This window comes from Leucopleurus acutus (genome assembly GCF_964270905.1).
Source record: "Leucopleurus acutus genome assembly, chromosome: 15".
Taxonomy (NCBI): Eukaryota; Metazoa; Chordata; class Mammalia; order Artiodactyla; family Delphinidae; genus Leucopleurus; species Leucopleurus acutus.
In genome coordinates this window covers 16,230,277-16,374,455 of record NC_139157.1, presented here as the reverse complement: position 1 = coordinate 16,374,455, position 144,179 = coordinate 16,230,277, and the positions used below count along the sequence as shown (strand labels likewise).

The window sequence follows — 144,179 nt, the reverse complement described above, 5'->3', positions numbered from 1 at the left end:
CAAAGTGTTATAACTAGTAAGTCAACAAAGATAAAATGGAACCATAAAAATACTTGATTAATTCAAAAGAAGGCAGAAAAGAGAAAAAAAAAAGGGAGGGAATAAAGAACAGATGGGATAAACTGACAACAAATAGCAAGATGACCAATTTTAACCTAACCTTAGAGGTAATCATATGAATGCAAGTGGGGTCTAAACACCACAATTAAAAGTAAAAGACTGTTCAGAATGGATTAAAAAGCAAGACAAGTATATATTTCCTATAAGAAACCAACTTTATATATAAAGACATAAAAAGATTAAAAGTAAAAGGATGGAAATAATATACCATGCCAACACTAACCAAAAGAAGGCCAGAGTGGCTATATTAATATCTGGCAAAATCTATTGCAGAACAAAGAATTTTACCAGAGATTTTTTTAAGTCATTTCTTAATGATAAAGGTGTCAATTCATCAGGAGAACAGAATAATCCTAAACGTTTATGCACCTTACAACAAAACTTCAAAACACATGAAGCCAAAAACTGACAGAACTGCAAGGAGAAATAGACAAATGCATAATTATAGTGGAAGAATTCAATAACCCCTCTCAATAATCGACAGAACAAATAGAAAATCAGTAAGAATATAGGAGTCAAACGGAATTATCCACCAACTTGACCTGACATTTTTTTCATAATTTTAAAAAATCATTTTTTTAATTTATTTTTAACATCTTTATTGGTGTATAATTGCTTTACAATGGTGTGTTAGTTTCTGCTTTATAACGAAGTGAATCTGCTATACATATACATATATCCCCATATCTCCTCCCTCTTGCGTCTCCCTCCCACCCTCCCTATCCCACCCCTCTAGGAGGTCACAAAGCACCGAGCTGATCTCTCTGTGCTATGCAGCTGCTTCCCACTAGCTATCTATTTTACATTTGGTAGTGTATATATGTCAATGCTACCCTCTCACTTCATCCCAGCTTACCCTTCCCCCTCCCCATGTCCTCAAGTCCATTTTCTACGTCTGCGTCTTTATACCTGTCCTGCCCCTAGGTTCTTCAGTACCATTTTTTTTAATAGATTCCATATATATGTGTTAGCATACACCATTTGTTTTTCTCTTTCTGACTTACTTCACTCTGTATGACAGACTCTAGGTCCATCTACCTCACTATAAGTAATGCAATTTCGTTTCTTTTTATGGCTGAGTAATATTCCATTGTATATATGTGCCACATCTTCTTTATCCATTCATCTGTCGATGGACACTTAGGTTGCTTCCATGTCCTGACTATTGTAAATAGACCTGCAATGAACATTGTGGTACATGACTCTTTTTGAATTATGGTTTTCTCAGGGTATATGCCCAGTAGTGGGATTGCTGGGTCGTATGGTAACTCTATTTTTAGTTTTTTAAGGAACCTCCATACTGTTCTCCATAGTGGCTGTATCAATTTACATTCCCACCAACAGTGCTAGAGGGTTCCCTTTTCTCCACACCCTCTCCAGCATTTATTGTTTGTAGATTTTTTGATGATGGCCATTCTGACTCGTGTGAGGTGATACCTCATTGTAGAACATCTCCTCTCCCCTCCGCCAACAACAAAATAGACATTCTTTTGAAGTGCATATGGAACACTTACCAAATTAGATTATAATCTGAGTCACAAAACAAATTCAAATAATGTTAAAGGGTTCAAGTCATACAAATTATATTCTCTGACTACAATGGAATTAAATTAGAAATTAAGGGAATGGAATGAGAAACCATTGAGATTATTAAATGTGTGATTAAAAACCATTACTCACTGCATTTTCAGATCATAGTTTAGGACAAATATCAGAGCAAATGTGAATTCAGCCAGAATTGATTCTCTCTCCACAACAAAAACCAAGACTGTGACTGGGTCACATGAACTAGTCACACACTGAAGGAGCTCTGGTTGCCACCACTCTTCAGGGAAGCAGCTCTTGCTACATACAGGCAAAATAAAATATTACCTACATTAAAAAAAAAAATCTCTTCCCACCCACCTCAGGGAATAACGCATCACAGAAGAGCATTCTTGGCTGCTGGTTCATAATAAATTGCAACTGATTGGGACAGCTTAGGGGATTTGTTGGGAAGGGTGGACTTAAAAAAAAACTTTTAGCAAAGACTTTATTTCCTACCTTAATAAACAAAAGGTTGAATTTTGTCACTGTTTTGTCACTCTAGAAAGAATCATCTCACAGTTATCTAATACATTAAACATCTCTCCAGTTAGTAGACTTGAGTAGTTCTATCATGGCGGGCTCCCTTGGCTGGAACCTCTCAGGAGCAACTCTCTCCTATCCCACTCTGTTTGCACCACTTGGGTGATGCTAAGTGGGTGTAGATAGGTAGAAGCCAAGGACTTCAGGTCATGACCTATGTAAATAGATCAGTAACCAACAGAGGAAATTTAAAAAGTAATATAACGGAAATATGGAAGAAGGGGAGAGGGTATGTCATATCTTCGTATAATGTAACAGGAAGTTCACTAGAATCAATAAATCACAAATTAGGGGCAGAAGAGTCTCATTTGGAGGTGTAGAAATAACTGCAAGAAGAAACAACTCAAAGAGAAGTGGTGGCTTTTGCCCAACAGGACTAGAGTTGAATAAAGGAGGGCAGGGCACTACGGCTTATAACTGAGCATGTGTAACTTTGATTTTTAAAAACATTTTTGAAATATAATAAAAATCATTAAAATTAGTAGGGCGAATAGTTCAAGGTTTCAGAAAACAAATAACAACAATCTTGTAGGTGTGTTATCACTAGGATCTGACCTTTGGTTTCCCCAAACTTAACACTCATTTGCCAGCTTACACACTTAAGATGCAAGTTGACCTTTGTCAATTTCTCTTCTTAGCGCATTTAACAGCCTCCCACTTGCTACATCCCCACTAGTTCACAACACCAAAATGCTTCAGCTCCCCACATACCCAGCCCAGGTGCCTCTAGCCATGCTCTCTACCCTGACTTGTATCCTTTCTCCAAGAATAAGCAACACCTTACTTGCACCACAGGCAATCCTCCTCTGACTGCCCCCAAGCTGAGTTGGGTGCCTCTTCTCTTTCCCATAATTCTTTGTGAACATCTCCATCACTGTTTCAACAAACTTATATAGCGTTGTATCTTTAGTTTCCCTACTAGAGCCTTTCTTGAAGTCAGTCTTTGTATCCCAGAGCCTATTGCTGAGTTTTAGTAAGTGCTCAATAAGTGTTTTTTTTAGTTAGTTCTGAGAATGCAACTCTCACAAAGACTAAGAGGAGGAAGCATCTAACAAACATTAGAGCTAATTTTCACCCTGGGTTAATCTGTGTCTGCCACACAATGATCCCTTTACACACACACACACACACACACACACACACACACACACACATACACACATTCCCAAAGCACATGAACAATCTGTCCTTACTCATGGTCAGGGTAGGCAGTTGCCTGAAGGGCATGATTTGAAAAGTTACTAGAAAGTTCCCCTGAATCCACTCCAAAATACCTTCTCTATTAGCTGCTATACTGCCAGAGAGGCCACCCGCAAATTGTTAACATCTAAAAAACTGCCTCTTCCTTTAGGTACAAACAATCTTGAAAGAGGTTGCCCTGAATTGTGCTCACTATACCCTTGGAGCTACTTCCCCACGCCCACTGCCCCCACAGAGCCAGGAGCATCTAAGATCACGAGGGAGAGAGTGGAGCTGGCTAAAGGCAGGAGGAGGGCAGTTCTGCAGCCTGGGGCGCTGCCTAAAGACATCCCATCTGGGCCACCACTCAGAGACGAAGGGCACAGCTGTCGGAATCAGGAAAGTCTGGTTTGACTTGCCTCCGACTCTTATACCTCTGTGATGTCGGGCAGGTTATTTTACCTCTCTGAGTATTAGTTGCTTTTAAGAGGCCACATTCTCCTGGTGTGGTTGTAGCATTTCATGATGCAATGCCCACTGAGCTCTTCAAGAGGGTGCAGGACAGGCATTCCATAAGTAATAAGTTAGTTACCACTCACACTCTTGTAAGTGGGTAGATGGAAAGCATAGACCTGGGGAGAGAAAGCCAGAGGGCACTGAAGACAACTCTCAAATATTTTACAATTGTGCCTGGAGCCTAGAGTCTTACACATTTCCTAGAATCTCTTTACAGGGGAACAGCTTCCCACATCTCCCAGGGGTAGTACTAGGCCTATCTCAAACAGTGAGCTACTTCCTCCGCGTAACTTTCTCTCCATTTCCACCTATTATCCCTATAAACTCTGGGAGCAACAAAGAATCCTTCCTTCTTATGAAGTAAGAAGTAGGGGGAAAGTTCTAAGATGTGTATTTCAATATACTTATATACACGCTTCATCACATACAGACATGTACTAATTAAGCACACTGAGTGACTTCCCAAACACTTGTAGATAAAACCTGGAAGGCAGAAATGTCCTTCTCTATGTCTAACCGGTTGCTATCTCGCCTCAGGTCGTGGTGGTTGGGGAAATGGACAAACTGATTTGCTTTGAAACCCTAAATCAGTGGTTCTCAATCTTGGGGATGCATCAGAATCATTTGGAGACCTTGTTACAACACATGGCTGGGAACTATGCTCAGAGGGTCCAATTATTAGGCCTTAGAGTCTGAGAATTTGAATTTCTAGCAAGTTCCCAGGTGATGCTCCTGCCGCTGGCCTGGGGACTCCACTTTGAGAACCAGTGCTCTAAATAATACTGTGTATGGCTTAAAACAACGCAAGTCCTAGTTTTCCTTTCAGGGAAAGAAAGGCACTGAAAATATACTTCACAAATTCTTCTAAGATAATTTGCTCCTTTTTAAAAATGAGGTATATATAACTCAAAAAAAACCTCTTTTTAATAATCTAGTAGTTCCAATCCAGTTTCTCAAACTTAGTTACACACTACTATTTAATTTTTTCCAATGCCCTGGTCTTAAGTCTTAGAGTTTAGAAAAATCCCAGCTGCTATCAATAGACTTTCATATCTGACATATGCACAGAACATGAAGAAAAAACAATTTTCAAATATTATTATACGGTGTACATTTCTTACAAATTACTTCTGTATATCTAAGACAATAATTTGCTTTTATGGCTGTTTTCAGTTTTCTAAGTTATTACCAATACTTGATGTTACTCTACTTTGTTATTTCAAACAGCATATAAACAGCATTTTTTAAAACCCTCTAAAAAGGAAAAAAATGTTTCTAAAAAAATATATGTTTGAAAGTGCATGGTACTTTGAAGTTCCGTGGACGGCAAACTGGTTCAATCTTTCGGAAAGGGCTTTCCCAGTACATATCAGAACCCTTAGAAGTTTTCACATGTCTTGACCCATTCATTCCTCTTTCAGAAACCAATCTTGAGGAAATAACTTGACAAAAGGTTTATATACAAAAACGTTCACCACTGCATTATTTATTATAGCAAAAATTTGAGGCCCAACTATCGCAATAGGGGACTAATTCAGTAGACTATGATACATCTGTACATTGGTATATTTGACAGCCCTTAAAATGAAGGATTTTTAGTAGCATAGGACAATATTTATGATATAATGCTAAGGGAACAGAACAGGCTAACAATTGTATATATCATTTAACTTTGCCTTTGTAACCATAAAAGAATGTATTTTTTAAAAGACTGAAAGCAAAACACGAAATGTTGACAGATGAACATTTCTTTCATTTCTTCAGATGAAAGGATTATAGGTGATTTTCTTTTCTTCTTTATATTTTCCTACATTACACATGTATTAATTTATAAATAGAAAACAATAAACATTGTTTTAGCAACAAGTATAAAAAGGGTAGAAGCCCCTGAAATGTATAAATTTATGCCCAAACTGCAAATGTTCCCAGAAATATTAAATGGATAGAAAAAATAAGCTTCCCCTACATATTGGAGGGACTATTAACAAGCAAACTTTGTTTTCTGGGTGTCTTTTTTTTTTAAGAGTAGCAGGAAGTTGTGACTTTTTCCGAAGGAAAATGAAATCTGCTTATTAAAAGTTGTTGTAAAGGTATTTCTTTTGATACAAACTACTCATGTGTATACCAACTTCCTTTCCAGCCCACCAAGCACAGGGCCACTCCATCAGCCTGTTCCAGAATTTGTTTTCAATGTGGTACTGTGCCTGGTTTTATTTTTTATATGTGTTAAAATAAAGACATTGTGTAAGAAAAGAAAATGGTTCTGAAGAACATAGGGGCAGGACAGGAATAAAGACGCAGACGTAGAGAATGGACTTGAGGACACGAGGAGGGGGAAGGGGAAGCTGGGACGAAGTGAGAGAGTGGCATGGACATATATACACTACCAAACATAAAACAGATAGCTAGTGGGAAGCAGCTGCATAGCACAGGGAGATCAGCTCAGTGCTGTGTGACCACATAGGGGGTGGGATAGGGAGGGCGGGAGAGAGACGCAAGAGGGAGGGGATATGGGCATATATGTGTACGTACAGCTGATTCACTTTGTTATGCAGCAGAAACTAACACACAATTATAAAGCAATTATACTCCAATAAAGATGTTAAAAAAATAAGTTAATAAATAAAGACACTGTGCTCACTTAAACTGCCAGGTAACACTATTCCCTGTAAAGAGAAATTCAGGAAAAAGCAGGTTAGTTCTGAGCACTCTCTAAAGTGGACAAGTAAATAAAAGTCCCCAGAACTTAGGCATTGGGCATAATCTTTACAAGGAGGTCTTAAGCATTCATTTCAATTGCTCCACAAAATTTAGTTTCCCACTAAATAATATCTGGAGTTTTGATGCTCTCATAAAAACGTGCAGCATATTTAAATTCAACCATCAAATTACTGTCATGCCAAAGAATAAAATTATGGTTATGATGAATTAGTTAATTGTTTAAAAATATCAGCAACAAACAAATAGCATGATGACGGTAAATGTTTTGAAGTCCTTGCTGTGCTCCTGCTACTGTGCAAAGCACTCTACGTGGATTACCTCACCCATCCCAGAATCACTGGGCACTGTTATCTCTGAATGAGGAACCCGAGGGGCAAAGATCCGAACACAGTGGTCCCTGCATCGTTTCCATCTCACACCACGGTCTGCTCAGCAGAGTGGATGTGTTTCTCGCTCCCTCTTCTTTTACTCTCACATCTCTGCGGACCAGCGGAAGGTAGACAGTTACAAACTCACAGAGACAACCAAGGGTCCTCTGCCCCATCTGGGCTCTGTGCACCTCAAGGCAAAGCCTCAAGCAAATGCAAGCTGCCCCTGTGGCCACATCACCACCCTACCAGCTCCTTTTCCTCTGTTCCTGCTCATCTCTGGGGTCCCTGAGACATGAGTGATGAGGGACAGGGATATGCCACTGCCAGTGGAGAAAGAAAAGGGCCTTCTCTTTGTCCAGCAAAACGTCTCCAACCCACACCATTGCAGAAAAAGCTAATCAAATTAGTGAAAACTTTGATTTCCAGCATACTTTTCGAATGATGCAATTGTACTACACACAAAGGAACTTGTAATATACTTGGTTTATTAGGACCAAGCAATACTCGATAGTGGAACTTATACGATATCTGATGATGTCCTAATAAGAGTGTCTTGAACTCACGGCAGTTCTTTGTAAAACTGCACACAAATAGCTTTTCTTAAGTCAATGGTTTCCCTACTTCTGCACTTGCACCCCAACACAGGAATCAAGGGAATGCTTTTTAAAAGATAGATCATGTCCTGTCTTTCCTCTGCTCAAAACCATCCAATGACCCTCACCTCACTCAAAATAAAAGCCAGAGAGGGAAACTTAAGTCTCCATCGATGGATAAATGGGTAAAGAAAATGTGTGTGTGTGTATATATATACACACACACACACATAATTCAACCATAAAAAAGGAAATCTTGCCATTTACAACAACATGGATAGACCTTGACACCATTATGTTAAGTAAAATAAGTCAGACAGAGAAAGACAAATACTGTATGATCTCACTCATACGATCTGAAAAAAACGGAACTCATAGAAACAGAACAGACCGGTGGTTACCAGATGCAGGGGTTGAAGGGGAATGGGTGAAGGTGGTCAAAAAGTAGAAACTTGGGCTTCCCTGGTGGCGCAGTGGTTGAGAGTCCGCCTGCCGATGCAGGGGACACGGGTTCGTGCCCCGGTCCGGGAAGATCCCACATGCTGCAGAGTGGCTGGGCCCGTGAGTCATGGCCGCTGAGCCTGCACGTCCGGAGCCTGTGCTCCGCAACGGGAGAGGCCACAACAGTGAGAAGCCCGTGTACCGCAAAAAAAAAAAAAAAAGTAGAAACTTCCAGTTACAAGGTAAATAAGTCCTGGGGATGTAACGGTGACTATAGTTAACAATACTGCATTGTCTATTTGAAAGTTGCTAAGGGAGTAGATCTTAAAAATTCTCATCATAAGAAAAACAAATTCATAACTGTGTAAGGTGATGGCTGTTAACTAGACTTACCATGGTGATCATTTCACATTACATATTTATATCGAACCATTATGCTGTTCACCTTAAAACTAATACAGTGCTGTCTGTGAATTATACCTCAATAAAACTGGGGAAAAAAATTTTTTTAATACAAACACAAGCCCAAGTTCTCATCATGGCCTTCAGTGGATCAACTGAGGAGCCTTTGAAACCCATAGTCTCTGGTTTGGGGCCTGAGCCTGAGTCCTTCCAGCTCCACAGGTGATTTGTATGTGCAGGCAGTGTGGCGAACCAGTTCTGCAGGATCTGACCTCATTTTCCACCACTCTCCCACTCCAGGCCACTGGGCTGCTTGCTGGTGCCTGTGCCTGGCCGGTATACACTTCACTGCTTTTGCATTTGCAGGTTCACCCCTGGCTCAGCTATCACCGCAGCACGTCTTTGTTCAAACAAAGGGCACTTACCTAACCAACCTCTGTGTCCTCTCCCTGCTTCTCTTCATCTCTATCCTCCCACCTTGCTTTATTTGCCTCTATAGCAATTGTCACTACCCCATATATTTACTAATTTTTAATTGTATTTCCTGCCCTACTCCTCTCCACTAGAATGTAAACTCCATCAGGGCAGGAATACTTGTCTGTTTTGCTTTCTTATACATCCCAGGAGCCTAGAAGAGTATATGATACTTAGTAGGTGCTAAATAAATAGCTGTTGAATGAGGGAATGATTTCAAATTCCCTCACCTTCTCCATAATTTACTAGATAAACCCCACTTTCACAGCAAAAACAAAGATATGCTTCAGCCTGAACCTTGTTTGACAATTTATCACAAAATCTAAAATAACAGGATCCAGATTAAAGACAGTTTCTTCCTGGGGCGGGGGGGGAGGGTTGTGCCATTTTGTTAAAATCAAACACAATCCCTGAGCTCCTGCTGTATGCAGAACACCACACAGTAAGCTCCTGTTTCTTCAGAATGATTGGGGAATGCATGCTTTGTGAACCAAAAGTGACCGCATACATTGACCATTCAGGGACCGTCGCATTTCAAAAACTTAGAGTCTATCATGAAACTCAGTTTAAACTTCCTTTGATTATTCAGAAACCACTTCAAAATTTTACTGTGACTAGATGTCATCATTAGGAGTATTATTTGAGCTTTCTAGGTGAATACGTGCTAATCTCGGGGATGTTGTTGATCATATGAGCAATAGAAGACAGTGCCTGTCCTCAAGGGTTACAGTCTAACTATGAAGACACATCATAGGAACTAAATCATTAGAAAACAAGTTATAAGGCAACATACCAATGAACGTTCATTAACATGACACAAATTAAGAATATAAATGAGGAACATAGATGGGTAATCTTAGCAGCCTTCTAGAAGGAAGTGATTGGCAACTGGATTTTGCAGAATTTAAGAGTAGGAATGGCAAGCAGATTGAGTCACTAGACAGAAGTATGGTGCTTTGGTTAGCACAACACTCTGGAAAGAGTAAGTGTTTTGGTAAATTTTTGACAACACAGACTGATTAATCTCATTTCCCAGTGCTTTGGACCACAGATTGAACTCCATCCGTGCTGGCATCAGAAAACTGCTTCTTAATCAGGAGTCCATGAGCACTGAACAAGTCAAAATAAAAAGCACAATTTTAGACTGAATGATTGATGCAATTGAAGTTATCAGTAAGTAAGGACCCAGCTATAAATATAGAGCTGCAAGTTCAAACAATGAGACTATACCCAGTAGCACTTCTAGAATTTTTGTTTAAGAAAGAGCATAAAATTAACTAAATAGATTTGTTTAAATAGAGGAAGAGCTAATCATTAAATTTGTTTTTGAAAGAACTGAACTGTGTTATTGACAGTGTTCTAATAGGTAAATTAAGAAGCATAAAATTTACATATCAGTATTAAGAAATCCAGCGTATTTCCAACTTGTAACAAAAGCACCCCTGAAGTTTCTACAAATCAATGTACCTTAATTAAGCAACAATGAGCTTATTCAAAAGTTAAAGTTATTTCATAGCTAATCATATGACCTATTTCCTTGACATCCCTAATTAAATTCCTTTGTTTTTCTTTAATAAAAATATCATATAACTCAAGCTAATTACGAAAGTTTTCATTGTTACTCAATATACAAGGATTGAATTAAAATATTTTGACTAGATGAATAAATTAACTTTTCCAGGCACATATCTTTATTAGTTCCCCTGACTGAAAAGCTGACAAATTGGGAGTTTCCAACTGAGTTTTGCTTCCCAATGAAAATAACCCTGTGAACTCCAGAAATTGCTTTCTTGGGCCAGGCTTCATGACCAACAGGCCTCTCATTATGGGGCTTACTAATTACAATAGGACATTAGAAAACTTTTGAATTGTCTCTCTTCTTCTTCATTTAGAATTGGGGACAGGGGATGGGGGGATGGAGAGAGGAGAAATTTGTAGTGAAGTGTAAATGGAATTATTTTATTTTGAAAGATCATTGAGTATAAAATGTTCTGAAATATTTTCTTATATTTAATGTAGAATAAATTCATTTTATATAAATCTACCATCTCATTCCAGATAATTATTAACCCAACTCTTTTGATTCTAGAGAGAAGTCTGGAAACTACTATTGAAATTTTTTTCTCTTTGAGTTATCTCCAGCAAGCTGTCATTAATTCACTCCTTATGTGTGTTGCTGTTTATTTGCATGGGTTTTCTGGTTTCAAAACAAAACTGGTCTCAGATGCAGGTGTCCTGGCTTGTTGTTTGAATCTTTGCACATTCCAGTAGCATTTTCCATTGGAATGTTGAATTTAATGGATGACAGACCAGATGTTCCAGGTACATCAGCCTGGGTTGAGAAGGGCATATGTGACAGTAACACCATGCCTTTTTTTTTTTTTTTTTTTTTTTTTTGCGGTACGCGTGCCTCTCACTGTTGTGGCCTCTCCCGCTGCGCAGCACAGGCTCCAGACGCGCAGTCTCAGCGGCCATGGCTCACGGGCCTAGCCACTCCGCGGCATGTGGGATCTTCCCGGACCGGGGCACGAACCCGTGTACCCTGCATCGGCAGGCGGACTCTCAACCACTGCGCCACCAGGGTATCCCAACACCGTGCCTTTTAAAAGCATTAATAAATTACAATTCACTTCAACTCTTCAAAATTACCATCCTCTAAATATAAGCTTAACATGATCTTTTAAGGAGAAATTTACGATATCTTTCAAAATGCTGTAAGATCACTTCACAGACAATATGACTTCATTTACATCATCTGATAATATTAGACGAATCATCATAAAAATGTTTATTCTGCTGTGATAATTTAATTACTGTAAAACGTCAATAATTCAATACAGTGTTATAAAAGCGATTGTTTCAATGGTAAAAAGGCAGAGATCTAGAGAGTGTTAAACACTCAATAACAAAGTTATTTTCCCTGAAAAAAATCTTAACAAATAGAAAGCTTTTAAAGCTATATATAAGTGAACAGCTATAAATCCTAAGTGTCATTGTACAAATCCAGCATCTGTTTTGCTCAAGAGTAATGGCATTTATGTATGTATGTATGTATGTCACTAGCTGTATTAGTTTGCTAGGGCTGCTGTAACAGAGTACAACAGACTGGGGTAGCTTAAACAAGAGAAATTTATTTTCACACAATTCTGGAGGCTGTCTGTAAGATTGATTCTTTCTAAGGGCCATAAAAGAAGGATGTATTCCACATCTCTCTCCTTGGCTTATAGACGGCCATCTTCTCCTTGTATCTTCACAGAGTCCTCCCTCTGTACCCATATGTGCCCAAATTTCCTCTTCTTATCAGTCATATTGGATTAGGGTCCACCCTAATGACCTCATTTTAACTTTACCCCTTTAGAGATCCTATCTCCAAATAAAGTCACGTTCTAGAGTAGTGAGGGTTAAGACTTCAACATATAAATTGGCGGGCGAGGGGCTAGGGGGCGCAATTCAAATTACAACATTAGTTTTATCAATGGTTTCTAACATAATTTTACCACCTGATGTTTTGATAAGCCAAGACACTCAGATAAAGCAGCTGCATTGGCTAGGTTATAGCTTCTTTCTCTTATCTAACTGCAAGGTCATGTGTTGTTTGGTATTACTCTATAACAAATAGCACTGCACATAATATAAATTATGTTCCCGAATAAACAGATTGCTTTATGGACAACTGTTATTAAAATGGATGCCATAGTAAAAAATACCTATGAACTGGAAATGCTCTTGAAGAGTCAGTAGACAGTAAATCTGGGTTCTAGTGCAGCTTCTACCATAGACCAGCTTTGTGACCCAACCTCTCTGAACTTGAGTTTTCTCACAGACTTCTGATGATCAGATACAACCATTAATATAAGAGAGCATTGAAAACCATACAGTGCTATGCAATTATAAGGCATTTAAAAAACTTTTTTAGAGTGAAGTATAACGCAGACACAGAAAAGTACATAATCATGCCATCTAAATTACTGTTTTGTTTCTTCCTTTCCAGTCATTACACTTTTATTTTTCCTTCTCACCTTACTGTACCGTCAAAACCTCCAGTACAATGTTGAATAGTTTTCATCATGAGTGGATGTTATAGTGGACTCTTAAGATATAGTGGACTCTCAAAATTCTCTGGACGAATTTGTGGAAGATCTGATTTATTTCTTTCATAAATATTTAGTAGAGCTGCCAGTGAAGCCATCTAAGCCTTTACTTAGCCCAACTGTCTCTCCTTTGAAGATAATCTATCTTTTTTTTCTCTCTGCTTGCTTTAAAGACTTTGTTTTTGTCTCTGGTTTTCTGCTGTTTCGTTACAGTGAGTTTAAGTGAGGTGTTTTGTTCTTTTTTTAACTTACCTGGCTTGAGAATTTATAATGTGTGGATATCTTTCATCAGTTCTGGAAAATTCTGAAGCATTATGTCTTCAAACATTACTCTTTCCTATTGTCTCTCTCCTCTCCTTCTGGAACTCCAATTAAACATGTTAGATATTCTCTCAGTATCGCTGTTTCTCTCTTGTTGTTTCTCTCTTCTCGGGATAATTTCTTCTGACCTATTATATAGTTCACCAATTCTATTTTTAGCTGCCTCTGACCTATGGTTAAAACCATCCATTTAAATGGTTAAAACCATTTAAACTAAATTTAAACTAATTTTTTAGTTTAAAAAATTAAATTTTTTCACATATGTGTTCATCTACTTCTGGTTTTTATAGCTGACAGCTTCAAATCCACCACGATTGCTCTTCTCAGTTATGTTTGTGCCTGGTTATCTTTAACCATGCACTACATATTGCATTTGTAAAAGGAATAATTTATAGGAATAACTTGAGGCTTACAGTGAAGGCATTTTCCTCCAATGAGGATTTGTGCTTACTTCTGCCAAGACTGGCATACTACCAACCCAAGACCACCTTACACCAAATTCAAGGTTTGGCATTCCCAAAGATCTGAAGGAGGTCAAGCTGATTAGGGGATTTGAGTAGAGCTCAGTATCTCTGAAAATACACATGATATTCCTAGGAAATGCATTTTTGTTGGAGAAAGATATGTAGCTTTAAAGTCAGAAGACATCATTTTAAATCAAGACTGTACTACTTACTACATGTGTAACCCTGAACCAGTCATTTAAGCTCCTTGAACTTCAGTTTTGTAATTTATAAATTGGAGATTATAGTATTTACTCTTCAAGGTATTCTAAGGGAGAATTAAAATACGGAGGACATTTTACAAAGTCTAGTACACATACAGACACAGAGAGAAACGTTATTTTTCCTTATTTCAGGGGCAAATCCCATAAAATGATATTATATTCTCCCACTTGACAGAACCTTTTTGAGAATTTTGAAGATAATCTCAGCTAAAAGGATTAACTCTGTAACTGGCTAAGTACATTCCTTCCCCTTAATGTTGTTTTTGAATTAAAAATATATGCCTAGCTCCATTGTTACTATCAATCATAGCTTTTCACTGGGGATTTATTTAAAGAATCTTTTTCATGCTAAATAAATACAGAGATTTAATTTTTTTCCTTGACTGGACAGCTAACTCTGAACGTTTTTAAATATTTCAAATACAACAGAAAATGAAAAGTGTTACAGTGGAATAGAAATGCTATGTTAAGAATCTGTCTAATTTTAGTGGAAATGTTCATCTGTGAATACAGCATTGGTTTGAAATATTTAATTCTGGTCAAGAGACTATAGTAATTACATTAGTGTATCTAACGTCAGCTGCCATTATAAGTTGCAACAGAAAGAAAGTTAATAGTGCAGTGCAAATTAGGGGAAATCTATTTTTCCTATACCCAGGTTTTTGCTAGATAAAAATGAAGCTAGATAAACTAGATAGCATTTTTGCTAGATAAGTGTCTTCTGGATGAAGAAAGAATAATTTTTTTCTTTTATTGTTATTGAAGAATGTTGGTCTCGAAATATTAACAATATAGGAAGAATAACTTATATAGGACTAGAAAGATGGTAAACTGAGGATAGACCCTGTGATCCTGACCATTTGTGAGTGAATCCAGGTAAAGGGATTCATCCTAAAAAGTCTATATATTGTTAATAGTTACTCTGATTAAATTTAAGCCCTTATTTGTATGTTTGGCTCAAGAGACCTCAAATGTCCTATTTCTCTCATATAAAAGGAAAAATCAGACAGAATGGTTTTGATCAATAAGACATGTTTGCTGAATCATGGGTATAAGATTGACTGGAGTCAGATAATCTTGATTCTAGAACTGATTCTGCCAATAACTCTGATCTTGAGCAAATCGTTTAGTTTCTGCACAGGTCAAATGAAGTGCATGAAATGGTCTTTAAAATCACTTCCAGCTGTAAAATTCTGTAGTTCTGTGGGTTATTTTAAAATTCAATTTAGGACTGAAAGTGACGCTTTAGGATCATTCTCTTTCCTTCCACCTTTTTCTGATTGAATGTTATTCTTAGAGAACAGTTTAGTGTTATGCAACAGAACTTTTTGTCAGCCATGTGTCTAAAATCAACTCTCTCCCCATTACCATGTCCCCCCCACGTCACCCTATCGCCCCCCCACACACACACACACACTCCACTGCAGTTAAAAGACAGGCCCAATGTCAGACTGAGGAAAGGACCAGGGGTTCCAGCATGAAATTAAGGAGGCAAAGACAGAGAGAGGTGGGCTGAAAGCTGAGAGAGGGGTTGTCATTACCAATGATCCTTAGCTTCAAGGCCTAAGTCACTGGCATGGAATATCCTGGACTCTGCATCTTTTGCTGCATGGAAAGGGAGGATCCTGCCTCAGTTACCCAAGGGCATTCGATGCACCTTGGCAAAAATGAACCCGTGTGTAAATTGAATGCTGTACCATTCAGGGCTTGGGGAGTTTTGCTATGAGATAACCGGGATAGAGACTGAGTGATGACAAGAGACTGCCTTCCCTCTCATCCTTGGAATCATCGTGAACTGGGATAACTGGCAGAGGTCCACAGTGCGGTTGGCCAGAGACACATCTCTGTGGGACAGTGTGGGCTCTTGACACGGTGGTCAGCAACCATATAACACCACCAGTGACACCAAGGGCAAATCTCTAGCACTTGAGGCAGCCAAAACCAGAAGGCATGGCAAGGAGCCAACAGCTGCGGAGTTTAGCCCCAAGGAACATTTGAGTTCTCGCTCCTCTAATGGATATTAACGGGAATTACAATAACCCAGGGAAAAAACTCGAAAGCCTACTAATCAAGTCATAGGTTCTTGGGGACATTATAATGTAGAGTATTAAGGTCATTGTAATCTTAATTATACACTGAGGTTGTTGAAGCCTGCAGTATAAAGATGATGTTTTCAACTATTAAAATTTCTTAAAATGAAGTCCAGCAGGGAGTTAATAAGGGGATGAAATGGTCATTTCTGCATATTACACTTAAACATTCATCAAAAAATATATGGTTAGGAGTAATAAGAACCCATGTTTATAAATCCTAACTCTATGAATGCCAGTCCACATTTTAAAATCTCTTTTTATTTATTTGTTTCATCCGTGTGAAAGTTATTTTGTGTCCAAAAGCTGTAGTGTCTTCCTCTATTGTTTCCATATAATATTTTGTCTTCACTAAGAAGAGTGCTAGGTATTCAAAGAATACTTGTCAGAAAACACTATACTCAACAGGTCAACATCCTTTCAAATCTTATTTTTGTGATTGCAAAATAAATCACTTTATAAAACTATCGACTCAGAAGTCACTGAGCCACCATTTTGGAGAACAGAAGGAAACTCTGAAGGATTAAGACATATCTACTCATTACATTCTTACATTATTTAATACAAAACTATATATGCCATTTGAAAAGCAGTTTTGACAAAGAGGTATAAAATTAAATCTATTTTCATATCCAAGAAGGAAATCATTGACATATACAAAGTCTTAAAGTCCTGCCTGTTGAAACCTCTCAATCAGCTTCTATGAACTTACAGCCTGTTCTGTTTCACATAGCCATTCAAAAGTATGCCCAAGAAAGGCTCAGGAGCAGATCCCATCATTCTCACAAATGCTAGAAAATTATGACCATGTATGTGTATGCATATTTTGTGTGTGTGTATGTATACATTATACACACAAATATATAAGCCTGTTTTATTTATATATGCATATTTGCAATTTTTTATCAGAAAAGTCATATACCAAAATGTTAACAGTAGGTAATTCTAGGCTTAGAATTATTAGTAAGTTTTATGTTCTTTCAGGTATGGTCCAGTTTTTCTAAAACAGCCATGTATTACTTGTGAAATAGAAATATTTATTAGAACACTATAGACGAATAGTTTATGGTTTGGAAAGATGTTCATAACAAAAAGTGGGTATTTGGCATCAGACTTCCAACTTCAGAGTGTATAACTGACCAAGGGCCTCGGGCGGCTGCTCTGAGAAATCTGTCCACAGCGTTTGTGCCAAGGCCACACCCCCACTGTCTGCTCGCAACCAATGACAGCCGGACAGGGTTAGTAAGGCAGGCCTCTTCCCTGGGGACGTGGGACTCCTCTGATGGCCAATTTTTAGTCCAGGACTCCCCCAGAGACTTGCTGAACTTTCCCTAGATGACACCACTCAACCTCCTGTCTTTCTCTCCTTCACTTGGGATCAGACCTAGATCACAGTCTGATGCCCCTCCAGCCTCTCCCAGCTCCCTCCCCATTTTCTCTCACAGGTGTTTTCCTAATGAGATTCAGGTACCTTTAGTCCTATCTTGGTGTCTGCTTTTCAGAGAACCTGAAATAACACAGGCTACAAAGCAATATAGCATATTATAATACTTCGGTTGAGGAGAAAAATATACCTGTGGGTGTGTATGTGTGTGTACGTATGTATATTTCCATTATGTATATACACATATATGTTTACAAATAGAAAAAAGCATGGAAGAGTTTCTCTCTCTGGATAGAAAGAGTATAGGTAATTTTGGGCTTATCTGTATTTTCTTAAATTTCTAAGTTAAGTATGTGTTACTGTGTAATAAATGAGAAGTAAACTTTTGCATGTTACTAATTTAGTTCGATCAGTGACAGATACATTTATGCCTAATTTTACGTTTTTCCAGATTGGTTAAAGATACATCCATTCATTCATTTCTTCACAGAAACATCTGTTACTCCTGTTATGTGCAAGTCCTGTACTAGGAACCACGGCAGATGCAAAGGTAAAGGTGAATCAGTGAAGTCAAGGAAGGAGGAACCTGAATGGAGATGAGTGGACTGTGGGAAGTGCCCTGAGACAGGCACAAAGCAAGTGCTGTGAAGGTCCAAAAGATGGAAAGAGGACCCCTGTTAGGAAGAACAGGGTCTTGCGTTTCAGCTAGACCCCGAAGGAACAGGTAATTTTTTTTAAATTTTGGAATCTTATTGAAACCACCTCAGGAGTTTGGATCACAGTTCGGGAGTGCCTCAGAGTTTGAGTGCCTTGTTTATACTCTCTCATGTGTCCCAGTGCAGGTAACATTGTTCATAGCACTTTGCACTTTACATCGCCATTTTCCCATCCACCAACTTTCTTCTTCTGGGGGTCTCCCTGCCAGCCCAGGCCTGCACCTGAATCAAGGAGTCATTATCTAAGGTCACTGTATTCTTGGTTTTCTGGCCACCTAGTATAGTTTCCTCAAAGTCTTCTCTCAGCTTAAAGGAGTTCTCATTAATTTGAAAGATACTCTTGGTTTTTACAGTGATCTCATCTTCATTTGTACTGATGGGCACGGTGGGTTTTGCCAGACAGCTCAGATTCCTGCTGGCGCCTCCTATTCTTTCAGTAACAGGAGTCTGGGAATTCAGTCTTCAAGTGTCTGTTCTAGTCAGATAAACTCTCTTTTTGGAGCTTCAGAAGTTGGGCGTGTCCTTCACCAAAGACAGACACATTATAGAACAGGTCACACTTTGATGGGTAAAGATGGAAAAAATGACAGGTGCAACAGCAAAAGGTTAGATCCCAATGCTCTACCAATGTTCACAAAGTAGTTGATTTTACAAATTAATAACATGTACCCTGGTTTATCTGTGGAAAATGGCACAGGTGAACCACGACTAGGCTCTGGCAGGCTCTCCCATCGTTTCACCTAAAGGACTAGACTCATTTGTTTAAAAGTGGCTCAGTACTGCGGTCTTTCCAAATTTGGGAGTATCACTTGAAAACTGTTGAAAATCATTTTGTCATGATTAGAACATCTTTCTTCCTGTTCAAATATCTTACTGAAATGTCGAGTATTAACATAAGTAGGGCAGAATTGGGGTGGGAGTGTGCGTCATTAAGATAATCTATTATTAAATTCTGCTACATGAGCCCATCATGTTACTTGGCTCACCACAAGCTTGAAATTCAAACACTGCAATCGCTTGTCTCTTTGAACTCATTTCCTTTTTCTAAGGATACCATCCAAAGTTCACAAGACTGTTCAGACTCAGGAACCATTAAACATATAAAAGCACCTCCAAGTCATTTTTTCTTATCTCAAATGTCCTGCCTGTTCTCTGCTGTTAATAGATGAGCTGTTAGAAATGAAAAATCCTGACGTTATCATGTGGAAAGAAAAGTAGTTCAAAGAAAAAAACAATAGAACACAAAATTTTTCAGTGGAATGCTGACTTTGAGTGTAACATAGACAAAGCAGTTATTCATAAATCTGAGGTAACATTCTTTTGAATTTTTTTTAAAGAAATGCTATAGTAGCTGAAACTAGAGTCTAAAGTGTTTCCTTCACATGTCATTTTTTTCCTCCAATTCAGATACATAGACTTATTATTTTAAAATTCTTCAGAATTCATAAGGTTTCCACTTTATAATAGTGAGCATTTCAGCATTTATTTTGGAAAAAATTGTTTAGAAAAATTTGTGACTTTTTCTAGAAAGTAAACCAATAACTAGGTCTAGGAACATGACAATTATTCAGTGCCTCTCCTCATCCCGCCTCTGAACAATCAAACTTGGTTTTCATTTTTTATTTTTTGTTCTTGTATTTATATAGGAATTTTGCTCTAAGAGAAATAAGAGGAAGAGGAAGAGGGGGTTCTGTTCTACAGATCTATAGAATTTGGACGAAACAGTCTTACTGAAAATTTACTGTGTGCTTGGCGTCATGCTCCTGCTGGATTCACCAGGGCAGGAAGGTAGGGTGGGGTGGGAGAGACCCTTCATATACAGAGACATATGAAGGCATGAAAGACCATACAAAGTTTATCATCTTAAGTTTGTAGTTGGTAAACTTTCTGACAATAAGAACTCCTTTTTCATCTAAGTATCTTAATAATGTGGCCCTCTCCGTACAGCAGCAGTTGTACTTTGGTCAATTTCGCTTTCAGACTAGGCTTGGGACCTATACGAAATCACTGTCTCCTTACAATAACCCCATGGTCTGCGGAGCTGGGCCCCTTTCTCCGACTCCAAGATCTGAGGCTGAGACACAGTTCTTCTCTGTCCAAAGATGGGTAGCGTTGTGAGTCACAGAACGATTCTGTTGCAAACATGATAAGCATTAGGCCTCTGAATCCCATAGCAAAGTGGGTTGAATTAAGGATTTTCAGTCATTTTTGCGTAATAATGTCTGCAGAGCCAAGAGGACTTAATGTCCAGATAACGGTGCACATAAGACCTGGTTCAACAAGGATAGAAGAGTGACAGGGACAAGGAGAGGAGTTCTCTTGTATCCTAAAGACTTACATACGTGGAAATTTACACAGTTTGGGGAAGAGTAAGTATGGCTGGCAAACCAAAAAAGAGGCAAACTGCCTGTCTCTCCTCCATTCCACCCACCCCCTGCCCCTGCCAAAGAACCTGCTGCAAACCTCAGGCAGCCGGTGCCGCTCAGACTTCTTGTCTGCTGCCCTGTCAAGGTTTCCTTTCCTTCGATCCTTTTAACCATCGTGGAAACGAGGTCAGTACTCTGTGACTGTCATTTCATTCCAAATTCTTGAAATATTTTATTATTTACAAAAGATTTCCCTACTGACTTAGGACAGGAAAAATTATGAATGTGCAAAACCTGAGAGTCCTAATCATAAAAATTTCAATCGTCGTGGCTTTAGTTAAACAAAGATTATTCCTAAAGAACTTCTGAAGGAAAATATGTAAGAGACATAGCTTTACTTCGTTTATTTTTATTGGAGTTTCATTTTGTGTGTGGATGTATAAGTAACATATTCATTGCTAAAAATTCAGAAAATACCACCCCCGGAAAAGTATAAAACATAAAATAAAGGTGACCCCTCTTGTCGTCACCCAGTGTTATGTTTTGGAGCCTATCTTGCAAGAATGTTTTCTATACATATACATCCACTGTTTTCAATGTGATCAGTTTTTTTAAATAATCTGTCACGCAATCTGCCTTCCTCACTTAATATAATATTGTGGCATCTTTTCATGTCAATGTGTGTAGTACATCACCCTTTTAATCTTTGCATCATATTCTTTATAAATGCGCCAGAATTTAGCTGGTTACTCATTAAGATATATTCTGGTTGTTTTCAATTTTTTTGCTATCATAAGGAAGGTTGAAGTAAACATCGTTGAACATATACCTTCAAATATATGTCCAATTTTTTCCTCCTAGGAGTGGAATTGTTAGGTCAAACAGTTTGCATATTTCAAATTCCAATACATGTTATTAAACAGCTTTGTGGGAAGCTTATACTATTCTACTCCCAATCCCAGGATATAAGACTGCCTCTGTCTCCACCGTGCCAACATTGAGTTTCCACATTTTTTAAATTTTCACCATTAATAAACAAAAAATTAAATCTCATTGTTTTTGAGTGAAATTGACTAGTGAGAATGAATTTATTTCTCTATGTTTATTGACCATCAGCAATACTTTTAAAAACAACCCCTTTATGTCTTTTGTCCATCTCCTGTTGGCCTGTAGGTTTCCCACCTTATGACTTTTAATAAGCCTTTATATCTTAGGGATAGTAATACTATTCTATATAGACTATAAACTCCATGAGGGCCAAGACCATCTTCTTCATCACCACGTAGCCAGCCTCTAGTGTAATGCCTCAGACATTCAAAAAATATCTGCGGAATGACTGACCTTATCCCTCATATATGTTGTAAGTATATTTTTCCAGTTTATGTTTTTCTCAATCTTTTTTCCCCAACCACAAGTTTTTAAATTTCATGTCATAAAAAATCTATCAATATATTTCTTTACATATTTGAGTCATGTAGTTCCCATCTAAAGATTATTAAAAAAATGATATCAACAAGCATTTGTGTGTACACCACATGTTCCAAGAACTGCTGTAACAACTTTACCTATGTTCCTTCATTTAATCCTTATAACAAGCCTTTTGTCTAGTCATTGAATCCCACCCTACCCCCACCCTAATTATTTCTCCTTAGAAAAACCATTCTAGTTCTTCCTCTCAATTGATTTCATTAATTTTGATGTGTAATGCTTTCACATTTTCTAAATCAGGAGGAAAGGGAATAAAATGAGATGTCTCACAAATATCATATGATATCGCTTATATGTGGAATCTAAAAAAAGGGCACAAATGAACTTATTTACAAAACAGAAATAGAGTCAGAGATGTAGAAATCAAACTTATGGTTACCAAGGGGGAAGGTGGGGTGAGGGATAAATTGGGAGATTGGGACTGACATGTACACACTACTATATATAAAATAGACAACTAATAAGGACCTACTGTATAGCATAGGGAACTCTACTCAATACTCTGTAATGACCTATATGGGAAAAGAATCTAGAAGAGTGGATATATGTATATGTGTAACTGATTCACTTTGCTGTACAGCAGAAACTAACACAAAGTTGTAAATCAACTATATTCCAATAAAAATTAATTTTAAAAAAATTAGATGTCTCACTCTCTCCCCCTCATCTCAGCTGCCCCCATTTTCCTCCCCAGTGCATGTGTGTGTGTGTGTGTGTGTGTGTGTGTATTTCCCCTTTTCTTTACACAAACTGTAGCATGCTATACACACTGTTCTGCAAATTTTATTTAATGAAATATCCAGATGCTCTTTAAAATTACTTTGTCAACCTTTGATTGTGCTTGAGTTAAATTTATAACATTGGGGGCAATTTTGTCCTTAAAATATTATCTTCCAACTCAAGGTATATTATTTCTAGTTTTCTTCTAGTTTTTCTTGTTTTCTTCAGCAGAGATTTTCATTTTCTTATAAATCCTAAATATTTCTTAAGTTTGTTTCTGAATAGTTGGTCTTTTTAATCTTTCTCCATCTGATACACTGGAAGAAAAAAATACCTCCTTTGTTTTTTTAATGTCATTTACTTTATTACCAATGAGGTAACATATTTTCATACATTTATTGTATTCTTTGACAATTCATCCTCTCATCTTTAAACATCTGAATGACAGAGGCTTGGAGAGCTGCAGAGGGCAACTAAAACCATTGTTCAACACATTGAAAACCTAATTCATTATTTCCACCAAAAGCACTTCTCCGTTTCTGTTAATGTGATAACAATTCACCATTTCGTAGGCTCAAAATCAGTCTTCCTTTGATAAGTTTTTTCTTCCTTACCCCTTTCATTTGCCTAAAATGATTTTATAAAAAAGCTACCATCTGGGAGACCTTCAAGATGGCGGAGGAGTAAGACGTGGAGATCACCCTCCTCCCACAAATACATCAGAAATACATCTATATGTCCAACAATTCCTACAGAACACCTACTGAACGCTGGTAGAAGACCTCAGACTTCCCAAGAGGCAAGAAACTACCCACATACCTGGCCGTGTGGCTGACAGGGTCTTGGTGCTCCGGCCGGGTGTCAGGCCTATGCCTCTGAGGTGGGAGAGCCAAGTTCAGGACATTGGTCCACCAGAGACCACCCAGCTCCATGCAACATCAAACGGCAAAAGCTCTCCCAGAGATCTCCATCTCAACGCTAAGACCCAGCTCCAATCAATGACCAGAAAGCTACCGTGCTGGACACTCTATGTCAAAAAACTAGCAAGACAGGAACACCATCCCACCCATTAGCAGAGAGGCTGCCTAAAGTCATAATAAGTCCACAGACACCCCAAAACACACAACTGGACGTGGTCCTGCCCACCAGAAAGGCAAGATCCAGCCTCATCCACCAGAACACAGGCACCAGTCCCCTCCACCAGGAAGCCTACACAACCCACTGAACCAACCTTAGCCACTGGGGTCAGACACCAAAAACATGGGAATTACTAACCTGCAGCCTGTGAAAAGGAGACTCCAAACACAGTAAATTAAGCAAGATAAGAGAGAGAAACACACAGCAGATGAAGGAGCAAGGTAAAAACACACCAGACCAAACAAATGAAGAGGAAATAGGCAGTCTACCTGAAAAAGAATTCACAATAATGACAGTAAAGATGATCCAAAATCTTGGAAATAGAATGGAGAAAATACAAGAAACTTTTAAAAAGGACTCAGAAGAACTAAAGAGCAAACAAACAATGATGAACAACACAATAAATGAAATTTAAAATTCTCTAGAAGGAATCAATAGCAGAATGACTAAGGCATAAGAACGGATAAGTGACCTGGAAGATAAAATAGTGGAAATAAGTACCACACAGCAGAATAAAGAATAAAGAATGCAAAGAATTGAGGACAGTCTCAGAGACCTCTGGGACAACATTAACCACACCAACATTTGAACTATTGGGGTTCCAGAAGAAGAAGAGAAAAAGAAAGGGACTGAGAAAATATCTGAAGAGATTATACTTGAAACTTCCCTAATATGGGAAAGGAAACAGTCAATCAAGTCCTGGAAGCACAGAGAGTCCCATACAGGATAAATTCAAGGAGAAACACGCCAAGACACATATTAATCAAACTATCAAAATTAAGTACAAAGAAAACATATTAAAAGCAGCAGGGGAGGGCTTCCCTGGTGGCGTACTGGTTGAGAGTCCGCCTGCCGATGCAGGGGACATGGGTTCGGCCCCGGTCCGGGAGGATCCCACATGCCACAGAGCGGCCGGGCCCGTGAGCCATGGCCACTGAGCCTGCGCGTCTGGAGCCTGTGCTCCACAACGGGAGAGGCCACAACAGTGAGAGGCCCACGTCCAGCAAAAAAAAAAAAAAAAAGAAGCAAGGGAAGAACAACAAATAACATAGAATGGAATCCCCATAAGGTTAACAGCTGATCTTTCAGCAGAAACTCTGCAAGCCAGAAGGGACTGGCAGAACATATTTAAACTGATGAAAGGGAAAAAAATACAACCAAGATTACTCTACCCAGCAAGGACCTCATTCAGATTTGAGGGAGAAATTAAAACCTTTACAGACAAGCAAAAGCTAAGAGAATTCAACACCACCAAACAAGCTTTACAACAAATGCTAAAGGAACTTCTCTAGGCAGGAAACACAAGAGAAGGAAAAGACCGACTATAACAAACCCAAATCAATTAAGAAAATGGTAATAGGAACATACATATCGCTAACTACCTTAAATGTAAATGGATTAAATGCTCCAACCAAAAGACATAGACTGGCTGAATGGATATACAAACAAGACCCGTATATATGCTGTCTACAAGAGACCCACTTCAGACCTAGGGACACATACAGACTGAAAGTGAGGGGATGGTAAAAGATATTCCATGCAAATGGAAATCAAAAGAAAGCTGGAGTAGCAATTCTCATATCAGACAAAATAGACTTTAAAATAAAGACTATCACAAGAGACAAAGAAGGACACCACATAACGATCAAGGGATCAATCCAAGAAGAAGATATAAGAATTGTAAATATTTATGCACCCAACATAGGGACACCTCAATACATAAGGCAAATGCTGACAGCCATAAAAGGGGAAATCAACAGTAACACAGTCATAGTTGGGTACTTTAACACCCCACTTTCACTAATGGACAGATCCTCCAAAATGAAAATAAATAAGGAAACACGAGCTTTAAATGATACATTAAACAAGATGGCCTTAATTGATATTTATAGGACATTCCATCCCAAAAAAACAGAATACACTTTCTTCTCAAGCACTCATGGAACATTCTCCAGGATAGGTCATATCTTGGGTCACAAATCAAGCCTTGGTAATTTAAGAAAATTGAAATCCTATCAAGGATCTTTTCTGACCACAACGCTATAAGACTAGATATCAATTACGGGGAAAAAAATCTGTAAAAAAATGCAAACACATGGAGGCTAAACAATACAGTACTAAATAACCAAGAGATCACTGAAGAAATGAAACAGGAAATCAAAAAATACCAGAAACAAATGACAATGAAAACACGACAATGCAAAACCTATGGGATGCAACAAAAGCAGTTGTAAGAGGGAAGTTTATAGCAATACAATCCTACCTCAAGAAACATCTCAAATAGACAACCTAACTTTACACCTAAAGCAATCAGAGAAAGAAGAACAAAAACACCCCAAAGTTAACAGAAGGAAAGAAATCATAAAGATCAGATCAGAAATAAATGAAAAGAAATGAAGGAAACGATAGCAAAGATCAGTAAAACTAAAAGCTGGTTCTTTGAGAAGATAAACAAAATTGATAAACCATTAGCCTTACTCATCAAGAAAAAAAAGGGAGAAGACTCAGATCAATAGAATTAGAAATGAAAAAGGATAAGTAACGCAGCTTCCGGGAAGATGCCGGAAGAGTAAGACGCGGAGATCACCTGCCTCCCCACAGATACACCAGACATATATCTACACGTGGAACAACTCCTACAGAACACCTACTGAACGCTGGCGGAAGACCTCAGACCTCCCAAAAGGCAAGAAACCCCCCACGTACCTGGGTAGGGCAAAAGAAAAAAGAATAAACAGAGACAAAAGGATAGGGACGGGACCTGCACCAGTGGGACGGAGCTGTGAAGGAGGAAAGGTTTCTACACACTAGGAAGCCCCTTCGCGGGCGGAGACTGCAGGTGGCGGAGGGGGGAAGCTTCGGAGCCGCAGCCGCAGAGGAGAGCACAGCAACAGGGGTGCGGAGGGCAAAGCAGAGAGATTCCCACACAGAGGGTCAGGGCCCACCGGCACTCACCAGCTTGAGAGGCTTGTCTGCTCACCGGCCGGGGCGGGCGGGGCCTGGAGTTGAGGCTCGGGCTTCGGTCGGAGCGCAGGGAGAAGACAGGCGTTGGCGGTGTGAACACAGCCTGCAGGGGGTTAGTGCGCCACGGCTGGCCGAGAGGGAGTCCGGGGAAAAGTCTGGAGCTGCCGAAGAGGCAAGAGACTTTTTCTTCCCTCTTTGTTTCCTGGTGCGCGAGGAGAGGGGATTAAGAGCGCTGCTTAAAGGAGCTCCAGAGACGGGCGTGAGCCGCGGCTAAAAGCACGGACCCCAGAGACGGGCGGGAGACGCTAAGGCTGCTGCTGCCGCCACCAAGAAGCCTGTGTGCGAGCACAGGTCACTATCCACACCCCTCTCCCGGGGAGCCTGTGCAGCCCGCCACTGCCAGGTCCCGGGATCCAGGGACAGCTCCCCCGGGAGAAGACACGGCGCGCCTCACGCTGGTGCAACGTCATGCCGGCCGCTGCCGCTGCAGGCCCGCCCCGCACTCCGTGCCCCTCCCTCCCCCCGGGCCTGAGTGAGCCAGCGCCCCCGAATCAGCGGCTCCTTTAACCCCGTCCTGTCTGAGCGAAGAACAGACGCCCTCCGGCGACGTACACGCAGAGGCGGGGCCAAATCCAAAGCTGAGACCCGGGAGCTGTGAGAACAAAGAAGAGAAAGGGAAATCTCTCCCAGCAGCCTCAGGCGCAGCGGATTAAAGCTCCACAATCAATTTGATGTCTGTGGAATACATGAATAGACAACGAATCATCCCAAATTGAGGAGGTGGATTTTTTTTTTTTTTTTTGCGGTATGCGGGTCTCTCACCGCTGAGGCCTCTCCCGTTGCGGAGCACAGGCTCCGGACGCGCAGGCTCAGCAGCCATGAATCACGGGCCCAGCCGCTCCGCGGCATGTGGGATCCTCCCGGACCGGGGCACGAACCCATGTCCCCTGCATCGGCAGGCGGACTCTCAACCACTGCGCCACCAGGAAAGCCCGAGGAGGTAGACTTTGAGAGCAAGATTTATGCTGTATAGCTTTGCTTCCACCGTTTGTCCTAGGGTTCTATCCGTCCATTTTTTTGTTTATTTTTTTATTTTTATTTTTTCTTAATAAATATTTTTATTTTAATAACTTTATTATATTTTATCTTATTTTATTTTACTTTATCTTCTTTCTTTTTTTCATTCCTTCCTTCCCTCCATTCCTTCCTTCCTCCCTCCCTCCCTCCTTTTTTTCTTTCTTTCATTCTTTCTTTCTTCTACTAATTTTTTCTTTCTACTTTTTCTCCCTTTTATTCTGAGCCGTGTGGATGAAAGGCTCTTGGTGCTGTAGCCAGGAGTCAGTGCGGTGCCTCTGAGGTGGGAGAGCCAACTTCAGGACACTGGTCCACAAGAGACCTCGCAGCTCCACATAATATCAAATGGCGAAAATCTCCCAGAGATCTCCATCTCAACACCAGCACCCAGCTTCACTCAACGACCAGCAAGCTACAGTGCTGGACATCCTATGCCAAACAACTAGCAAGACAGGAACACAACCCCACCCATTAGCAGAGAGGCTGCCTAAAATCATAATAAGTCCACAGACACCCCAAAACACACCACCAGACGTGGACCTGCCCAACAGAAAGACAGGATCCAGCCTCATCCACCAGAACACAGGCACTAGTCCCCTCCACCAGGAAGCTTACACAACCCACTGAACCAACCTTAGCCACTGGGGACAGACACCAACAACAACGGGAACTATGAGTCTGCAGCCTGCAAAAAGGAGACCACAAACACAGTAAGATAAGCAAAATGAGAAGGCAGAAAAACACACAGCAGATGAAGGAGCAAGGTAAAAACCCACCAGACCTAACAAATGAAGAGGAAATAGGCAGTCTACCTGAAAAAGAATGCAGAATAATGATAGTAAAGATGATCCAAAATCTTGGAAATAGAATGGGAAAAATGCAAGAAACATTTAACAAGGACCTAGAAGAACTAAAGATGAAACAAACAACGATGAACAACACAATAAATGAAATTTAAAATACTCTAGATGGGATCAATAGCAGAATAACTGAGGCATAGAACAGATAAGTGACCTGGAAGATAAAATAGTGGAAATAACTACTGCAGAGCAGAATAAAGAAAAAAGAATGAAAAGAACTGAGGACAGTCTCAGAGACCTCTGGGACAACATTAAATGCACCAACATTCGAATGATAGGGGTTCCAGAAGAAAAAGAGAAAAAGAATGGGACTGAGAAGATATTTGAAGAGATTATAGTTGAAAACTTCCCTAATATGGGAAAGGAAATAGTTAATCAAGTCCAGGAAGCACAGAGAGTCCCATACAGGATAAATCCAAGGAGAAATATGCCAAGACACATATTAATCAAACTGTCAAAAATTAAATACAGAGAAAACATATTAAAAGCAGAGAGGGAAAAACAACAAATAACACACAAGGGAATCCCCATAAGGTTAACAGCTGATCTTTCAGCAGAAACTCTGCAAGCCAGAAGGGACTGGCAGGACATATTTAAAGTGATAAAGGAGAAAAACCTACAACCAAGATTACTCTACCCAGCAAGGATCTCATTCAGATTTGATGGAGAAATTAAAACCTTTACAGACAAGCAAAAGCTGAGAGAGTTCAGCACCACCAAACCAGCTTTACAACAACTGTTAAAGGAACTTCTCTAGGCAAGAAGCACAAGAGAAGGAAAAGACCTACAATAACAAACCCAAAAAAATTAAGGATATGGGAATAGGAACATACATATCGATAATTACCTTAAATGTAAATGGACTAAATGCTCCCACCAAAAGACACAAATTGGCTGAATGGATACAAAAACAAGACCGAGATATTTGCTGTCTACAGGAGACCCACTTCAGACCTAGAGACACATACAGACTGAAAGTAAGGGGATGGAAAAAGATTTTTCTTGCAAATGGAAACCAAAAGAAAGCTGGAGTAGCAATTCTCATATCAGACAAAATAGACTTTAAAATAAAGACTATTAGAAGAGATAAAGAAGGACACTACATACTGATCAAGGGATCAATCCAAGAAGAAGATATAACAATTGTAAATATTTATGCACCCAACATAGGAGCACCTCAATACATAAGGCAAATACTAACAGCCATAAAAGGGGAAATCAACAGTAACACATTCATAGTAGGGGACTTTAACACCCCACTTTCACCAATGGACAGATCATCCAAAATGAAAATAAATAAGGAAACACAAGCTTTAAATGATACATTAAACAAGATGGCCTTAATTGATATTTATAGGACATTCCATCCTAAAACAACAGAATACACCTTTTTCTCAAGTGCTCATGGAACATTCTCCAGGATAGATCATATTTTGGGTCACAAGTCAAACCTTGGTAAATTTAAGAAATTGAAATTTTTTCAAGTATCTTTTCCAACCACAACACTATGAGACTAGACATCAATTACAGGAAAAGATCTGTAAAACATACAAACACATGGAGGCTAAACAATACACTACTTAATAATGAAGTGATCACTGAAGAAATCAAAGAGGAAATTAAAAAATTACCTAGAAACAAATGACAATGGAGACGACCCAAAATCTATGGGATGCAGTAAAAGCAGTTCTAAGAGGGAAGTTTATAGCAATACAATCTTACCTTAAGAAACAGGAAACACCTCAAATAAACAACCTAACCTTGCACCTAAAGCAATTAGAGAAAGAAGAACAAAAAAACCCCCAAAGTTAGCAGAAGGAAAGAAATCATAAAAATCAGACCAGAAATAAAAGAAATGAAGGAAACGATAGCAAAGATCAATAAAACTAAAAGCTGCTTCCTTGAGCAGATAAACAAAATTGATAAACCATTAGCCAGACTCATCAAGAAAAAAAAAGGGAGAAGACTCAGATCAATAGAATTAGAAATGAAAAAGGAGAAGTAACAACTGACACTGCAGAAATACAAAACATCATGAGAGATTACTACAAGCAACTCTATGCCAATAAAATGGACAACCTGGAAGAAATGGACAAATTCTTAGAAATGCAGAACCTTCCAAGACTGAATCAGGAAGAAATAGAAAATATGAACACTGAAATTGAAACTGTGATTAAAAATCTTCCAACAAACAAAAGCCCAGGACCAGATGGCTTCACAGGCAAATTCTATCAAACACTTAGAGAAGAGCTAACACCTATCCTTCTCGAACTCTTCCAAAATAAAGCAGAGGGAGGAACACTCCCAAACTCATTCTACGAGGCCAACAACACCTTGATACCAAAACCAGACAAGGATGTCACAAAGAAAGAAAACTATAGGCCAATATCACTGATGAACATAGATGCAAAACTCCTCAACAAACTACTAGCAAACAGAATCCAACAGCACATTAAAAGGATCATCCACCATGATCAAGGGGGTTTATTCCAGGAATGCAAGGATTCTTCAATATACGCAAAACAATCAATGTGATAAACCATATTAACAAATTGAAGGAGAAAAACCATATGATCATCTCAATCGATGCAGAGAAAGCTTTTGACAAAATTCAACACCGATTTATGATAAAAAAACCCTGCAGAAAGTAGGCATAGAGGGAACTTTCCTCAACATAATAAAGGCCATATATGACAAACCTACAGCCAACATCGTCCTCAATGGTGGAAAAACTGAAAGCATTTCCACTAGGATCTGGAGCAAGACAAGTTTGCCCACTCTCACCACTCTTATTCAACATAGTTTTGGAAGTTTTAGCGACAGCAATCAGAGAAGAAAAGGAAATAAAAGGAATCCAAATCGGAAAAGAAGTAAAGCTGTCACTGTTTGCAGATGACATGATACTATACATAGAGACTCCTAAAGTTGCTACCAGAAAACTACTAGAGCTAATCAGTGATTCTGGTAAAGTAGCAGGGTTCAAAATTAATGCACAACCATTGTAAAGCAATTATACCCCAATAAAGATGTTAAAAAAAATTAATGCCCAGAAATCTCTGGCATTCCTATACACTAATGATGAAAAATCTGAAAGTGAAATCAAGAAAACACTCCTATTTACCATTGCAACAAAAAGAATAAAATATCTAGGAATAAGCCTACCTAAGGAGACAAAAGACCTGTATGCAGAAAACTATAAGACACTGATGAAAGAAATTAAAGATGATACAAACAGATGGAGAGATATACCATGTTCATGCATTGGAAGAATCAACATTGTGATAATGACTATACTACCGAAGGCAATCTACAGATTCGGTGCAATCCCTTTCAACCTCTCAATGCATTTTTCACAGAACTAGAACAAAAAATTTCAAAATTTGTATGGAAACACAAAAGACCCCAAATAGCCAAAGCAATCTTGAGAAAGAAAAACGGAGCTGGAGGAATCAGGCTCCCAGACTTCAGACTATACTACAAAGCCACAGTAATCAAGACAGTATGGTACTGGCACAAAAACAGAAATATAGATCAATGGAACAGGATAGAAAGCCCAGATATAAACCCACACACCTATGATCACCTTATCTTTGATAAAGGAGGCAAGAATATACAATGGAGAAAAGAGAGCCTCTTCAGTAAGTGGTGCCAGGAAAACTGGACAGGTACATGTAAAAGAATGAAATTAGAACACTCCCTAACACCATACACAGAAATAAACTCAAAATGGATTAAAGACCTAAATGTAAGGCCAGACACTATAAAACTCTTAGAGGAAAACATAGGCAGAACACTCTATGACATAAATCACAGCAAGATCCTTTTTGACCCACCTCCTAGAGAAATGGAAATAAAAACAAAAACAAACAATTGGGACCTAATGAAACTTAAAAGCTTTTGCACAGCAAAGGAAACCATAAGCAAGAAGAAAAGACAACCCTCAGAATGGGAGAAAATATTTGCAAATGAAGCAACTGACAAAGGAATAATCTCCAAAATTTACAGCTCATGCAGCTCCATATCAAAAAAACAAACAGCCCAATCCCAAAATGGGCAGAACACCTAAATAGACATTTCTCCAAAGAAGATATACAGATGGCCAAGAAACACATGAAAGGATGCTCAACATCACTAATCATTAGAGAAAAACATGACAGTGAGGTATCACCTCACACCAGTCAGAATGTGCATCATCAAAAAATCTACAAACAATAAATTCTGGAGAGGGTGTAGAGAAAAGGGAACCCTCTTGCACTGTTGGTGGGAATGCAAATTGATAAGCCACTATGGAGAACATTATGGAGGTTCCTTAAAAATTAAAAATAGGACTACCATACGACCCAGCAATCCCACCACTGCACATATACCCTGAGAAAACCATAATGGGAAAAGAGTCATGTACCACAATGTTCATTGCAGGTCTATTTACAATAGCCAGGACATGGAAGCAACCTAAGTGTCCATCAACAGATGAATGGATAAAGATGTGGCACATATATACAATGGAATATTACTCAGCCACAAAAAGAAACGAAATTGAGTTATTTGTAGTGAGGTGGATAGACCTAGAGTCTGTCATACAGAGTGAAGTAAGTCAGAAAGAGAAAAACAAATACTGTATGCTAACACATATATATGGAATCTAAAAAAACAAACAAACAAAAAACCAATGGTTCTGAATAACCAGGAGCAAGACAGGAATAAAGACACAGATGTAGAGAATGGACTTGAGGACACGGGGAGGGGGAAGGGTAAGCTGGGACGAAGTGAGGGAGTGGCATGGACATATATACAGTACCAAATGTAAAATAGATAGCTAGTGGGAAGCAGCTGCAAAGCACAGGAAGATCAGCTCCGTGCTTTGTGACCACCTAGAGGGGTAGGATAGGGACGGTTGGAGAGAGACGCAAGAGGGAGGAGTTATGGGGATATATGTATACATATAGCTGATTCACTTTGTTATAAAGCAGAAACTAACACATCATTGTAAAACAATTATACTCCAATAATGATGTTAAAAAAAAAAATCTACCATCGAAATTTCTCTTGCTCCTGACTTTTTTTTTCTTAATTGCCACAGGTTTGTTCAGGTTGTCCATACCTTTGCCTAGAAATGATTGGCTTTGTGGTCTTCCCACCTCCAGCCTCTTCTTTCTCCACCGAATAGAGGACAGATGAAGTACAGATGCAAGTATATTCAGTTACTCATAAGACTTCAATGGTACACTACTGCCTACCAAACTTAGTTCGTAATGCTACCTTTTTCTGTTTTCTCTCTTACCACTATCCTACATTTTTACTACAGTTCAACAAAACCAAACTACTGAATATTCCCAAAATATGGTCTATGCTTTTCTGACTTTATGGCTTTGCACCTACTATTACATGCACGTGCAATACCTTCCCTTGTTTTTGTTTGTTTGGTTTGGTTCTGGGGGGGTTTTGGTCTTTTGCAATCCTGTCACCTCTTCAAGGCCCATCTGGAATATAATCCCCAAGAAACCTTTCCTTTCCTGTGATCCCCTCTTCTGAATTTCCAGAGTAACTTTGTTTTTCTTAAATTCCCACCCTATTATTATCATCATTGTAAATTTTTTAAGCAAAGAGAAGATGTCTTGCTGGATGGTATGGTGAAAAGGACCTGGGCTATGTGGTCAGAGGATCTGTTCAAAGTCCCACTGTTCACTTAATAATTGTTTTAGATTACCCAATCTAAAGTAAGTCATTTAACCTGTTGAACCTTAAAATCTTTAGTTATGAATTGGTGGTGGTAGTAATAATGTAGAAAACAAAAGAAACTGTGACAGAGAAGATAATATATGTGAGAAAACCTTGTAAATTGTAAAGCACTGTATAATAAATAGTGGTTTATAACTGGGTTATAAACTCTGGGTTCCTATCACATTTGTGCATCACACCAGTGTATCAACGTGCCATATTCTACATCAGACAGTCGCAACATTTTCTGATAAGCTCTTGCATCATGATCTAGTCTCAAAAATGGAAATCAGCATGACTGGTTGGCTGGGAAGATAACAGACTTTTTAACTAAAGGTTATCTAAAGGTGAAAAAGAGCCTTAAAAGTTCTGAGCACCCCAGTCCAGCCTAAAGCTAGATTATGGAATTTAAACCGTAGCTTATTATGCTGGCATAAACTATTCTGAATGAAACAGATTTTTATTCAAGAGTTTATGATCAAAAAAAAAGAGTTTATGATCTAGGGTGAAAGGGAGAGACAAAGATGAGAATACTAGCCATTCTAATTCTCTCTGTTTTCAAGTCTAGTCCTGAGGCAAAGGGTAGCTGAGTCCATGAAAAAGACTGTTGATTTCTCATGGATCTGTCTGTTATTATTATTCTCCTGGAATAAGTTTTTAAATTATTCATAAAAACTTCTGGTGCTTCTACCCACAGTGGCATCACACTGCACACACATACCATATTTTGTACACATGAGAGCATGTGACATAAATCACATTGTTTATCCTAGAGAGAAATAAGACAACAATTAATGAGTGACCCTCTTCCTTCATATCACTATCTCCTTTCCATAAGTTTTTAATCCCCTACCCAACACTCTTACTCTGAGCAAAGGACCTTGCTTTCTGCATATTCAAAAGCTTGGAGGCCACCACAACCTCTCTACTGTCCCTCTTTCTAAGATTAAATTTCTCTACATTGTCACCCATTGTTCTCCTTTTAGAAAATGTTTTTATTGAAGTACAAAATATTTTCAGTAAAGTGCCTAAGTCACGCTTAACTTTAGTGTATATATAACTCGATGGATATTTGCATGTGTTTAAATCCAAACAATCACCACCCAGATCAAGATGAAGAATATTTTAGTGCCCCAGCAGGCTCCCGCATGAGTCGTCCTAATCAAAACTCCTCATCCTGTAGCCCCCAGAGGTAACCACTATTCTGAATTGTATTACCATCAGTTTCTTTTGCCTGTTCTTGCACTTCACATATACAGAATTATACAATGTGTATTCTTTTCTGTCTGTTTTCTTTTTCTCCTCTCAGAATGTGCATGAGATTCACTGATTTTGTTAAGTGTATCAGTAATTAATTCGTTTTTAAATATGTAACTGTTTTATTAAGATATAATTCACATACCATAAAATTACCCTTGCAAAGTACAAAATTCAGTGAGTTTTAGTATACTCAGAGTTATGAAACCATCACCAATATATAACTGTAGAACATTTTCATCATCCCCAAAGGAAACTGTGTACCAATTAAAAGCCACTCCATATTCTACCCTTTCCTCCAGCCTCTGGCAACCACTAATATACTTTCTGTCTCTATGAATTCACCTATTCTGGACAGTTCATATAAATGGAAACATACAATACGTGGTCCTTTGTGACTAGCTTCTTTCATTTAGCAGAAGGTGTTCAAAGTTCATCGCTGTTGTAGCATGTATCAGTGCTTCATTGCTTTTTATTGCTGAATAATATTCCATTTATCGGTTTTTTGATGGACATGTGCATTTATTTCTCCTGAGTGTATACCCAGGAATGAAACTGTTGGTGTATAAGAATTCTCCAGAGAAACAGAACCAATAGGATACAGAGAGAAAGAATGATGGAGAGATTATAGGAAATTGGCTCACATGATTATGTAGGCTGGCAAGTCCAAAATCTACAGGATGAGCTGGCAGGCTGGATAGCCAGGGGGAGCCAATGTTGCAGTTTCTGTTCAAAAGCCAGCAGGCTGGAGAACCAGGAAGAGCCTATGTACCAGTTCAAGTCAGGAAGCCATCCAGTTAGGGAAATTCCTCCTAGTGGGGGAAAAGTTGTTCCTTTGTTCTATTCAAGCCTTCAATGATTGAATGAAGCCCATCTACATTGTGGAGGGCAATCTGCTGTATTCGAAGTCCACCAATTTAAATGTTAATCTCATACAAAAACGCCCTCACAAAAACACCCAGAATAATGTTCAGCCAGCTGTTTGGGCACCATGGCCCAGCCAAGTTGACACATAAAATAAAACAACATAGGTCATAAAGTAGGCATATGTTTAGCTTTAGTAGACACTGTCAAAGAGTTTTCCAATGTGGTTGAACCAATTTACAATCCCATCTTTAGTATATGAGAGTTCAGGTTGCTCTACACTTTTCTTTGCTAACACTTGGCACTGTTAGACTTTTTAACGTTAGCCCTTCTATTAGGTAGGTACTGATATGTCATTGCGTTTGTAATTTGCATTTTCCTGATAAGAAATTATGTTGAACACTTTTCTGTGAACTTATTGGCCATTTGGAAATCATCTTATAGGGTACTTCTTCAAGAGTTTTTCCTTATTTTAAAAATTGGGTTGTTTGGTTTTTCTTTTTGATTTATGGAAATTTTCTCATATATTTTGAATGTGAGTCCATTGTCAGATATATGTATTGAAATATGTTCTCTCTTTCTTATTCACTTTCCTGATAGTGTCTTTTGATTAACAGAAGCTTTTTTAAACTTCCCATTTAGGTCTATGATCCATCTTGAATTAATTTTTGTATATGGTGTGAGGTAGGAGTCAAGTATCCTTTTTTTCCATATGAATGGCCAATTGTTCCAGCACCATTTGTTGAAAATATATCCTTTTCTCACTGAATTGCAGCAGTGCCTTTTTCATAAATCAAGTTCTATTTCTGGATTCTCTGTTATGTTCCTTTTGTGTATTCATCTGTCTCTGTGCCAATACCACACTGTCTTAATTACTGAGACTTTTAATGAGTCTTTAAACTTGGTAGTGTTAAGTCTTAAGTTTGTTCTTCTTCAAAATTGTCTTGGTTACTATAGATCCTTCTATTTCCACATAAATTTTAGAATCATCTTTCAATTTGCACACACACATGCACAAACACACACAAATATTTTAGGATAGTCTTCCTTTCTTAATTATTTTTGTCTCAGAAAATGTCCCTTGTCCTAAAAAGCTAAACTCTTCTTGTGCCTTCAATATTATTCCTATAAGTTTCTCTTAGACGCTCAAGAGTCATCATCTCATTCTTGCACCTTCAGTCTTTCCCTCTACTTTGAATCTGTGCTCCAGACGCGCATGGGCCCAGCCGCTCTGCGGCATGTGGGATCTTCCCGGACTGGGGCATGAACCTGTGTCCCCTGCATCGGCAGGCGGACTCTCAACCACTGCACCACCAGGGAAGCCCCCTAAGCCATTTTAAATTGGAATTTGTTACATCCTTACTGATAGACCGCTTTATATAAATTCATTATGTCTCATTTGGGCTATTGCAATGCTATGCAGTCTTTATGCCCTCAACTCTAATCCATTTCATACATGTGCTGCTAGATTATCCTTCCTAAAGAACTATTTGATCATATTTTTTGTCTTGTCCAAAAGACAACTTCTTTAGTAACTTCCCGTTGCTTAGAGAATTAGTCCAAGCTCAGCAGTTCAGCATTTGTGGTGTTGTACAGCGCTACACTCTGTTACGTACCTTGCACTATGGATACATAGAACTAAGTGCTATCCCTTGAATATGCCTCTCCCTTTCCCGCTTTGTTCATGTTGTCTTTGCCTGGAATTCTCTTGCTCCATCTCCACTTGCCTGTACACAATCTTCTTGAAACTGTCCCTGACATTTCCTCTACTGCCACCCCCTGCAAAGTAAACTCTCCTTCTTCTAAGCTTCTGTGGTGTTTATTACCATCTACTTTGTATTGGTGTTATTTACATAGTGTATTCTCTTCTACTACCAGTGCTGTTCAATCATAGAACTTTCTGTGAAGACAGTTAATGAGCACTTGAAATGTGGCTAATGCAACTGGGGGCCTGAACATTTCATTTTGCTTAATTAATTTAAATGTAAATAGCTACAGGTAGCTAGTGGCCACACAGCACTAGACTAAAAGACTCTTGAATGTAGTATAGGGATTGTATCTTCTTTTATCTCTCTAATCATTACAGAGAGCATCTGAAAGGCACAGTCTGCTTTGTTCCCTCATGTTTTCTCCACAGAGCCTTGTGGATAATAGACACTGAATATTTATTGGATCACTAAATATGGATATCACATTTACCAAATATATAGTAAGCATTCCTATTTCTGTTCCAAATTCAAGTAGATTAAATAGGTGAGAAGAAGGAAAAGTTGAATGACCAAAACTCCCATCTGTCACTGAGAAACAGATGGCTAGTTCCATTATGAAAGGATATCTATTTCTCTATCTCTACCTGTCCATCTCACAACATTCCTTCTCTTGGTTAAGTAGGGAACTCTGCAGTTTAAAGCTCTTTGTTTTTTAAAACTTATTTTGCAATAATTTCATACAGTGAAAAATTGCAAGAATAGTAGAGAAATTCCCATATTCACCAAGTTTTTTAAAATATTTAAACTATTTTAAAAATTTAAAAATAACCAAGGGGACTTCCCTGGTGGCCACAGGGAATATTTCAGTGTGTTTTCCGATGAACAAGAATATTCTCATACATAATATATTCAGGAAACTTAACATGGATAACGTACTTTAATATACAGTTCATATTCCAACTGCATCGATTATCCCAGTAACATCCTAAAGTATAAAATTTTCCTCCTCCAGTAAAGATGTAGTTCAGGGTCACATATTGCATTTAGTTGTTATGTCTTTAGTTTCCTTTAATCTGCAGTTTTGTTTTGTTTTCATGACATTGAGCGTGTTTTAAGAATATGGGCCAGCTATTTTGTAGAATTTTCCTCTATTTGGGTTTGTTTGATGCTTCTCATGATTAGATCCAGGTTAAAGCTCTTCAGTGTTGGTGCAAGGATGTATTGTTATACATACCTTCTCTGCCACCCACTTGTTCTTAGACTTGAGCTATTCACACCTATCGTGTTCATAAGTTTACAAAGCATTATATTTCTATTAAAATATGTATATATACATTTCATTAAATTTCTAACAATATTTTGTATAAAATATGTAATTCTACCATTTCAAAAGCAATTTTTGGCTCTATATTTTATAGTGGTTTCAAAGAGAAGTGAAATTTACTTAATAATGGATTCAATTTCTCTAAACTCATTTCATTAATTACTTTAACATTTAGTTCGGAAATAGTTTCTCAGAAAGGACTACTGTGAAGTATTAAGGTTCAGTGATTTTTTTTATTACCAAGCATTGCATACATTAAAACTATAGTCTTCCCATTTTTTAAATCCTAATTTACTCCTCTTAATATCGACAATGGAGAGAAAAATACTTAAATTCTGATACAGTAAGTAATAATAAGTACTTCCGGCTTCTGACGTGGTGAAGGTTTTGAACTGGTGCCCTATCCCAATATTTCAGGTATTTTTAAATGATGAATGAGGGGAAAAGAACTGGCAAAAGTACCTTAACCGTAGAGAAGCCTGTACTTCTTAAGAGATTTTTGTTTTGTTTTGGGTGGGTGTGTGTGTGTTTAAAGGCTCTCGCTGTAACTACAGCGCTCATACTGGAAATAGAAAAATAAAAATGGTCCTTCAGGATTTTTCTGGGGAGTAAGAATTGTTTCAAGGAAGAAACTGGCAGAGAAATGGACAAAAATTTTAAAAATGTAGTGTTTTGGACACCATTAAAGCGCTAGAATGTTTAAATAAATATCTTACATTGTGAGAAACGTGTGAGTGTTAAACACGTTTCATTTTAGGGGGAAATTAAACAAATATTTCTTTAAGAAGATAGAAACAGAAGTCTTTGCTTCGCCTGCCCCCCCCCCGAAGTTAAAGTGTCTTTGGCTCTGCTTCTAGGACTTCTAGGAACGTGCAATTTAAATAAAATCGAAACAACAAAACCCTTGCAGCATTTAGACTGGTTTTTTCTTTCCAGCGCTCAAGAAGACTCAGAGCCCAACATTTTTTTCCAAACTCGAAGCTGCGAGTTCCGAGCCTTCTAGGACGTGTCCCGCACACTCTCGGGACGACTCTGGTCTCCCGCTCTGACCACAGTCAGCCAGCGGCTCTCGGCGCCGCCCGCCTCCAAAGGGGTGTGTCCCCGCCCCGCAGCGGCCCACCTGCCGCCCTCGGCGGCCCGGGCCCGGGGAAGGCGCGGAGCTGCTGCAGTGCCGCGGCATCGGGTCCGCCCCCCGCCCGGAGCTCGAAGCCCCCTCCCCGCGCGGCGAGGCCAGCAGCCCCACTGGTCCCGCCGCCCGCTTCCGGACGGGCCGAGCCGCGGGGAGCTGAGTTCTTTTCTCCTTTCAACCTAAACTGCTATCGGCCCCCGTTGGGGGGTAAACCTGCTCTTTCTCTCCACACACACACCCCCTCCAAGTAACGGCGGCCGGGATAAAACTTAAAAAGTAGGATCGGGCCCTCCTCTGGCCGTTTGCCTCGGCGCCCCCTCTAGCACGGCCCCGGCGGCTGCCCGCGCCAGTCCGCGCGACCGGGCAGCGTTCTCCCTGCAGCCTTCGCAAGACGGGTGTGGAGTCTGCGAGAGTCGGGGGAGGGGTGCAGGGCGGAGAAAGAGCATCTCCGCGCCGCCGCCACCGCCGCCGCCGCCGCCGCCGGCCGCTCCCCCCGCCGCCCGACTGGGGGAGGCCTAGTCACAGCCGCCGCCTCAGCAGCGCCCACAGATCTCGCGGTGTTTGCCGGCGGCCGCGCCGCCATATTGTGTGACAGTATTTTGATTTGCACTGGACTGGCGGAGCCGCGGCGAGAGCGAGCGAGAGCTGGGGGGGTGGGGGGAGGGCAAGCAAGCGCGAGGGGGGTGGGGGCCGAAGGAGGTAGGGAGGCCGAGCGAGCTGGAGCCGAGGAGCGGGGAGAGGCGACGCCACCCAGCCATCGTTTTTGATCTGCAGCAGCCGCCGGCGGGGCGACCCAGCCCGACCCCCTCCCCTCCCCCTCAGCCACGAGCGGCGGCGGCGGCGGCGGCGGCGGCGGCAGCCGGAGGGAGTTGGCGGCGGCGGCCGATCGGAGGGGCTGAGCGGGGAGGGAGGGAGAGCTGAGGTGTCCCCCCTGCCGGGTGGAATCGGAGGCGGCGGCGGCGCTGGCGGCGGCTGTGGTGGTGGAGGCGGCGGCGGCGACGGTGGAGACGGCTGCCGTAGTGGGAGAGGCGGCGGCGGCGGCGGCCGAGGAGGAGGAGGGGGAAGCGGCGGCGGCGAAGGGTAAGCGGACAGCGCTGCCGGGCCTCGGCGGGATCCCCAATCCCGGCTCTCCCCTCAGCTCCCCGCACCCCCCCTTCATCTGGAAGGGACTCTGCCGACTCGCGAGGCCCTTGCGGGGCGTCCGCTTCTTCCTCTCGCCCTTCCTCCCTCCGCCTCCTTCCTTCCCCAGTGGCGAGGCAGAGAGGGAGGCCCCCCAAGTCCTCCAGACCGGGCGGGGGTGGGGAGCATCGGGCCCGGCCTGGGCTCCCGGGAAGAAGTGTGTAGGGGGAGGGGGAGATTCATTGGAGTCGGGCGCCGGGGAGGGCCCCTGCCTGCACGGGTGCCCCCGGCCCGCCCCTTTGGCATGTGTGAGATATGGGGGGGCTGGGCCGGGGGGGACGGAGATCTCCTCTGGGGGAGCCGTGGCCCGAGGAGGGATGACTTAGGGGCGAGGGTGTTGCGGGGAGAGATCGAGGGAGTTACGTGGAGGTCGAGGGGAGAGCGTCTTTCCTTTTCCGATGTGGGTTTTCTGCAGCCTTCTGGAAGTGGGGAGCCAGCCCCGCTGTGAGTGTGTGGCCCTTAGATTTCAGAGGATAGTTCTAGCTTTCTGTCCTGTCAACCTCAAACCCTAAGATTGGGGTTGGGGCCGGGAGGCTGAAAGGGTCTGGGTATCGCTGAACAGGTGACAGGTGTATCTTCCCGTTGCTGATGCTGTAAGGCTGCTCGGGCTGGGTAGTATAGCAGAGTGGCGGAGCCCATGTGGCTTCGTATCTATGCGTTTGGCCATGTTTCATTCCATATATAGTATATTTGCGATGTTCGGTTTCCATTCTTCAAGTCAGCTTAATTGTCGTGGAGGAATTCTTCAAATGTTTCTGATAAGCTGGGTTTCCAGGAGAGTGAAGGGAATTTGCAGCTTCACGGGGGTTTCGCAGGAGTTCATGCGTTTCGGGGTCTCCAGTGCGAGGCTGTTTTGAGTGCCTCTCTTCATTGGAAAGTTCTTGAACACTAAGGTCGTATTTGAGGCAACAGTGAGGCAGTATACTTTTGCATCCATTTTGTCTGTTTTAGGTAAGTTTGTAAAGTGTCGAACTTTAGGGTCAGGTTGATTCGCATTTTATAAAAGGAATTCGTTTGTGCTTTAGCTCAATCTTAAAGAGTACGTTGCTCATTATGCAATTTCAGATTTGGCCGGGAATTTTGGTGGGCATGGAATACAATTTTGCTTTCAGTTTTTACACTACTGCTGCTTACCACACTCTTCATACAGTAGCAGAGTATTGACACCTTTTTAAAAGTATCTTTGAATTCCTTGGAACAGTGAAATCGTGATTGGTTTTAAACCCTGACAGTTTGAAACTTCAGATTTTGAAACCACTGCATTTTCTAATAAAGACAGACGCGCTCTTCATCTTACTGTAAGCTTTGGCTGAGCACTTAAATTAGAAACAATGGGAAGAATTGTCAGATAAATGAGTTACAAATTAAAATAGGGCCAAGTTTAAAAAGGATTCAATAGCTTTGAAAAAACGTGTCTGGAAGGAATATATTGAATGATGGCACTATCAGTGTGTTAACAGGAAATAGAACAAAAATTCCAGTGATTCAGAACTTCTGTTGGGGTTTTTTTCCCCTTAAATCTAATCAGTTTCTAATAGAGGGTGCTTAAGATTTAAATCTTTAAAGGATCAACTGAAAGTTGAATGCGTTAATTAGATGAGTAAGTCGTCCACTGAATATACTCCGTTATTTCATTTTTCTCTTGGGCACGTGGAATACCTTTTCTGAGTTCAAAAGTATTCTCAGGGGACACTGATGAAATGCAAGTGGTTCAACCCTCTTTAGTGAACTGTCACATAGTAGAACCTGTGCCTTTGTAACTTGTTAAGAAGTGGGTAAATGATCAGTCTCATCTGATACAAATTTCCTGAAAAATAAGTTTTAATTTAATCTGATTTGATTGAAATAGCACCTATATTTGGTCCTCTCTTTACTGGAAAGAAGCGCTTGCCTTCAGCTAGTGATATTGTTTAAAACTTGCATACAGTTATTGCATCTAATGAAATCAGGAGGTTTTTAAACTCTGCAGAGTTAAGTGGGCACAACTACTCAGATCCCCAGTTACGTTATTATTGAGAATTGCTTGTTTAGTATTAGTAACACGTTATACTTGGGTAAGTGTCATAACATGATTAGTCTTGTGTCTTGACAGAAATAAAAATTTATTCTACTTCTGTAGTTTTCTCTGTAAGGAAAATTCTTTTCTCAAAATACTGTTGAGGATGAAATCTACATATGTATCTATGAACATATGGCATTTTGCAAAATGGGTGTGATGGGCACCACTTACATGAAACTTTGTGAGTTTCGTGCCAAAAAAGTCCCATGAGGAATGTGTGAATTTTCTGAAACAGCATTTATTTTAGTTGTATAAATTCATCAAGACTAAAAGTGTATTTTTTAATGGTTATCAACTTATTTAAAAGGCACTGTTTACCTTGTTATAGATGTTTTGAAAAAAAGTTCCTGATAATCTTTACAACATACAAAGTTTGTAAGTTAAACTGTAATTCAGAAAAGCTTCAATTTCATTATATCTCTACTTGGCCATGCTCCTATGACCCAAGAGAGAACGGTAGTAGCACTTTTCCGTTGTTTCACTTATGTCATCTTTATTTGGTCCATCTAAGATTGGGACTCTATAAAACAGAAGGATTATGAGGAAATAACAGAGGCAAATGTGAAAATGGGGCAAAACAGTAATAAGGAGGAGAAGCTAGGGGATAAGATGCTAGTAGAGGATTAGATGAACAGTTTTAGGCAACTAGGAAAATGGAAATGTGGGTAGTGGTGGGTGCCAAGCACAGGAAGGTGATCATGCTGAACGATTCTAAGGAGGTTTGGGCTGAATCTTTCGGTAGACTCTCACAGTCTATATGTCATTTTATTTTAAGTCCTCTGTATTAAGATGGTAAGGATTTGGAGACTTGGAAATTGTATGAAATCTAAACGTATGCATGTTCATATTTATTTGCCTCTGGCTCATATTTCCAAAATACTTATAATATTTTAACATTTCATTTTTTTTATGATTCTGACTCTAAAAATCAAGGACACTTACTTAATCAGAAAGCTAAAAAATCCCTGAGTAAGTACTCAGGGGTGGCCAGTACTGTACTTTTTTGTTTGTTTGTTTGTTTTTGCGGTACGCGGCCCTCTCACTGTTGTGGCCTCTCCCGTTGCGGAGCACAGGTTCCGGACGCGCAGGCTCAGCGGCCATGGCTCACGGGCCCAGCCGCTCCGCGGCATGTGGGATCTTCCCGGACCGGGGCACGAACCCGTGTCCCCTGCATCGGCAGGCGGACTCAACCGCTGCGCCACCAGGGAAGCCCAGTAGTGTACTTTTTACATTCCCTTTAGTTAACTGCTAAACTCGCCTGTGATCTTGATAAGAGTCAGAGATTAAGAATGGCTGTCTTGGAAGCAGCCGCATGGCACAGGGATATTGGCTCGGTGCTTTGTGACAGCTTAGAGGGGTGGGATAGGGAGGGTGGGAGGGAGGGAGATGCAAGAGGGAAGACATACGGGAACATATGTATATGTATAACTGATTCACTTTGTTATAAAGCAGAAACTAACACACCATTGTAAAGCAATTATACCCCAATAAAGATGTTAAAAAAAAAAAAAAAGAATGGCTGTCTTTTTCTTCATTTTCTAAGTATTCCATCCCTCAAAACACAATGTTTGGTACTAAGTAGTATTTACTACTAGCCTTCTAGCGTTAAACTTATGCATTTTACTTAGACTTTTCACTTTGATTTTTATTGACTCATTTTACAAAGTATGCTTAGTTTCTAATTTCTTAATCCTCAGAAGGAATGGGCTACTGTTAAAAGCACAGTAAGATGCGTCAGCTGAGAAGTTGATGTTTTAGAAGGAGATCCAAGTCAGAATTGCCACAAAGCAAAATTGTGAATATTAATATCAGTAAAAGATCTCTGTGAAAATTGATTAAAGTTTTGCCACTTAAAAGTGCTTTGTTCAAAATATAATTCATGTAGGCCCCCGTATCTCCTGACAGTGCTTTATAAATGAGGCTTTGCCGAATGTATCTTTTTGATTTGCCTCAACATTTTTAATGTAAAACTTGAGCAAGAAATTCTATTGGATTTCTGATAATCTGTTTCAGTTCAAAATTTGGTATCAAGGGAGTGGTAAATTTCTTTAGACCTTTAATATGTTAACATTAACCTTTTTAGTGTTTCCTGCATAGTAAAAGAGAAACTAATATTTATTGAATACCTACTAAGTGCCAAGGTTTCTATCGTTTCACAGATATTTATTGAGCACAGGGTTCTTTGAGATATTGGAGATGGCAGCAGTGGATAACACAGACAAAATTTCTGTCCTCATATAGTTTACATTTTAGTAGTGGAAGATATAATAAATGAGTAAAATCAAGCGTGTCTGGGAGAAAAAAGTACTGTGGAGAAAAGTAAAACAGAACAGGAGGTTGGGGAACAGACATTGCATATTTGCTCTTTTAAAAACTACATAGTGGATATTATCTTTGATTTCAAAAACAAAAACTTCCATACATAAATTTTTTTCTTTAAGAATGTACTTCAAAACTAACACAACATTGTAAATCAACTGTACTCCAATAAGAAACTTTTTTTTAGAAATATACTTCATAACTTGGGAACAACATTATGTTTGTACTTCAGAGTTTTAGTTAGTAGCGATTTCCTATTGTTAGTGCTTCAGAAAGCTGCTTTGTGGCTCAATAGAAAATTTGGAGTCTGCTATCCTGGTTTGAATCCTGGTTTGCCACTTACTATCTTTGTGATTTGGGGCCAACTACAATTTCTCAGCCTCTCTGAGCTTGTTTTCTTCTCTGTAAAATGAATAGAATACCTATAGGGTTGTTGTGATGCCAAATTATACATTTTGTGTAAATTATCTGATATATAGAAGGGGCTCAATAAACTGCAACTTTTTTGTCTGTTGCTTATCTGGAGTTATAAAACAAAATAGTTGATGTTGGTAATCTTTCCAAGAAGCTTTCACAGCACTGTGGGGGACATTGTTTAATACACAGTTTATTTGAACAACTAAAGCACTCTTCTCTGATAGAATAAAGTTAATTAAAACTCAACTGTAATTTATGGTCACTAATACTTTCTGGAGCATTTGCACATGTTATCTAGTCAATATGCTGTCAGGAGTAAACCTAGTCTTTATGATGAGGAAAAGTTGTGACATATCTTGATGAGCTGGATTTCAGCATTTTGACAAGTAGATAAAAATATCGTATAAGATCCCAGTTCATGGAAGTACTTGTGAAACATTTAGTACAGTTTACATATTCAATAAATGTTCGCTTTGTCATTAGTTTATACCTTTATTGTGTGAAAAGGGGTAATTCAGAGAATTCACAAAGTATTAAGGAAAACTTTTATGAAGAGAAAGTAATGCAAATTGTGCATAAGTTTTATGAAGAAAGAGTGGAATAGTCAAATTGCAATATTTGTTTTTCATTTTTAGCCTGGGAAATCACTAAACTGTCTCAAGGACAAACCGTGTCTTATTTTCCTTTCAGTCTTGACTTCACCATATCTTCAGTGCCTGGCCTGTACTTAAGGAGCTCAAGGAATACTGCGCGTTCAGTGCTGAATGGCTCTTAGTGATAGTTTTCCTGTGTATCACAACTCTTTTTGGTAGTAAGCACCTTCTGGTTTTGAAAAGTGTTTGCACTGGACTTAAGTCTTTGAATCTCTAGTTTTAAGCACAGACTCAGATATCACACAAAATCTTCTGAATGCTATTTTTTTGAATCTAGCCAAAAGTTTGAAAAAACATCCTAGAAGTTAAAAGGAAGAAAAGAAAGAAATTATTTGCAGCTAAATTAATATTTATTAACCTATTCCTATGAAGTTGTTGACATTAAAGTGAAAAAGTGAATAGAAATTTTTAAAAGCAGATTAGAAAAAATAATTCATGTATAATTATGTGCTCTTAACCAGCCTTTAAAAGACAAGTTTGTCTTACCTCTTTAAGGCAATTTCAGTGAAACTGTACATTTATACTGACATTATGGATTAAATGGCTCAGTCACTTTCTTACATTCCTGTGATGTGGGGAATATTGGTGTTTTCACGGAAAAGGGAAAACATCCCACCCCACCCTACCCTACTTTAACAGTAACCATTTTTCAGATGTTTGAATCTTAGTACCAGGAAGCTTTTTCCTGTTCTGTAGCAAGTTATTCTCTGCCTAATGAATAATAATTTTAGCTTTCCTAAAACTGAAAACCTCCCTTAAGTTCTAAGATCTTTAGTCATTTATGCAAAATATTTCTTGGCTTTTAAAAAAATTCCCCTTGAAGATGTATAGAAACAAATTGCTTCATTTTTAAACTTGGTATGACACAATACTGTTTTAGAAATGAGATAAAAATATCTACAATTGGATATTTTTATACTCTTGTGGGTTTTTGTTTGTTTGTTTGATTGCTTTGAACTGTAATAACCTACCACTGGAAAGGGATACTACTACAGGGTGTCAGTTTGAGTGGCTTCAGAAAGAAAGTCAGTCTGATTTATCCACAAACAGGTACAACATAGACCAGGGCATTTTAAGAATTTGTAGTATTTTAATTGCCTTGTTAAAGAAAGTGGCATTCTTGTTTCACCTAAGAAGAAAAACAAAAAACAGTCCTGGTGCAAGCCTCAGAAGCCAAATAATAAAGTAGAGGTTGGAATGGTCCTGCAGAGAGAGACAGAGAGAAGCAAGAGTAAAGAAGTGTAGAATTTAAAAGATTTTGGTGGAAATATATGAATGCTGATTGTTTTTAATAAAATTATTCAAAAGAATTACTCTGTTAAAGAAAATTCGTGGTCTCTGCAACCAGCCCCTGCCCAAGCTTGCCAAAATAGTAAGTCAAAAGCAATGCCACATTCCGAGGTATAGTATAGAGATTAGTGCTACCATCAAAAACTTCAGAGTTTCTGGGGGTTGATTCTGACCATTTAACTTGTCTGTTTGGCTAGTGCAGAAGACAGGTTCTGGGAGAATAACAGATGACAGTGAATTATTGAGGAGAAAAAAGTGCACAAAAAGTAAATTTTCAGTTAGTAAATTCTTTTTATTCTTTGGTTTATTAACTATACTTTCATCTGAATTATTAAATAATACTCTTCTTTTGAGTTTTAATGTTTAAAGTTTTCCTCTAACATTTATATTAAGGAAAACTTATTTTGACCCATAATATCTTAATGTTAACCTTTTTAGTGTGAGCAAAATGGAGCACATCACAAGTTTGCTTCCTGTCGGTTTGCCAGTCAGGCAGGCCAGATACTGCTTGTTTCATTAGTATAGAGCCAATGGCAGTTCAGCGGAATGATTTTCCATTCCCTATCAATGGGAGGAAATACTTGCCAATACAAATGAAAACTTGAAATCTGCAATTTGACCTTGCTGAACACAGTTCTCACACCAGGCAAGTTTTGTTTATCAGAGAAATCAACAAAAACAATCATTCTGATATGAACTGGGAAAATAGGAGTAGAAGGGAGTTTACCTAGTTTTAATTCTCTCAGCTGCTGAAGAAAATACTACTTTTGAGTTTGAGTTGGTCTCTGTTAACTTGTCAACTTGTCAACCTCCTCCCTTTTAACTAAACATCTTAATTTTATCGTGTTGGGAATCTTTGACGTATGATAAGAAAAGACCTGGTCTTTAAAGTCAGATGAGCCCAAGTTCAAATGTGAGTTCTATTACTAACTATAGCTTTGTGGTCTTGGGCTAATCACTCAAACTCTTTGACTCTAGGACTTGTCTTTAGAAAAATAACATAGGTATAATAATACCTACCTTGCGTGGTAGTTTTAACTACATTATCTGTATTTCTTATGTTAGCTAGCTCTGTATTTATGTTACCTAGCACAGTACTTAACTGAATTTAGTAGACATCAATAAGTAGTAGTCAAAATGTCTGATATATCCTATGCTTTTTGAGGCAGATTTTCTTCCCTGTAACTTTCTTATATCAATATTAGCTTCTATTTAGCAAAGCTCAGTTTCAAAAAGTATTAATCTTTCAAACAGAACAAGGTGAATTATTTTTTCTAGTAGACAAATAGCTCAAATAATGGGAGGTAATCTTACATTTGGAATTTAGCTTTGTTAGGTTTTTCTTTCAGAATACCTGTTCAATTCATTTTCCCCAACAAGTACAATAAAAGGGAAATAACTTCTATACTGTTTAATTTACTGTACCTCTTCAGACCAAGGGTGAAATAAACAAAACATCACCATTATTTTTTTAATTACAAAATAAACATGCACATTATTAATTCTTTGTATTTTTCTTATCTGTTCCTGTGAAAAAGCCCACATTTTTAATTTGAAATTAGTTCACAACCCATGATTTAGGTTTTTTTATGAAAAGCATTAGAAAATTGGCATGGATCGGATTTTGAAAACACTGAAAATATATGAGCTTAAATATAATACTATAAAACATATACCACTTTATCTGTATAAGGTGACCTTCGTAATTTTTTGTTTTAAATTGCTAGTTAATATTTTTTCAATTATTTTAATAGTATTATATTCTGTGTCCATATTTCACATTCAAAAAAGATACAGTGCTGAATTTCCTGATGTTCATTACTGGGTTAACTGTGATTTTTTGCTTTGAGTTTTCCTAAAAGTTTTTTTATCTTAATTCATTGAGTGAACTGGTGATTGTTGTAGAATATTTTGCTGTACTAATTAGTATTAATTGCTATTTGTATAAGTAGTATTTTAACCTACTAATAATACAGTTTGTATTATACAGTGATGCTTATACAAACATTTTCTGTTCATCAGCTTTTACTGGTGCTATGTTATCACTAGAAAATAGTAACAGAGAAGATAGCAATATAGGCAAGAAAGTTTGCTTTTTAAAAGGGCTTCAGAACAGAGTGTTTGTTCCATTTTAATTCATTGAGCACAGATTGTGGTATAATTGCTTAGTTAATTTTTAAAAGACTGTTAGTGACCTGACAAACATGGGCGTCTACTCTTTGGAACTCAAGCAGATGCATGTAGGCATCACAGTTAAGTAGTTACTAGAACTGAAGAGAAAAAGTACTCAAGATATCTAAGGGACCATTGACAAACAAAAGTTGGTGAAAATACAGGTACTGTGTGTTTGCATTGAGAGTAACTTGCTGTTTACCTTGTGACTAGCATATACCTGAACTGTACTTAACTAAGTACTGTTTGCTACTTTATGATGATTTTCTAAGGAAACGGAAAAATAAACGTGGAAGTGGGGTTTCAAAAAATAAAAAATTGCCATTTCCACAAAGCCAATTCTGCTTTTTTACATATGAAAATGTATTGACATGTATTGGTTGGGCTTGACTTTTCTTTTTCTCTTTTGAGATTTTTCTAGCTGAGGTGGTGCTTGGGCCTGAGTGAGACATCCTCATTCTCTTCATGAGATTTTCCCCTCATGAACAATGGTATGAATTTACAGGATGACTGTTCAGAGCCGTTGCTGTAGCTCTGTGAATGGAACAAGAAGTACTCTTTTGAGGAAGGTAACTGGTTCATGGGAAAAGTGAACTGGTGATCTTAGCCAAACCAAGCTACGGAATCAGTACTTCAATTTCTGTAGGGTATCACATGACCAAAAGAATAGAAAGAAACTCCATAGAGTTTGTTTCATATGGCTTCTATGATATACCTGTGCAAAATAGCTAACCCAAAAAATCTTGCCTGACTGATTCTTTCACCATGCCTCATCTCTACCTTCTTTATTGGTCAACCTAATTCACCTATCTAGTAGTTTTGAATTAGTTTTGAGTCCTGCTGTGTGCCAGGTATTTTGCTAGGTGATGGGATTGGAAAGATGACGAACATATTGTTCTTGCCCTCAAGGGACAGGTATACAAGCTATCAATAGTGTACTAACACTAGCAAATGCAGTGACAAGGTTAGACATAAAACACTTTAGGAATCTACAGGAGGGAGTGTCTGACTCAGTGAGGGAAGGAGGGATATAAGGGAATTCTTCATAGGAAAGGTGACACAATCTGTTTGTGTCAGATAGGCAAGGAAGAGGAGGACAAGTTGGGAGAAGAGAGGCCATTGCAGTCAGAGAGAACAACATGCATAAAGGATGGAGGTAGCAAAGTCCACACCTATTCAATACTGTGAATAGTTCCACAGTGCATTAGGTACCAGTGGTGGGTTAATTGGAAGTGAGGTGGAAAATGAGAAGAAAGAGCATGAAAATACTTGTATGCTCTGTAAAGTAGATTTGACTTCATCCCATAAATGATGGAATGTTTAAATTAACATTCTAGAAAGATTTCTCTGGCTGCAGTGTAGAGAATATTTAGAAAAGAGTGGGGGGGGGGCGGGAGGTAGCCTTATAACCGTTTATTTGAGAATTGATAAAGACGTGAGTTAAGGCTGTAATTAGGGAGAAGAGTAGGTGATGAATTTGAGAAGAGAACACTGAGTGTGAAGTAAGTAAGTAATCACACATGCCCTGGCTTGAGTACCTGAGTGCATAGTATAATGCCTGCCATTCATCAACACAAGAGCATACCAGGGGCAGTAACAGGTGAGGAAGATGTTTGAGTTCTGTTTGTTGGTTTTAAGGTTCCTAGAGAGAGAGAAAGAGGAAGAAGACATCATTTTATTTGGGAGGCAACACGGAAGTCTTCTCTGATTAGATGACATTTGAGCAGGTGCCTGAGTGAAGTAATAAAGAGAAAGAGCTTTCTAAATAGAGAGGCAGGAGCATGCTTGCCGTGTTCCAACAGCAAGAAGACCAGTGCAGTTGGAGTTAAGAGAGCGGGAGAAGAGTGGATGAGATCCTCTCATCTACTGATGTGCTTTCCATGTAGCTGTTTAGATCGTAGAAAGGATTTTAGTATTCAGGATGAGATTAGAAGCCACGGAAGGATTTTAAGACGTGAGCTATTTTCCTTTTTTTCCCCCTTTCACTCTTCAAGAATTGCTATAAAAATGGAATCATGTGTTGTGTTATATATTTTGAGATTGGCTTTTTTTCACTCAGCGTTATGCGCTTGAGATACATCCAAGTTGTTTCATGTATCAGTAGTTCATTGCATTTTAATGCTAAGAAGTATACCATTGTATGGATGTACCACAATTTGTTCAGCCATTGATTGAAGGAATTTTGTGTTTCCAGTTTGGGGCTCCAAAACTAAAGCTGCTGTGAACAATTTTCCACAGGTTTTTATGTGAAAATACTTTTTCATCTCTCTAGGATAAATCCCCAGGAATACAGTGGCTGGGTTGTATGATAAATGTATGTTTAACTCTGTAAGAAACTGCCCCTTTTCCAGAGTGGCTGAACCACTTTACATTCCCATCAGCAGTATATGAGAGATCTAATTTCTCTGCATCCTTGTCAGCATTTGGTATTGTCAGTATATTTTTTATTTCAGCCATTCTAATAGATATGTAGTAACATCTCTTTGTGGCTTTCGTTTGCATTTCCCTAATAGCTAATGATGTTGAATGTATTTTCATGTGCTTGTTTGCTGTCTGTGTATCCTCTGTGGTGAAGTGTCTGTTCAAGTCTTTTGCTTATGTTCTGATGGGATTGTTTGTTTTCTTGTTGTTGGGTTTAGTGAGTTCTTTATATATTCTGGACACAAGCCCTTTGTCCAGTATGTGATTTGCAAATATCTTCTCCTGATCTGTGGCTTATCTTTTCATCCTCTTAATGGGGGCTTTTGCGGAGAAAAAAAAAATTGATGAAGTCTAATTTATCTTTTTTCTTTTATGAATTGTGCCTTTTGTTGTCAAGTCTAATAAGAGCTCTTTGCTTAACCTTAGGTTTCCAAAGGTATTCTCCTATTTTCTTCTAAAAGTTTTCTAAAAAGCTTTACATCTTGCATATGTAGATCTATGATGCAGTTTTACATAATCTTCACATAAAGGTGTGAAGTTTAGATTGAAGTTCACTTTTTGTCTGTGGATTGTTCAGCTGTTCCAACACCACTTGTTAAAAAAAATTATCCTTCCTCCATTGAATTGCTTTTGCACCTTTGTCAAAAGTCAGATGGCTGTGCTTGTGAGCGTCTGTTTCTAGATTCTTTATTCTGATCCACTGATCTTTGTGTTTATCTCTGTACTACTACCACACTGTCTTGATAACTGTAGCTGTATGGTAAGTCTTAAAACCAGGTAGTAAAATTTCCCTAACTTAATTCTTCTTTTTCAGAATTGTTTTAACTATTGCATTTCCTTTCCATGGAAAATTTAGAATCTATAAAAAAATCATGCTGGGATTTTGGTAGGAATTGCATTAAACCCTTAGATCAATTTGGGGAAAATTGACATTTTTATTTTGTTAAGTCTTTCAAGCCATAAACACAGTTTATCTCTCCTTACAGTTAGGTTGCCTGATTTCTTTCATCTGCATTTTGTAGCTTCCAACACACAAATTCTATACATGTTTTGCTAGGTTTATAACTAGATACATTTTTTTTTTTTTGGAGCAGTTGTAAATGATACTGTGTTTTAAATTTTGGTTTCCAGTCGTTTATTGCTAGTTTATAGCAATATGGTTGATTTCTGTGAGTTCACCCTTTATCCTGAGACATTGCTAAACTAATAAATTCTAGTAGTTTTTTTGTGGAGACTGTGGGTTTTCTAATGTGTCTATGAATAGAGGCAGTTTTATTTCTTCCTTTCCATTCTGGATGCCTTTTATTTCCTCTTCTTGCCTTACTGCTCTGGTTGGTACTTCCAATACTGTGTTTAGTAGGCGTGGTGACATTAGACAAGCTAGTCTTATTCCTGATCTTAAGGGAAAGCATGAAGTCTGTCACCATTAAGTACATGTTAGCTGTAGGTTTTTTGTAGGTGCCTGTCTCTTCCTAGTTTAAGAATCACTTGATATGACCATACGGTTTTTCTTCTTTAAACTGTTAACTGAAGGTAACTTTCCTTGTTAAAGATTCACTCTGGCAGCTCTTTGTGGAATAAACTATAAGAGCAGGGCAAAGATGTCAACAGGGAAGCCATATTGGAAATTACTGCAGTTATCCAAATGAGAGCTGATGGTGGCTTAGACCAGAGTAACAACAGGAAAGAGTGTGAAGAGATCAGATTTTGGATATATTACAAACCCTGGGTGGGCAGAAATTGCTGATGAATTGGATCTGAGGCATAAAGAAGAAGTCAAGGACGACTCCAAGATTTTTGGCCCAAACAGTTGGGAAGTATGGAGTCGTTGTTGGCTGAGTTGGGGAAGACAGTGAAGTAACAAGTTTGGGCTGGGCCATCAAGAGATTTTTTTTTTTTTTTTTTTTGGATGTGTTAACTTTGAAAGGCCTACTAGACACTTAACTGGACCTATCAAGTAGGTAATTTGATATGCAAATGGAATTCAAGCAAGAAATTCAGGCTAGAAATAGAAATTAGAGAGTCATCAGTTGAGTTGATATTTGAGAAATTATAGTGATAGTTATTAAAAATTATACCTGTAACCTTTTTCTTTTTACTGTGCCATTGTTTAAGGCTTATTAGCAAAAAGCAAGATTCTCCTAGCACGTAAAGAACTTTGTGAAAATTTTGATTGGTTCTGTTTATCAACACTGTTGTTTATCTCACATTGAGTGCACCAGAAATTATATGGTTGGGAGACAAATTTGGGGGATATATATTTATTGTAATGTGTATTTAATCATGCTTATTTGAAAAGTAGATGGCTATAATAGTAGTATAGACACATGTGCTTTACTAATTTTCAGAGCTTTGTCCTAAATCTTTGTAAATGAAGTAGCTTTATGCATATTGTGAAAAGGGTTTGACACTATTATTAAGTGACTGAAAGGCTTTCTGTGGCAACATTTCTTTTGTAGATAAAACAGATAGCCAAAGACACAGGTCAAAAACAAAAATTTAAAATAGGAATGCAAAATAGCTAGCAAGGAGAGACTTAGATTTCTGACTTAGAACCAGAATTAAATTGGTAAAGGGAAAGGGTAAGCCTCAGTTTACAGACGTGGTAAAAAGATCTTCTGAGTTCCATTCAGGTATGTTTTCTTCATATTAAGGTATTCTGGAAAATACTTTTTTAAGTGGCATGATATTTTCTGTTGTAACTGATTAATGCTTTTTCTTATTTATAATTTAAATATCTCAGGACTTTTTTCCCCTATCACAGGATTTATCATATTTTATTATAATATTCTGTTTATTTTTCAGTTTCTCCCACTAAATAAGTTTTTACAGCATCAGTACAATGCCTTGACATTTAAGCTCTATGTAAATATTTGTGAATGAATGAGTGAACACACATACTACTAAAGTTTAAAGCTAGAAGATTTGCTTGCTTTTAAAAGTAAGTGAGTTTTTGAGATTCCAGAGTATAGGTTTTGGTCAAATGTCTTTTCTGGGGCTTCCCTGGTGGCGCAGTGGTTGAGAGTTTGCCTGCCGATGCAGGGGACACGGGTTCGTGCCCCGGTCCGGGAAGATCCCACGTGCCGCGGAGCGGCTGGGCCAGTGAGCCGTGGCCGCTGAGCCTGCGCGTCCGGAGCCTGTGCTCCGCAATGGGAGAGGCCACAACAGTGAGAGGCCCACGTACCGCAAAAAAAAAAAAAAAAAAAAAAAAAGTCTTTTCTGAGTAGTACCCTGATGCTTTCAAACAAATATTACACTCCTGAAGAATGCACCCAAACATAGCAACATTACTAACCCAAGGTCAGTGAAGCACACATTTTGCCATTTGTTATTTGTTCTTTTTTCCGAGTGGTAGTGGATTTATGCAAAATCATCTAAAGTTGGCCCAGACTTCTTGTACGGAATGGAGCACACATGGCAAATAGTAGGCTGGGCTTAGAGTTTAGACCATAGTAGTATCTCATAGGAAATTTCCTATACACAGTTTAAAAGAAAGTAACTTTCATCTGCCTTTAGGAGGACTAGGTCCTCCCTATTTCCAGGTAGATGGTAGGGGTATAAGCCTCTTTTCTCTTCAGTTAAAAACATTTTTATTTACCTTCCCTCTGAGCTTTACAAGACAAAAATACCCTGAGCCATTACTGTTCCAATTCAGATTTAAGCCCCAAGAGAAGAGTTATTTTTGAAAGCCATAGTATTTTATTTCCAGATCCCTGGTGTGTTTGTATGTGTATGTTTACGTACGTGTATGTATGTATATAGCTGTATATACATGTATATATTGTGCTAGTCAATGACATATTAATGAAATTAATAGGAAAAATGGCTTTCCTCTGGTATTGTTGACACCAATATAGTAAGAATGTAAATTGTTTGGTGCTCTGTTTTAGGCATTGTGGGGAATAAGGCTGGGGCCAGAGGGGGGCGGGGCGCTATATAAAATAATCCTTATTTTCTCTGGGAGAGAACAATGTGTAGTCAGCTGAGTCTGATACAGAGGTACCTACTTCTCATGATTATTGAGAGCATTAAATGAGTGAATACATTATAAATCATTTGGCCCAGTGCTTAGCACATACATAAATGCTTAATAAATGTTAGCTATTCGTTGTTACAAAATTATTATAAAAATAATAAACTTAAAACTTTATTGTTATTCCTTTTTTCATTTGGCTTTCTTGATCCCATTCTTTCCTGCATTTTATCTAACTTTTCTGACTCCTTTGTTGTAAGTTCTTGGTCTTTAAGTCTCCTCTCTTCCTGCCCAACCTCTTTTCCATTATTCCCTTGGTCAATGTCATCACCTTCTACCAAAACTCAGTACAGTCTAATTCTACAAAATCTTTTACCTCTCTTAGGGAGGAAAGTGACATGATCCAGCTATGTTTAGGAGCTAGAAAGCTTGTTACCACTGTGAAATATAGCTTAGAACGGCCTAAGAGTGGAATGAGCCATCAGATAAGAGACTATTGTGTTACTTTGATTATCCAGGTAAAAGATACCTGAACCAGGAGGTTGTGGGACTAGAAAAGGGGATTAATGCAAGAAACATTTGTGGGAGTAATCAGTAGAACTTTGCCAGTGATTGTATATGGTGAGGAAAAGAATTGAAGACCCTGAGATTTCTAACTTCAGAATCAGTGCCCTGTTACTAGCAATTAACATATAGCTATATTATTGCGTGGGAGGCAGTGGGTTGAGTTTTGGATAAGATGACTTAAGGTTACTAGCATGGCACTGTCAGACTATTTATTTGTTCCAGTCCCACCCACTTATCCTTCCCCCTCACTCACTCACTCAGTCTCTGAATTCCATTGCTATTAGTCTAAGAACTTTCCTTTAAGAAAAGTAATTTCTATTTGGTCATAAACAGCACTAGAGATTGAAATGTGTGGAGAGCAGTTCCTTGTTTCCTACCCGCATTCACATTATCCTCCTCTTTTGGGCTCTTCCCTCCGATGAAAAAGATTACTTCGAATAATATTTACCACCATGACTGCTATCACCCACCCAACTTCTGTGATATTGGTATTTAAGTTTTTATATTATTATATAAAGTAAATGAGGCAACTTGGCAGAGCTCTTTGAAGAAGAATAAAACTTCATGAAGTGTTTGTGATTAAAATATTAATCAGTGCGTAGAGTAATACCTCATTCATCTAGTATCATTAGGCAATAAATATTCTACAGACAATTGAAACTTATCCCCAAATCTATTTCTTTATAGATTTTATGTATAGAGATTTTAATGTTATATTTATATACTATGTAGATTATATATATATTTTAATAGCTCCAAATCTTTCTCTTTATAATGTTTTATATGATTTACTGCCTTCTGAGAACATTTCTCCACCCCAACTTTACCTATTCTGAAAGACAGAAACAGCTTTTTGTTCCAGAGCCTCATAATGAGAATCAGGAACCCCAGGTTCTAGTCCAAGGCCTAACAGTAAATTCTTGTGTGAGTTTTTGTTTTTCATTGTTTTGGGGGGGTTTTGGGGTTTTTTGTTTTTTGTTTTTTTACCATTGAATCAGTGGACTCTGGAATTGTGCCTGGCATGTAGTAGATGCTTAGCAAATATTTTTTGAATGAATCATTGTTTTATGCCTACTTTAGCACTGCGTTCCTGATTTATTACTTGGAATTCATTACTGCCAGGTAAATAAGTTTCTGAGTTTTTAATATAATATGACTATCTAGGTTCTGATTGAGGTGAATTATTAATATTAAGCTTAATTTATGAGTCTGTTTTTGCTGCTTAGTGGAATTTTCAGTCCTCTTGATGTATTTTCTGGTACTTAAACTTCCCAAAGAAATTGTCTTCTGATACTTGGTTTATTGAGAATAGTTTCTTTATTGAATACATTCGATGTGCCTATATTATATGTGCAGTGTCCTGTATACAAGCATGTCACCCATGTCCCCAGGGATCTTACACCTTGGATGAAGAGATGCGGAAGTGGAACTCGAAGAAAATAATTACATGTTGGGTCATGAAGCATGGACCCACAGGTACATTAGGAGTTCTAGGAATAGAGAGATCCATGTGAGCTGAAGAAGTAGAAAAAGAATTCGAAAAGGAGATGGAACATGAATTCTTTTCAAGAGATAGTTAAGATTTTGATAAGCATCCAGGTGGAGGAATGATATCCTAAGCTAGAGCAGTAACATAGTCAGGAATGAAAGCAGCGTTGAACATGTTCAGACAAAACCTGACTGAAGTTCTCTGACTGTGGGGACTAGTGGGAAATAAAAGTAGGTGGATTTAATAGAGTTTAATTCTAGACTCCATAACCCTGAAGAGCATCTGAGGAGATAATTTAAAGGAGTCCCTGAAAAAAAAAATCTGTATATTTTTACCAACGAATAACCTGTAACGGAAATTTAATATTTCCTTCCATTATGATTTTAAACAGTAAAGCACAGTAGTATTAGCAGTACCTGTGACATTATTACTAATAGAAAAAAAGCACAGATATTTTCATATTACTTTACTGTTGTGGCTGTCTCTGAGTACAGTTTATGTAGATTACTACTTCAAAATTATAGTTGTTATTAGACCCCTGCTGGATTTTATTGTGTTGAGTGTTAATAAAGAAGCAAATATATCATAAATATGGGTTCTAAAGAACACTTGATTACTGTGCTTTTCAGTATAATTGATTTTCTTTGTGATCATTTATTTTACTCATTAAAAATCATTCTTTTTAAAAAATAATTAGCTATATTTCAGTAAAACTGGCCTTTACCGAAAAGCCGGGGTTGGCCAGGGGGGTGTCCGTGATACCAGTCCTAGTGGAACCAAACTGGAGAAGACCTTGAAAACCACACTGAGGAATTTTGGTTGAAGTGATAAATAGGGGAGCGGCCTAGTATATTTTTCATTTGTTTGTGTTGTTTTAATTACAGAATAAATATGTCAATTTAGAAATTTTTAAAACTTCATTAAGTTTGCAAAAAAGAGAACCTCTTCTTAGCTTACAGTTATAGATAAGGTAACAAAAATTCATCTATAATCCCACAATCACCATCTTTACCCTCTTATTATGTATCTGTTCCAGTTTATTAAGTTCTTGTGCAAAGCAGTGAAATATTTTAAGTGGTTATATAGGAGCCTTTCTTAATCTGCTTGATGGGTCAGATGGGAAGAACTTAATGGCAGGGAGGTAAACCATGGGTCTGGTCGTTTAGAAATTAGATGATTGGGATAGTGTGGTAGCAGTAGTTGTGGAGTAGAATTGGCAATTGTGGTGTTTGGAAAGAAGAACCTATAGGACTTGGTGGTAAATATGGAGGCTGAAATGCATGGAGTGGTGTAAGGGGAAGTATCAAAAAGAAAGTTAAGAATAGGGTGCCTAAATTAGGATTCTTGGAACAATATTGTACAGGTCCGTGATAACTTTTCTGAAACCCTGGGGCCAGCTATGTTTTGGAATTCATAATTTTTTGAATTTTAGAAAGGTAACATGTGTATATATTGTATACTATGTAACATGCCCAGCAAGGTTTGAGGCATCACCCAGTAGTTAAACACTAGTATCTCTGCAGTGAAAAATGGAAATGTTTACAGTAAGTGGCTAAATAAAACCTATAAGTAGCTTCACGTCAGTTCAAAGCAGATTTTTGCCACTACCAGATGAGTTTTGACATGAAGCTTCATAAAAAATCTTTTCAGAACTTTTTAGATTTCAGAACTGTGGAAGTGATTGTGAACTGTACTGACTGTAATATCCAGTGAGGAGAGTCTCAGGAGTTGTGTTTTGAGGAATGTTAGTTATTAAATGGATGAAATTTGAAGCGGTTGAGAAAGGTAAAGGAAGGCAAGAGAAAAGTTAAGGTAATTTCAGTTTTCAGGCTAACAAGAAAATTGCTATTTCTGATAAAAATGGGAAGTTGAAGAGGGGAAGCTAGTTTGGGGAAGAGTTTAAGTTTAAACTTAAGCACAATTAAGAGGAAAAAAAGTCTTCCTGCTTCACATGAGATTCCCTTTTATTTCTCATGCATTCTGTATCATGGGTAAATGAGCTTAAAAGTTTAGAAGTGTTGGAGTAGAAAATTTCCTTTTAAAATGAGCTGTTAATTTTCAGAGCCTATAGACTCTGATGTTGAGATATTAAAGTACTTCTAGCTTGGGAGTTGTTGGAAAGGTATTCCTAGATAACAAAGGGTTGTGGCCCTGCTCACTAGAACAAAACTTGGACAATAGACCAAAAGGAGAAGAGTGAGGTACTGGTCCTCTAACAGGATGCTTGTCTGTATGGCTGAATCATTAATACGGCCATATTTATAATCATATGAATATATTCAGAAGTAGTAATTGGTGGAGAAGCAGTGGTAGCTGACACGTTTTCAGTGCTTAATACATGTACCAGGCACTGTTCTAAGTGGTGTTCCGCAAACAATCTAGTGGTATCTGTTCCTGCCTTGTAGACTAGGTCATGATTATCAACCTAGGTAGGAAGCATTAGGCTAGGTAGTGGTGTGATTTTGATTCCCAGTTCACTCTAAAAATCTGGAAGATAGATAATTAATGCACGAATATATAGAATTGAGTAGGTTTTAACTTTATTGCCATTCCATGATTTTTTTTTAAAAATTACTTTGATAAATGGACTCATACATTAGTATTGTCATATTAGAAATATGGACAAGTATCTTTAACAAAAATGAAACAGGGGCCAGTAATTACTCTTGAAATTTTAGTTGCTTTCTATTTACTGTATATGTATATATTTGTTTTATGATTCATAAGTTTAAAAAGGCAAATTTTGCTTAAACTTTTATTCAAATTCTGCTACTGACTTGTGTGAGTTGAACTTTATATTTTTCTTCTGTTAAATAAAGATGTTGGACTTAATAATCTCTAAGATCCTTTCAACATCAAATTCTATGATTCTGAATGCTTACGTTTCATCAAGTAGAACAGGAAGCTTAAACTACAATTTAAAGGAGCTTCTCCCTAGATGATGCTGTAACTGTAGATGAGATGCCAGAGCAAGAAGTGAGAGAATAAATGTCATAGATTTTACTTATACATCCTTTTGACAAACATTAAGAAGTACCAAAATAAGGAACCTAGGACGCTAGAAGAATATGCAATATTGACCAGAAAAGTTTTAAAGAAGAGAATGATCAGTAAGTATTCAAGTTAGTAATTAATCAATCAAGTTAATAAAATATAGAGGAGGGAACCCTGGACCTGGAGTTAGAAAGCCACAAATACATCTCTGGCCCTAACTCTGCTGCTTATTGGAGTTTTGATAATCAATAAATTGATGTATTTTTCTGAACCTTGCAAATGAGAGTAATAATTACCTAGCCTTACTGGGTGGTTTTCCATGAGCATCAAATGATATGGTGAATTAAAAGTGCCTAGTAAAACTTAAAATATTCTATGGGAACTTCCCTGGTGGCGCAGTGGTTAAGAATCTGTCTGCCAGTGCACAGGACACGGGTTCAATCCCTGGTCCAGGAAGATCCCACATGCCATAGAGCAGCTAAACCTGTGCGCCACAACTACTGAACCTGCGCTCTACAGCCTGCGAGCCACAACTACTGAGCCCATGTGCCACAGCTGCTGAAGCCCGTGCGCCTAGAGCCCATGCTCCACAACAAGAGAAACCACTGCAATGGGAAGCCCACGCACCGCAACGAAGAGTAGCCCCAGCTCACCGCAGCTAGAGAAAGCCGGCGTGCAGCAGTGAAGACCCAATGCAGCCATAAATGAATAAATTTTTAAAGAATAAAATATTCTATGAATTTCCTTTAAAAAAACAAAATTTAACAGTACATTTGAAGATCTAATTGGATTTATTAAAAAAAATATGAAACAAGCCACAAAGTTTTTGCAAAATGGTGGGTAAGGCTCCTGAAGAGGTTATTGGATTTGGTGATTTGAATAAAACTTATCAAGGGATAAAACTTGAAGGCAGATTAAAACAAATTTGAGACCATAGCATAACTACTCAGTAGAGAAGTTTGGCAAGGCACAGATGGTGAGAGAGAGATGTCCTAGCATAGCTTGTTTATTCTTTGCATTGCTATTGCAGTTTTTTGTATGCATGGTTGTGCTCCTTACTAGATTAGGAATAGAGGGCAGGAACTGCAGTTCATTCTCAGTTCCTTGAATAGAGTAGCAGTTTTAATAAACAGCTTTGTGAATAAATACTTGCTGAACAAGACTTAACTGATAAGGAAAGTTTTTGTGGTATAAATGTGTTCATGGATGTATGTTTAAGATGGTTAAGACTTAAAAAGGTTCGTAGGTTGAAGTGAGAGATTGAAAAGAAAGGGTGTTGTGGAAATGTGAAAGAAAGGGATAGGATCTGGAGCCACAAATGAAAATGCTGGTCTTAGCTGATATGAGACTCTTTCCTGCAAAAAGCACTAGATAATTAGCTGTGTATATCAGAATATAGAGAAGAAAAGGTAAGCTTCCTGGTTCTTTTTATAAAGCCACGTAACGTAAAATATGAACATAAAAGATTGCACATCAGTCTCACAAAAGTTGGTGCAAAAAATGCTTAATAAAACTGTCAAATGGAATCTAGCATTACATTAACAGAATAATACTATAACTGAGTAATATTCACTCTAGGAATGTAATGATAAATCAAGTTAAGTCATATTAGTAGGTCACAGGGGCTATGAATATCTTGATGGATATCAAAAAAAAAGGGAAATCAACATTTATTTCTAATAAGAATGCTTAGCGAAACAAGAACGAATGAACATAGCCAAGATTTTATATATCTCAGACCGGAAGCCAGTATTTTGTTACTAGAAATGGTAAAATACTAGAATTCCTATTTTAGTATTTAGTGAAATACTAAATTCCTTTTTAAAAGTCATGAATCAAAAAAGGTCTGGCCAGCATTACTGTTACATAATATTGTCTTGGGAATGCTGGCCAATATAATTAGACCAAAAAACAAAACAGGAGGTGTAATTATTGAAACGGAGGAGGCACATTTATTTGTAGATGACATTTTATATCTGGAAAATCCAAAAGAATCAACTGAAACATTATTTGAGTAATGAGATTTCAATATGATAGTAGTTATAAAATAAAAACAAAAATTAATGGTTTGTCTATAAAAGTGTTTTTCTTGATGTCTTTAAACTGAAAGTCTATCCATATGGGTTAATGAATAGGAATCCTCATTTTTAAATACTTTTTTTTCCTTTTTTTTTGCCTTCTGGCAAAATTTAGTTTAATCTTATCATCTCTAAGTAAATTGCAATCTCTTTTGAGTAAGACTCTTTCTTTCCATGTTAACTTTTAAAAACTATTTGAAATAAAGTTGTAGCAGTGAATACATTTCGAGTAACTTTAAGGAAATTTTTTTTTTCTTTTTCTTTTTAAAATTCCTTGTGGCCTGCGATAATGCTCTATTACTTGGTAATGCCAGGGAAGGTGTAATCTGATCTTTGAACCATATTTGGTAAATAATAATTTTGTGTGGAACCCACTGTTCTATCAGTAAGAGGAAAATTATTGCTCAAATGTAAGGCTTTTCTTTGCCCTTAAAGCATTTCCTGACTTAAAGACCTAGTTAGATCATATATTGATTCCTTTTGTTTTTTAAAAGGCACTGTATCCCAGATCTATAACCTTTTAACCTGTTGACAAACGTATTTTCTCCTTTACTTGGAGAAGGAAGAATTACATGTCTACTTACTTGTTTACCACTAATTCTCTTTATATCCTAAATGTAAATTGTTATATTTTTATTTATCATCAATTCTCAGAACTGAGCGTTCTTACATTTGCTTTGTTCTGAAATCAGTGTTGATGAATCAGTTATATCTCTTAGGATGTGACACAGTTGAGTTATTTAAACCTAAAGCTTGTTACACAGCTGTTGCTTTAGCATTTATTAAAATGAAAGCTTAAGTATACTCATATGTTTAGAACAAAAAAATAACGTTCCATTATGCAGAAAAATGTATTGAATACCTACTGTGTGCCAGGTCATTAGGTGCTAATTCTCATGACAATCCAGTGAGGTGGGGGATGGTATCCCATTTAATAGACCGGAAACTTCTGCAGAGTTTTAGTTTATACTGGAACCAGATTTGAACCTAGATCTTTCTCCACCTGAATATTTTCACCTGCAACATGCCATCACAGAAGGTGGAAAATTGACATTTTTCTTAAAAACTACTTTCATTTTATTTTGCTTTGTTGTGTTTCTAGTTACTAGAAATGCAGGGAGTTAAGTTCTTTGAATCCTTGTCTTCACTACTTTTTTGTCCTGTTACAGTTCTCACAATCTGCCATCATTTGACAGCAGCAGAGGGTTCAGTTTATTTTGACTGCTGTGGGATTGATTCGTTTCTTAGAGAGAGACTCCTAAGGGTATCAGCTCACCAAACATAAGGACATCATTTCCAGGCTCTAGTAATCTAATTAGTACAACAGTCTAACATTTTTAATAGCCTACCATTTCTGTAACCTTTGTAGTTGCAAGTTTTGCGTGTGTGTGTTTTTTTAAATAATGTGGACCTAACCAAAAAAAAAAAAAAAAAAAAATCATTGAATCTGTTTTGGTAATGGAAAAAAGAATTTCCAGTGTGGTTAAGAACCACATCTTATGAGCTGTTCTTTGCCTCCCTCTTTAAGAATTACAAAGTATTTTTAAAAATTGGAACTTGAAATTCAGTTCATTGCTTGGATATATATAAAGCATTTCTTAAGAAACCTCTGACAATTGATTGTAGGAATTTAGGGGAACAATTAGAAGATGATTGGAAATAAGATAGCAAAAGAGAAGACTGACCTGAAAATGAGGACTTTACAATTCCAGTTTTACCAATGAAAGTGAATTTATTGTTCTTTTTCTCGTTCTTTTATACTCTGTGGTTCCATATTGGACAGTCTACTGCTAAAAGCCAATAGAGATTTCATAAAGGCTACTGTTTTAGTTTCTAGAGTTAGGAGTTCAGAGTGGAGTTGTGTAGATTAAGACAATGACTGAACTAATGCAAATAGCATCTTCTGGTAACTTGTAATTTAAGAGATTCTTTTCCACTTAAGAATATTTCATGTGAGAGACATTGGGGACTACCTCACTGCTATTAGATCTCAATGTTATCTGGTCACGTTTCTTGTTCTGCCTACCCCTAGTTTACTCTAGTTTCTCTTCTGCTTTCAAGGCTCCAGACCCAGTTCCTGGACCTGCCCTGGAAAAGAAGTATCCAGTAGAGATGAGCTCACTGCAGTTACTTAATTAAAAATTTGTAAGCTGCAAAAATGGCAATGGGCCAATCAAGAACAGCTACCATTTGAATTTTTCTATTTCCAGGTATGCTAAAGTCCATGGTACCAGCCAAGCTTAGCCATGTAACTGCCTTACTATGAAATCTATAATAACCAACACTTTACTTTCAAAACTTGTGGTCATCTTGCTTTAAAGTTTGGTAACATCCCTAACACCTAGATAACATGCAGCTAGTATTGACTTTAATGTACCTTTGCCTGAATATTTCTAATTTAACTTGTTTGCTAGTAGTAGCAAACTAATGCAAAAACCATTTAAGAAAAATAAATTTGACATGCTATTGAGTTAAGCCCTGTAAATCTCCAAAAAGTACTCTGGTCTTCATTGAAAAGTAAACAGTAACCACAAAACTGTCTTCCTTTAAGAGGTTCACATATGGTACAAGTAGTTTAGAGAATTAAATGAAACCAGTTCTCTGTCCTGAGATCCTCAACTATTCTGCACTACGAATGCCTTCACATAAAGAGTTAATATGGCTTTCAAAAATTGGAAGAAGATTCCTAGATAGAATCAAGTAACGTATTATGTAATACTTTCGCCTGAAGAATTTAATTATATTTTAAATGTAAGTATATAACTAGTATTTGCTATGTTTTTACTTGATTGCTCAAAAGAAACCAAAGTCATTAGTAGTTGGAATGTCGTGAAATTTAACAACAAAACTAAAAACTAAGGTTTCTTGCTACCTTAGATTTTAACCGAGAAAAAACCACTTATGAATGGTTAGAGGGCTGAGGTCACTTAGCTTTTAAGGACATTTACTGCTTTTACCAATTTGTATAGATTTAGAAATAATTAATCCGTAAAAGGTGACTTTATTTACTAAATGGGTAGATGACCTTACACATCCTTTGATTTTAAAGTTCAATTCAGTTAGGTTAGAGATTACCCAAAATTGAACAGAGGAATTTTATATCCCAGTTGTGATTTCAAAAGATGATTCCAATATTCTAGCTTATGCTTTGTATTCCTTCCTCCAGTGTTAATGTGTAATGAATTTAATGTCAGCCAGTCTTGTCAGCATTAGGTCACTGATTATGTGCCACTTCATTTGTTTGGTATGGAAATAATTATATCTCACTGAGTGTTGAATTAGGACTGGAAAGAGTTAACTACCAGAGTTACTATAGGGTCATTACCACTGGTTGGTGAATTGAAGGGGAAATTAGAGAGAATTGCTTCAGAATTTCAAGTTGTACTGGTTATCACTGGGGCTATGAGTAATGGTGAAAGTTTTCTACATTATTAAATGAAAATTGTGTATAAAACACTGTGCTAGGCACAGTAGGGATGTAAAAATAAATAAAACTTGCTTTCAGTCAGTTTACAAACAAGTGATACAAAAAAAGTATCATAATAGAGATAAGCAATGTACTTGAGAGTGCCAGAGAGAATCAACTTTGTAGAGAAGGTAATATTTCTACAGAACCTTGAAGAGTAGATAGAACTGTTTAGCGAGAGTGACAAGAGTACTCCTAAGTTATGGAAGTCAGAGTATATAATATATTCTGAAAATTGTGAGCACTCCAGTGTGCCTACAGAATAGTAGGGTACAGAAGGAACATGATGGGTGATGGAGCTGCATCACACATGCTTTCAAATGTCTGATGAAGGAGTTTGGATTTAGTTCAGTAGGTAATGAGAATCCATTGCAGGTTTCTTAGCATTGGCACACTTAAGTCAGTGAGGCTTTTGAAAAGCTGACTGCAGTACAGTAATTGATAAGGTTAGAGATTAGGCAGTAGGAACACCTATAAAGGACAACACTTATTGTTATGTGATTGGGCATTATGTGTGAAGAGTTTTACCTGCAGTTTCTCATTTAATCCTTACAAGAATGTTGTAAGAAGTAATTGAAATAATACAGGTGAACAGCGTTCATCACAGAGCCCAACCTGTAGTGAGTGCTAAACCAGAGTGATTATGCTATAGGTTCAGAGGAGAGTGCTCTTGTCCACCTTTATGTATGGACGTTTAAATCTCGTCTGTCAAGACTCCTGATGATTGAGCGTTGTTGCAGTTGCTAACTGTATCGGTAACAGTTTCAGCATTGATAACATAGGCTTTGAGTTATTTGAAAGTACATTGAGTTGGCTCAGTTCAGGTACTTGCAAATAATTCTTTCTATTCTGCTCTTACTCTCCTACCCACATATCAGAATACAAGTAGTGTTATGGGGAAATATGTAGGAAATAACTTTATAGGGAAAATATTCTGCTTTAAGCTCAATTGTTTATGCTTAATTATACAAGTAATACATGAATATATATCCTTATAAAAAATTCAGACATAACAGAGATGACTAAATCTCCTTGGTCCATCTTCCATCCATGTGTCCCTTTACCCAGCCGGCTCTCATTAGTGTGTATCCTTTCAGAGCATTTCCTGTGCGTTCATATAAAAGTAATCTGTTTAAAAATTTTTTTGTATTCTTTTTTTTTTAACACAAAGAGTATCATTATACATGGGTTTTGCATCTTTTTTCATTCAGTAATGTCTTATAGGTCTTTGCATATAATTACTTGGATATCTTACTCCACTTTAAAAAAAAGTTGTATGATGTTCTTTAGTAAGGCTATACAGTAATTTATTTATTCATTCCTCGATGGTCATTCAGGTTGTTCTTTTAGTAATATACACTCCAGTGACATCCTTATATGCTCCTCTTTAAACACATGTGTTTGTCCATAGGTTAGATACTTTATATTGTTATAGATAGAGCTCTGGTACTTAATGATCAGCAACAAATTTCATTTACAACTGATTGCGCTAGCACTGAGTAGTGACACCACAGTTGAGAACTGCTGGCCTAGAATACTGCTCTGCTACTGACTTAGTTGGAACTGTAGATATATCTCTTAATACGTCTTTCCATCATTCTCTTCAGTTAAAAAGAAAAAAAAATGGTTTACCTGTTGTCTTCTCTGCTTCACATGTGGGGAGGATGAAGTAAGATAACAAATATATGCTATAAGAAGTCCAATATAAATCTGAATTCTACTAATTTATATCTCAGAAGCAGGGACCATATTTTATTCATCTTTGCATGTTTAGAACACATACCAGGCTTATAGTGGACAGTGTTTGTGGAATGGATCCCAGATATCAAGGTGAACCAAAAAGTAGATCATATTTATGAGAAAGTTCCAGGCCACTATAATTTTCTTAGATCTTTTACATTATCTAGAATCTGTACATTTTTCACTGAAAACTTTCTACCTTTTTAGCCTTATCTCACTTACCCTTCTACACTACAGCTATAATTCTTCAAATTTATTCTTTCATGGTCTTTCCCGCAACACAAACAGTAGTCAGTGATATCCTGCAAGACTTTTATGATTCATCTGTAATGGCTAAGTTCAAGCACTACATTCTTTGTGAAGTTTCTCCTGCCTCTCCTTAATTCCTAAGTTTTAGGCACTTCCTCCTGATCTCCACTGCAGCTTATACACTGCTAAATGGCACAGAGTGAATGTTGCTGAATGAATGCATGCCCACCTCTGGGACTTGGTGGAATGTCACAGAACCAGGCAGGGCTTGGAACTTCAGAGATAAATTATCTGAATCTGGAAAGTGAGAGGCATGTTGTTCTTGCTGACTTGTGGGATTCAGCACATATGGTGCAGAGGAAAGCAATTAAGATCATCTATGATATGCCTGTGCCTACCCTACTTCTTCAGCCTCTTCCTTTATCACACTTTTTCGCTGTTAGTCTCACTCCCTGCACTTCAACATTAACCAGCTTCTTGTGGTTTTCCAAACTTGCCATGCATTTAAAGTCTTTGCCCAGACAACTACTTATGTTTGAAATATTCTTGCCGTCTTGCCTGACAATCTAGCGAACACATTTTTATCTTCCAAGACCCAGCTTAGGTGTTGCCTTCTTTATTTTATTTTTTTTTAATTATAATCTTGTGATCGTTTTGTTTTTCATGTCATCATTCTTTTTTTTGAATTTTATTTATTTTTTTATATAGCAGGTTCTTATTAGTTATCCATTTTATACATATAAGTGTATATATGTCAATCCCAATCTCCCAATTCATCCCACCACCACCATCCTCCCCACTACTTTCCCCCCTTGGTGTCCATACATTTGTTCTCTACATCTGTGTCTCAATTTCTGCCCTGCAAACCAGTTCATCTGTACCATATTTCTAGGTTCCACATATATGCATTAGTATGCGATATTTTTTTTTTCTCTTTCTGACTTATTTCACTCTGTATGACAGTCTCTAGGTCCATCCACGTCTCTACAAATGACACAGTTTCGTTCCTTTTTATGGCTGAGTAATAGTCCATTGTATGTATGCACCACATCTTCTTTATCCAGTCGTCTGTCAATGAGCATTTAGGTTGCTTCCATGTCCTGGCTATTGTAAATAGTGCTGCAGTGGACATAGGGGTGCAAGTGTCTTTCTGAATTATGGTTTTCTCTAGATATATGCCCAGTAGTGGGATTGCTGGGTCATATGGTAGTTCTATTTTTAGTTTTTTAAGGAACCTCCATACTGTTCTCCATAGTGGCTGTATCAATTTACATTCCCACCAACAGTGCAAGAGGGTTCCCTTTTCTCCACACCCTCTCCAGCATTTGTTGTTTCTAGATTTTCTGATGATGCCCATTCTAACTGGTATGAGGTGATACCTCATTGTAGTTTTGATTTGCATTTCTCTAATAATTAGTGATGTTGAGCACCTTTTCATGTGCTTCTTGGCCGTCTGTCTTCTTTGTAGAAATGTCTATTTAGGTCTTCTGCCCATTTTTTGATTGGTTTGTTTGTTTTTTTTTTTTAATATTGAGCTGCATGAGCTGTTTATATATTTTGGAGATTAACCCTTTGTCTGTTGATTCGTTTGCAAATATTTTCTCACATTCTGAGGGTTGTCAATTCGTCTTGTTTATGGTTTCCTTGGCTGTGCAAAAGCTTTTAAGTATCAATAGGTCCCATTTGTTTATTTTCATTTTTCTTTCCATTACTCTATGAGGTGGATCAAAAAAGATCTTGCTGTGATTTATGTCAAAGAGTGTTCTTCCTATGTTTTCCTCTAAGAGTTTTATAGTGTCCAGTCTTACATTTAGGTCTCTAATCCATTTTGAGTTTATTTTTGTGTATGGTGTTAGGGAGTGTTCTAATTTCGTTCTTTTACATGTAGCTGTCCAGTTTTCCCAGCACCACTTATTGAAGAGACTGTCTTTTCTCCATTGTATATCCTTGCCTCCTTTGTCATAGATTAGTTGACCATAGGTGTGTGGGTTTATATCTGGGCTTTCTGTCCTGTTCCATTGATCTGTATTTCTGTTTTTGTGCCACTACCATATTGGCTTGATTACTGTAGCTTTGTAGTATAGTCTGAAGTCAGGGAGTCAGATTCCTCCAGCTCCATTTTTTTCCCTCAAGACTGCTTTGGCTATTCAGGGTCTTTTGTGTCTCCATACAAATTTTAAGATTTTTTGTTCTAGTTCCGTAAAAAATGCCATTGGTAATTTGATAGGGATTGCATTGAATCTGTAGATTGCTTTGGGTAGTATAGTCATTTTCACAATGTTGATTCTTTCAATGCATGAACATGGTACATCTTTCCATCTGTTTGTATCATCTTTAATTTCTTTCAGCAGTCTTATAGTTTTCTTTTGTCTTTTGTCTCCTTAGGTAGGTTTATTCCTAGGTATTTTATTCTTTTTGTTGCACTAGTAAATGGGAGTGTTTCCTTAATTTCTCTTTCAGATTTTTCATCGTTTGTGTATAGGAATGCAAGAGACTTCTGTGCATTAGTTTTGTATCCTGCAACTTTACCAAATTCATTGTTTAGCTCTAGTAGTTTTCTGGTGGCATATTTAGGATTCTCTGTGTATAGTATCATGTGATCTGAAAACAGTGACAGTTTTACTTCTTCTTTTCCAATTTTGTTCCTTTTTTTTCTTTTCCTTCTCTGATTGCCGTGACTCGGACTTCCAAAACTATGTTGAATAATAGTGGCAAGAGTGGACATCCTTGTCTTGTTCCTGATCTTAGAGGAAATGCTTTCAGTTTTTCACCATTGAGAATGATGTTTGTGGTGGGTTTGTTATGTATGGCCTTTATTATGTTGAGGTAGGTTCCCTCTATGCCCACTTCCTAGAGAGGATTTTTTTTTTTTTTTTTTTTTTTGCCGTACGCGGGCCTCTCACTGTTGTGGCCTCTCCCATTGCATAGCACAGGCTCCAGACGTGCAGGCTCAGTGACCATGGCTCATGGGCCTAGCCGCTCCACGGCATGTGGGATCTTCCCAGACCGGGGCACGAACCCGTGTCCCCTGCATTGGCAGGCAGACTCTCAACCACTGCGCCACCAGGGAAGCCCACCTGGAGAGTTTTTGTCATACGTGGGTGTTGAATTTTGTCAAAAGCTTTTTCTGCATCTATTGAGATGATCATATGGTTTTTATTGTTCAGTTTCTTAATATGGTGTATCACATTGATTGATTTGCATGTATTGAAGAACCCTTGCATCCCTGGGATAAATCCCACTTGACCATGGTGTATGATCGTTTTAATGTGTTGTTGGATTCTGTTTGCTAGTATTTTGTTGAGGATTTTTGCATCTATATTCATCAGTGATACTGGTCTGTAATTTTCTTTTTTTGTAGTATCTTTGTCTGGTTTTGGTATCAGGGTGATGGTGGCCTCGTAGAATGAGTTTGGGAGTGTTCCTCCCTCTGCTATATTTTGGAAGTGTTTGAGAAGGATAGGTTTTAGGTCTTCTCTAAATGTTTGATAGATTTTGCTTGTGAAGCCATCTGGTCCTGGGCTTTTGTTTGTTGGAAGATTTTTAATCACAGTCTCAATTTCAGTGCTTGTGATTGGTCTGTTTATATTTTCTATTTCTTCCTGGTTCAGTCTCGGAAGGTTGTGCTTTTCTAAGAATTTGTCCATTTCTTCTAGGTTGTCTATTTTATTGGCATATATAGTTGCTTGTAGTAATCTCTCATGATCCTTTGTATTCCTGCAGTGTCAGTTGTTACTTGTCCTGTTTCATTTCTAATTCTATTGATTTGAGTCATCTCCCTCTTTTTCTTGATGAGTCTGGCTAATGGTTTATCAATTTTGTTTATCCTCTCCAAGAACCAGCTTTTAGTTTTATTGATCTTTGCTATTATTTTCTTTGTTTCTATTTCATTTGTTTCTGCTCTGATCTTTATGATTTCTTTCCTTCTGCTAACTTTGGGTTTTGTTTGTTCTTCTTTCTCTAGTTCCTTTAGGTGTAAGGTTAGGTTGTTTTTTTGAGATTTTTCTTGTTTCTTGAGGTAGGCTTGTATTGCTATAAACTTTCCTCTTAGAACTGCTTTTGCTGCATCCCATAGGTTTTGGATCATATTGTTTTTGTTGTCATTTATCTCTAAGTATTTTTTGTTCCTCTTTGATTTCTTCAGTGATTTCTTGGTTATTTAATACCATATTGTTTAGCCTCCATGTGATTATGTTTTTTCGTTTTTTTTTCCCCTGTGATTGATTTCTAATCTCATAGAGTTGTGGTCAGAAAAGATGCTTGATATGATTTCGACTTTCTTAAATTTACTGAGGTTTGATCTGTGACCCAAGACGTGATCTGTCCTGGAGAATGTTCCCTGTGCACTTGAGAAGAAAGTGTAATCTGCTGTTTTTGGACGGAATGTCCTATAAATGTCAATTAAATCTAGCTAGTCTATTGTGTCATTGAAAGCTTATGTTTCCTTATTAATTTTCTGTTTGGATGATCTGTCCATTGGTGTAAATGAGGTGTTAAAAGTCCCCCACTATTATTGTGTTACTGTTGATTTCCTCTTTCATAGCTCTTAGCAGTTGCCTTATGTATTGAGGTGCTCCTATGTTGGGTGCATATATATTTATATCTTTTTGGATTGATCCCTTGATCATTATGTATTGTCCTTTCTTGTCTCTTGTAACATTCTTTCTTTTAAAGTCTATTTATCTGATACTAGTGTTGCTACTCCAGCTTTCTTTTGATTTCCATTTGCATGGAATATCTTTTTCCATCCCCTCACTTTCAGTCTGTATATGTCCCTAGGTCTGAAGTGGTTCTCTTGTAGACAGCATATATATGGGTCTTGTTTTTGTATCCATTCAGCAAGCCTGTGTCTTTTGGTTGGGGCATTTAATCCATTCATGTTTAAGGTGATTATCGATATCTATGTTCCTATTACCATTTTCTTAATTGTTATGGGCTTGTTTTTGTAGGTCCTTTACTTCTCTTGTGTTTCTCACTTAGAGAAGTTCCTTTAGCATTTGTTATAGAGCTGGTTTGGTGGTGCTGAATTCTCTTAGCTTTTGCTTGTCTGTAATACTTTTGATTTCTCCGTTGAATCTGAATGAGATCCTTGCTGAGTAGAGTAATCTTGGTTGTAGGTTCTTCCCTTTCATCACTTTAAATATATGATGCCACTCCCTTCTGGCTTGTGGAGTTTCTGCTGAGGAATCAGCTGTTAACTTTATGGGAGTTCCCTTGTATGTTATTTGTCATTTTTCCCTTGTTGCTTTCAATAATTTTTCTTTGTCTTTAATTTTTGTCAATTTGATTGCTACGTGTCTCGGTGTGTTTCTCCTTGGGTTTATCCTGCCTGGGACTCTCTGTGCTTCCTGGACTTGGGTGGCTATTTCCTTTCCCATGTTAAGGATGTTTTCAACTATAATCTCTTCAAATATTTTCTCAGGTCCTTTCTCTCTCTCTTCTCCTTCTGGGACCCCTATAATGTGAATGTTTTTGTGTTTAATGTTGTCCCAGAGGTCTCTTTGGCTGTCTTCATTTCTTTTCATTCTTTTTTCTTTATTCTGTTCCATGGCAGTGAATTCCACCATTCTGTCTTCCAGGTCACTTATCCGTTCTTCTGCCTCAGTTATTCTGCTATTGATTCCTTCTAGTGTATTTTTCATTTCAGTTATTGTATTGTTCATCTCTGTTTGTTTGTTCTTTAATTCTTCTAGGTGTTTGTTCTTTAATTCTTCTAGGTCTTTGTTAAACATTTCTTGCATCTTCTCCATCTTTGCCTCCATTCTTTTTCCGAGGTCCTGGATCATCTTCACTATCATTATTCTGAATTCTTTTTCCAGAAGGTTGCCTATCTCCACTTCATTTAGTTGTTTTTCTGGGGTTTTATCTTGTTCCTTCATCTGGTACATAGCCCTCTGCCTTTTCATCTTGTCCATCTTTCTGTGAAGGTGGTTTTTGTTCCACAGGCTTCAGGATTGTAGTTCTTGCTTCCGCTGTCTTGGTGTTGCCTTCTTTAATTAATCGTTTCCATAAACTCTCCACTTCCCTCAGAATTGATGGGTCCCTTCTTTGTTTCCCATGTATACTGCAGCACAACTCAGTTACAGTTCAGTTATTATATTTACTTGTTGATGTATTGTTTTCCCCTACTAAAATGTAAATTTCTTGAGTGGAGGCAACTGTGCTTTTATTAATTTTAATATTTTCAGCACCCATTATCATATAGAGTGACTAGTAGACACTCAACAAATGTTCATTGAGTAAGCAAAATATGTATACTATATAGTACATATGCAAATATAATATATAACAATAATATATTAGAAAATGTGTCATTTCATAAATCAAAATATGAAGTAGATGATCACTTTCGTATATTTTTGCAGTTCATATTTCTTATTATGGAAGTCTCTAGATTTATGGATAAGCATTGTATAATGAGATTTCTGGTTCTTTATTCAACTATATTATACAATTAAAAATATTGAGTATTCTCTAAGGGTATCTATAATTGTTTGGAGAATTGTGAAATAGATTTATATGTAATAAATCTGTTGAGATAGAAGTTTCTGTACAGTTTTGAGATTATTCTTGACCATCTAATATAAAATTCATTCCCCATAACTATAACAAGATTAATAGCCATCTTTTCAACAGTTTTGTAGTGTTAGATTTGAAAGACTGGCACATAGCTTAACAAAAAACAAAATTACTTTATTTTAGAGAGTTGATTCAATTTAATATTGTTTCACTGTTTTAACCACTCATTTTAAATACACTATAATTTCTTTGAAGATTCTGAATACTGTTATAGTAATGAAATCTTTCTTTTAAATGTTTTCCTTTGCACATAGATCCTTATGTCCTTTCTCCATTAGCAGGCTTAGCAGTCTCATGATTCACCACAGTTGTCAATTACCAATCAAGTGTATGTATATGATTTTAAAATTACTGATTTAACTTTTTGTTAGTTATTAAAGGTTTTGGAGATCAAGAATAACTGTCCATTTATACTATGTCTAACTCATGAAGTTAATCATCACACTCTCAGTGCCATAACACACACACATACCTATCATCTGGCCAGCAGTCTACGCTGGGGAGAAGTCAGCTAAGGGCCATGACAGTAGAAAGAAGATGGGCAAAGTTAGATGAGATGAACAGAAAAAACAGGGGTCAAGGAAGGGGTTGAAACTACATGGCGAGATGGTGAAACTTCTTATAACTTTTTCTGAATCTTCATCTTAAAATGCCATTCTAGATTAATATTGTAACCAAATTATTATAATTTTCACATGTCACTGCGACTGTTAGTTCATTCCAAATGTTTATGGTTGATGTAAGATGTAAACTGGTTCTTTCAAGTGCTTTCATTTCTTTTTCTCCTCTTTTTTTCCCTTTTACCCATAAATAGGAGCTTATTATATCACATATTTATATCATGTTTTCTTTTAAAGATATTTGCATACAGGATGCATTATCCAAAAATTACATTAAAAGGGGCTCACTCAGAAGTAACTTTGTTTCCATCTTAAAGCCCTAATGTATTGAAAGATAATAATGGGGTATGAATTGGAAAATACATACAAGGTAGTTAGTTATATAATATGTTTTGATGGATTATAACCATTCTGCCTTAGATTTATTGCACTTTTCTTGATCCTTAGAAAATGGTAGCACTCACCACAAAACCACAATACATAAATTGCCAAGTGCGGCTGACTTGCACATTCCTTTTAGAGGAACTTATAACTGGTAAGCCTTTTAACCATAAGAAATGGTCAACATTCAATGAACTTGAGGCAGTGTATTAAATGAGAAAATTGGGAAATTTTTTTTTAAGAGGAGGTAATGTGGATCATTATGTTACTTCAGTTATTAATATTTACTGTTTTTCTTTAGAAAATAAATTACTGTAGGCTTATAAAGTTGAGAAATACATTTTCTGGTAACATAATCCTTTGTTCCCTTTAAGCTTTTAACTAACACTAAATCTGAACATGATAGGTAACTTAAAGTAAGTAGCATTTAGGTGACTAACTTGGTGTGTTTCTGTTATTTTATTTTTGCAAATATCTATGTAAAATGATTCAGTATTACAGCTGTTTTATGCTAAAGTTTATGCTACAGGTGAATTATACTTATCCTGTTTTTAATTGTAGATGATGATAGTATTTGAATTTTAGGTTTTTAATTGCCATAGCTATAATTCTTACATTTTAAATCTTAGGAAAATAACTTGATATTATAGAATTTGAGGGTAAGTGAGTTTGCTTTGCCTTAATAAAGATGTAATATCATGCTCCAAGAAATACAGTTCTAAAAATTTGCTGTTGAAGTTAATTTTGAGATTTTTCATTATTCAATTAATGGCATTTGTAAATTCTTTTAAAGTTAATCAGATGTGAAGTGCATCAACGGTTACCTACTTGGCATTTGATGAGATACTTACATACTACACCAATAATGAAAAAGGTATTTTAAATAGTGTATATAATTAGGAAGGTAATACTTTTTTTTTAAGTTTAATTCTGAAATCTTCATTGAGGCCAAAAAGTTTCAAAACTTGCTTTAACTTTAAAAAAGTTATAGCTAACTCACTGCACAGTCTGATCCTGTCAGCCAGTCCACAGAGAGACACAAGTTAAAATTAGTAATAAGAAACTGTTAACATCATATTGACAACCAAATATGTAAGTTGAAACATTCTACCTTCCAATTAGACATCCTGGGGAATTGAGTAACCGTTGTTGAGGTCAGGGGCTTTGCAGTACAAACAGTTCTGTTAAAATTTGACATATGTGTTCCTAAAAAACACCATACTATGGAAAATAATACAGTCAAAAAATAAAAAACAAAACCCTACAAGACTTACGGGAAACATGGAATTGGGGTACAACACTCAAAATGTCATCAGTGAACATTTAGAAAGATAGGAACCTTAAAAATCATGATAGTATAGTTTTACACATGTTAAGTGGCTAAGAAATATGTAAATACTTGTACAATATTTATACAAATAAATATTGTATTTTGCTTTTAAACCCTCCTGAAGTTTGCCTTGTAAAAGAAGTTTCCACATAGTTGTGGAAGCTTGTTATTGTGAAGTGGTTGAAGAAGGGTTTTCTGAAATCACAAGGGAAGTTGAACACAAGTTGTGGGTGGGTGTGACTGATTCCACGAAGATGCAGTGAGCTGAGGTAGCTGGCAGATGGTTGAGGTGTGTTCACATTCACATTTTGTGTATTCACATGCAGCTTGTTTCAGCTGAGTATGGTTTTCTGCATTCACCTAGTGTTTCTGGCAGATAAAATCACAGCAAAATTCATTTAGTGTTCAAATTGTTCCCTAACTTATCAATTGCATTGAAACAAATTTACAGTTTCAAAACAAGTATTACAGCAGCACTGACATAGCCGGGGGGGTAAGGCAGACACTTTAGTTTGGAGGGATAGCTACCATTTTTTATAGTAGTCTTTAATCTAGATGTATTCTGATCTGTATTTAGAGATTTATTGCAGCAATATTTTTTGAACATCTACTACTTGCCTTACACTTTCTAAGTGTTTAGGGTACAGCAGCGGTGAACAAGGTAGTCTCTCCACTTTGAAACTAACATTACTTGTGTAAAAATTTCTGTTTGTTGTCAAGGGTTAGTTTTAGGAGGTAAAATTGGATAGATGAATGGAAGAGGAAGTCTGGTAAAAGGAGTCTACTGGGCAGCAAGGCTTTTCTCTAACCTCTTAAATATATATACTTTTATAAGACAATTTCCTAGGGTTCTATCCAACTCAAGATTCCATTGTTTATAGAAAAAATTATCGTCTCTGGAAGTCACTATGGAAATCAGAGTTAAATTTTAGGATGGTATATATGGTTAAAGTGGAAAGACCTCCTTCTTGTCCACAAGCTAAAGGAGAATCCTAATGCAGTTGAGAAGTGAATTTTAGTTTTATATATTTCATCCTATTTCTCTGTGATATTTCAACATGAACTGTATTTTTTTTTGTTATAATAATTAAATTTGTTCCAGCAAAACTCAACCATGTACAAACTGGGCAAAGATAAAATATGTATACCAGTTTACATAATAATACTAAACCGTTAGTGTTAACTCAAAATCTTCTATGATAAAGGCCACTGTACACTTGCAGCCTTCATTGGCCTTTCTCGTCTTCTCTTGTAGATACTCACCACCCCAAACTCCTTCTTCATAATTCCCTTTCCTCCTGTCCCTCCTTCGTTTAGCCAGACAGGTGACTGACTCACTGTCTCCAGAACCTGCCCAGTATTTGGTTGCCTTGCTTCATACTTTAACCTTATTTAAGTACCCATGATTCAAGACCCTCCCACACCCTCCCTCAGCCCAGAGAGCCCTTTAAACACCTATAGCACAGTTTATATCACTTATCTGGCACTTATATGCAACCTGATATTTGGTTTTCAGGTAGCTTTATCTGAGTTACCTAATTAAAACAAATTATTTGTCCCATATACATGGGAAAGGAAGGCCTCAAAGGCTCAGTCAACTCCTTCAATATTCTGCAGCCAGAGTGGCCTGCAGCTGTGTTTGCTAAGGTTTTGTTCCTTTGTACTTTGTGGAAATTCATGATATTTAGAATAAATAATTATTACTACTAGTGTTTGTAGTTTTTGCTACAGGCCAGGCAAGTGTAATACCATTAATTTTCACTGTGTTATCACTAATCCTGTAAATTCTTGGAGTTTCCTTCATTTTACAAGGAAGAAATGATAGTGTTAATGGCTACCATTTACATAAGCTATTTTATTTACTTGTTTGCTTGCTCTGTGTTCCTTTTTATTATCTTATGTGTATTACTCAAAATCATGTGAGGTAGCTACTCTGTCATCACCATTTTGTAGGTGAAGGAACTGAGACACAGAGGAGTTTAATGATTTGCCCAAGAAGACACTGCAAGTAAGTGACAGATTAAATTTCATAAATAAATGAGCACAAATTATAGAATCCTAGAATTTATACTTAACCAGCCATTTAATTGTCTCATCTTATTAAATGAAACAATGCCCACTAATGTAGAAATTGAGGGTGAAATATTTAGCAGTGTTATTTCTGTTTTTAACTATTAATATGTTCTTTTGCCAGAAAATTTTAGAAACAGATGGTTAGAGTATTGTTTCTTGAAATTCTACTGCTTAGGAAAGTTTTAAGCTTATCTGAGAGTTACATTTAATTTATTCATTGATTTCTTTTTTTTAATAAGACTTTAATAATAAAGGCCAACACTTTGTCAAGTTTAAATTACATAAATCTAAGTAGTTTATATAAGATACATTACCAGTTACTCCGTTTTTATTTATCTTTTTATAAATTAATTTATTTACTTATTTATTTATGGCTGCATTGGGTCTTCGTTGCTGCACGCGGGCTTTCTCTAGTTGTGGTGAGTGGGGGCTACTCTTCGTTGTGGTGCACGGGCTTCTCACTGTGGTGGCTTCTCTTGTTGAAGAGCACAGGCTCTAGGCACACGGATTTCAGTAGTTGTGGCATGCGGGCTCAGTAGTTGTGGCTCGCAGGCTCTAGAGCACAGGCTCAGTAGTTGTGGCGCACAGGCTTAGTTGCTCCGTGGCACGTAGGATCTTTCTGGTCTAGGGATTGAACCCATATACCCTGCATTGTCAGATGGATTTTTTTTTTTTTTTTTTTTTTGCGGTACGCGGGCCTCTCACTGCCCTGGCCTCTCCCGTTGCGGATCACAGGCTCCGGACGCGCAGGCTCAGCGGCCATGGCTCACAGGCCTAGCCGCTCCGTGGCATGTGGGATCTTCCCGGACCGGGGCACGAACCCGTGTCCCCTGCATCGGCAGATGGACTCTCAACCACTGTGCCACCAGGGAAGCCCTGTCAGATGGATTCTTAACCACTGCACCACCAGTGAAGTCCACTCCTTTTTTCTTAAAAGTTAGATCTCTGGGAATTTTGCTTTCCTCCATCATTTATTTTGTATGGTACCTCCTGGCCAGGAGCAGTCAACTTTAATCTTTTACATATCGGTATAGTCATAGTTTGGGGGGTTTGTTTGTTTTTTAATCTCTTGTCAAGGTTTGTTTAAAAGTAATACATCTCATCTAAATCTATAATTTCAATAGAATAGTAGTGTTTACCCCTATCCCCTCCCCTCTCACTTCTCCCCATTTATCCTGGGGTTAGAATTGCGAGAGCTTTGCTATTTTCTTGGACTTGATGGAAAGCCAGCTTTTGGTCACATATGGTTAATATTCTACAGTTTTTTCATTAACAACACACACACTTTTCTTCCCAAAATGCTACTGGGGAAGGACCTTGGCAATATAATCCACCCCTCATAATAGATTAAGTGTAGGCTAACAGTATTTACAGGAAAAAGTAATATAAATACTGAATATGGATTTAAGCAAAGAATTGTGAAATAAGTATTGGGCAGATGGACATTAGAGTGAAGAAGCATGGTTATATTATGGGATGGGAACTAAGTTATAAAGCTAACTCTTCATTTTCCACAGTAGGAAATCCATAGAAAATGTATAAAATTGAAAAATCAAGAAATAGCCCTATAATCATCTTTGTATAATGTGGAGAAACAGCTCAGTGTTGACAGTGGAATATGGAATAGGATAAAAGTGGAGAGGCATGAGAGGAAATTGCTGGTTTCTCGATAAACTTTGTAGTACTGTTTGGCTTTTAAAAAACTATGTACATGTTTTCTTCTTTAAATTTTTATTTAATTTTTCATTATAGGGTATATCCTTAAAATAGTTCCGGAACAAAAAATTAAGATATTTTAAAATCAATTTTTGTATATAATGTTTAGTGTTTGGGCTGGAAGGAATGTTGGCCTTTAGGGAAAAAATTAATAATGACTGTATGATGTTTTATACATAATATAACCAAGAATATTTTTCTTTGACTGTTCTTAAATTATATGGCAGGATTGTCTCATCTATGCTCAGATTTTAATTAATGCCAGCACCATAGATGCCTCTCAAATGTTTATCTGCAGCCTAGACCTCTCCTCTGAGCTCCAGGTCCATATATCCAAACTCCCTCTGTGATATCACTGTTTTGAGGTTTTAAAGGTACCCTTGGCTCAGTATGTTCAAAACTAAACTTAGAATCTACCCCTTTGTTTTCTTGGACCTTTTCTGTTGTTCCCTAGTTTATAGATGGGACCACCATCTGAGCAAATAAGAAAGCAACCTTTATACCTCCTTCTTTACCCCAGTATCTAATCCATCTCAAAGTTCTATTAAATTTTACTTCCTAAATATCCCTGAAGATTTTCCTTCTACTCACTGTCCATTGCTATCTCTGCAGTTACAAGCTATTAACTATTTCATGGTTACACTACAGCATTTTTCTAACTGGTCTTCTCATATATTCTTTTGCCCCTTTTCTCTGTACTATAGCCATTCTTCATACATGCAGGTTTTCTTGATCATGTCACTTTTCCTGCCTCTGAGCTTAAATCTATCAGTGGCTTCCCATTACCCTGAAGCTAAAACCTCCAAATTTTAATGGCCCAAAAGGCACTTCACGATGTGGCCCCTACCTTTTTCTTGCTGCTGCTCTTTATAGTTTTTCCTCATGTACTCCCTTCCAGTCTGTTTTTGAATGATGTGAAACGGATGAAAAAGACTACTGTGTCAGCAACAATGTAGACTGAGATAGCAGGCAGCAGATCTGGTAGCAGGAGGCAGACAGAATATAAAATAGTGGACAAGTTAAAATAGTTACCTAAATTATGAGCTTGTTTTGATGTGCCTTTAATCCAGGAATGTCTGTGACCTGGAGAGCAAGGGTATAGACTCTAATACTTGTATCTCCAACATGGTATCTGCTGCATACTAGGCACTCCTTAAATTCGTGGGTTGTGGATGGTGATGATAGTCTAATTTTAAATATCCAGTTACCTCATAAATGCTCAAATTTTGATCAGACCTATAAGTTCTGTTGCTTTTCTTTATTGTTGTTTTTTAATCTGAAGACTGTGGTCTCTTCTTGTGAGTACAGTTAAACCATTATTTGTGTTATACTCTTACAGTCCTGGAAGAATTCACCATGGTAAACAATAGTGAAAATGAAGACTTGATAATTATCATAACGTGAAGTCTGAGTGAGCCATTAACTGATACTTAGTACTCTGCACTGTCATAATATTGAGAGGTCAGAAATAAATTGCTTACATACTCTAAGAAAGGAAAGAATATGGCACATTTTGTAAATCTTTCCAGTATATTTACGGTTGGGTTTTGTAGTACTGTGTATACTCTGCTACTGTTTAGAATCCTTAAGAAATTATTCCTCCTAGATCATTTGAGCTGGTGGCAGGTTAGGTGCCAAAATTTTGCACCTACTGTTAGAAGCATACCTATAAAGTATGACTTCTTTATTTTCTCAGAAGAGTAGTCATTTTGCATCTTAACCATAGAAAATATATTTTTGTTTATTATTAGAAATAATTTTCCAGATTGAGTTGTAAAGTATTTCTTGGTTTTCCTTTCGTAATTAAATAAATACCTGTTTGTTTCAGTAATGTGTTTAGTTGTAAAACTTATTCACTCACCCACAAAGGCTATATTTAAAAATAGTTATCTTGCCTTGTCCTTAAAGTTTACTTTTGCCGGATGCAGGATGTGGGTTGATTGTTTATTTTCCCTTTCAGCACTTAAATTTTGTCATTTCAGTATCTTCTGGACTCCACTGTTTTTGATAAGAAGTCGGCATTCATTTGAATTGTTGTTTCCCTATATTTCGTTTCTTCGGCTCCTTTCAAGATTTTTTTTTTCTTTGGTTTTCAGCACTTCGACTGTTAGGCCTCTCTGTGGTTTTCTTTGGCTTTTCCTGTTGAGGGTTTGCTGATCTTCTTGATCAAGATCTTTTTGTTTGTTTGTTTGTTTTAAAACAGGCTCTGACCAGTTTTATTATAGAAAAATTTTGCATGATTTACTTTTCACTAATCTGTTTTGGCATGCTTCTAATGATATCAGAATCACCTGGATCATTGATAGCCATTGTGCATATTCTTTGGTATTTCCCGCATGCTGTGCCCAGTTCAACATTATTGCCACTGTAGATAGATACCAGTTTTGGCCAACATGGCATAATACTCTGTCTCAGATTTCCTCAATCTGAGCAGTTGTAGGTGAGGATGACAGGTTTCACTTTGCCTTGTCTTATTTTCAGAGCCTGCGTGTACCCCAGCATGTACTTTCCACTTTTCATAAGGAGTTGGAATCTTGAGTTGATCTGGAGTCTAGAGTTGATTGACTTAGGCAACTTTTTTGTCTTATTTGTGACCACCACCTTCCTGCCTTAGGTGCAGGGTGGCGCCCAACCAAGAGCAACCTCCAAGATGGCCGGGGAGCCAGTCAAGATCTTCTGGATGTGTAAATTTATATCATTTACTAACTTGGGGAAATTTTTAGCCACTGTTTCATTAAATACTTTTTTCTACCCCATTCTCCCTCCCCTTTTCTTCTGGATTTCCACTTACAGGTATATTATATTAGAGTTATTGATTCTTTCTCACAGGTCCCTGAGGGTCTGTTCATCTCTCTACCTCAACCATTTTTTTTTCCTCCACTCTTCAGGTTAGAATGATTTCTATTGCTTTGTCGTCAAGTTCACTGACTTTTCTTCTGTCATTTCTGATCTGTGGTTAAATCTATCCAGTGAATTTTTTTATTTCAGACATTTTTCACTTCTTGAATTTGCATTTTTTTAATAGTTTCTTTCTTTTTTTTTTTTTGGCTGAGAAATCCAAGTATATTTGCCTTTACATTCTTGACCATAGTTAAAATAGCTGCTATAAAATCCTTATGTGCTAATTCTAGCATCTGGGTCATCTTGGGCTTGGTCTCCCTTAGTTGCCTTTCTCTTGAGAATGGGTCAGTTTTTCCTGTTTCTTATGTGTAATAATTTTAGTTTATAACTTGGACATTATGAATGACACATTGTAGAGACTCTGGAGTCTATTGTGTTCCTCTAGTGGGTATTGATGTTTGGTTGGTGGTTTGCTTCCTTACTTGTTTGTTTCAGTAGGCAGTTAACTTGGCTCAACTCAAACTTCAAACTGAAATGTCAGTTCTGTTATTTTAGCCTTAGCCTGGCTGTTTGGAATCTCTCGCATATGTGTAGTTTGGGGATCAGAGATACGTGCAGAATTTATACACAGAATTTGGTGCTTCTCTCCTTTCTATGATTTACTGGCTAGATTTTCAGCTGTTGTGGTCATGCCACAACATGACCTATCCTTTGGTTCATTAAGTGAGTAAGACTATGGATTTACTTGTTTGGGTTTTAGCTGAGCAAACCAACTGAGGCCTGCTCTCTGGCTAAAAGCCATTTAAAAAATGGAAAATCACCCTGTGCTGTCCACTTCTTCTACGTACTGACTTCCTTCACCTCCCCACCCCCAGCACCACCACTCCCCCTTTGCTGTTTCTGCCTTCAATCTCTTTATACGTTGTCTAGTTATAGAAGTTGCTCATGAGAGAATTCGTCCAGTAGGAGCTACTTAGGCATTACAGGAAGTAGAATCCCTAAAAACAGTTGTACGTTTGAACGATTTTCTTGTTAGTGTACTTGATAGTCTTTATTAGAAAGCAAGCAAGTGTGATAAGAGTTTTTCAAAGAACTTTAAAATTTTCTGTATATGTTTTAACAATAGAATAAGTTGAAATTTATTTACATGATTCATCTACTTTTAAATAAGAAAGGTTGTCCTGAATTAGACTGAGAATTTATTTATTTGCCTCTCCCTCAAATTATGTATATAAATTTCCAATCTAGGTTATTTGAAATGCATGTTAGAAGCAAAAGATATGAAGAAACCATACAGTAAAACCTTTATTTCATCCAACAAATGTTACATCTTTGACTTAGATCCTGGGGATACAGCAGTGAACTTCAAAGTTATTAATCCTGCGGAGCTAACGCTTTAGGGATAGGCAGGTGGGTAGGTAGGTATGTCAGATATTGATAAATGCTATGAAGTAAAAGCAAGGTATGAGGATGTGATAGGGAGGGAAGGGAAACAAGTGTGGCATTATTTTAGATAGAGAGCTTGGTCAAGGAAGCAGTCTCTGAGGAAGTGACATTTGATCAGATATGTTAATGAAGTAAGAGAGAAAGCCATGCAAGTATCTGAGTGAAAAGTGTTCCAGGCAGAAGGAGCAAGGAGTCGAAAAACCCTATGGGAGGAGTGAGATTGGCTTCTCTTTGGAGAGTAACCAGTAGGAGGGACCTTAGTTTGGAACTGAGGGAATAAAGATGGTGGTAGGAGACAAAGCCCCAGGGGTGGCAGTTAGCAAAGAGTTAAGGCAGGGAGGAGACCAGTTAGGAGACCTTCGCAGTAGTGGTCTAGGTGAGCTATGATGGCAGCTTGGACAAGAGCAGTAATAGAGGTGGGGAGAAGTGGTCAGATCCAGAATATTCCTTTGCAGATAACAGCCACCCAAACTTTATAATGGATTAGATATGGCATGTGAGAAGGAACAACGGAATGATTGGTGGTATCATATACGGAGATGAAAGAGACTGGGAAAGGTTTGGTTTGGATGGGGGAAAATTGAGAGTTCAATTTTGGACATAGTAAGTTTGAAGTGAATTTTAGATATCCAAAAGGATATGTGAGGCAGGCAGCTGGTTATATTAGTCTGGAACTCAAGGGAGAGAGAGCTCCCTTGGTATTGGACATACAGATTTGCAAAGCCTCTCTTTAAAGTAGTGTGTTTGGATGAGATTACCTTGAAGAGGAATGTAGGTGTAATTGAAAAGAAACCCTAGATCTGAACTCCATAACTCACCAACATTTAGATGTTCCGAAAGGGAAGAGGATCTGACAAAGAAAACTGAGAAGGAGCTGCTAGTGGGTAGGAGGAAATCCAGAAGAGTATAAATCTCAGAGGCCAAGTGAAGAAATTGTTTAAAGAATGAGGGAGTGGTTGACTAGTTCATAAACTACAGAGAGGTCTGGTGAGATGAGGCCTGAGGAGTGACTGTTAAGTTTGACAACCTGAAGATCCAGGACAGCTTTGATAAGTGTAGTTTCAGTGGAGAAAAACTATGAAAACCTGACTGGGGTGGATTTAAAAGTGATAAGAGGAAGGAAATGAAGACAAAGTATAAACCACCCTTTCAAGGAGTTTAGCCCAAAAGAGGGAATGGGCAGATAAATGAGCTGATAGCTGGAGTGAAGTCAAGGAGGCTTTCTCAAGATGAGCAGTACTGTAGCCTGTTTATCGCCCTTTATTGTTATGTTTAAATATCTTTACTAATTTCCAGTACTTTTCTTTTCTCCTGCAACCCATTTCTAGAAACACTACATTGAGTGCTAAAAATTGTGTGTGTGTGTGTGTGTGTGTGTGTGTGTGTGTGTGTGTGTGTTTTAGAAATAGATTTGAGAAATGTGTAATGCAGGTAACTTGGTTTGGCAGTGCTTTTACCTATGAGATGTAACTAAGCTAAAGTCACACAGACAAAAGAATTAAGGAAAAATTAACCAAATGATAATAAAAAGCTTGAGAGTCTTTACCAAACATGATATCTCAATGAGCTTTTATTGTGTTGAGGATTCGGGAGTCCTATCATAACTAAATTTACTCAAAAGTGTTTTAATATCTACTGTTATGCTGAAAACTGTCTACAAAGCGCTAGGTGTGTAATAATGGACAAAAGAGACCTAATTCCTATATTCGTAGAGTTTACAGACTTGTATTTAAGCTTATGGAAAAGAGAAATGCTACAGATAAGAAATTTGTTTTAAAGAGATTGTCTTATTGTCAAATTTATACTAAAATGAAATGTATTTTAATTATTATGCAAATGGAATGATTTTAAATATTTTAATATGTTATTTAGGTTTAATATACTTTATACTATTTATATCCCAAAGAGGCTTTCAAGATTAAGCACGGTTTACATTAGGAATATTAGGAATATAAATAAGTTAGGTAATTCTCAACTTGGGCCATACATTAGAATCACTCGGGGAGCTTTTAAATATCCACACGCTCATGCTGCTCCCAGCCAATTAAATCAGAACCTCTGGGGTTGGGGCCCAAGCATTAGCATTTTTTAAATACTGATTTTATAGAAACAGAGGGAATGAAATGCTGCTAAGCCCCTGAGAATGAATTGATTACACATTTAAAGATTAAGTATATCTGAAAATTAAGGCAAAATATCAAATGTTTTGATTTACAGATCAGTTTTAGACAAAGCAGGCAAAGCTATTTGTAGGACCAAACTTTTTCAGGATCCAAACTTTAAAAATTTTAAGTAGAATAAACAAGATTACTTACCTTAGACTGTCCTCTGATCATTAAGAAAAAATTCAGTAAAGTTACTCAGTTTTCCATTTTAAAACAACCTTGACAGTTTCTTATTTGAATGCCTTTTGGCACAGCCATTATAAAGCATACAAATACATAGGAATTAGAACATTTTAAAGTTTGCCACCAGTAGTTATAAACTGAAAAGACAGTATAACTATATGGGAAGCATTATAGGACTAAATAATATTTTTATAGTTTATATTAAATGTTAGGTACTAAAGCACATACCCTTTTGTATTGAAATTTTAAATCCACAACAATATTCATTCTATAACAGTTCTCATTAAAGTTTTTTTTCTTTCTTTCACAGAAAATGCTTGGACAGAAGAGATGAGTACTGTTTCCACTAAGGCCTAGAATTGCCTACTGTACAAATAGTCCTGATCAGGCAATATACGAATGGCCCAAGGAAGCCACCAAATTGATTTTCAGGTTTTACATGACCTGCGACAAAAATTCCCTGAAGTACCTGAAGTTGTTGTATCCAGGTGCATGTTACAGGTCAGTGTTCAATGATTTCTGAATTTATTAATACAAACTTGGTATTTTTTTAAACACTGAAAGAAAACTCTTTTATCTTCTTTGGCATTAGTGTACTATGATGGAGAGATGAGCTTTGGTGTCTGATAGTCATGTGGCCTTTAGCAAGTTGTTAGGCTCTCTGTACCCCATCTGTCATATGGATCATACCTACCTTGTAAAGTAGATGTGAGGATTAAATGAGATCTCAATATAAAGCATGATACATGGTCCACACTTACTATGAGCTTGCTTCACTCCCCCCTTTCCCCATTTTGCCAGAACTTTTAAAAATTCCAGGTCTTCATACGAAAGTGAGAAAATCATTAAATAAGGAATCAGGAAACTTGGGATCTAATCCTAAATGGGCACCCTAAACATATTTGACAAGTAATATGCCTTCTTTTGTACTTTAGTTTTCTTATCTGTAAAATGAGGGAATTTGACTAGACAATGCCTGAAGTCCCAATTCTAAAGAAGAAAAATGTTTATTTTTAAGTTTTCCAATTAATACCACTATCTAATAAATTTTTACATTTTTCTTAGTACGTACAATTTTAGAAATCCGTAATTCTAAATAGTTAGTGATAGTGTACCTTCTCATTTGATTAAACTGGAAACCTTTCTATCAAGAACTATTTTTCAGCTTGTTAAAATGGAGATATAAAAAAATGATTTGGTTTCAGACATATTTATTCTTGATGAATGATTTTTAAAGTTTGAAATTATATGAAACTTTAAAGGCTCAATATCTGTACTTGATATCAAGTGACTACATTTTGTTCACACCCTATCATCTTTTTATCTGTACATTTAATTGGTCTACCCACCTTTAGTCTAACGCAGCTTTGGTCGCTCCTATCTATCCTCCTCACTTCTGCTAGAAATGTCTTTTTAAATGCAGGTTTTATCATATTTACCTGTTTAAAAACCTCATGGTTGTTCCCCATACCCTTCAGAGTAAAGTTTATATATCTTGACTAGGACATACTAGGTCTGTGATCTAAAATCGTGCCTTCTTCTGCAGCATGATCTCTTACCCAGTCCCTCCTCCCTCACACCCTATGCTATAATCATCCTCAACTGATTGGAATTCTCCAAACACGTCTGGCTCTTTCTGTGGTATATTGTTTAAGAGCATATGTTTTGAGTTAATAATACTGTATTGTATATTTGAAATTTGCTAAGAGAACAGATCTTAACTATGCTTACCACCAAAAAAGAAAGAAAGAAGCCAGGGTGGGAGGGTTGGGGGAGGGATGGAGGAAGGAAGGAAAGAAGAGTTGACTATGTGAAGTGGTGGATGTGTTAATTGTAGTAACCATTGCACAATGTATATGTATATTAAATCATCACATTGTATACCTTTAAAAAACATCATGTACAACCAAAATATATACAATTTTTATTTATCAATCATACCTCAGTTAAAGCTAGGGGGAAATAAATTTAAAAATTTAAATAATAACAAATAGTATATATTTTCCTGATAAAGAGACTTGAGTTCAAGATTTGACAGTTATTAGCAGCAATTGAATTAACCTCTCTGACCCCCATTTTCCTCAGGGGTACAATGGGAATAAAGAAAGTTCACAGAGAGTTAAATGTGATAATGCAGGAAAGCAACTAGTAGGATACCTGATTCATAATGAGCGCTCAATAAATGTTAGCAACCAATACGAATAACAGTAATAATAGTGGAAGGCCCATAATGAATATTTGGTGAATGAATCAATAGTCCATATTTGTTGATATCAGATGTGCAGCGAAATGAAAGAGGAAAAAATGGTAATAAAAATGGAGTCAGAAGCTAAAGAAAGTATGGGAAGAAGCAGAGATAGGGGAAGGTATCTTCCCCTAGAACTCAGGTACCTCTTCCTAATTTTTCAAATAGCATTTTCTGATAAGACTATACTGAGAATGTTCAGTGAATCATTGAAAACTACAAAAATATTATAGGTTCTTCAATAAGATTGTATAAGATTTGCTACTGAAAGAACTGTCCAGAACATGGAGGGGGTGGGGAGGGAGGGAGGAGAGAGAAACTCTTACAGTGTGATCTTCAGGATATATTAAGTTAAAAAAAAAATGTAGAGCAGTATATATAGATGTATGTAAATACATCTATAAGTAAATATTCACATGTATGTACGTCTGCCCCTGTTTACATGAGGAAATACTGGAAGGATTAAAAACAAAGTTAATAAAAGATGGTTACCCATGGTGGGCAAGGAGGAACAGGCCAGATGGGAGTGAGACTTCTCAGCGTGTATCTTTTAATATTGTTTTGATCTTTGTAAATGAATTACCTAGTTTTTTAAAAAATAAAATAAGTAAACATGTTTTCAACTTTACCAAAAAATAGAAAATAGATGATTTAGAATTTCTTTTGGGCCCCCAGTAGTATCAACTTTCACTGTGTTAATCTGGTTTTACAAACACAAACCTCCGTATGGCATGCTTCCCAACACCCAACTCTCTTTAAATTGAGTTGCTAATCATTCGAATAATGTCCCTTTTAGCTGATATAACAAAAATGTGACAAGCAAGGAATGGGGAGGGCTCCTCTGGGGATACAACTAAGGTGTAAGTTTTCCCAAATTTAGAGTTACTTTTAAACTGTAACGGCAAGTAAGCTACCTCTAAATGTAGTATAAACACCTCTTATTTGGTGACAGTCTTTCTTTTGAGAGCCACTCTCCCTTTCTCAGTTGGGTAGGCTGTCTTTTCTCTGGAGGGATCCTCCCTATAATATACTGGTTCAGAACTTTTCTAGATAAAAAAAAAAGTATATAGAATATTGAAAATTAGTAGCTAAAGAATCATGTCACACTACCGCTTTGTATACATGTTCTTAGGAGAACAGAAATATCTATCCTCTGTTCTCTTCCTGACTTTGTTTACTGTTCAGCCCCCTCTTTTTGGAACTACTCACATCATTTCCTTGTGCTGTGGATTCTCTAAGATAGCTATGTTATCAGTGGATGTAATTCATATCTTTAAAATTTGGTAATTAAATCATAACTTAGAATAGTGTAAAAATATTGCATAGTTGACACTTTAATATTTTTAACTGAAATTTTCACTAGTTTTTAATTCTTTTAATATGACGATTAAATCTGTAAGTTTAAAATTGCTATTTCTTGGGCTTCCCTGGTGGCGCAGTGGTTGAGAGTCCGCCTGCCGATGCAGGGGACACGGGTTCGTGCCCCAGTCCGGGAAGATCCTGCATGCCACGGAGCGGCTGGGCCCGTGAGCCATGGCCGCTGAGCCTGCGCATCCGGAGCCTGTGCTCCGCAACGGGAGAGGCCACAACAGTGAGAGGCCCGCGTACCGCAAAAATAAATAAATAAAAATTGCTATTTCTTTTCAAAGTAATATGTTGTGTTACTTACCATATCCTTAATTGAAGCCTTCTCAGGTGCTCTCCACCTATAATCCTTATTCATATTTCTATTAAAACACCTACCATTGTACATTATATTTATTTGCATACACATTAATCTCCTCCACTGGACTGTGAGATCCTTAAGAGCAGCGATTATATTCCTTTCTACATCCTACTGGGATGCTCAGTAAATATCGGTTGAAAGAGTGAATGAATCAGAGTTTGAGAAGGATGATTATAGTGTATACTTTGATATTATCTGTAATGTCTCTGTGCAAGAAGCTTGGAGAAAAATGAAAGATGAACTGAAAATAATGATTCAGACTCTTTTGTGGTTTTGAAAAGAATGCACATTTGTATATATATAAAAAAGCAGTGATTTTTCAACCTTTTAAAAACTCATCCCATCTCTTTTGATACACTTAAAGGGAGTCCTATACAGTTTCCCACTAAAAGTAGCCAGGGCTTCTTTGAGAAACAGCTGGTCCCAGGTCTGGGATAAGATGTGTACAAGATGATCTTAGACATCTTGTCATATTAGAAAGCAAGGAAGCTATGAAAGACTAATGGGCTCATGTCATATGTACACAGGAGCCAACTTGGAGTCATTCCCACTAGGCTGAAGATAGGATATAATGACCACAATCAGTTGACACATATCAAAATGTTAAAGATACAGGAGTTTATAATGATACTGAAAATAAGTGTCACCTTTGGAAGTTGCTAGGGCACCAATTCATTATTCTAAAAGCCAGTAAAGAGAACTTATTTATCCTGCCTCTTCTGTGCAAAGAGTAAGTAAATAGTTAAAGAGATCAAGTTCTATGAGGAAGAATTGCAGCTAATACATGATAAAGGAATCTTATATTTGGAATATCACCAATAGCACCATTTTGCAACCCCTAATGAGATAGAGTTTCTAAACAGTGATTATCATTGGCTGATAAAAATCATTAGCTGGCGCTTCCCTGGTGGCGCAGTAGTTGAGAGTCCGCCTGCCGATGCAGGGGACATGGGTTTGTGCCCCGGTCCGGGAGGATCCCACATGCCGCGGAGCGGCTGGGCCTGTGAGCCATGGCCGCTGAGCCTGTGCGTCCGGAGCCTGTGCTCCACAACGAGAGAGGACACAACAGTGAGAGGCCCGCATACCACACACACACACACACAAAAAAAATCATTAGCTGGATCAAGCTGTGACAACATCAGAACCTACCAATCAGCCTTAAGATCACAAAAAGACAGGCAGATATATTATTGTGCCTCCTGTGTGATACACTATGAAATAAAGCCCATACAGGGTCTTGCTAACAATTTGTACATGAACCTGCGCACACCTCTAGTTGTACCTTCTAGTTCACAGTGAAATACAGAAAATATTGATACCACAGGGTGCAATCAGCTAATCCAGATGGGAAATCTGCTGGACAAATGATCATTTTTCAAAAAACAAATGGCTTAGAAAATTTGAGAAAGAGCGGAGGATTAATTATTACTATAAGAAATCTAAGAGGCATATCAACCAAATGAAATATGTGGACCTTGCTTAGATCCCGATTTAAACTAACTAAAAAGATACTTATGAGACAATCAAGGGACTTTAACACTATTTGGATATTATGCGATCTTAAGTGTTGATTATTTTAGGGTATGATAATGGCATTGTGGTTATGTTTTAAGATACATATTGAAGTATTTACAGATGGAAATTAAATAATGTCAGGCTTGATCTAGCTTGATGAAGGGAGCAGCTGGGGCATACACATTTGATGAAGAAGGATTTGCCATATATTGATGTTTTAAAAGATGCATGATGCATATAGGAGAGTTTGTCATATTTACTATTTTCATACATGTTTAAAATTTTCTAAAATAAAATGTTTAATAAAAAGTACGTTGCCTTTTATCCTATTGTAGCCTTGTAAAATCCCTGTAAGTTCTTTTATGTTTTGCTGATAAGAAACTAATGTCTGTAGAGAGTAAAAAACCTAAGGGCACGTGAGTTATGGCATAGCTGGGACTAGGACATATTAAATAATGAGAGATTATAAAGAATTGAAAGGATTTTTGAGAGCTCAAGAGAATTAGAGAAGAAGACTTTTTAAATGGGAGTATCAGCTTTTAAAAAGGGAGTGTGGGATTGGATTTAGTAGGGAATATACATTTTAATTTGGGAATGTCGGCAAAGGAGATGAGAAGAAGAGGTCTTTGTGAGCTTTGGCTTAGGAGGGAGAAGAATTTACTAAGAATAGCAATAAACTTAGCTTGAAGCAAAAAGCACCAGTTAGGTTTGGCAAAAGATAAGGTCTAACTATGATAAGGAGTAATCAATTGATAAAGATTGTGATGAATTTTTAAATTTTCTTTGAAAAACTAGTATATATCAATTCAGAGTTATGTGTAGGATAAAAGGATTTTTATAGCATGAGAGATTTGAAGTGTTCGTTTGGGGAAGAAAAAAAGTCAAACGTTGCTCACTAATCTTTTCTTTCGTATTATCTGGTCAAACTGTGGACTACCATTTCTTAACAAGACTTCAGATGCCTTTTAGTTCCATTTTCTCTAATAAGATTTTATCTCATGTCAAACCACCTGTAGACATTTTAACTTGGCTATATTCATCCTCTTTATGTCTAAAACTGTCCCCTTTCTGTCAGGCTCTTTGTCTTCCAGCTGTCTTTGAATTCTCTTTCTCCCTTATAGCCAAATTGTGTTGACTGTTTATTTGTAGTCTTTCATAATTTGTTTCCACCATCAGTCATTATTTCATATCTTCTAACCGATCTTCTTGGCAAAAAGTTTTCCTTTCCTCTTCATCTTAAGTATCAGTGGAGTTCTTTATCTTCCGCAAACACCCTTTGCGTCTTCACTTCTCTGTTAATGAATGTTCAGTGGCTCTCCCCATTGCCTGTATTAAAGCCCAAACTCTAGTATAACTCATTTTTAACAAGCCCCAATTATTTAACCCCAATCTGCTTTTCTAACAATTTGTTCCACAAAATTTCCAATACAAACCTTTAACTCCAGACAGATCTGCTCCAGTCACCTTGTTTAGAACATACTTTTCCTTACTATCACATTTATGTCTGTCTTTAGGCATGCCGTTCCCTTCACCAGGAATGCCTTTTTTCCTATCCAAGTCCTACATATACTGTGAAACCCATGAGATTATACCTCCCTCATTAACACAGTCCTTTCTGTGGTAGCCTACGGTATTAACTCTCTATTGAACTTCAATACCACTTATTATTTGACATATATTCATGTTTTAATAATGTTACCTTTTCATAAATCCATGGTTTGTCTCCCTAATTGAGTTGCAAGCTCTTCTAGGGAAAAGTCTGGTTTTATACATCATTTGAGTCTTCCACAGTCTCAAACAGAATGACGTACATATCGTAGGTGTTCAGTAAATATTTTTATGGATAATTTATAAGTAGTTTCTTTTGAGAATTCTTTAGAAACAGTCTAATTGTTTTTTTGTTTTATTTTGTTTTTCATTTCTCTGGAGTAGAATTATATGATGCTATCTAAAGGCAAAGATGTGATCTCAGTTACTCTGGAGGCTACCTTGATCTTACATATGTATATGTATGTGGCTTGTTTGTTTTTAACACAAGAGGAAGCACATAAGGAATTGTAATGCCTTTGTTATGAATTTTAGAACTTTTTAATTTAAATACCACAAATAATAGTTTTTAAAAGGTCATTGGTTTAAAAGAATTACATAGCACATGAATATGCAAAATATTAATTATACAATATTATATGCTTAAGTTGAATGCTTATATTTTGTTCAAAATTCAAACTGCATTTTTAATTAAGTTGTAATTTTACTATATTTGCATGAATCCATTTTACTATAAAATAACTCCTAAAACAGAATACTGACTTTGTTCACTTTTAGCTATTGCTAGTTAGAGAACTTTTCCATTACATTAGTAGTGAGGATTTTTAATTCAACTATTTGCATAAATACTAGTTCTTCTCCAGTAAAAGAGCTCAAGTGTATCTGTTATAATTGTATTAACTAATCTCTTGTTAATCGTGTAATATTTAAGTAGTGATGAGAGTATATGCATTGGCTTCTGGTTGTTAACACAAGCTGTTTTTATTTTGTCTTTAGAATAATAATAACCTGGATGCCTGCTGTGCAGTTCTCTCTCAGGAGAGTACAAGGTATCTTTACGGTGAAGGAGACTTGAATTTTTCGGATGATTCTGGAATTTCTGGTCTACGCAATCACATGACTTCTCTCAACTTGGACTTGCAGTCACAGAATGTTTACCACCATGGAAGAGAAGGAAATAGAATGAATGGAAGTAGGACTCTAACGCACAGCATTAGTGATGGACAACTTCAAGGTGGTCAGTCCAATAATGAACTATTTCAGCAGGAGCCACAGACAGCACCAGCTCAAGTTCCTCAAGGCTTTAATGTTTTTGGAATGTCCAGTACATCTGGTGCTTCAAATTCAGCACCACATCTTGGATTTCACTTAGGCAGCAAAGGAACATCTAACCTTTCTCAACAAACTCCAAGATTTAATCCCATTATGGTAACTTTAGCCCCAAATATCCAGACTGGTCGTAATACTCCTACATCTTTGCACATACATGGTGTACCTCCACCTGTACTTAACAGTCCACAGGGAAATTCTATCTATATTAGGCCCTACATTACAACTCCTAGTGGTACAACTCGACAGACACAACAGCATTCTGGCTGGGTATCTCAGTTTAATCCCATGAACCCTCAACAAGTTTATCAACCTTCACAACCTGGTCCCTGGACTACATATCCTGCATCTAATCCTCTGCCACATACCTCAGCCCAGCAGCCAAATCAGCAAGGCCACCAGACCTCTCACGTCTACATGCCCATCAGTTCACCTACTACTCCACAGCCACCAACAATTCATTCGTCTGGTAGCTCACAGTCTTCTGCCCATAGCCAATATAACATTCAGAATATTTCAACAGGACCTCGGAAAAACCAGATTGAAATCAAACTTGAACCCCCGCAAAGAAGCAGTTCTTCGAAACTGCGTTCTTCTGGACCTCGAACCTCCAGCAGTTCCTCTTCGGTCAACAGCCAGACCTTAAACAGAAATCAGCCCACTGTTTACATAGCTGCCAGTCCCCCAAATACCGATGAGGTGATGTCCCGTAGTCAACCTAAGGTCTATATTTCAGCTAATGCCACCACAGGAGATGAGCAGGTCATGCGGAATCAGCCCACTCTCTTCATATCCACAAACTCTGGAGCATCTGCTGCCTCCAGGAACATGTCCGGGCAAGTGAGCATGGGGCCTGCCTTTATTCATCACCACCCTCCCAAAAGTCGAGCAATAGGCAATAACTCTGCAACTTCTCCTCGAGTGGTGGTCACTCAACCCAATACAAAATATACTTTCAAAATTACCGTTTCTCCCAATAAACCCCCTGCAGTTTCACCAGGGGTGGTGTCCCCTACCTTTGAACTTACAAATCTGCTGAACCATCCTGATCACTATGTAGAAACAGAGAATATTCAGCACCTCACGGACCCTGCTTTAGCACATGTGGATAGAATAAGTGAAGCACGGAAGTTGAGTATGGGATCTGATGATGCTGCCTACACACAAGGTAATAATAATATTGGCAATGGGATCATTTTCCATTCTGGGCTTAATTGGTGTACATTTGATTTCACTGCAGAAGTGGATATCACTATTATTTTATCTTTTAAATGTTGCCTGAAATAATACTATCTTAAGAACCTTTGAGAGTGTTCATATAAATTTTGAATATCAGTTTTATAACTTGAAGCTTGAATGGTAGCCTTATCAGATCTTCAGAATAATCAACTCTTGATTTGTCTGTTTTCTTAACGTTTATAAAACTTTCTTTTCAGTAACTCTGTCACCTGTAGTGATGCAGATTTTCCCTTTAAATTTTCTTCAAATAAAAATTCATAAAAACACATTTTAATAAGAGATTAGTGAACTAATATAGTAAATCTGCCTTCTTTGACCAGAAGAATTCTCTGTTCTTCATTTTTCTAATACAACATTACTTGTCTTATTTTATAACAAAATTTAAATTGCTGTGAATTCTTGAATAACTCAAAGAGAAATTTGAATCCTGTTCCTGGTACTTATTTCTTTCAGTCTCCCTTAAACATCAGTTAGTGCAACCTTTCTCTTTGTTCGGAATTGTGAATGAAAACATTAGTTTTAAATCTATCTCACTTGATTGTCCTTTTCTGGAACAGACTAGTTAATATTGGTGTAATACTAAATTATATCTATATTAATTCAATTAGAGATAATTTCTATCATATCACATTTTATCTGACCCCTTAAGTTATTTAATCTTCCGTAGGAAACTGTTAAATTCATTCAGATAAAAAAGGAGAGGATGTTTGTCTTGACTATTGACTCAGGTTTTGTAAATTAGCTGGAGTCCTATAGAGTAAGGATGTATCTCAGTCATCCTTATATCGCCAATGAATTGTTCCAAGTATTATAGATTGGAAAATACTATATCACCGCCATGCAGCATGTAGCCTCCTACTACTATTAGTACCACTTGCCGTTTTTAGAATTTCTAAAAGTAGTGATTTTACTGCTGAGTTTCTTAGAGGAGCCTGATTGTTTTGGTTTATTTTATGTTTTAAACAATTATATTCTAGTGATTCACAACCCAAGCTAGGCTGTGGTGCTTTCGAATTCTGTAATCACCTGCGAAGCTTTCGAAACATAAAAATGCCCAGATTCAGTCCACACTTGCTCAATTAGAGCTTCTTAATGGTGAAGCCTGGGTGCATGTGTGCATGGGTGCCCATGTGTGTTTTAAAGCTCCATGGGTGATTCTGATTTCACTAGAAATTGTGCTGAGACTTTATTTTCCATATATCTGTGACTAAACTGGAAGCATTTTTGTTTAGTTTTGGCAGTAAATTATTTTTAATATAACAGTATTTTTTTCCACTGATACTTAATTCCTGTTCTTCCCTCAAAGTCCTTTCTTCTCCTCTCCTTTCAACAAAATAGTAGATTTCCTCTGTTTGGATAGTTACTGATTCTTAAATGGAGAGTAATTTTTTTCTTCCAGTTTTATTGATATACAATTGACATATAGCATTGTATAAGCTTAAGGTGTACCACATAATAATTTGATTTACATATGTACATCATGAAATGATTACCACAGTAGGTTTACTGAACATCCATCATCTCATATAGATACAATATTAAAGAAATAGATTTTTAAAATATGTTTTCCTTCTGACTGAGAACTCTTAGGATTTATTCTCTTTTTTTAAATTTTTTTTTTAATATTTATTTTTTTGGCTGCATCGTGTCTTAGTTGCGGCACGCGAGATCTTTCTTTGTGGCGCCTGTGCTCTTTGTTGCAGCGTGCAGGCTTCTCTCTAGTTGTGGCTGGCAGGCTCCATACCGCACAGGCTTAGTAGTTATAGCAGGTGGGCTCAGTAGTTGTGGTGCACAGGCTCCAGAGCACGTGGGCTCTGTAGTTAAGGCACGTGGGCTTAGTGGCCCCGCGGCATGTGGGATCCTAGTTCCCCGATCAGGGATCGAACCCACATCCCCTGCATTGTAAGGCAGATTCTTAACCACTGGAACACCAGGGAAGTCCCTCTTAGGATTTGTTCCTAACAGCTTTCATTTACAACGTACAACAGTGTTAATTATCTTCACTGTGTTGTGCATTACATCCCTAGTATTTATTTATCTTATAACTAGAAGTTTGTACCTTTTGACTGCTTTCATCTAATTCCGCCCCCCCCCCACCTCTGATAGCCACAAATCTGATGTCTCTTTGTTTGTTTTTGAAGTATAATTGACCTACAACACTGTATTAGTTCCTGGTACACATCATAGTGACTCAATATTTCTGTACATTTCAAAGTGATCACGATGATTAGTTGTCATCTGTCACCATACAAAAATATTACATAATTATTGACTATATTCCCCATGCTGTACATTTTATGCTTGTGACTCAGAATTTCATAACCAAAAGTTTATACCTCTTAATCTCCCTCACCTGTGTCTCTCCTCCTCCCACCACCACCCCCAGAGCGTAATTTATTTTATGAAGATAACTTGATAAGGGGAATTTTTGCTTAAAGTAGATGTGAGATATTTGTATACTAACTGGAGTGTGAAAATAAAGTATTACTTAAATGTGCTAACTCCAACTTCTCTCCCATTCTCTCTCGAGTCGTCTCTAGTCAGGATTTTTCCCACTGCAGTCAGCCACAACTGCTCCTGTCAAGGTTATCAGTGACAGCATCATTACTAAACCCAGTGGTCTTTCAGCCCTTGTCTTCCTTGATCTGTATCAGTAGCGTTTGCCACTGTCAAGCACCTTCTTCTCTGTGAAACATTTTGTTCATTTGACTTACTGTAGGATAATACACTAGGATTCCACCTCTCCTTTTATTCTTTGGTGGTTCTCCCTCATCTCTCTGACCTTTCACTTCTTTGTTCTTCCACTTCTGTGTTCAAAGAAGTGAGATCAAAGCCTCAGAGTTCAATCCTTGGGCCTTCTCTCTTTTCTGTCCTTACCATTCCCTAGATGATCTCAGCCAGCCTCATAACTTTAAATATTATTCTATGCTAATAGCTCCCAAATTTGTAACTCTAACCTGGACTTATTTCCTGAATTTCAAGCAGTTTAATTAACTGCCTACTTAACATCTCCATTTGAATGTTTACTAGGCATCCCAAGTTTACTCTGTCTGAAACAGCTTCTGACATTGCCCCGAACTTACTCTTCCTATCTCCATTAATGGTAGCTTAATCAGGCCAGAAACTTCAGAAATATCACTGACTCCTTCCTTCTTTCATATTTCACATCTAATTTGACGATAAATCCTGTCAACTCTAACCTTCAAAGTATATCAAGAATTCTTTTTTCTTACCACCCCCGTTCATTGTCACCACTCTGGCCTGAGCTACTGTCATCTCTTAGATGAATTATTGCAGTAGCCTACCTGCTTTCACCCTTGCCTACTTATGGTCTTGTTTTAACTCAGCATCCACTGGGATACAGTTTTAAAACATAAGTCAGATCATATGACTCCTCTGCACATGATCACTACCTATTTCATTCAGCCATCCACTGCCTCTCCCCCATCTCTTTTCCTTTTACTTACCACCTCACTCAACTCTGTTCCAGCCCTGCTGGCCTTCATGCTACTATTCTTTAAACATAGAAGGCATACCTTAGGGCCTTTGAACTTGCTATTCCCTCTGTCTGAAATTCTCTTCTCCCTGACTCCACAGTTAACTCCCTCACTCCCTTCAAGTCTTTACTCAGAAGTCTACCTTTTCAATGAGACTATCCCTGATCTCCCTATCTGAATCCGCCCCCCAACATTTCCTGTCTCTCCATCATTGCTTATATTTGCTCAACGGGGAAATGAATAATCTAATATTAAGATATATAACAGCTAATACCTGCTGAAAGCTTATAATGTGCTAGGCATTGTTCTGAAAGCCCATTTATTTCTCACAACCAACTATAAAATAGGCACTAGTAGTATTCCTGTTTTCAGCTTAAAATACTTAGGAACAGATAGGTTAAATACCTAGCCAAAGGACAAGTAGCAGCGTCAGGACTCTCACGTAGGCAGTTAACAGAGCCCATGGCACTGTCTTTCCAGATTTTCAAAATAAACCCTCTGGAAAGATGCTTCAGGTTTATCTTGTACCTTCATATAACCCCTGGTGCACCACTGTAGGGGCTGTGTATGCCTCAGTTTGAGAAGCATGGAACTAGAAGATCACTCAATAAAAATAAATAAAAACAGGCAGCTATCACAAAAGAAATCACAATATAGATAATATATAGATATAATTTGAAATAACTTGAAACAATAAAGTAATAACCTTGGTAGATGTAGGAAGCACCTTTTTATTTTTTTCTTTTATTTTTGGCCGCGCTGCGTGGCATGCGGGATCTTAGTTTCCCGACCAGGGATCGAACCCGTGCCCCCTGCCGTGGAAGCAGGGTCTTAACCACTGGACCACCAGGGAAGTCCCGGAAGACCTTATAAAGACACCTGAAGGTAAAAAAAGCTTTGCTAATGAATAAGGGATCTGTTTTGAGAGCTCAAAGCCTACAAAAAAAAAACAGCTTTCCCCAGAATGGGCCACTCAAATTATTTCTCTTTACTGAACAACCTCCAGACAGCTATAACAACCATGATCACTGTCTTTAAGCATACCTACCTATGTAAGGAATTTCCTAACATTCGTATGGCTGTGTACCCTTGTGTTATCTGCATGTGCACACGGTACTGGGGTGGGTGCTGTTCTGCAACCTCTTATCTCATTTCCTTCTGTTTAACGTGGAACTGGTGTTGACCAAGATTTCTGTATCATCCAGTGTCAAAATCTTGATCTAGTGTTTCATTGACTTGGTTCTAGTCAAATCAAAGGACTGTTCTTTCCAGCAAAATGCATCTCTTGCGATGTTAACTTATACATGTGTAATGCTTTACAGTTTACACAGCACTAAATGAGGTGACCCAGATAATACTGATCTTTAAGTAAGGATCTTTTCTGAACTCTAATTTGTGTGGTGTGGGTAATAAAGAGAAAAGAAATATCCCTGCCTCCTGCAGTGAAATTGATCTTTCTAAAGCTCCTGAATCATACTGTTTCAGAGTAGAAGAGCAAGTTAAGCCAGGTACTAGAATCATGGGAAAATATTTTTCTCAAATTGAGACGAGAACGTGCCTAAATAAATGTCGTAAACAAAACACATTATTTTTCATTTATTTATCATTTAACATTTGAAATATAAATATACTACAATAAAAATTTCAAAAATGAGAATTTCTTTTTAAAGATCTATTGTTTCATACGCCCTCTGCTATGGAATGAAAAAAGAGGACAGTTAATGAAACTTCTTTCGGGACCCTGCTCATCTCAGCACCAAGTCTATCACCATCACCCCCTGTAAAGGAAGTAAATTATACTTTAGTCCTTAATCATTCACTGTCTTCTGAGACTTTCTGGTGTCCTCCCCCCATTCATAGAAGTTTGCTTTTTGTAACACTGGAAACTTCTGTAGGTGTGGAGAACAAATGCTCTACTCATTCAAACCAGTTTTCATGGTAGGGGATTGGGGGCAGTGGCCTGTGGTCTGTGTTTTGTTACAGTTGCCAGAGGCTCTTACCAAACTAACATTGCTGCCAAAAATGATTTCATCTTCTCCATTATCGCTACAGAAAGCATCTATGGCATTGATCTAGCTAAAGTAATAAGCATTTTTAATGATACTTTAATACTTTTTTTTCCAGTTATATTTATGGTCCCATTACATTGTCAAACAGCAACTATGACTTTAAACCTAAAATGGAAATACAAATAAGAAAATGTATGAGAGGAAATTAGCTTCTTGGACTTTCTCATTCCTTGTCTTTTTTTTTTTTTTTTTTTTCTGTACGCGGGCCTCTCACTGTTGTGTCCTCTCCCGTTGCGGAGCACGGGCTCCGGACGCGCAGGCTCAGCGGCCATGGGTCACGGGCCCAGCCTCTCCGTGGCATGTGGGATCTTCCCGGACCGGGGCACGAACCCGTGTCCCCTGCATCAGCAGGCGGACTCTCAACCACTGCGCCACCAGGGAAGCCCCTCCTTGTCATTTTTTTCAGCAGTACTTCCCTCCAAATCACAACACCTTTCTATTTAATGAGATTTAATAAAAATGCTAATCATGACAAAACTTGAGGGGGCTAGATATTCTTTTCAAAAGGAACTAGAAATTAATTTAAATTTTAAAATTTGCACTTTGACTCTGATTCACCTGCTGATTGGAAATGCCTTTTTTCGAACGTTGACTCACTGTGTTGACATTGAGGTCACATTAAATTAACTCAGTAGTTAAGCTTGATTTCAAACCACTTAAAGAATTTTTTTCCTTTCGAATCTGGCCTACTTCTCGTAGGTTCTTCCTGGTCTTAAGACTACCTACCTTTTTAATTTGGAATAAATCTCAAGGCTGGAAGAGACTTGTTTCATCTAGAACTCTGCAACAAACGTTATCCAGTCCACTTACCCATCCAGCAGTTGGTCCTGCAGGACCCCTGTCAAGCGTAAACCCATTGTGTACTGCGTGCTTTCTGAGGGAGAAATTGCCTCCTAAGGCAGCACATTCCATTTCTGAAGAGTTCTGCCTACCAGCAAGTTATTTCCTATGTTAAACTGAATTTTCTACAAGTATTAATGAAAATAACATATCCTTATGGTAAAAGAAATTTAACCCAAAAAAGGGAAGATACAATAAAAATGTCTCCTTTTGACCCCTGACCTGTCCCTTCCCCCAGCCATCCCACTGTTTAATTATCAGAGGTACTCTCCATTAGCAGTTCTTGATCCTCCTTCCCTTTATAATTACTCTCTCTCTCTGTCTCACACACTTTTTTTTAATGGGAATGCAATATATGTATATGGGTATACATAAATACACATATGTGGCATTATATAATATGTACATACTCTACAGTATGTATAACAAACATACTCTTTGGGGATATATTATATACATTTTTTGTTTAACATCTTAAGATCATTTTATTTTAGCATGTACGAATATTTCATTCTTTTAATTTACTTTAAAAAAGTCTTAGTCATTATTTTAACATTTATTGAGATAAAGTTCATCAGTCATTTACAGTGTACAAGTCAGTGATTTTTAGTATAGTCACATGTGTGTAACCATCACCACAACCAATATTAGAACATTTTCATCACCTCAAAAAGAAGCTCCGTACCCTTTATCTGTCACCTCCTATCCCATCACCTCCACCCTCAGCCCTAAGTAGTCACTAATCTACCTTCTGTCGCCGTAGACTTACATATTCTGGACATTTCATATAAGAGGAACTACATAATATGCAGTCTTTTGTGACTAGCTTTTTTCACCTAGCATAATGTTTTAAAAGCTCATCCACCTTGTAACACGTGTTAGGACTTCATTCCTTTTTATGGCCCATTATGCCATTGTATAGATATACTGCATTTTGTTTATTCATTCATCAGTTCATGGACATTTAGGTGGTTTCCAGCTTTTGCCTATTGTGAATAATGCTGCTGTGAACATCTGTGTACAAGTTTTTGTGTGGACATATGTATACACATATGTGTAGGTATACGCATAAGAGTAGAATTGTTGGGTCCTGTGGTAGCTCTGTGTTTAGCCATTTGAGGAATGAACTGTTTTCCACAGTGGCTGCACCATTTTGCATTCCCACCAACAATGTGTGAGGGTTTTGATTTCTCCACATCCTTCACCACAGCTGCTTTTTTCTTTGATTCTTGCCATCCTAGTGGCTGTAAAGTGGTATCTCATTGTGGTTTTGATTTACATTTCTCTGATGGCTAATGATGTCAAGGATCATTTCATGTACTCACTGGCCATTTGTATATTTTCTTTGGAGAAATGCCTGTTTATTTCCTTTGCCTATTCTTTAATTGGGTTATTTGTTTTTATTAGTGAGTTGTATGAGTTCTCTGTATATTCTAGCTATAAGTCCCTTATATGATTTGCAACTATTTTCTCCCATTCTGTGAGTTATCCTGTCACTTTGATAGTGTCCCTGAAGCACAAGTTTTTAATTTTGCTGAAGCCCAAGTTATCTTTTTCCTTTCATTATTTATATTTTTGCTGTCATATCCAAGAATCATTTGCCAAATCCAGGGTCATCAGGATTTACCCCTGTGTTTTCTCCTGAGAGTTTTATTGTTTTAGAGCTTAAATGTTGGTCTTTCATCTATTTTGAGTTAATTTCTGTGTAATGGTATGAGATAAGGGTCCAGTTTCATTCTTGTGCATGTGGCAGTCCAGATGTCCCATCACCATTTGGGCTGTTGTGTTGTTGCTGCAAAGTTCTCTCCTGTACCACAGGTGGCCTTTTCTTTTTCTTTTCTATACTGGAGTAGAGTTGATTAACAATGTTGTGTTAGTTTCAGGTGCACAGCGAAGTGACTCAGCTATAGGTATAGCTATAGGTATAGGTATAGGTATACTAAGGTATCTACTCTTTTTCAAATTCTTTTCCTGTTTAGGTTGTTACAGAATATTGAACAGAGTTCCCTGTGCTATACAGTAGGTCCTTGTTGGTTCTCTATTTTAAATATAGCAGTCCAGCACCATTTGTTGAAAAGACTCTTCTTTTCCCATTGAATGGTCTTGGGACCTTTGTAGAAAATGAGTTGACCGTAAACATATGGGTTTATTTCTGGACTTTCAGGGTTTTTTTTTATTATCTGTATATCTATCCTTATGCCATTACTACACTGATTATTGTTACTTTGTAGTGAGTTTTGAAATTGGGGCAGGTAAATTCTACTTTGTTCTGTTTTTAGATTGGCTCTTTGAGGTCTCCTGCTATTCCATATATAATTTAGAATCAGCTTGTCACCTTCTACAAAGAAGTCAGCTAGGATTCTATAGGGATTACACCAAAACATTTTTCTAATGTTTTTTAGATGCAAACAGACCAAAATGCAAACAGACCAAAAAGGGTTTATGATGGAAAGTTCCCCTCCCCGGAGACAACCAGTAGCTGGTCACAAACAGTTCATTTTGTGTTCTTCTAGAAATTGAAATTGTATATGAAGCATATGTATATTTATACCTTTTTTTATACAAATGAAGCATAGTATTTTACTCTCCGTCTTTATCAGTGTTTTTGTTTTTATCTCTTTGAGAGTATTCCATGTCAGGCATTGCAGATCTGCTTCTTTTAAAAATGACTGCATAGGGCTTCCCTAGTGGCTCAGTGGTTGAGAGTCCGCCTGCCGATGCAGGGGACACGGGTTCATGCCCCGGTCCGGGAAGATCCCACATGCCGCGGAGCGGCTGGGCCCGTGAGCCATGGCCGCTGAGCCTGTGCGTCCAGAGCCTGTGCTCCGCAACGGGAGAGACCACAACAGTGAGGGGCCCGCGTACCGCAAAAAAAACAAAAAAGAAGAAGAAGACTGCATAGTATTTTGTACCATGATCTCTAATCAGTCCTTTTTTGACAGATCTTAGGGTCTTGTTTTTACAAACTGCTGCAGTAAAAATTTTGTGCATACAAATTTTGCCTACACCCAAGTATGTTGGCAGAAGAGATTCCCAGGAGTGGAAAACTGCTGTGTCAAAGGATATGTGCATTTTTAATCTTGATAGATGTATCATTTAGGCTTGGTTATGCTGCTGTAAGAAACTGTGTCTTTAAACAACAAAGGTTTATTTCTAGTTCACTTGCCAATTAGATTAGCTGGTGGGCTCTTCTACATCATCCTTACTTAGGTACCCAGGTTAAGGGAAGCTCCATCTCTGTGCTTCCGTGATTGTTCAGGCAAGGCAAAGGACATACAGCAAATCAGCTCTGACTACTTAAGCTTCTGCTCCGACACTTGTTACTCTTTAGAAAAAACAAGTCCACATAGCCACCCCTAATTCAGAGAGAATGGAGAGGCGCCGTTCTACCACATACCTGGAAAGCAGAGAGGCAGAAATATTTGGTGAAGGACACTGATGACCGCCTCAGTGCATGTTGCCAATTTTAATTTTGAGACTCTCTCTAAAGAGATTCTACCAGTTTATACTCCTATATTTATACGTGGGGAACATTTTTAGTAATATTTATAAGAATGTCCTTTTCTTCTTTCTTTCTCCCACCCATCACTGTGTAGGTGATTGAAAAAAATACATCTTTGTCTGTCTGATAGGTAAAAATATATTGTTTTGGTGTTTTTAAATTTGCATCTTTGAATATGAGTGAGGTTGAGCATCTTTTCATGTATTAATTTTTAAACCATTTGTATTTCTTATTTTGTGAACTTGCTTGTTTTGTGCCTAGTCTGTTTTTTCTAATATGTTGTTACTTTTAACTTGGTCAATAAATTTTTTTGTTGTTTTATAAATTTTTTTATTTTTGTACATTCAAACTTTTTAATCTTTTTTTCCTCTGGCTTCTGTTTATGTTTAGAAAGCCCTTCTCCACTCCAAGATTTTGAGAGAAAAGAACAGAAATCTTGTGTGTATCTCCTCTTTAGTTATAGTGATACTCCTTGAAATCATATTGAACTGGCCTTATTTCTCTTTCATATGGCATCCCTTCAAAAACTTGAAAATAACTACCATATCCCCTTTTAAAGTATAAATCTTTCTAAGCTATAAACATTCCCAATTCCTATTATGGTTCATCCAGTTGTATTTCTTTGAGGCTCTTTAGATGTCTGTAGGCCCCAGTTTTCTTTAAAACAAAGCTTTTAGACAGTATCTGTATCATAATGCTGTAAGAGTACATGCAGCATCTTAATTATATGCAAATAAATGACAACAAAGTTGTCTAGCAGGGGTCCCATACTCATCTATTATTAATACTAATATATAAGTAATTTAAATTTCTTAAAAATAATTACAGAGGTTAAGCATTATTTTCATGGTTTTGTTGTAAAATGTGTTGCCCAGATTACAGGCCCAGTTGCAACACTGTTGCAAGATCTGATTTCAAGCTGTCCTTAAAAGTGGCAAAATAGATTAAAACATCAGCATGCTTTATTTTAAAGAGTAATTGCCATCTCTGAATCTTGTGACTCAATCACCAAATAAGTGATTGTAATTACACAGTGGTATGTAAAGCATCTAAATAGCCCTGCTGTCCGCAGTTACAGTCCAGAGAAATCTTGATTTATTTTAGAAGGTGACATTGTGCCTTTTGGGGTACAATGACTTAGGCCACATGGTACCACACTTGGGCATTTAAAATTGCCCTGACAGACAAAAATTTTAAAGACAGTAGAAATAAGTGTCTTATGTTTCCAGTGATAAAGTTTATCTCCTTCACTCTCTCTCTTTTTTTTTAAATAAGCCTAAAATCTTTGTATCCATAAATGCCTGGTACGTTTTCCAATGGCAAAGGCATCTTTTTTTTAATATGCCCATCCAATTCTCTTATTTTTTTTTTTTTTTAACTTCTGGAGAAATTAGATGTCATTTACATTTATAGAATGCCTAAAATTAGTAAAGCTAGTGCTGTCTGAAACTTCAGGTGAGTTTTTCTATTTACAAATAAAGTTGAGTAATTAATTGTCTCCATTGTTTATTGGAAGCTGGTCAAAGTTCGGTAAAGACTACGTTTTCCGAGATTGCTGTGTGAAATATCTAGTATGCCTACAGAAGCGGTTTTAAGAGCCTTAGTATGTATTTTAAGTAACTAATTGTCAGTTATTTTAACAACCACCAGGGGGCGTTGCATGCCTAAATTACCTTTATTCATTAAAATTTAATTTTGACTGAAAGAAGATTTAAAACGTACTGAGTATTTTTTCTCTACCTGTTATTCCTCCTCCTTTTTTGTCTATTTAAAAGGACAAGGTAGATAGTTAAGTTTGGAAAACTGAAGAAATCGTTGTATGATTGAAATGTTAAATATAACCCTTATTTCCTTAGTAGAACTAGCATATAAAAGAGCCATCTTTCTGCAGTGTCAGCAACCTAAAAAAGTCTTGCCATATTTTAAAATTTTGCTAAGTAAAACATATTAGAAGTACACATTCAAGGAGACTTTAAAATAAATGTCCAATTTTTGTTTTAACAGTATTTCCTAGACATTTCTATTTCATTTTACTATCCATTAAAAGTCAAATTATTGTTGTTATTTTACATTTAATAGGTATTTATCAAGTGCCTACAATTTTCAGGGTTAAAAATAGATACAAGATGATACAAAAATGTTTACCCTCAAGGAGATTGCAGTTTAATTGAGAAATGTACTTTATCATGAAAAATCTAAAATGCTGAATTTTTCCAAGTGAAAAATGAAATAAACTCATCTAACAAAAAAAGATTCTCCTTTAGTGTGAAATGATTTATAAATACAAAGTAATAATATGTAAGCTCTTGACGTAGTTTATTCTCTTTGTTTCCTTCCTTCACACTTCACTCATGGTAGTAATTTACTTAATGCCCTTTGAACTAGTACAAAAAGTAATTTCAGTTCCATTACGATTTAAATAATTTAGGATTCCAGAATAGGGAAAATTAATGTGATTTGGCTGAATAATTAAAATATTATTACAATGCAAATATTACAAATGAAGCTGCAGCATAGTCTTTACCTGTGCCTTATTATGGTTTAACTACTTGTATATAATTGGATATTATTTTAATTTTATCAAGGTATACATACTTGTGTGTGTGTGTGTGTGTGTGTGTATATATATATATATATATTCTATATATTCTATATATATATATATATTCTATATATTCTATATATATATATACACATATATATATACATATATTCTATATATTCTATATATATACATATATTCTATATATTCTATATACATATATTCTATGTATAACTACTCTATATAGACCACAGTAATGTATCTAGGTATAGGTCTTTTTTTTTTTAATCGTCCATTTTTCTACATTCATTGGACCTTCATTTTGAAGGCTAGCGTCTCCCTTCAGACCAGGAAATCTCCTGATTTCCAGTTTCTTATTGCCTCTTTCCAGAACTTATTTTAATCAGCTATTTAACGTCCTGGACCAATTTTCTATTTATTTCTCATTGTCGTATTCTCAGTATATCCCACTTCCTTGTCCTTCTGTTTTGTAGTTGAGATTTCCTTACATTTTCTTTCAGTCCATGTATGAAATGTTCATTTCAGCAGTAATGTTTTAACTTCTAAGAGCTAGTTCTCCAATTCCTTTTTCATAGCAGATTGCTGTTTTATGGATGCTCATTGTCTGAACTCTCTTAATGGTGTTCATTAGAAGTTGAGTTCTCTCATCTCCCTATTCAGTTATATTCACTTAGTCTGGGTTTAGTCTTTCTCTTTATCTAGGTCTTTCACATGTCAGATGTTACTCAAATGTGTGGTGATCCTTGGCTGTTGCTTCATATTTGAGAATGAAGGACTATGAGGGCTAAAAGCCCTGGGTAAGCAAGTGAGACTTGTCACTTGGCAGACTTTGCTTTGTGAGGAATAAGTGAAGAGCCTTCTGCTGCAAGAGAACACTCCACTATCACCACCTAGCATTCTTTGTGTATGGGAACCAGCTTGAGAAATGTGTGTTTGAAGGAGCCTTAAGAATAAGCATACAGCTACCTGCCCTTCCACAGGATGGGGAGAGATCAGCTGTTCCATGAAGAGACATCCAATTAACCCCCCTTTCTGGCCCACTCCTCACTTCTGCCTTCTGTTGTTACCTTCATTCTCCAAAGTCTGGAGCCTCTTTAGGTTTCTGCAGGCAGGTTAGCTGCCTCTTTGCAGTACAGTACTTGTCTATGAGACTGTAGCTTTCTCCTTCATAAACCTATGCCACTTCATCTACTTTCATTCTCCAGAAACTTGTTGAAATTTCTCGTCCATTTATTGCCTTCTTCCTATTTTTTATCATTGTTGGATTCTATCAGTTTTATTCCTCTGTCATTTTCATGGGGTTTCAGGAGGCAGAAGATTATGTAAATGCAATGCTCAATCATCTTTAAATGGAAGTCCTCTCTAGTGTAATTGATTCTTCGTATTTAATTGTTATAACTCCTTACTTTGAGGTTCTCTCCCTGCCCTCGTGGTATGAATTTTGACCACTCAGAGTGTAATATAGGTTGGGTTTCAATTTCTTAGAAAATCTGTTCTTATCCCCTCTCCATATATAATATTAAATAATATAACAAATGTATATCTTATTTTCTAATTCAGCACACACATGAATTATCACATATCATTAGAACCACTAAGTAAATGTGTTTTAGAAGAGTAGCCCCCGCTCGCGGCTACTAGAGAAAGCCTGTGCGCAGCAATGAAGACCCAGCGCAGCCAAAAATAAAATAAATAAATAAATGTATTTTTTAAAAGTTGTGGGTTTTTTTTTTTTACATATTTAGGAAAAAACTTTTAGGGAGAAAATCTCCATTACTTTTAAGAAATACTGCTTTTAAGTAATCATTAATTTGAACAAATGTCTAATGCCACTTGAGACATGTTGGTAGGTGGTTAGGGTTTAGAAACGAAGGAAAGTGTATTACGTACTCCTAGTTCTCCTTTGCCTTGCCCTTCATTCCCACTTCGTGCCTCTGTCTTTCTCCTCTTATTATCCCACTCAAAAATTAACAGCCCACTCCTCATCTTTTTTAAGAGAATAAAATAAACCCTAATGCAGAATTCTTATATTTTGGAAATAGAGGGATAAAAGTCTGCAATTCAAATAAAATAAACCAAATTAATAAAAGCCTGACAGAACAAGCTTGGGGTAGGTATGGATGTACAGAGACATGGAGAGTTTTCTACCAGGAACATGTGTACCTCCAAAAACACTGCCCTGTGTTCTTAGAATATATATTAAAATGGGGGAGAGGGTAGCAAGAATCAGTCGTGGTTTTTAAAACTTGAAACATAGTGCCCTAATACTCTTTTCTTCCAATAAGTAAGAAAGAAGAATTACAGAGGAAATACCTGTGGATTATATTAGTGTCAAATTTTTGTTGGGAAAAATTATGTATTGTTTAAAGTTAATTTTAAAGTACTTGAGCCTAACTAGCCTCCCGCACCTCACACCCTAATTCTGATTCTAGAATACACTACCAGATTGAATGGCCTGAATGTATATAGCCTTTTCCTTATTTTTTAGATTCATGGAAATTTGAGTTTGATTGATGATGACTGTTTAGCATTAATCTAATCTGTTTAATCGACTTGACTTTTTCATTTTTAGAGGTTATTTATTGTATTTTCCAAAATCTGCCTGTTTTCTCATGGTAGAATCATCCCAAGCTGCCTTTTAATAGAAGTCTATTCAGGTATCTTCACTACCAGTCCAGTGTCCTAAGAAGTGAAGCTCACATTGTCCAGAGATGGCAGGAACATATCCCAATTTTTATGGTTTAATAAGGTTTCCCAAGCAATTCATCATTCATGTGACAAGATTGATTGCTTATTTTCTTTCCTTATGAAATCTTAGGAAAATATTTTCACAAAATGTAATTGCAATATAAGAAAATGTGTTTGATTTATCTGAATGGTATTGTTTTTAATTTGCAGTTTGAGGAATTTAATGTTAACATTCATATGAATTGAAATCAGTTTTAGTTGTTGTGTACATCAAAATGGATTTAACCTAACTCATGTTCCCTTCTAAAATATCTATAACATGTCTATATTAGGATACCTTATGTATAGTCCAAACATGTCAGACTTTTTGGAGTAGAGGGGCTTATCCTTTCAAAGGGTCAAATTTGAATTAAATAGTAAGTAGGTTAATTGACTCTACTAGACCTTTTGAGCGGTTATAGGCAAAAATGCTGTCATTGGCCATATTAAAATCTCCCCCCCCCAAAATATGAGTGACATTTGTATGCTTAAATGATTAAAATAATTTTCAAGTAAAAATTTTGAAATTTTAAATGTTTAACTCACAATATTTTGTGTTATTTTTATCTTTGGGATTCTTGGCAGCCTCTCGCTTGTCACAGAAGTAGTCATTGTTTTGTTTTCCCAAGGCTGTTTAAAGGTTAATTGACTAACCTGGGTGGGTCCTCATATTTACTAATATGTATTGCAGCTCTTTTGGTACATCAGAAGGCCAGAATGGAACGACTTCAAAGAGAACTTGAGATTCAAAAGAAAAAGCTGGATAAACTAAAATCTGAGGTCAATGAAATGGAAAATAATCTAACTCGAAGGCGTCTGAAAAGATCAAATTCCATATCCCAAATACCTTCAGTAAGTCTTTCTTTCTCTAACTGTTGTGACTGCTGTGCTTGAACATGAGAATAGGCAATCTGTCATAAGTATAAAAGCTTGATCTTGTTTTCTAGAAATGCTCTTAATTCATACTTCTTTCTCTGTCCTTACCTCCCCCTGCAAAATTTCACTCTTTCTAAGCTAAGAACACAAGAGTTCAATGTAGATCCTTCTCACATGGAATTATTTTTCAGCTCGAAGAAATGCAGCAATTGAGAAGTTGTAATAGACAACTCCAGATTGACATTGACTGCTTAACCAAAGAAATTGATCTTTTTCAAGCCAGAGGTAAAGTTCAGTGCATACTCAGCTGAAATTCATTTTTACCAACTCTTTTCCCATGGCTAAAACCAGACTTATCAATTGTGATCTTACTGTTTCAGATTTGACTTTGGAGCGTATAGCGCTACTTGGATTTTTGTTTTCACTCTCTCTCCACTCCCCCCCCAAAGTTGTATATTTGGTTGAGGAGTAATTTGATACATTGTATAGCCTTCAAATCCCCTTTAGTCATGTGTTAAGGGAAGACAGTGATTAGTATGTCTGGCTGTATTGTCAAAAGTATTGCTGTTATGTATTAGTATAATCTGGTACAATATTTAATAAGATTAAGATGTACGTACCTCATATACCTTTTTCCCTTTCAAGAATTATGCTTTTACGAACATAATTTAAAAGGCATCGCCACCCTAATGGTACTTTCTTAATTGCTAAAATAGAGAAGAAAATAAAAATACGGCTTATATATTTTTAGGACAATGATAGTTTATTATACTTGAGCTATTCTTGACAAGCAATAACTGCTTATTGTAAAACAAAAAAATGTTTACAATTCAGTTCCATAGACAACTAAAAGGAATATTTATAACTTAAACCTAATTCTGAAGTTTAGAAATAATAGAAATATATAGAATGGAAAAGACAGGAAAGGGAAGAAGCCAAAAAATAAGCCCTTAATCATACTTCTTAGTATGTGCCAAAATCCATTAAACTGAAAGATGATTTGTTTTATTTTAGTAAGTAAGTTGTTTATCTTGAAACATTCATTGAAAATGCCATAATTTAACTTTGGAGAGAAAAAGGAAGTTAGTGCCAGTCTAGAAACTATAATTCTTGAACTTGTTCCTTTTGTTTAAAATCTGAAGCATTTTATTACATTACTACAAGGTTTTTATACTTACTTGAAGCCAAACTATTTAGTTGCTTAAGACCATGTTAAAATTGTATTTTAAATTGTTAAATTTTAAGTTATCTTGTCACATAGAACAGGCGTCTAGTTCTAATTCTGTTACTGTCTTACTGGCATTAATTTGACTTCTTCCCCAATTTACCACTTAGACCTCTGTTATGGGTACTATATTATACCTATCTCAGCTGTTTTTGAAACCCTGACATGTAATTTGACATTAGAGGTGCAAAAAGTATTTATTTCTTCTATTTATACTGTGATATTTTTTAGAAAAAAAATATTTGGTTTTTTTAACAATTTTTTTAATATTTTTGAGCTATAAGCATTGATATACTTACTTTTTATGTATTTCAGGACCACATTTTAATCCCAGCGCTATTCATAACTTTTATGACAATATTGGATTTGTAGGTCCTGTGCCACCAAAACCCAAAGGTTAGTGTGTCCAGTAAGCGTGAGAACTGTTGCATTTTGAAAAGCAAGGTTTTGGAAAACCTTCCACTCTAGAAGTGCTTCAAACTTCGGCATTCTTGGATGGATTCATTCGGAAGATATTTATTTTCACTTACATGCTGGGAATTGGAGGGGTGCAAAAATGTAATGTACTTAGCTCTTGAAAAGTAATATGCATGTCCTAAGGATTCATCATATACTCCCAAAATAGCAAATCTTGGCCAAAAAAAAAAGATCACCAGGTGCGGAAACTTGCATTCTTTGAAATTTTAGACAAACGTTAAGGAAAACACCTTAGGAAAGTTTATTTTTCATGAGTATTCTGTCCTATATAGTTTACGCATAGTTCTCTGTAATCAAAATACTCTGAATTTCAGACGAATGGTTTTTTAAAATAATTACCTATTATCATTTTTACATCACTGATATTCACAGACTGTATAGACACCAAACTAAGAAATGTTGGAACATTTGTTTGGGTTTTTTTACTCCAGGCATTAAAAAACATATAAAATGGGAATAAGAAAGAAACAAGTATGTTACTAGTTTTTTAGTTTGTTACAAGAATTTTCATAGTCTCTTTCAGTATCCTGTGCTGTCCACTCGTTTTTGTTCAAGTATAATTTAATTAGGCCTAGCTTTATCTTCATATTTTTTAATTTAAATGTCTTTAAACATCGTTAGTTGGAACGTAATGAACTCTTATTACAAAGGAGCAAAAGTGAGATTAGGGTATTTGGCATAGTACATGGGGAAGCCAGTGTTCAGACATTGGATGCTATTTGGATGTTAATTGAATAAAGGAATAAAGAAAACAGTGGTATAGCCTAGCTTCCTAAAATAAGCAAAGTGGGTATTTTAGCCTCTAAATGAGTTGCCTTAATACACTCTTTTTTACTGTCTTTCAAAAACTAAAGTTTTCATATAAAAAGATCCTGTTTTGTTTCAACATAATCCAGTACTTATGTGTTGAGGTTAGGAGGGAGGTGGAATATAGATGAAATAAGATTTGTCTTGAGAGTTGTAGAAGCAGGATAAGTGCCTGAGGGTTTATTTCACCGTTCTTCCATGATAAAAAGTTCGAAAAGAAAAACTCCAGTACTTAAAAACCTTTGCACAAAAGATAGAAGCTTGTGTACTGGCTACTTTGGGAGAAATAAAGAATCAGTCATTTTTGCCTTAAAGCTAAAATAGGGAGTTACTAGTTTCACTTATAGAGGTTTACTTAGTTCTTGAAATCAGTTCTACTTCACAATGCAGGGGTGTTTTTTGTTTGTTTTTTTAACATCTTTATTGGAGTATAATTGCTTTACAATGGTGTGTTAGTTTCTGCTGTATAACAAAGTGAATCAGCTATATATATATACATACATCCCCATATCTCCTCCCTCTTGTGTTTCCCTCCCGCCCTCCCTATCCCACCCCTCTAGGTGGTCACAAAGCACTGAGCTGATCTCCCTGTGCTATGCAGCTGCTTCCCACTAGCTATCTATTTTACATTTGGTAGCGTATATATGTCCATGCCACTCTCTCACTTTGCCCCAGCTTACCCTTTCCCCTCTCCGTGTCCTCAAGTCCATTCTCTACGTCTGCGCATCTTTATTCCTGTCCTGCCCCTAGGTTCTTCATAACCATTTTTCTTTTTTTTTTAGATTCCATATATACGTGTTAGCATACGGTATTTGTTTTTCTCTTTCTGACTTAACTTCATTCTGTATGACAGTCTCTAGGTCCATCCACCTCACTACAAATAACCCAATTTCGTTTCTTTTTATGGCTGAGTAATATTCCATTGTATATATGTGCCACATCTTTATCCATTCATCTGTCGATGAACACTTAAGTTGCTTCCATGTCCTGGCTATTGTAAATAGAGCTGCAGTGAACATTGTGGTACGTGACTCTTTTTGAATTACGGTTTTCTCAGGGTATATGCCCAGTAGTGGGATTGCTGGGTTGGGTTGTATGGTAGTTCTATTTTTAGTTTTTTGAGGAACCTCCATACTGTTCTCCATAGTGGCTGTATCAATTTACATTCCCACCAACAGTGCAAGAGGGTTTCCTTTTCTCCACACCCTCTCCAGCATTTATTGTTTGTAGGTTTTTTGATGATGGCATTCTGACCAGTGTGAGGGGATACCTCATTGTAGTTTTGATTTGCATTTCTCTAATGATTAGTGATGTTGAGCATCCTTTCATGTGTTTGTTGGCAATCTGTATATCTTCTTTGGAGAAATGTCTATTTAGGTCTTCTGCCCATTTTTGGATTGGGTTGTTTGTTTTTTTGATATTGAGGTGCATGAGCTGCTTGTATATTTTGGAGATTAATCCTTTGTCAGTTGCTTCATTTGCAAATATTTTCTCCCATTCTGAGGGTTGTCTTTTCTTCTTGCTTATGGTTTCCTTTGCTGTGCAAAAGCTTTTAAGTTTCATTAGGTCCCATTTGTTTATTTTTGGTTTTATTTCCATTTCTCTAGGAGGTGGGTCAAAACAGATCTTGCTGTGGTTTATGTCATGGAGCGTTCTGCCTGTGTTTTCTTCTAAGAGTTTTATAGTGTCTGGCCTTACATTTAGGTCTTAAATCCATTTTGAGTTTATTTTTGTGTACGGTGTTAGGGAGTACTCTAATTTCATTCTTTTACAGGTAGCTGTCCAGTTTTCCCAGCACCACTTATTGAAGAGGCTGTCTTTTCTCCATTGTATATCCTTGCCTCCTTTATCAAAGATAAGGTGACCATAGTTGCGTGGGTTTATCTCTGGGCTTTCTATCCTGTTCCATTGATCTATATTTCTGTTTTTGTGCCAGTACCATACTTTCTTGTTTACTGTCGCTTTGTAGTATAGTCTGAAGTCAGGGAGCCTGATTCCTCCAGCTCCTTTTTTCTTTCTCAAGATTGCTTTGGCTATTCGGGGTCTTTTTTGTTTTCAACAAATTGTGAAATTTTTTGTTCTAGTTCTGTGAAAAATGCCATATGTAGTTTGATAGGGATTGCACTGAATCTGTAGACTGCTTTGGGTAGTATAGTCATTTTCACAGTGTTGATTCTTCCAGTCCCAGAACATGGTATAACTCTCCATCTGTTTGTATCATCTTTAGTTTCTTTCTTCAGTGTCTTAGATTTCTGCATACAGGTCTTTTGTCTCCTTAGGTAGGTTTATTCCTAGGTATTTTATTCTTTTTGTTGCAGTGGTAAATGGGAGTGTTTCCTTAATTTCTCTTTCAGATTTTTCATCATTAGTGTACAGAAATGCAAGAGATTTCTGTGCGTTAATTTTGTATCCTGCTACTCTACCAAATTCATTGATTAGCTCTAGTATTTTTCTGATAGCATCTTTAGGATTCTCTATGCATAGTATCATGTCATCTTCAAACAATGACAATTTTACTTCTTCTTTTCCGATTTGGATTCCTTTTATTTCTTTTTCTTCTCTGATTGCTGTGGCTAAAACTTCCAAAACTATGTTGAATAATAGTGGTGAGAGTGGGCAACCTTGTCTTGTTCCTGATCTTAGTGGAAGTGGTTTCAGTTTTTCACCATTGAGAACGATGTTGGCTGTGGGTTTGTCATATATGGCCTTTATTATGTTGAGGTGAGTTCCCTCTCTCCCTACTTTCTGCAGGGTTTTTATCATAAATGGGTGTTGAATTTTGTCGAAAGCATTTTCTGCATCTATTGAGATGATCATATGGTTTTTCTCCTTTAATTTGTTAATATTGTTTCTCACGTTGATTGATTTGCGTATATTGAAGAATCCTTGCATTCCTGGGATTAACCCCACTTGATCATGGTGTATGAGCCTTTTAATGTGCTGTTGGATTCTGTTTGCCAGTTGAGGCAACTGTTGAGGATTTTTGCTGTTGAGGATTTTTGCTGTTGAGGATTTTTGCTGTTTTTGCTGTTGAGGATTTTTGCATCTATGCTCATCAGTTATACTGGCCTGTAGTTTTCATATTTTTGTGGCATCTTTGTCTGGTTTTGGTAGCAGGGTGATGGTGGCCTCGTGGAATGAGTTTGGGAGTGTTCCTCCCTCTGCTATATTTTGGAAGTGTTTGAGAAGGATAGGTGTTAACTCTTCTCTAAATGTTTGATAGAATTCGCCTGTGAAGCCATCTGGTCCTGGGCTTTTGTTGGAAGATTTTTAATCATAGTCTCAATTTCAGTGCCTGTGATTGGTCTGTTTATATTTTCTGTTTCTTCCTGGTTCAGTCTTGGAAGGTTTTGCTTTCCTAAGAATTTGTCCATTTCTTCCAGGTTGTCCATTTTATTGGCATATAGTTGCTTGTAGTAATCTCTCATGCTCCTTTGTGTTTCTGCATTGTCAGTTATTACTTCTCCTTTTTCATTTCTAATTCTATTGATTTGAGTCTTCTCCCTTTTTTTCTTGATGAGTCTGGCTAATGGTTTATCAATTTTGTTTATCTTCTTAAGAACCAGCTTTTAGTTTTATTGATCTTTGCTATCGTTTCCTTCATTTCTTTTTCATTTATTTCTGATCTGATCTTTATGATTTCTTTCTTTCTACTAACTTTGGGGTTTTTTTGTTCTTTCTCTAATTGCTTTAGGTGTAAGTTTAGGTTGTTTATTTGAGATGTTTCTTGTTTCTTGAAGTAGCACTGCATTGCGATAAACTTCCCTCTTAGAACTGCTTTTGCTGCATCCCATAGGTTTTGGGTCATCATGTTTTCATTGTCATTTGTTCCTAGGTATTTTTTGTTTTCTTCTTTGATTTCTTCAGTGATCTCTTGGTTATTTAGTAGTGTATTGTTTAGCCTCCATGTGTTTGTATTTTTTACAGATTTTTTCCTGTAATTGATATCTAGTCTCATAGTGTTGAGGTCGGAAAAGATACTTCATACGATTTCAATTTTCTTAAATTCACCAAGGCTTGATTTGTGACCCAAGATATGATCTATCCTGGAGAATATTCCATGAGCACTTGAGAAGAAAGTGTAATCTGCTGTTTTTGGATGGAATGTCCTATAAATATCAATTAAGTCCATCTTGTTTAATGTATCATTTAAAGTTTGTGTTTCCTTGTTTATTTTCATTTTGGATGATCTGTCCATCGGTGAAAGTGAGGTGTTAAAGTCCCTGACTATGATTGTGTTACTGTCGATTTCCTCTTTTGTGGCTGTTAGCATTTGCCTTATGTATTAAGGTGCTCCTATGTTGGGTGCATGAATATTTACAATTGTTAAATCTTCTTCTTGGATTGATCCCTTGATCATTATGTAGTCTCCGTCTTTGTCTTTTGTAATAGTCTTTATTTTAAAGTCTATTTTGTCTGATATGAGAATTGCTACTCCAGCTTTCTTTTGATTTCCATTTGCATGGAATATCTTTTTCCATCCCCTAATTTTCAGTCTGTATGTGTCCTTAGATCTGAAATGGGTCTCTTGTAGACAGCATATATATGGGTCTTGTTTTTGTATCCATTCAGCCAGTCTGTGTCTTTTGGTTGGAGCATTTAATCCATTTACATTTAAGGTAGTTATCGATATGTATGTTCCTATTACCATTTTCTTAATTCTTCTGGGTTTGTTATTGTAAGTCTTTTCCTTCTCTTGTGTTTCCTGCCTAGAGAAGTTCCTTTACCATTTGTTGTAGAGCTGGTTTGGTGGTGCTGAATTCTCTTAGCTTTTGCTTATCTCTAAAGGTTTTAATTTCTCTGTGGAATCTGGATGAGATCCTTGCTGGGTAGAGTAATCTTGGTTGTAGGTTTTCCCCTTTCATCAGTTTAAATATGTCCTGCCACTCCCTTCTGGCTTGCAGAGTTTCTGCTGAAAGAGCAGCTGTTAACCTTGTGGGGATTCCCTTGTATGTTAATTGTTACTTTTCACTGCTGCTTTTAGTATTTTTTCTTTGTTTTTAATTTTGATAGTTTGATTAATATGTGTCTTGGCGTGTTTTTCCTTGGATTATCCTGTATGGGACTGTCTGTGCTTCCTGGACTTGATTGACTATTTCCTTACCCATATTAGGGAAGTTTTCAACTATAATCTCTTCAGATATTTTCTCACTCCCTTTCTTTTTCTCTTCTGCTTCTGGGACCCCTATAATTCGAATGTTGGTGTGTTCAGTGTTGTCTCAGAGGTCTCTAAGACTTTCCTCAATTCTTTTCATTCTTTTTTCTTTATTCTGCTCTGTGGTAGTTATTTCCAGTATTTTATCTTCCAGGTCACTTATCCATTCTTCTGCCTCAGTTATTCTGCTATTGATTACTTCTAGAGAATTTTAAATTTCATTTATTGTGTTATATGTCATTGTTTGTTTCCTCTTTAGTTCTTCCAAGTCCTTGTTAAACGTTTCTTGTATTTTCTCCATTCTATTTCCAAGATTTGGGATCATCTTTACTATCATTACTGTGAATTCTTTTTCAGGTAGACTGCCTATTTCCTCTTCCTTTGTTTGGTCTGGTGTGTTTTTATCTTGCTCCTTCATCTGCTATGTGTTTCTCTGTCTTATCTTGCTTAATTTACTGTGTTTGGAGTCTCCTTTTCACAGGCTGCAGGTTAGTAATTCCCATGTTTTTGGTGTCTGACCCCAGTGGCTAAGGTTGGTTCAGTGCGTTGTGCAGGCTTCCTGGTGGAGCGGACTGGTGCCTGTGTTCTGGTGGATGAGGCTGGATCTTGCCTTTCTGGTGGGCAGGACCACATCCAGTTGTGTGTTTTGGGGTGTCTGTGACCTTATTATGATTTTAGGCAGCCTGTCTGCTAATGGGTGGGGTTGTGTTCCTGTCTTGCTAGTTGTTTGGCATAGGGTGCCCAGCACTGTAGTTTGCTGGGTGAAGCACTGAGTGGAGCTGAGTCTTAGTGTTGAGATGGAGGTCTCTGGGAGAGCTTTCGCTGTTTGATATTACGTGGGGCTGGGAGGCCTCTAGTGGTCCACTGTCCTGAACTCGGCTCTCCCACCTCAGAGGCTCAGGCCTGACATCCGGCCAGAGCACCAAGACCCTGTCAGCACCCGATCTCTCTTCGGAAGACAGGGCTGGGCCTTGAGAGAGACAGAAGATGTGGAAGTGTGTGGGTGGTCTCTGCAGTCAGAAGTCCTGAGTTCCAGTGCTGACTTTCCTGCTAACGGGTCTTTAGCCTCTGTTTCTTTATCTGCTAGTGTTGGAGGGTCTCCTGCAGAGTCGGCGGTGGCTGTGGCTCACTATGGGGACAAGGACACTGGCAGCAGAAGTACTGGGAAGTTCTCCTTGACGTGAGCCCTCCCAGAGTCTGCCATTAGCTCCACCAAAGAGCCCCATCCCATGACTCTTTTTGAATTATGATTTTCTCAGGGTATATGCCCAGTAGTGGGATTGCTGGGTCGTATGGTAGTTCTATTTTTAGGTTTTTAAGGAACCTCCATACTGTTCTCTGTAGTGGCTGTATCAGTTTACGTTTCCACCAACAGACAATGCAAGGTTTTTTATGGGGTTTTGTTCGTTTGTTTGTTTGTTTGCTTTTGCGGTACGCGGGCCTCTCACTGTTGTGGCCTCTCCCGTTGCGGAGCACAGGCTCCGGACGCGCAGGCTCAGCGGCCATGGCTCACGGGCCCAGCCTCTCCGCGGCATGTGGGATCTTCCCAGACCGGGGCACAAACCCGTGTCCCCTGCCTCGCCAGGCGGACTCTCAACCACTGCGCCACCAGGGAAGCCCAATGCAGGGTTTTTTAACAGCTAAAATGAAGTGTGGCAATCACAAGTCATCCTGTGCCACCTAATTTCCTCTTTTTTCAATTCTGGTGGTTACTTAGTTTCCAAATACCACTCATAAATAAGAGTCATAATTCTAAGTACCAAAAGAGATCGTGCAGATGTAAGAAAACCATTGGAGATTTTTCCATTTAAAAAAAAAAATTAGGTCCTCTATTGATACCTTAGATATTACTTAAATAATGAAGAAGATTCTGGCACTTAATAATAGATTGAAGTGTTAATATAGATTGAATTGCCTTCCTAAAAAACCTTTGTAGTTAAACAAAAAGGAAAGACAAGCTTTTACTGAAAATGTGCCAGGTAGGAATGTTTTCTAACCTTGGTGAGACCAAAATTCTAGTAAGTAGACTGGATTATCCCCCAGATTAAAACAGTTATGCTATAAAATGTTTCCCAGGTATGGAGTGTGAAATAATTGTAGATGGTAAAAAGTCAAACATTTTTAACTGTATTTATTTTAATGTGTCTTAGAGGATACTAATTAGTACTGTCAGACCCTTGATTTTTCAAATATTTTTACTTAGGTAAACCTTAAATAGATATTTGTTTTAAAGTTATTCAATTTAAAGAAAATTACTGTATAAATAGTACTTCCATGCTGCCCATGCATGTGCCAGAAATTGTGGTGATGCCTAAAAAATTCTGACCAATGCTTAAAGTGGGAATTTTGCAATAAAGTGTTTAATGCCAAACAGTAAAGTGCTGCTAAAGGGGCACAAAGTACCAAACATAACTTAATGATTTTAAATTTGTTATAGAAACTTGATATTTTCATCTACTATATACAATAGTTTGTCTTTTAAAATAGCAGAAAAGGTATCATTTAGTTATCAACTCCATGGAGCAGGTAGAATTTTCAAATTAATATACATTATCTTAACATAGTTTGGAAACTACAAATTATAAACCTTGACTGGAGAGATCCAACAATGCATGCTCCTTTTACTTGAAACGTCTCCACAATAATTTGTAGGGATACTATTCTGGAATTATAATGGTACCTCCCTCCCCCAAAAAAGTAGTTTCATAAACGTAATTTCATCTTAGATACAACCATGGAGGAATATAATTATTCCTTATATTTAAGTTACCTCTGTACCTTCAAACATTCTAGAACATTGGCCTCATAAAGCTGCAGTGACTTTATTTTATAGGTAAGAAAGATTAGATGTAGAGGATACATGATTTATTATCTAAGATCACAGAGCAAAGAAATTAGGAGTTAGTAGCAGAGCCAGGAGTAGAACTCCATTCTCACAACTCTTAATCTTTAATCTAATAGTCTTTCTCGTGTTCCATAATAAACATGATTTTAAAAGAAAGTGAGAAATAAAGCCTGGTAAAATTTTATACTGATTTACTCCAAGGCCTATTGTCGATATTTGGTTAAATAAGGTTTTAGAAATTAGTTCATCTTGATATTTTATTTGTGTTGTTCAGATAGAGAACATTTAACAAAAACTTCCATTCCTGGTAGAAAACAAAAATATAAATACTACTTCAGTGAGAAATGAAACTCAAACTTTAATCAGACATAAATGCACTAGCAGTATTACATTGTGGTTGGACACCTTTTCACCATATTAGGTGACATTATGGTAATCTTGGCTCTTAGTTACCATATGAATTGACTTCCCTTTTCTCCTGCTACAAATTGGGGGAAATGATGCTCTTTTCCCCTTTGAGGAGGTATTGAGGTGGTTATGTCATGTACATGTTGCTGTTCCCCAGTGGAGAGGTGCCAGCCTGACAGAGACAGGTTGTAAGGATCAAGCGTGTGTGTCAGTTTCAGCTAGATGCTTCACTTGTTTAACAAGCTGTTTCATGCTGTGCAGTACAAATAGTGTTTAAAGTTGCCAGTAATTTATGACTTTGCAATTTTTGCTTCCTTACAGATCAAAGGTCCACCATCAAAACACCGAAGACTCAAGACACAGAAGATGATGAGGGGGCTCAGTGGAATTGTACTGCCTGTACTTTTTTGAACCATCCAGCCTTAATCCGTTGTGAACAGTGTGAGATGCCAAGGCATTTCTGAGCCAAGAGGCCCTATATCTTCCCTAAAACCACATCTGAAGTTCAAGAAACTAGTCTGTCATCAGGGGAAAAGTTTCACTGCTACATAGGATTTTGTCAAATTGAAGGTGTGACAAGATGGTGTTGTGCTAATGTTAAATGTCAGCCCACAGAGCTAATAATACCTCAGTCTAATGTCATGGGCAGTTGAAATTCATCACATGAAGGTAATCTGCTGAAAGACTTGGTTGCCCACTGCCTAACCATGTACAGTGTTACCAGTAGCCCATTAAGGATAATTCTCAATATATTAATACCTAGGTGTTCCCAGTACCTTTTCCCCTCATGTCACTACTGAATTTTGACAGGAGGAAGGAACAGAACAATGGCTTTTTTTTTTTTTTAAAGCTTTCGGTGAAACACTACAAACATGAAGAAAAGGAACAAGGTTTAACTATTTAAAAACTGTTTGCTGCCATATAGTGCCAATGGATAGGGGAAGAACGTCACAAATCTGTGGTACTCTTGGCTTTGTCTTTGTCTTCCCTGAAAACGTCTCCACTCTGTGAAGCCAGCATCTAGGGTCTAAAGATGAAAAGAAAAGCAGCATGCATTGTCTGTACAAACATGGAGTGAGATATCCCAAAGCCTTTCCTACTGTACAGATCTCTCGAGTCTGCTTTAAGTGATTTCTTTTCTTCCTTATTATTTTCTTGTATTTCTATATGTATAGTGTAATAGTCTTTTGTTAACTAATTTTCTTTTTTCCTTTTAGTGATTAAGCACGATCATGTCCCTTTTTAAGCCTTACCTGAGAGAAGCAATGCCTTAAAATAAAAAAAAGCATTAATGAAATGAAACTATGCACAAAATAACTTTCCTCTACTTATTCTGTACTTTGCCCTCATGAGTGCCGATGTTCTGTGAAGACATACAGATGCTGCACAGTGAATTGCAGAAAATATTACAAGACTTACGTCTATAGGTCACACTATATACTGACTTTAGCAGTGGGTAACACAACACAGTGTTTTATCTTCCACAGGGAAGCTTAAAACAAAAGATATTTTTAACCCACTGACAGCAACAAGGTTAAGCTTGCTTTATCTGCCTCGTGTCCCACAGAACTCTCACAAGAGATTACTATTGGGAAAGTACAGTTTCAAAACCAGCAACAGCAGCAGTACCTACAGCCCTTTTTTCGGAGAGAAGTTTAAATGCTTTACTGTTGGGGCAATCCGTTTCTAAACCTGACTTGGTGGCAGTATCATGTATATTTATAAAACAAGGCTAGTCATATTTAGGACAACTGAAGAAGAGCTGGAAAAAAGAAAAACAAGCAAACTTGAACACTGAAGCAACCTCAAGCATCTCTTTATTTTGATGATATATTTTTATAAGGAAAATAAATATTCAGATGATTAGGAGTGTATATAACTAAATGAAATCAAGAAAAAGAAATAACAGTATGCATTTTAAAAAACAATTATGGAATTATATATCAGTGCTTAGAATGGGGCTAAGGGAAGTGCTGAAATGTAGCAAAAGATAGGAGGTAATGTAGACTGTCACCCACTGTAAATGTTTGCAAATGAATATTTTTAAATAAACAGGATTATTACAGGTGATTCTATATGAATGTCAAAGCCTTAACTTCCAGGCTTTGCATCTTGTATATGGGAAGAACTATGACAATCCTAGTTAATTAGACAAACTCAAAGCCCTTACATTTGATGCGTTTTGTTTTAAAAATAGGCCTTGTTTTTCAGCTTCATCTGCAGTTCTATGTGAAGATTGATAAATCAGTTTTTACTTGTTTTATTAATAAAACGTAATTTGGATATCTTGAGTTGATGGTTTTGTGATTTAGCTGGGTAAAAACTATCTTTGTAACAGATAAGTTATTTATAAAAATTAAAACACTTCTATTCTAACGTGGATTTTGTGACTTGTTTTTAAAGTCTGTGGGACAGGAGATAATTTATGCCCCAGCAGAACCTTTGATAGTTAATATAAACCAGAGAAAGCTCACTCTCTAGAGTCTTCTCATGACATCATGGCATTCCACTGCATCTCTTGGATTATTTGTATCAATTTCCGCAGGCTTCTTTTTAACTAATGAGTGAAAGCAATCATGTTTAAGCTGAGGCAGAAAAATGAATATTGCTTTTCTCAGAGTTTATTATAGCTTTTTCTTTTGTTTCTTTTGGGGTTTTTAAATGCGATTTCTTGGGCCATTTAGCCCGAGTAGTCATTTAGTTAATATTTGCTCTCTCGTATTATGTGTAAGTGCTGAGGATGGTGGTGCTTCCCTTGAAGAGAACCTTTACATTGAGTTTTCAAAAAATTATGACTCAGTTTTTCTGAGCTTGAAAAGAGCAGAGTGGCCCTTGCTGACCTTGTTATGACATAACTTACAGACAGCTCTGCCTTGCCCTGACTGGTCTTATAAACCTAGTAGGACATAAATATTCTTTGCCAGGGAATATGAGGTCTGGATATGTTGGTGGTCTGGAGACTACCTTCAGGAATTATTGCACTAAAATCGAATTGCAGGTACTAAGAGCCTCAGATGGAAAGATGGACTTCGTTTCTCGTTGCTGATCATCCTTGGGTGCTGACATGCTTTATATTGAAAGGGGAGGTGGGCAGTTAGCGGTTCATGTAAACTGGACTTCTCAGGAAAACTTTTATTTTTAACAAAATGTTGGCCAGTATCTACTATATAACTAGTATGTTATACAAAGATGCATGTTGTATTGAGAATTTTTGTGGAAAAAATATAAAAATTTATTTTTCTTTTAAAATTTCCATTTTTTTTAAATGACAAGCAGGGCCAAACTACAGTGTAATATTAATTGACTTTATATTGGAGAATTGAAATTGTATATAAACTCATATCTATGATAGCTCAAAACTATATTAGCTATTTAACTTATATTTTAATCAAAGCATGTATAAATAGCAAGGTTAACTGACATTTCATCAGTTTCTTCTATCCTGGTTTAATGTTGATGGGAAATTATAGTGAACAATGATAAGTTTAAGTAAATGGTATGAGATATAATCATCAGTCTGTGAGTAATTGAAGTTGACCGTGTTGCCTTAGGAAATAATATTAAATGGCATCAAACGCCATTCCAGATTTGATATCTGCGTGCCAGGTATTAGCATAGTTTCCTATATAATATTACAAAATGCTTATATTTCTCCGTGACAAGTGAACGTATTTTTTTTTTGATTCTAGTTTTTAGAAACTATAATTGTATCCATTTTACTTGAAGATGAAATGACTCAGGGCTGCATTTTAATTTTTATTGTTTCCATCTGAAAATATAATTAGGCAACTGAGAGAAAAGGCTTCCTCTAAAGAAAGTACAATTTTGTAGCTTTATATTTGTTAAATTGGATTTCCCCCCCCTCCAATATGTAGTAGGCTGTTTGGTGTTTTTTTGTTGTTGTTCTTGTTGTTTTTTAGGGAGTGTAGTTAGTCATTAAAAATGCTTGGTAATGCATTGTCTTTGCAACTATAAATTTCTTCCTGTATTACAAGTTCAAAAGTAGAATTGCCATGTTACAGTACAATAGCTCATTAATTTACCTAGTTATTTAAGAAGGTTATGAAAGCAGTTGCATTTTTAATACTGCGCCGCCTTATTCCCCAGATAGACCCCTCAAATCTTAAGAGTCAGGACAGTTGGGATCCAATTCGGGCATCTCCCTAGATTTAGTCTGTAACCCTGGGATAGTCCTTTGCTTTTCTTTCCTTGCCTTGTTAAAGGAAGATAATTATATTAACGTTAAACCCTCCTCACAGAGGTGTTGAGGGGCTTAGATGTGGAACTATCTGAGCCAACCTCTTTTCTCTCTAGGAACCGGATTATCCTAAAACTGGGTTATGTTTCTGTATGAATGGGTTTTGAGGCATTTTTCTCAACAGTATTAATGAACAGAATGGTAAGTTTACTATTTATTTCTCTGAATTGGTCTAGGGACATCTCAGTCGATCAGAATTCGGTATTTCAGTCACTGTAATTCTTTCCCTCTTTTAAAGTCAAAAGGTTGATTGCTTTGCAAAGGTTACAAAGCTGACCTGGAGATCAAGTGTGTTTATATTTCTCTTGCATGTCCAGCTCTCTAAAGAATGTGCGTTTTATGATGGAGAACAGCAAATTATTTCTCTAGGAAAATAAACGCTTTCTTCAAAGGACTTAGTCCAGTGTTTGCACATCTGCATATTTGTTTTAAGCCTAAAATTGGCCCAAGGTCCACTTCATTCTAGCCTCTCTTCACAGATCCCCTTCTTTTACCTCTTTCTTTCCCGCCCCCCTCTTCTGAGGGCAGAAATACATCTTTCCTCTGATCCCAACTGCATTCGGCCCTCCATATGTACAGGTTCTACATCTTCGGATTTAAGCAACCGCAGATCAAAAATACTCAGGAAGGGACTTCCCTGGTGGTCCAGTGGTTAAGAATCCTCCTTCCAAAGCCACGGTTCGATCCCTGATCTGGGAACTAAGATCCCACATGCCGCAAGGCAACTAAGCCCACACGCTGCAACTACTGAGCCCACGCACTCTGGAGCCCGTGTGCCACAACTAGGGAGAAACCCACGCACCACAATGAGCCCACGCACAGCAACGAAAGATCCCGCATGCCATAAGGAAGATCCTGTGTGCCGCAACTAAGACCCAACGCAGCCAAATAAATAAATAAATGTTGGGAAAAGAATACTCGGGAGAAAAAGATTCCAAAAACTTCCAAAAAGCAAAATTTGAATTTGCTGTGCACCAGCAGCTATTTACATTGTATTAGGTATTATAAGTAGTCTAGAGATCATTTAAAGCATAATAAATAGTACACCTTTTTATATAAGGTACTTGAACATCCTTGGATTTTGAATATCTTGGGGGCTGTCCTGGAACCAATCCCCCGTGAATACCAAAGGACAACTTACATAGTGGAACCATTACAACTTAACCAATCTACATTCCAAAAATGCTTATTGATCCTCATAGCATAGTGAATAAATACTGTGGTATCTTCAACGTGGCAGTGCTTTCCATAGAGTTTAAAAAGAAAAAAGTTGGGCTTCCCTGGTGGCGCAGTGGTTAAGAATCCGCCTGCCAATGCAGGAGACACGGGTTCGAGCCCTGGTCCGGGAAGATCCCACATGCCGCGGAACAACTAAGCCCGTGTGCCACAACTACTGAGCCTGCGCTCTAGAGCCCGCGAGCTACAACTACTGAAGCCTGCGTGCCACAGCTACTGAAGCCTGCACGCCTAGAGCCCATGCTCCACAACAAGAGAAGCCACCGCAATGAGAAGCCTGCACACTACAACGAAGAGTAGCCCCTGCTCATCGCAACCAGAGAAAAGCCCACGTGCAGCAACAAAGACCCAAAAGCAGCCAAAAATAAGTAAATAAATAAAATTTAAAAAAAAAAAAAAAGGGCTTCCCTGGTGGCGCAGTGGTTGAGAGTCCGCCTGCCGATGCAGGGGATACGGGTTCGTGCCCCGGTCCGGGAAGATCCCACATGCCGAGGAGCGGCTGGGCCCGTGAGCCATGGCCGCTGAGCCTGCGCGTCCGGAACCTGTGCTCCGCAACTGGGGAGGCCACAACAGTGGGAGGCCCGCGTACCGCAAAAAAAGAAAAAACAAGAAAAAAGCTCCCTCCCACCTGTGAAACCATCCATTAGTTCCTAGTAGGCTCAGCGCCTTTCGCACTGTGATCTAATTGGTTCTGCCTCTGGCTTCTTCCTCTTACCTTGCACCTGCAGCTAGATTAAAGAGAGAACATCATCTCCATTCTCTCTTCAGAAACCTCTACTGTTTCCCCATTGCTGACAGGGCTTAACTTGTACAATTCTGTCGTCTTTTCAGGATGGTTTGTTACTTTGCAACAGAATACTCTTCCAGCTAAATTGGCCTAATCACTTCCCTGAAGAGACCTTGCACGCCCCACATCACCCCAATGTACTTTTGTCCATCCCATTTCCCCTGTCTCTACTTAAGTTTAACCTTTCAAAGGTTAAACTTGGTGCAGCCAAAACTTAACCAGGTCAAGGGTCAAGGTTGTGAGAACTTTCCAAACTGCACCTTCTCATGGCACTTGCTGTATTTTCTGCCCACTTGTGATTCATTGCTACTTTGACCTCTCCATTTACATCCTGACAGGGCAGGTATTGTTACACACCCGCTTTGTGTCCTCACAGTAAATGCCCTTATGTACAGCAAGAAGTCAATAACTGGTGATGGTGGTAATGATTCTTGACGACCAAGTTAATTTCTAACATTTAATTCCAAGTTAATCGGTACAGCCATTTTGAACTTGATGTGTATTTTCTCATAGGACCAATATCATAAGTGATAAGTTCCCAGGCCAGATCACCAATTAACTGGAATGCTTTGCATTTGAAATACTGAAATAAGGTGCAGTACTATTGGGGTAAGTAAATTAACAATGAAATTAAGTGAAAATGTTTCAAATCTCTTATGTGCATTTCTGGAAGAGGGTGGAGAATTAGAGAGCTTTGTGGATATTCTGGAAAATTGAGAAATTTGACATTTGAAATTGAGTCTCCTGATTCTGTTACATCTGATTTCATTTTAGAGCTTTAATTTTGCCTTTTTCTTCGATAAGGATGTTTGCGTGGCTTGTTCTTAAACATAACGAGGATCAATTTTTTTTTAATTCACAATTGAAGCAGAGAAGGACATGAGAGAATATTTTTCCTGAGAAAACTGGTCTAGAGAAGAGGAAAGAAAGAAGAAAGTGAAATGTGAAATAACTCCTCCCCTTTCCCAAGAAGGGGGTGGAAAGACAGGCTTCCGACTAAAGGAACAATAGCAGAGAGCAGGGACTAGGTGTATATTTGTGACTCAGGCATGTATAACCAAGACACTGCCTGTGTGATGGGCACCATGAAACAAGGGCACATTTTAGTACACGAATTGGCTTGAAGTCATAATGACTATCTTTTGGGGTTTTAATAGAATTATTTCACAAACCCTTTCACTGAAGCGCCAGATTCAGTATCCCAGAGCATAATTACGTTACTATCAAATGGTAAAAACACACAGCAAAGTTTTTTAAACTTGTCACTGTATTTCTTTATCAACCACAATCTTACTCTTTTCTACTGTTCACAACCATTAATGTACCATAGTTAAAAGCACTGACGGGCTTCCCTGGTGGCACAGTGGTTGAGAGTCCGCCTGCCGATGCAGGGGACACGGGTTCGTGCCCCGGTCCGAGAAGATCCCACATGCCGCGCAGCGGCTGGGCCCGTGAGCCATGGCTGCTGAGCCTGCGCGTGTGGAGCCTGTGCTCCGCAATGGGAGGGGCCACAACAGTGAGAGGCCCGCATACTGCCAAAAAAAAAAAAAAAAAAAGGCACTGACTTCACATTACATGAAACAAATGGCCTCCACATTCCAAGACAAATGAAAGAAAGAATAAGCAGGACTCGCTGAAAACCTTCGGCCAACTGGCATTTTTTTCCTTTGAGCACATCTATGTTCTGATATACTGACATCTATGTTCGCTACGGTGCAGAAATCTTGAGACCTTGAGTCGTATGAAGCTTTCGTTTTTCATGGCATTTTTACACAGTCATGAGTCCACAAGTAAAAGGATTTTGTTGCTATATTGAGTCATTGTGTTCTATTTTCTCAGGTTTCTACAAGGATACAGAGGAAAAAATGCCCTTCCGTTCTCAAAGAATACAGTTCAGTAACCCTTCAGCTTTCTCCTCTAGACAGAATAACGACCTTCTGTCTTTCCTCATACACTCTGTTTTCCTTTCCTAAGGCCCCAGCTTCCTCTACCACGCTTTATGAATTATAATTGGACATAGAACCTTTGACATCTTTATTCGTTCAGAAAATGGGCTTAGGGCTTCCCTGGTGGTGCAGTAGTTAAGAATCCGCCTGCCAATGCAGGGGACACGGGTTCGAGCCCTGGTCCAGGAAGATGCCGCGGAGCAACTAAGCCTGTGCACCACAACTACTAAGCCTGCGCCCTACAGCCCGTGAGCCACAAGTACTGAGCCCGCGTGGCACAACTACTGAAGCCCACGCTCCTAGAGCCCGTGCTCCACAACAAGAGAAACCACTGCAGTGAGAAGCCCGTGCACCACAACGAAGAGCAACCCCTGCTGCAACTAGAGGAAGCCCGCACACAGCGACGAAGACCCAATGCAGCCAAAACTTAATTAATTAATTAATAATTTATTGATTAAAATAAGAAAGAAAATGGGCTTAATGCTTGTTTTCTGGCACTTGTATGTCCTGTGCTTTTCGCTACACGTTTGAGGCATGTGGGAGGTTTCCTCCTGTGGCGTTTGTCACACAGCTCTCTGCCTATGCTCTTCAGGGTGATTTCATGGACTCAGTTGGCCTTAGAATTGTGCTACCCAGTTCCTCACTCGGTTTTTGCTTTTGTTACGTTTTGTTTTCTTAATCCATCAGTGCTTTTACTTCATGGCTACTGACTTTATGCTGTTGTGGGTTTTTTGTTTTGTTTTTGGGGGGTTTTTTTTTTGGCTGTGCCACATACCCCAACCAAGGATTGAACCCAGGCCACTGCAGTGAAAGCACAGAGTCCTAACCACTTGACTGCCAGGGAATTCCCTATGCTGTTTTTATAGAACCTTTTTTTTTCTAATGTTTTAGAGTATTTAAACTTTAATTTCTCTTTCAGTGTTAACCATCCATTCAAAATTAATCCTTTTCTACATACGGAGCATTTTCTCAGTAGGTTTGTATGTGACTCACCAGGAGACGAGCAGAATGGGGTGGTGATTCTTAGCCTCAGGACCAACTGTGACTCAGTCCTGATAACATCTTGGAACAGCTCTACTCGGCACGTCCTTAGACTACACAGTTCACCTGAGAGCCCAAGACCACCTTTCCTGGCTTGATAATGAGATGCCCAGGAGATTATCTACCTCATATTGCACTTCCCTGTTTCTCTTTAAAATGTAATCACGTTGATCTGACAAGGTTTGCTTCTTCGGCAGATGAATTGGGCACTGTGTAATTTTCAAAATATGATTAACACCTGCTTTTTGCTACATTAGGCACTGTTCCAAATGCTTTACAAATACTAACTCATGCGATCCTCGTAACAACCCAAAGAGGTAGAGGATAGGATATTCCCATTTACAAAGGAAGAAGTGAAACAGAGAGGTTAAGTAACTCTCCCAAGGTCACACAGCTAATGGGACCAAAATTAAAAACCGAGCAGTCTGACTCCAGTCATGCTTTTAACCACTGCAGTGAGCTACCTCCAGGCTCTCCTGAGGGGCTTGCAGATGGATTTTTATTGCTATTTATTCCTAGGTAGCTATAGTAAGTGATCAGCTCTCAGTCTCTGGAATCTTCTTTCCATCTGAGGAGAAATTTTACATTTCAATTTTTGCTACTCCTTCTGCTAGCCTTCCTACTCTTACTCCTGCGAGTGAGGACAGGGTCTCTTCTTTTGTTCACCACCATATACCTGCTCCCCATGTGGGCCTGGCACATTGAGGTGCATAACAAATTTTAAGTTACCTGATAAATTTGGTGACCTAGTATAACTTTATTTTTCTATCAGTTTCCCCCAAATGCTTCTCAATATCACATTCCTCCCATGGGCCAAGCATTGCGTTAGATGACATGGCAGATACAGTCACCACCTTAGAGCTTACAAAAGGGAAATCAGTACAGTCAATCCTTGTTATTCCTGGAATTCCATAAAATTTGTGAATTTGTCTACTCACCATGGTCATTCATGCACATGCACAGACCGATGAAAATTTTGAGTTTCCTGACACTCAGACTCAGGTCAGACAGACAAGGTGAGGACCCTGCCTTTTTGTTTCAGCTCTCCTACTATAAACACCTGTCCTTTTTTTTTTTTTTTTTTTTTGTGGTACGCGGACCTCCCACTGTTGTGGCCTCCCCCGTTGCGGAGCACAGGCTCCGGACGTGCAGGCTCAGCGGCCATGGCTCACGGGCCCAGCCGCTCTGCAGCACGTGGGATCTTCCCGGACCGGGGAACGAACCCGAGTCCCCTGCAGGCGAACTCTCAACCACTGCGCCACCAGGGAAGCCCAACACCTGTTCTTTTTTATGGTCTATTTAGTGCCATAGTTTTTGCATTTTTGTGCTTTTTATTGGTGATTTTGCTGTTTACGATGACCCCCAAGCATAGTGCTGAAGTGCTGTCTCGTGTTCCTGAGTTCAGGAAGCCCAGGATGTGCCTAAGGAGAAGAGACGGTGTGTCAGGTAAGCCTCGTTCAGGTGTGAGTCATGGTGCTGCCAGGGAGGTCAGAGTCAATGAGTCAAGAGTACCTATGAAACACACATAGAAACAAGGTCAGGTATTACTTGGTTGATGAAAACGTTGTGACCAGAGGCTCATGGGAACATAACCCTGTATTTCCCTAGGAATGGGAGTTTAGTATTCACTAATACAGTGTTTGTGGAGACTTTATAGAACACAACTACCATAAATAAAAAGAATCTACTATAATTATAAGGCAAGTGCTGTACAGAGGGGTACAAAGTTCAGTGATGGGAGAGATGACTTCTGATGGTTGAGTCAGAGACAACTTATGAAAGGGAGGCCTTTGAAATGGGACTCGTGGTAGGCAGGAATCTGACAGAGGTGGAAAGACATTCCAGGTGTGGGAAACAGTGTGAGCCCCAGTGGAGTCTAGAAGCTACAGGGGCTGTGCAGAGATCTGCAGGGGACCTCACTCGGCTGAAAGGTGAGGACAGGTTGGGAAGAAAAGACAGGAAAGGTAATTTGGACCATTCTGTGGAGGATGGTTGAGAGCGTGCTTAATTTAATAAGGCAATAATGAGCCATGGAAGGTTTGGGGGTAACTTGCCCAAGGAAATGAAAACAGAAGTCCACATAGCAAGTTTACCCGTTATAGCCAAAAACTGCAAACAGCCCACATGCCCATCAATAGGTGAAGGGATAAACAGATGTGGTCTATATATACACTGGAGCACTACTCAGGATGAAAAGGGGGCAAATACTGATACAACAACATAGACGAGTCTCACATGCATTCTGCTGAGTGAGAGAAGCCAGCCAGAGGAGCACATTCTGTATGATTTCATTATTGTGAAAGTACAGAAACAGCAAAGCTAATCTCTAGTGACAGAAAACAGAGCAGTGGGATAGAATTCACTGAAAAGGGCACAAGGGAACCTTCGGGGTGATGGATGTGTTTACATCTTGATTGTGGCAGTTACATGGGTGGATCCATTTGTCAAAACTCATTTAAAAATGGGGATTTTTGTATGAAAATTACACAATTTATGTGAGTGTACTTTATTGTATTAAAACAGTATGTATTAAACTAATAAATTTATCTTAAAAGAAACTTTAGGGAGGAAACATCTGTTTTAATACCTTGTGGGGAAAAGCTGATGAACAAACACCCATGAGAAACACAAATAAGGGGAAAAGCAGAAACACAGAACAAGTTGCCAGCTAGGTGCCCTCTTAGTAATTATCAGCTATAAGGTGACCTTGTCACATCTGAAGTTAAAGACGCACAGACATCATCCTATGTGAGAATTTCAATTATCTATACTGTCACTAACTTGTATCTTACTTACAAGTACATAGTGGTAGAGTATATATGAATTCCTCTGAAAGCTATCACCACTGTCTATCAGATAACCAGTACACCTGGTCAGTTTTCTTCTCAAACCATTGACTGAATTAATGCTAAGCAAGATGAGGTCAACCTGTGCTGAGGAGCTTCGTGTTGTCATCTGTTCTGGGGAGCTCAGCATGAGATCAGTGACCGTGCGGATGCTGTGAAAGTGGCCGGGTGCACTCTGCCACATGTGCACCAAGATCAGAGCCATCCGAGGACTTTGAGTCCTCAGGTCCTTCCAGAGGATCATTCTTTGTGAGGGAGGGAAGAGCTGCCTTGTCCTGGCGGTGCTCACTCCCATGCCGCCACCGCTGGATGTTGCATAAAGGAACACAGCGTCAGCATCCCAAGGACACAGCCTCTGGCCTTCTGGGAGCTTGAATTCTGCAGTACAAACAGATGCTCTTCAGGGAGCGACCCATGTTTAGCTTTCCCCGTTCTGCCTGCCTTTTTCTTAAACTATTTGTTTAATTCTAGTAATTCTCTTGTATATAAAATTAACATCTCCGGTTACACTCACTATGTAACATTTTATGCTGACAAATCCCGAACAGCTATCAGATGCTTCTGCTTTCCAGAGTTAAACCTTGATTTAGAAATTTCATTTCTTTTTTATTCATTCAAAACATGCAGCCCTGGGCTTCCCTGGTGGCGCAGTGGTTGAGAGTCCGCCTGCCGATGCAGGGGACACGGGTTTGTGCCCCGGTCCGGGAAGATCCCACATGCCGCGGAGCAGCTGGGCCCGTGAGCCATGGCCGCTGAGCCTGCGCGTCCGGAGCCTGTGCTCCGCAACGGGAGAGGCCACAACAGTGAGAGGCCCGCGTACCACAAAAAAAAAAAAAAAAAAAAAAAAGGCAGTCCTATGTGCCAAGCACTCTTCTGGTTCTGGGGACACAGACTCAGCGTTACAGTTACCACTGTGCCCGCCTGTCCCCCGGGATCTCTCACAGCCCTGGACTGCCTCTCACGTGCCTTCTCTGTATGTTGCCCAGTTGCTTTGAGAGTGGTCTTGTCGTATTTTGGTTTCAGGTTCTCCCATTAGTAGCATGTGCTCAAATTCAAGAGAATACTTTTCTAGTAGTTTTGGGGGTTTGGGGGGTTTTCTGTTTTGTTCTGGCTGAGCCTCAGGGCATGCGGGATCTTAATTCCCCAAGGAGGGATCGAACCCACGCCCCCTGCAGTGGAAGCAAGGAGTCTTAACCACTGGACACCAGGGAAGTCCCGAGAATACATTTCTAAATGAAAGCAACCATTTTTTTTTACTGAAGAACGATTAAACTGTGACACTTTCCTGGCTTCTGCTTCTGTGATATAATGGAGAACCTCACTTGTCAAGACGTGTCGCAAAATGCTCCAAACATTAGCCGTTAGTCTCTTCAGAGCGGGTCTTGGTTGTCATATTGTTGAGGCGGGTGGAGAGGAAAACGGGCAAGTGAACAGCTCTGGGGTCACTGCTCCCAAAAGGCTGGAAAGTGTCGCTCTGACCCTACACTCGTTTGTCTCTTCATGTGCGGTCTGTTCAGCAGCAGATTTTAAGTTGGATGGATTCCTAAATCTCACATCGTTTTCTGTTCGTTTCTCACGTCTTTAAATGTTTTCTTTAATAAGGAAGGGGGAGTGGAGGGTATCTCAGAAAGATGATGCCCTTCCCCCTTAACCGCCGTGCTGGGGAGGACACAGCACACGTGTGGCTTCTCCCCTTGGGCTCCCCTTTCTCGCTTTCTGAGCACATCGTGAGGACGTCTTCCATCAGCTGAGCCCTGTGTGGCACGGCTCCTAACTGCTGAGTAAACAGAATGGAAGTCAAGCAGAAGAAAAGCACGAATACACACAGAGACATAATTACACGGGAACGTTTTTAAGTTTAAAACATTGCTCACTCGGAAAAAACTTTAGAGAGAGGAGTTTAAGCTGTTTTCAGTTTTCCCTTCAGAAATATTTTCTGACAGGGCTGATATTTCCATAGTTCAAAAGAAACTTTTTGAGCAGAGGATTAAAGTTTTGATTAATTCCAAAAGACAGCACAAACGTGGTAGCAGCCTTCAAAAGCACCTATGATGCTGATCACAGGAAACGGATATCAAGCAGAGGAAGCAAAGACTCCACGGAGGGGTCTGGACGCGAGCAGAGCAGCCAGCAGCCAGGACCTCGATGCTGTCACTTCCAACTCCATCTCAGAAGGGGCTGTTTGAAACTCCACGTGAAGCCGTCACCTCTACTGCCTGAGAACAAAGTCCTTCCCACAGTGGGCCTTCACCCGCCACCTGTGTTGGCCGGGTTAGGGCATTTATCCTTGAGTAAGTCCCATCCCTACCCCTCTTCACAAATCATTCACGGGAAAAACACAGCAGCTGCCACAACGTGAGCACAAGTTTAGTTCACAGCTCATCAAGAGAAACAGCAACAGAGCCAGGGGAGACAGGAGAGCCCCCGAGAGGGACTCTACTCCGGCGGCCCCTCAACGCCAGCCTTCACGCTGTTCCCAATCCACACTGATTCCTTCAGCGATCTGGAGCAAATAAAAAAAATGAGAACAATATGCTGCGTTTTCATAGCTGATTTTGTTTTAAAGGCTGCCTTTTGTTCTAAACATTTTTAAACTTCTTTGTAGACCCTTAACCCCTTGAGAAATGTCCCAGCAGTAGAGCTTTTAAATCCAAAAAGCCTCTCTATGGGACTTCCCTGGCGGCGCAGTGGTTACGAATCCGCCTGCCAGTGCAGGAGATACGGGTTCGGGCCCTGGTCCAGGAAGATCCCACATGCCGCGGAGCAACTGAGCCCGTGAACCACAACTACTGAGCCTGCACTCTAGAGCCCGTGCTCTGCAACAGGAGAAGCCCCAGCTCGCCGCAACTAGAGAAAGCCCGCGTGCAGCAACGAAGACCCAACACAGCCAAAAATAAATAATTTTTTTAAAAGAGTTTTTTTAGGGCTTCCCTGGTGGCGCAGTGGTTGAGAGTCCGCCTGCCGATGCAGGGGACACGGGTTCGTGCCCCGGTCCGGGAGGATCCCACGTGCCGCGGAGCAGCTGGGCCCGTGAGCCATGGCCGCTGAGACTGCGCGTCCGGAGCCTGTGCTCCGCAACGGGAGAGGCCACAACAGTGAGAGGCCCGCGTACCGCAAAAAAGAAAAAAAAGTTTTTTTAAAGAGCCTCTCTGTGAGTTCACACCCTCCAAGAAGCCGACCGGAGGGCGAGGCGAGATTAGAGATGCACAAGAGATGGGGGCGGGGAGGGCGGCAGAGCACGGGGTGGCCTGAGCCCTGGGAAGCGGGGAGGAAGGACTGGGCACACAGACTCGGGCCGCAGCACAGATCCAAGGAAGCTCCAGCCGGGGCGGTGGGGAGCGCTGAGCAGTGGCGGCCTGTCAGAAGCGCCCATGCCTTCAGGTCCTGGTACCCGCTGGGTTCCGTCAGTGGCTGGAAATTGCCTCAGCGCAGAGGCAGCGACGGATCCGCCGGGACAGCGGCTGGGGCCTCGGTTGCAGCGGGACGTCTGGGCAGCGCACGTTCACGGCTGTCGCAGTTCAGCCACGCGCCTCACGGACCTACCTTACCTCTTCACGTGGGTCTGGGGAGCAGCGCCTCCACAGTTTCCGTGGGCCTCTTGCTAAGGAGGGAGGCTGGGGGACACACTCCCGCTCCTGTCTCTGCAGTTGATCTGGGGCCACAACGGAGACTCACCCCCTCCCTCTTCCACTACCAGTTCCCAGTTCCCCTCAGCCTTCCCCTCAGCAGGTCTTTGGGGTGTCCCTGGTGTAACCCAAGCCTCCTGGCCTGAGGGCTCGGAGGCCCGGCGACCACAGGCTGCACAGCCCAGGGGCTGCCAGGGTCTACGAAGATCCATGCTGAGGCAGGAAGCGGGAGGTGACCACAGGGGTCACCCGGGCCCCCCACACACTCCTCCCAGCCCCCAGGATCGTGATCGTGACCCCTCACGTGCTGGGCACTGGACACCAGGGCGAAGGTGCACAGCAGTACTTGTAGTTCAGTGGGACTTGCTGTGCACTCTAGCAAGAATGCACCCCCTTCCTGGGCTGGGACCTGCAACTCTGCAGGGCCCAAAGTTGGGGAAAGGGAAGCACACAGCCCCCCAGTGGGTCATCGGTGGTCCTGGTAAGTGGAACCACTTGTGTTCCACCACTTGTTTCCTAGCCCCATGGACTCTTACTGGGGACACAGTCCCACAACAGAGATTTCTGACTCCATGCCCGAACTGCTCTCCGAAAGGTGGCCCCTCTCCTTTTCCGAATGTTACTGCTAAGCTGGGGCTGCAGCTGGGCTGTTAGCCACTTCAGTGCTCCACGAGGCCAGAGTTCCCGGCTGCTGCAGTGTGCAATATGACCAACAGATCTCATGATCGATGACACGCTCCTGTACCTCATTCACTGTGAAGAGCATCCCCTGGCCTTACAGTGTGCTGTGTGGGATTCTGTGCCCATGGATAAGGCGTGCAGGAGGCCCCCAGATAGTGGTGCTGGCTGAAGCTCTGTGGGCAGGAAAGGCAAACCCACGCCAAGAATAGGTATCTACTCTGATGAGGAAGAACTGAACAGAACAGGAGGGGCCGAGTGTAGCTGACGTGCTCCCAAGAGGTTGGCGGTTGTCCTTTGAGGAAGACTACATATCAGGGGCTCAGCATTGGCCCTCAGGGGCCTGAAGTAGAGAGAGTGGACTTAGAGTCCACGTTAGGTATGTATTAATACGTAGCCTCCTTCATTGTCACCACGGCCGCTCCATTTGTGCACCCATCATGCCGGTTCCAGGGGGTCAATAACAAAGTTTGACCGTTGTCAACTGGCTAAGTCATTTTGTCTACTTGGTTGTTCAGTGCCTTTTCCATAGTGATGCTTTCTGATGGACATAATGTGTGATAGCCTCTCATCTCATGCCCCGCCCCGTGTGTCCGTCACATGGTCTAACCCCGACCTCCTTGTCTCCCATCTTCCAAAGCTTTTTATTTCGAGCCCCTGATCAGACATCCAGGCCACTGCCCAGGGTGATGCACAGTCTCACCTTAGGCCGTTTCTCCTTCCACAGCTCACACTTCCACTCCTGGGGAAGATTCTCCCTCTCCACTGTCTTGCAAGGCACCCCTGAGTGTAGCTGTAATGCAGCCACCGTACATTTGCAGCTTGTACCCACAGACTGATGAACCCACCCATTAACCAAGGCTGGGCTTTTTCCTCCTGGTCATATAGGACCCCCCTTAAGGCCACAAGTGCGAGCTGGGGAAATGACACTGGTGGTGGTGTGGGTTCCGGCTACCTCCTCAAGCAGCCCACCTGTGCCATCTGGCCCTGCATAGGCTTGATCCTGGATGGACCATTTCCATCTTACAGTGGACTGATGGTGGGTCCATTCAACTTTATGACTTGATGAGTCATATGATAGGACCCATAATGGACAGTCCTGCATGGTCACTTGGCACCCCATGATCAAGGCCCAGCAACATACCAGGAACTATTTCCCAAAAGAACTGGATAGCATGGCCTTGTTCCAAATTTCAAGGGTCTGTGTTGTGATTCTCCCGCTCGAGGGGTCTCCATAAGCTCTACCCTGCATCTTCTTTCACCTCTGACACCTTCAACACCATAGGGTCTGATGGATATTACGGGCCAAGCAGCCTGGGCCGGCTACAAAACTGTTTCCTGCTCCCAACCCCACGCAAAGCTGATAAACTTTCATGTCACCGGGTATATGGGCTGGAGGTGTGGAATGTGTTGCTACTAGGAGCCAAAGACGCCCATCAGGTACTGAGTTTTCTTCTCTGTGATGGACAATGCATTTGTCTTTTATTTTGAAGGAGACATCTGGGCATGCCCCTGACCACTGGACCTCTGAAAACGTCACTGAAGTGGTTGGTCCCTAAACCTTCACAGGGTTTATCTCCCACCTCTAGTGAGCATATGTCTTACCAAGGCCTCTGCTTCCTAATCACCTCTTGCTCTCCTATCTGATCAGCATATCATCAATGTGACTGATGGGTCAGTGTGATGTTCCATGGGCAGTTCAGGCAATCCAGCCCTCTTTGGACTAGATCATGACAGAAGACAGGAGAGCTAACATAGCCCCGAGGCAAAACTGCAAATGAATTTGTTGTCCATCCAACGTGAATGCACTGTTTCTCGTCTTCTTTTCTAATTGGAATAGAAAAGAATGCTTTTGTCATAGCCTCCAAATGCCTGGGTATTGTCC

General features: G+C 38.3%; 1 protein-coding gene across 1 annotated transcript; it reads left to right on the top strand.

Annotated features, from left to right (window-relative positions):
* Positions 1-41,932: 41,932 nt before the first annotated feature.
* TAB2 (TGF-beta activated kinase 1 (MAP3K7) binding protein 2) lies at positions 41,933-128,205 on the top strand. Its single transcript, XM_082855516.1, has 8 exons — positions 41,933-41,963; positions 66,556-66,704; positions 89,594-89,784; positions 97,314-98,814; positions 114,775-114,935; positions 115,151-115,244; positions 116,500-116,580; positions 126,198-128,205. Exons 3-8 carry the CDS (start codon positions 89,683-89,685, stop codon positions 126,338-126,340), a joined length of 2,082 nt encoding a protein of 693 aa, XP_082711642.1. The 5' UTR covers positions 41,933-41,963; positions 66,556-66,704; positions 89,594-89,682; the 3' UTR covers positions 126,341-128,205.
* The last annotated feature ends 15,974 nt before the right edge of the window (positions 128,206-144,179 follow it).

Excerpts from the sequence above, each read along its gene's own strand:
- TAB2 (XM_082855516.1), top strand. The coding sequence starts at position 89,683 with ATGGCCCAAGGAAGCCACCAAATTGATTTTCAGGTTTTACATGACCTG. Across the intron at positions 115,245-116,499 it reads TGATCTTTTTCAAGCCAGAG|GACCACATTTTAATCCCAGC; the intron begins GTAAAGTTCAGT and ends TATGTATTTCAG. Across the intron at positions 116,581-126,197 it reads TGTGCCACCAAAACCCAAAG|ATCAAAGGTCCACCATCAAA; the intron begins GTTAGTGTGTCC and ends GCTTCCTTACAG.